Here is a 144,179-nt window from a genome sequence, read left to right on the forward strand (position 1 = left end):
GCGCTGGAGATGTGCCTGTATGCTTTGTCATTATAAAATGTTTTAATTGAAGATATCTAAACACCTCTCCAGGCCGTAATTCAGCCATCTCTTGAAGCTCAGAAAAACTTTTAATCTCCTGTAGCCCCCTGTAAACCGCACAGGCTATACCTATCTCCCTCCTGCTGTGTTAAGTCCTGTTAAGATCAGGCCCCAGTAATCATCCTGGGTTTTCCCCCCTTAATAGCCCTATCCTGAGTGATAGACGCAGGCCTGGACTCTGCTGCAGGCGTGAGCACGAGGGGAGGTCCTGTTGACATCACGAGGTGCGGGGCTAGCTCTATATTTAGCAGCCAACTCCGGTGAGTAGTGGTTCTTCGTTCGAGAGAGTAGTTAGTGAGAGTTCGAGTGAACAGTGATATCGAGAGTCTGGAGTTACCGGTTAGTATGCCGTGAGCCCAAGAATCCTGCGGATCGGTCCGAGGAGTATCAGGAGGCTGCGGTCTCCCCGGCACAGAGTGCCGGAAGAGAGAGAGAGGAGCCAAAACGATCAGCGTCTATAGGTAGAGCTGAAAGAATTATAGACTTGGTGGACCAATGCCCTCACCCCACTGCCAGGGGTGATGGGGACAATCTAAGACCCACCGCGAGGCTAACCTCGGGGGTGGGCCACAGGGTATTGAAGCCCTAGCTCAGACCATTCTGCTGGAGGAGTGATTTGGAGGAAAGGAGAGGAGGAATTGTTTGGGCGAAGACGAGTGAAGTATAACCTGTCCTGGCTATTGTGTTGCGGCTGTTGGAAGCCCATCGTTGGGATATTGTTGCTTTGTCAAATAAAGAGACTATTCTTCATCCGTGAAGACTGTGTGTGACTTGGAAAGTACTACCCTGGGACCCAAGGGGTTCTTCTATACCGGTCCTGTCCCATATTCCTGGGAGTATAGAAGATGGAGGCGCTGCACCACTAAGAGATCATGGAGGCTACCATCCCAGAAGCCCGGTCCTGGCTCCCCCACAACATCGCAGGAAGCTCAGGCCCTCCTGTTCCTCACAGATACGCACCATACCGCATGTAATCTGCCCTTTGCACCCTAGACACCACCGTAGAGTCTGGGGAGGGAAGCAGGGTTACATTTGGAGGCGCTGCTGAGAGATGTCAGAACAGGACCAGCTTATAGCAAGGCGGAACAGGCAGAGGAGATGCACTCTCCACGCAAGTGTTGGAGACGGATGGGCGAAATTGCATATGCCAAGGGTAGTCAGGAGGAGCATAGACTCTCGCACAGTACGCCTTGGGCGCCCATAGGAGGTGGCGTAGGAAGGGTGGATAGTTTGAGCTGACCAAGTCCCTTGAGGCAGGTAGCGTGAAGCAACTGGGGGGGTCATAGCGGTAACCAATCCGGGGACCATGGCCCAGGGCCACGTTACGAGTGGCCAAAATTAGGAGATGCCCGTACCAATGGAGTTGCCGGTACCTAGCTATCACCCACATATACACGCACCACAGAACACTTGCATGGTAAACATAGAGTATAGTGCATAAAAGAGAGGAGTTCCGCTGAGCCTGGGGTACAAGCCACCTCAAATTAGTGAGAAAACAGAATGCAGAGCACACCCGTGACAGTCCGTCAGTGTAATTTAGGTACGAGATACCCATTAGACCTTGAGGATAGGGCACATGGACATTTGGAGGAATCGTCCAAAATGGCGGCCATCCCCACATGCGCTCCGCGGAGCAAAGACAGTGATCTAAGATGGCGGTTCCCGCCAAGCCTGGAGCAAGCACGTGCGTTGTGCACAGAGACTATTAGGGAAATGTGGCGGGATATGTGTAATACTTTGGCGCCAAACCCGGATTCTTGGCAAGGGGAGCGGAGCGGCGCGAAAGCCGAAAGCCCACCCACCTGTGTAGTTAATGGTCGAAACGCCCGACCACGTCACGCTGACAAGGAACAGATCCCGCCTCTGAATTCCACCAGAGTGAGGGGGCCCAAGGAGAGCCTATCCGGAGAGTCCTCCCCCGCGAAGGGAGGGACTGGAGACCTGAGCGAAGAGCGTCATTTTTGTCTGGCATTCGAGGAGCAAGCAGCTGGAACACTGAACTGTCTTCACTCTGAGCGAACCATGTCCGAAATGAGTACTTCCATTCACCAAGTACCGGGAGGCCTACTGGTAGTGGAGGTAGCGGAGCACGAATATGTTCGGTGTTTGTGTGTGCACTGCGGGCTACCGGGCGTGGTACCAAGCACCAAGGCCCGTTGCCCTAAATGTGGCACGTTTTACCTTTGGCCAACCGTGCCGCGGGATTTGTTCAGAACGCCGCAGGGTGCCTCTCCAGGAGCTTTGACGGAGGTGGCGGAAGACAAAGAAAAGACTGCCCTGGGTCCCCGTTATACCATATCGGGAGGAACCAAGGCTCAGCTAGCTATTAAACTAAGCAAGCTGGCAACCAAGCCAAGCGCGACCGCACTGGAGGTACCCAAGCGAGAACATTTTGTACCTATACCCACTGGTCGTATCGCTGAAGAACCCGGTGACTCCCCAGCGGAGGAACCGATCGTGATTTCTTCGGAGAAGGAGATGGGTGTAACATCGGTGGCGATGTGCCTACCGGTGAACCACCCCAAAGGCATCAAAAGAGAGCATACAAGTCCGGGGACCATCCGACGGTGAACGCTGGTGCGGCCGGAGGCCCGTAAGAGTCCCACCGCCGTGGTGACTCCCAGCGCAACGGAGACGGAGACGATCCTAGAGGAGCCCGATGTCATCAAAAAGCAGCGGAGTGCTAAGGAGACCCCACCCACCATCCCCTTCCTCCCGCGAGGCACAGACCGCACTCACGGTGAACGAGAAAGAGAGACTTGAGGCCTACTTGTTCGACTGTGTACCGGATGTTCCACCGCAGCCCCCGGGGGTCCTCGACGCACTGCCGGTGCGTGATCCTGGGGCGGATGGGGACTCTGCAGGCGATTCGGACAACATCGGTTCCAGTTCCACTGGGAAGAAGACCACTCTGGGAGGGATATTCTCCCCTCAACACATAGCCTCTGTCATGGCCAGGGCTAACTTACAGAATCGAGACACCTCCCGAGAAGCTCAAAGTATGAGGGGGAGTGCCGCTAAGAAAAAGTCCCTTGGGCGTGGTGTCACCCTCTTGCTGGACAATGCTCTGGACGTTTCCCCAGCCCCAGCGCCTAGCCCCCCTGCCCCGGCCACTGCCCCTGCCCCGTCACGAGTTGTGCCATCGGGACCTACCAGGGATAAATTATGTAAAAACCCCAAATACTCCAAGCACTTGCGGGACTGGGAATTGAGTGAAGAAGGGTCTGAGGGGGAGATACTGTATTCAAGTGTTATGCCTGTACTTAACCCTGTGCCATTTTCTCTTGCAGCTAGAGGGAGGGACCGTGAGTCTCACACTCCAGTAGAGGCTGGGTCTACTAGTAAAGTGGTGCACAAAATGAACCCCACTAGGTACTATAATGCCAAGGGAAGGAGAGATTGCTCGCGATCTACTGATGCAGGTACGTCTGGTGTATCATCACAGGTAGAGTCTGATATAGAACGCACTAGTCAGGCCACAGAATACGAACACCGCGACAAATGGTGGGCACCTTTGTTCACTGGATACCACGAGGGGATGGACCATACGAGATTCTTGTTAATTAAGAACGATGTAGTAGATCATTGGTGGGCGGCTGGTTCTTTCACTCCGCAGGAGATGGAGGATGAGTTAGATCACCGGTTTAGGGAGATAGAACAGAAACGTATTGTACCTCAAGGCCCCAGTATATTGTATGACGAGGTAGCTCCAGAGGAGCCTGTATTTTGGGTACTGCCAAGCAGGGCAGGGCACCGCACACTTACCAAGCTAAGTTTAGCTCACCGGGCCATAGTCGCTAGATACCGGCAGTCACATGGGTATGAATATCCCTACGTGCCGGAGCCCATCATGAGAGAGATTGAAGAGAACCGAGACAGTTGGCTTAGGGAGGCAGTCCAAGAGTACCTTCGGACCAAGTTCGGTCGGGCGGGGTATCACAATGAGGATAAGATTAGTGAGCTAGTACGCATATGGAGCATCGGTAGGTGTATTTACATGCACGGTGTTACATACAGGCCTGAGCATGGGCCGGTTCAGTCGTTCGCTGTGACTGTCACTGATCATAATGGACGACGGGTAAGAAAGCCTGATCCAAGGCATTATCTGTAGGGTTCTCCATGTCGGGAGTACCTGGGTGTACCTGTATTCATATACCTCATTATTCATGTATTATGATAATGTTATGTGTGCTATTTCTCAGGTGGTTCGCCGCAGGATGGTTCTGCTAAAGATAGGTCCAAGTGGGGACCATTGGATTCCACCATAGGGAGAGTGTAGCCCCCTGTAAACAGCACAGGCTATACCTATCTCCCTCCTGCTGTGTTAAGTCCTGTTAAGATCAGGCCCCAGTAATCATCCTGGGTTTTCCCCCCTTAATAGCCCTATCCTGAGTGATAGATGCAGGCCTGGACTCTGCTGCAGGTGTGAGCACGAGGGGAGGTCCTGTCGACATCACGAGGGGCGGGGCTAGCTCTATATTTAGCAGCCAACTCCGGTGAGTAGTGTTAGTTCTTCATTCGTTCGAGATTAGTGAGAGTCTGGAGTTGCCGGTTAGTTATGCCGGGAGTATGCAGTGCCGCTAACAGGCCATGAGTCAAGAAATCCTGCGGATCGGTCTGAGGATTTGGAGGGGCCTACTGTTTCCCCTGCGCAGAGTGCAGGTAAAAGCAGAGCGGAAAGAATCAGCGTCCTTTAGTAGAGCTGATAGAGTTATAGACTTGGTGGACCAATGCCCTCACCCCACTGCCAGGGGTGATGGGGAGAATCTATAGTATGACCCACCGTGAGGCTAACCTCGGGGGTGGGCCACGGGGTATTGAAGCCCTAGCTCAGACCATCCTGCCGGAGGAGTAATTTGGAGGAAAGGAGAGGAGGAATTGTTTGGGCGAAGACGAGTGAAGTATAACCTGTCCTGGCTATTGTGTTGCGGCTGTTGGAAGCCCATCATTGGGATATTGTTGCTTTGTCAAATAAAGAGACTATTCTTCATACGTAAAGACTGTGTGTGACTTGGAAAGTACTACCCTGGGACCCAAGGGGTTCTTCTATACCGGTCCTGTCCCATATTCCTGGGAGTATAGAAGATGGAGGCGCTGCACCACTAAGAGATCATGGAGGCTACCACCCCAGAAGCCCAGTCCTGGCTCCCCCACAACATCGCGGGAAGCTCAGGCCCTCCTGTTCCTCACAGGTACGCACCACACCGCATGTAATCTGCCCTCATGCACCCTAGACACCCCCGTAAAGTCTGGGGGGCGGGGGGGGAGCAGGGTTACACTCCTTATCGGATATCATGTGCCTGATCCGAGTTAACCCTCCTCTCTTCCAAGCTGCAAATCCACTTTCCTCCAATCCTGGGGCAAACTGGAGGTTGCAGAAAAGCAGTATCATACTACAATTCTTGTTTGTAAATCTGTACTTAAATTTAAGTCAATCCCAAAGTGCCAGTGAATGTTTAATCATTGGGTTTTCTACTCCCCCTGGTGCTCTATCTTTGCTGTTCAGCCATAGCAAAGGGTAAATCTTGCCGGGGAACACATATGATTCTCTTTTTCAACCCATGATCTCGTTCCCGCTGCTGAGTTCCAGAAAAGTATTCTGGCTCAACTGCGATGCCTGGAGATATTTTCGCAGATTAGGTACAGCAAATCCTCCTAGCTTTGAGGGTCTCTGTTCTATTGTACTTTTAATTCTGGACCTTTTACCTGACCATATAAACCTAGCAATACTACGCTGTAGATTGGTTATATCTTTATCAGAAACCCGGAACGGGAGAGTCCGAAAAATGTACATTATCCTGGGAAGGAGAGTTATCTTGACCGCCGTGATCCTACCTATCCAGGAGATACAATATCTATAACAGCCTTTTAAAAATATTCATCATTATGATATTTAAACCATATTATTTATTTTAATCAATTTTATTATAATACCTATTTTTCCAAACATTTTTTCTAAATTGTTGATACTATAATATAATATTTTTTTTAAATATTAAGACTTTTAATTAGCATTTTTTTTTAGTAATGGCATTTCTACCCATTGTAAACCAAATGAAAATGAATATTATAATTTGTTTTAATATGATATTAATATTATCATCACTAAACCATGGTGTCCACCATTTTATCCATTGTGTTATGTGTCTCCTCTTTTTATTTTATATTTTATCTTTTACCCTTTGTGTGATCACATAAAATCCTGTTTTGTACAATTCTATCTGCTGCTAAAATCAGTGTACCATCCCATTCTAGTTATTCCTCAATGTAATATAATCACAGATTTAAAATAAATGGTTTCCTCTAATTAGTTTAATATCATGGAACACTCATCTTCTTTACTGCACAATTGAAATTCTATGCAAGGTTTTTTTAGCCTAATTTATTATTTATAATCTTCTTAGTGCAAGTGTAAATATATGTATTGTACAAATTAAGACGCGTCCCACTGTATGAATATTTTCATTTATTTCTATGAAGCTGTTCGTTATGATTTCCCAGATTTAGATATTATATTGCTTATATTATCCTCTCTACTGTGCAATTTAATATTATGTTACTACCAGCAACAGACTAACCCAATAAGCTTATTTAAACTATCCTCAGCAGACACCCTAAGGTCAATAAGGGGTAAACATGATGCTATTTAAAGCTCACCAATAGCTATCAGAGATATTCTGGTACTGGCCCTGAGAAAGTAAAAGGAGACCTTATGAAACGCATAGGCGAATGAGCAGTTTACAATTGGAGCTAACAATTGCATGTGAAGAGGAAAGAGGAGGCATGCTATGTGTGGTGTCACCTAGTTGCCATAGTGACCGGAATCCACCTCCACTCACTGACCCACTCGCTAACACTTCACCTGACACCGCTGCCACCGGAGTCCTTTCCGCCAGCTCCAATCTAACCAACAATGCCCTTAAAACTTCCACTAAACCCCTCTCACTACTTTTGTGAAACTCCTTTCAACCTCTCATCATTAACATTATCCCTCCAAACAAGGAGGACTCACCCCTTATGTGTCCCTTCTGTTCACCACTGCAGTCTCACTGCCTCTTGCTGGCTCCAACGATACTCCAGATGGGAGTACACCGGAGAGAAGCAGTGACGTCATTGGAAAGCGTCCGAACGACCGTGGCCACGAGCGGAGAAGGAGGACGCCAATCCAGCGCTGATTCAGCCGGTCGGGTATATCTCATGTTGCGGACGGCAAATTAGTGTCATTTTTAAAGGCAGGATACATTGTAAGTGTGTCTTAACAGAGTTTTAATTGTTTGTGAGTAAAAGCATTTTTGTAGCAATATTGCACCATTTGGTCTTTCTCTCATTCATATCGGTTGGATGATCTGTGGTGTGTTAGTCAACGGAGGATTTCGGGACAGAGGACTGGGAATACATTACGAGGGGTCTGGTGTAAGAAAGCCTAAGAAAAGCACAGATTCTATGCACCGAACTTTCAAGTCTGCTATCTTGTAAGTAGGCTTTTTTCTGGGGTAAGGGATTTCAAAATATCCTTGTGGTACTGCGCAATGGTTGTGTGTTCCCTTCAATCAAGGCACCACTGGTATTCGTCGTGTGACTGGGATCCATTGTGAAAGACTGATATACAAACCATTGGACTTTATTGATTGTTATTTTAGTCCATTTCTCACTGGCGCCGGGATTGTATTTTATTTTTTATATCTGTTTAAACTTATGCATAAGAGAGCATTTGTGTGAGTTTCCCTAGGCTGCTGTCACATGAGATTTTTCATTTGGGAATTACTTTAATTAATATCTAGTTTGGTATTATCTCAACCATTGAGCACATTTTGAATTAGTTTGTCGCGCTTAGTTTATGCACATTAGTTAGTTATTTTAGATACTCCAGATGGACCAGATTTTTCATTGCATCTCCCCTCCTCCTCTTCACTTTCAGCATCTGTTTCAGCCTTTTCTAGGTCTGTCAGCATCTCCCTCTGGTCCTGTACCCCATGTGGTGATGCAACACCGCTGTCTCCATCCTGCATGCCCAAATCACGTGATGAACTTCCACTCCACGCTCCGGTCCCTTAGGGCGTTGTCCATGGCCTACCTCCACACAGCCCACCTCCCGCTGTTGCCAGCCTCCTCCCACTGCACTGGATCGTCCCAGCAGAGACAAGTTCTCGGCCATTCCCATCACTCCCTCCACAACTCAGGAAGTACTCTCCACATTGCTTCTTCGTCACTACCAAAGACTGTCTCCTCTGTATTGCAGCAATGTGGCTGGGGATCAGTCTCTGAAGTGGCCTGGATCTCTTAGCCATTTTAAGCCCCATCAGTGGACCCTCCACCTCCCAATTCGGACCCTCATCTGCCCACATTTCCTTGTTTCTGTCAAACCTACATCCTCACTTTCCTTGGGCCCATCTAAACCTGTCAACTACCCCTTTTACCAAGCCCCAACGTCTTGCATGATCTGTTCCCTAAGCTTCCCTAACAAATTCTCTAACTCTGCAGGTGAAATGTCCTTAAGAATAGAGATCCCACAGGGCACTCTTGATCCCTTCTAGAAATACTGGACTTCCTCATCATGAAGTTAAGTGACTGCGATACCTAGATACAACCGACGGAACTATAGCTGCTGACACCTATCTTTAAGCATGTGCGTACGTAAAATTGCTGCCCTTGCAGCCTGTAGCCCACCTTTCTAACCCCATAACACACCCATGAACTGCCAGCCAATCCCAGCCCAACATAAACTATTCATCAACTTAACACTTAACAAACTGCAGGGTGTTGTCACTGCAGTCATCAGCCCATTCCTTACTCCTAGTGCATGGACTTGGCTATAATGCACTTTATTGAATAGCATGTGAATACAGAATTTTGTGAGATGTACTCATTTACATACAAATTTACATATTGCACGAAATTGAAAAGCCAGAACAAAAATCCATACCTAACCTGTGCATGGTTTAGACATTCAAGACATCCTTCATGTATACAGTGAGAACTTTTTTCGAGCAAGATCAATCACTCTTTACTGCTTGAAAAGTCCACTCTTGCAGTTCACTGAATAGGCCCCTAAGACGTATATGCTAATATATACATTTTTCTACCAGTGAACTGCACTCATTAAGCTCGCATAACATTTTGTTAGCTTAAAGGTTCTGAAAAGTTTCTTCTTGCTTTAGAAATCAGCAAAGATGATTTATAAAACACAAACATCTAAAGATTGCCAAAGTTTGCTTCACCTACAGTACAGGTTGCTAAACCTTTTCTAAAATTGTAATTGTTTTCGGAATATTCAATCAAAACGTTTAGCCTTAAAAGTGTGAACATTTTGATCAAACTTTGAAGTTCGGCAGACAAAAAGTACTCTGAAATTTGCGAGGAGAGATGTCAACATTTTTGTTTTACAGCTTAGATTTTATTGTAAACAAGCACAAATACAACACAGTACAGTGCATAGTTATGCATTGCTTACTTAAAGATTTCTGTTTTCACACATTAAAGTAGGGTAGAAAGAAAATGGGAAAAAAAAGGAAAAGAGCAGGTATTGGTAAAGTAAAATGGGAAAAAGGAACCTGTGTTAGGTTAAGAGATGAGGGACTATAATGGTTGGAGATTAATTAATTATTAATATCAATGGTTTTTTTAGGTAAAAGATAGGGAAGGAGAGACACTAGGAAGTGGTAACATTTTGTAAGTATGTTTATAGACTGCTAGTATCTTTTAAGTTTGGAACAAAATATGAATTTGATAGTGGAGGTATTAATAGTCTATGTATGAGAAAAGCCAATTCACATGTGAGATGAATACAGACTGCGACAAACCTGAATCCCAGGGAGGGGGAGAAGGAGGAGAGTAACAACACCAGAATGGGAGACACGCAACCAAAGCATTCCCTGCAGAGCCCCTATCCAAGAACCCCCCCACAACAGGTAAGCAACAGACTGTTATTGAGCCAGTGTGGGTACAATGTACAGTATGCACAAATATGTAAAGTTCTCCTCAGTGTGGAGGCACAAGTACTCACGCTTGGTAAGCATGAAACGCTTAAGAGCGATACCCCCTTCCACCTTTTTTCTCCCTGTCTGTCTGCATCATGATGTCGCAATAAAGAAGTGTTTTTAACAAGACTGCTGAATCCTGTCACATCCTTATGCTTGGCTGTGCTCCGCATCACCGCACCTCGTGGAGAATACTGGACTAATTACCGCAGACGCACGCCCCTCAGAAGAACCCAGGAACGTCTACTGCTGCGACACACTTTATTCGAGCAAATACCCAGTATGTACCTGGCAGATACCTGGAATGCGCCGCTCCTCACCTCTGACAAGCCCCGTTGCGTTTGCCTTCCCAGCCATGGTTCATGCCTGGCTGACGGGCGGCTGATCTGTTAAATGATAATGATTAGGATTTAATAGGCTGCAATGCTTCGCGTGTCTACCAGATGGCATAAATTCATGAATTGTAATGCAGTATATATATATATATACTGTGCAATATTGCAGCCAGCGGGAATAAAATGCTTCAATCCCTGCCTGGAAAATAACGCAATGCACTCGGGCAGAAAACAGTCACAAACCTCAATACACCCGAGTATACCCGAATTCGTGGGACTAGCCGAGCTCGAATAAAGTGTGTCGCCAGTGTATGTGAGTTACCCATTTATTAATTGGGACACACCCTAGAGGTTATTGTTTGCGTTTTAGACCTTGTCCTCACTGGCAGTGATGCAGTGGAGCTAATCATTCTCCATTTGCACCACTAACCAGGACTTTACATATAGGTCTATACTATACGCCTAACCATATACCTGGCTACTCACTTCAAATGACCTTGCCTGTTTGATTTTCTTCAATCAAGATAAGCATTGATTATGTTACAAACTTTTAACCTACAGTCATTAGAGCACTAGTTACTGGACTCTGTTCAATTACCTAGTACTCACGGTACCACCTCCTGGATGAACCGTCGTGTTTCAGCCTTAGAGTCCCATGGAAAGTGAATAAAATCGAATGCGGACAAGGCCCTGCAAAAATTGAAGGGCTGAAGGCAACTGAATAAAATGAACTATTTTATGAGCATAACGCATCATGTTCGTCTCTTGTTTTAAATGTATATTTCCATGCTCAGTAGCACTCCTCTGTGACACATATACGCTTATATATATGTTGTGGCTATTTTGGGGGTTCAAAATGAGCTTGTGGGTGTTCTATATGTCTTGCAAGTCTGATTTTTACATTTATTCGGGGGTGTATTTTATATATGTATTGGGGGGTTGGGGTATATTTGTATATCATTGGGGGGGGGGGGTTGGGGTATATTTTTATATGTATTTGGGGTTTGGGGTATATTTTTATATGTATCGGGGGGTCGGGAACTTTTTATATGTATTGGGGGTATTTTATATGTATTGGAGGGTATTTTATATGTTTTGGGAGTATGTGGGGGTATTTTTTTATATGTATTGGGGAGGGGCTATATTTTTATATGTATTGGGAGGGTCTCGCATATTTTAGCATTGTGTCCAGTATCTTTGGACACGCCACCTGGCAACCCTAGCCGCCATTCCCCCCCCCCTCCACAGCCATCCTGCAGCCACCAGCCAAACGCACAGCCATGCCCACCCCAGTAGCAGCCACCGTCAACTCCCCAAGTAGCATCCACCGCCCCCCCCAGTAGCAGCCACCGCCCCACCCCCCCCCCCCCAGTAGCAGCCACTGCCCCCCTCCAGTAGCAGCCACCGGCCCCCCCATAGCAGCCACCACCCCCCCCCCCCCAGTAGCAGCTGCTGGCCCACTGGCCCTCCATAAGCCACCGGCCCACCACCCATCCTACAGCCACCGCCCCTCTACAGCAACACCCCCTGGAACAACAGCCCCCCTTTCGCAGTCACTGGCCCTCCCATAGCGACCGGCCCACCCCGCAGCTACCGGCCACCCCACCGCCACCGGCCACCCCGCAGCCACCAGGCCTGACCTGAGACCATCTACAAGGTAAGTCTGATTTTTTATTTGTATTGGGGGTATATTTTTTATATGTATTGGGGGTGTGGGGGTAGATTTTTATATGTATTGGGGGGTCAGGGAATATTTTTTTATGTATTGGAGGGGTGGGGGTGAATTTTTATATGTATTGGGGGTTAAGTAAAAGTTGCGCGCTAATTTTTTTTTTCGTAGTAGGTGCGCTATGGGTTGGGGGGGGGGGCTGCTCCTTTCATTTGTCCTGGGCCCCATGATTTCTGTTGGCAGCCCAGGTGCTAGGACTATTCTCTATGTGTGGAACCTCCCCTTTTAGTCCTTACTTAGCACACCTTATCCTCCTGATTCACTTGATACTCCACGGATGTGTCAGTCATATTGACACTGTGCACTACCTGGACCACTATATTTTAGGGTTTGAGTGCAGATTACGCACAAGTTCTTTCTCGTTGTCTTTTTGTTCTATATTATTGCTATCTTGAGAATTTATATACATTGTGACACATTGTATTTGTTTTTATATATGCTGGAAGTGGTGATTTCCCAGCGGAACAGGGGCTCAGGCTCCCTTACTCTTCTCTCCTTACTTTAACTGTTCAACTTGTTTCCCTGGTAGATCGTGAGATCAGATGGGGACTTCTGGGGCCGCCATCTGCTTGTGAGATCGCTACATAAGGACACTAAATGCCCACTTAGATCATACTTTGATAAAGTGCCATATGGCTGGAAATGCATTGGATGAGAAGGAGTGGCTCATTGAGTAAAGACACTGACTCTGGCACTGAGTATGAAGCAGGGGAACTTGGTTCAATTCTCAGTGTCTGCTCCTTGTGACCTTGGGCAAGTCACATTATCTCCCTATGCCTAAGGCACCAAAAAACATAGATTGTAAGCTCTACGGGGCAGGACTATGTCTGCAAAATGTCTCTGTAAAGAGCTGCATAAACTAGCAGCACTATGCAGAGCCCATGTCATGACATAATAATTAAAATGTGGTTTTAGGCTTTGTAGGCAGATTTGTAAAGATATAAGGTTGGGGTTGTAAGTATTGTAGGATTTCTGCGTTTGGTAGTTTGTGTTGCTCTTGCAGCAATTCAAAAGTTTTCATTCTGTCTTTGAGCAATAAATCTGCATTAGAACATTGATCCCCCCCACCCACCCCCCCAAGATGTTAGCTTCATGGGATGATACCCGGTTGAAAATCCAGATAATTGAACAGTGGAGTTAAAGGATAGGGTAAACTAGCAAAATCATATATGGATCTATTGATATCCCAAAGGTAACACGAGTTTCAGGATAGGGTGTAGGCAAATATCTTTAGGTCTTGATTTATGTGGATTCTAAAGGATATCTTTAAGTCTTGGTGGTCCCCACAGTAAGGGCTCTAGTTCCACCAATCTCCGCTCCACTATGTCCATGTGCCAGTAGATCAGATTGCCTAATTGTGTGGCCATGTAATACATGACTATGTTTGGGAATGTTAATTCTCCGCAAAACGTGCTCTTTTGCAGTATCGTATTTTTAATAGGTGGTCTTTTATAGCCCCAGATACATTTAGTAATAGCTTTCTATATCTTACAGTACTTAGATCAGGGAGGGGTCCCTGGATGGGGAGAGTATGAGAATAGAATAAAAGCTTGTGTAGAATGTTCATTTTAATGACCGCTATTCAGCCAATACAGGAAATAGTTAGGTCCTCCAGTTCGAGTAGATCTTAGTAATTTTCTTGAAAAGAGAAATGTAGTTAAGACTGTATAAATTCCCACAGGATAAGGTCATGTTTATGCCTAGATATGAGATAGTATCTGTATGCCATTTCAAGTTGAAATTGATGTCTAGTAGTTTCTTAGTTTGGTCTGGCAGATTAATCGCCAATGCTTCCATTCTAAGGGTATCATGCAGTAAGCAGCGGAAAGGCATTTCTCGCTACTTTCCCGCCTAAAAAGCCTATCCGTATTCAGTAAGGGGCCAGAAAGTGGCGAGATTAAAAAAAAACGCCAGTTTGGCTGGCGAGAAGGCACTTTCCGCCTAAAAATCCAACTTTTTCCGCCACGCTGTATTCTAGTAGAGGCGAGTAGCTAAGCGGAGCTATTCGCCACTCTAGAATGGCGTTTTGCTGGCGGATCAGTCACGCAAGAAAAAGATGGCAAGTTGCTGCTGAGAGGCAGCGGTTGAGCGGCGGATCGGCACTTACAAAAAATTCAGCCCTTTTTCCTGGCTGGGATTCATGCCGGGGGTCTCTGGAGCTGATACCATTAATATCAGCACCGGACCCCCCCCGGCATGCATCCGAGGCAGGAAAAATGCATTAAAAGCCCACTTCATTACCTTAGCGGTTAACCGCTAAGGTAATGAAGGGGTTAAACAGCCGTGCCAGCTTTATTGTGGGTAGCGGGTGTGGGTGAAGGGGGTATTTGGCCCTTGTTGTTTGTTTAGGGCTTGCGGGGGGGTTGCAGGTGCACTTAACCCCTTCACGACCGTAGCAGGATTCGTGGATTGTTTCGTGAGTAAGCTGATCAACGGGAGTCGGTGGGGTCAAGTAATGGTAAGTGAACTACAGTAAAGAAATGTATTTAATGTAACTGTGTTTTTTTTGCTTTTTCATGTGTTTATTTTTTTTTTATGCATATCATTTCTTGCCACTGTATGTATGTATGTATGTATGTCTAGAGATATATACATACAGGGTAAGAAATGATAGTGTTGTAAAAGCTTGATTTACTGTATTGTAAATGATTGTGGCTATGCTGCTATGCATAGATGTGTGCTAAATGTATTTTATTATTAGAGAGATGTAATTTTTGGGCTTCTATGCTGTACTATAGGTAATGGAGAGGCTTGCTTTAGTATATTGTAATTTTTGGTGTCCTTTTTTGTATGATGCTAACTTGTTCTCTGTAACGATAGCTATAGTTAATTGTGTAATTGGTATGGATGGTATTTTAATTGTTTAGGGATGTAATTCATGTCTGTTAATTCATTTATGGTGACTTTATTGGATGACATAGTATACTTCTTGTGATGTCATGCTATTTTATTTGGATTATTGTATGTTAACATTGATTTGCAGCGTGTACATGTAGCTTACATTTTATGCTACATGTATACACTGTAAATGCAATGTTTTAAGTGGCATTTGAGGTTTTAGATTGAATGATTACATGAGATTTGTGTAGGAAATTGCTTTTTAATTCATTGAGGATGTTATGCATAAGTGGTGTTGCCATTGCAGGATGGCTTCACCCCTTAATTACCTTTGAGGTTAGTACCCGATAAGGTGATTAAGGGGTTCATTGGTATGTGAATGTCATTTATATGTATTGGCTATTTATTATTTTGGCAACGGACCCCAAGGATGATGCTGGCGACGGGGCCTTCTTATTGATGAGGTTAGTAGAATTTTCTTTATTTTACTACGGTATTTAATGTGTTTAATAATGGCCAAATAATGTATTATCCCAATGTGGATAATAGTTATTTGGCACATTATTGTACTGTATGTGCTGGGGGGATAGGGGTTTTTGGCCCCAAGGGTATGTGGTAGGACTCCCTTGTGGGTAGTGGGTGAGGGTGGTTAGGCCTCAGGGGGTGGGGTGGTTAGTGGGGGAGGGTATGTGGGTGATGGTGGGTTAACCCCTTAATGACTGTAGTGGTTAATAACCGCTATGGTGATTAAGGGGTTAGGGGACATTACATTGGATGTTTTTATTCTTGTGTCTGTTTTGCAGAAGCGGATGGGGCATGGGCAGGATGAAGATGAGGATGGCCTTCATCGTGGCAGCCACACATGGGTGAGTGCTATATGTATTTAGTGTCTTTATTGTTCTGTATGTATTTTAAATGGACAACTGCACTATTATCCATTTGTGGATAATAGTAATGTTGCCCATTACTGTATTGTATGCTGTGTATTGCTGCTATGTTTATTGGGGGCATTTGTCCCCAATAAATATGCTATTATGCGTTAGCCCCTTCATTGCCTTAGCGGCTATCCGCTATGGTAATGAAGCAGCATTAATGTATTTTAATAATATTGTGCGGGAGCAGGGGGCCCCCCGAGCCAAACCGCATTAATTTGTGGCTCAGAGACCCCCTGCTTCTCGAGTTACAGGCCCCGGCTTGGGGCATCAGTTACAGTGTGGACGCCATGTTTATTGCGGGCACGTAGTGTATGGGATGCTATAAACATGGCGGCGACACTGCCCATCCGATCACACATACCGGGGCCTGTAACTCGGGAAGCAGGGGTCCCTGGTCCACAAAGTGATGCGGTTCAGCTGGGGGGACCCCCTGCTCACTCATAAAGTGGCCTGTATCTCAGGAAGCAGCGGGTCCCTGGACCTGAAACCAATGCGGTTCAGCTCCGGAGACCCCCTGCACATGTACACTATGAATAAAAATGGTATAAAAAATAATTTTTATTGTGCTGATGTTTGTGCCGAGAGAGCAGCGGATCTCTCTCTGCTGCAAACACAACTCGGCAGGGGACGGCTTCTCGGCAGTTTCTCGCCAGGCAGCCGTCCTGCCACCGGTTACACGCTATTTCATCAAATGGTGGTGGCGCATTCATTCGCCAGGGATTCGCCCTTACAGCATACAGCCAGTTTAACACGCCAAAAACATGCCTAATTGCTAAACTGCTTAATGCATTTTCCGCTGCTTACTGCATGATGCTCTAAAATAGTTTATTTTGAAGTTTAACAGGAACTCAGAGGTCTCTAATTCCCTGAACAGATTGGAGAGAGAGATTATTGGTTTGCTAAGAATGACGACCACATAATCAGCGAATAGGATCCTTTAAAGGTTGAAGTGCCCCTAAAGATACCTGAAATAGTTTTAATTAGCTGGGTGCAGTTCGCTAGAGATAAAAGTACACATTTTTTATGTCCCAAGATACCTATTTTCCTGCACAAACACACCTTTTTTTTTTTTTAACACATTGTTTTATTTGGGTAAATGTCAGATACATATTGACCATGAATCTTTCTAAATGTGCGACAATATATTCAACAAGAGAACTTGGAGTAATGAGGCTCAAGCCTCGGTATCCAATATCACTGTCACGGTGAGATTATGGCAGGCTGTATAAGTCACACATAAATATATATAACCGTTGATATATATTTATCACTGGGTCTGAACTGGGACTAGACTTAGATATGATAAAATGTAATTTATTCCTTGATAAACTTGAACACACAAAAATGTACAAATAACAGCAAAATATAGACACTTACTTAAAAGATGAAAATGATAAAAACAGTCCCATCTAGACTGGCAGTTTCATACAGCAAAACCTGCATCATCCCAAGACCTTGCATAAAAGACACAGGCCTGATGACATGCAGACATGAAGACAATGAAGACAATGAACAACACTGGATAAGGGCTTGACCACAGATTATATACCTTTTGTGCCCTATCCTTAACCTTAAGTACAGGTGATTGGTTTTCAATTACCTCCAGCCACTCACTAGCCTGGGAACACGTTTTAATCCATGCCCCCCTGCTTGTTGGGACATGCGCAGTAGAGCTCTGGGGTCTCATTTCTGAAGCCCCACATTTGCATCAGGAATGCCAGCCAGTCTATCCATTTGGAGTTCTGGCAGGAAAACCTTTGTTGAAAGGTGTGAAATGTGACACTTAAAGACTGCTCTGGTTTGAGCCTCTTCCGCCCGTAGGTAAACAGGGAGGGTGACAAAACCCTTTGAACAATACTTAAGTCCTAGACATTGGGTCGCCTCTAGGGCCATCTGCTATCCTGGTATGCAAAAGAATTTCCTCTGGGTCTTTGTCCATACCTTGGGACACAGTATTCAACATAAAACATAAACATATTAAAATATCTGGTTCCGTTGGGTCTAGCAGGTCCAAACTTCCCAGTTCTCATTACCAGAAATGGGACACCATATGGTCCAAAAAGTGACTTGCCAAGACCTTCGGAACCGGAGATACACAAATGCACATGAAATCATTTTTCACTTTAATACAAAAATCTCAGCTAAAAAGAAATCTCAGCTTTTCACTAAATCCCCATTGAAAACAACGGGCTCCGCCGCCATGGGTTTCAATGGAGCAACTCCGCCGTTGTAGTCAATGGGGTTTCCTGCCATAGACTTTCAATGGGGAACCGCCGCCATTGAAGTCTATGAGAAAATCCACAAATTTTTACATTCGTCCATACTCCATCTAGTTGGTCTGAGGGGGCTGGAAATGGGCATGCATTAAAGCCGGAACCTTGGCTACATGTCACCCAAATCCCATCCCTCTGGGCATTCCAGAACCGGAGATATGGACTTACACATTTCAAAATTTTACACTTAGTCATTTTTTCACCATGCGGCTTTTCCCCCATTAGAATCAATGGTAAAAGACCCAAACATTCAAGGGGGTCCATACTCCGTCGGGTTGGTCCAAGAGGGTCAAGGATGGTTCTGCAGTGATGCCGGAGCAGTGACTACAGATACCCCAAACCTTGATCCTCTGGTCCCTCCGGAACCGGAGATATGGATTCCTAAATTACAGCATTTCACACTTAGTAATTTTTCGGAGCTGTTTCTGCCGCCGCCATTGAAGCCTATGGCGCGACCCGCTCTTCTCGGTTCGACCCTTATCGGGGGTCCAGGATTCGGGGACCCGGTTGTGGTCGAGTGGGGGGAAGCCTAGGAACTAGGGGCAAAAAGAATTTTATTTCTAGGGCCCCCAGAACAGTTTATTCCCTCGCCAATTAACGTTGATCTTGACTCAAGTGATTTTAACTCTTTTAAAGGAGATTGTATCCGCTTTGCGGTTTGCGGTCTGGACGGCAGCCAACTTGTTTTTCGAAAGGTACCTCGAGGAATCTCCATTGAAGTCAATGGGCCCATTGACTTTCAATGGGAAACCGCCGCTCTCCCTCTCGGACGCCACCTGCTGGTCTTTACAGGAAACAGGACTAAAACAGCACAATTCTCTATTGAAATGCATTGAGCCCTAATGGCGGCCAATGGGGACCTGCAAAATGGTGCCTGAAAAGGCGTGAAAACTATACAAAGAGCTATAATCATTAAAGAACTATTAACCCTTGTGCTCCCGGATGGATTCTAGTGTGTGTGTGATGCAGACACTGATCTTAATATATAAAATCGAATGGTTAGTGAGGTTAGTGCTATCTACGGTGAATCTGATTGGTCCGTGACTCATTGGCCAAGAGGTACGCCCCACTGTGACATCACCTCCTTCACTCTCACACACTTGCAGTCACACCACACGGCCAGAACCTCTGAGGACTCCTTGGTACACAGTCACCCCCTCACACTCACACACTCAGTGCCACACTCAACACTGTACACACACTCACACTCAACCCTGTACACACACACACAGTCACCCCTGTGTACACACACATTCACAGTCACCCCTGTGAAACAACAACCTGTACACACACACACACACACACACACACACACACACACACACACACACACAGCCCTGTGTACACACACACACTGTCAGGCCTGTGTACACACACACACACACACACACACACACACACTCTCACCCCTGTGTACACACACACACCCCCTCCGCTCCCCTCTCCCGGCGCTCCCGCTCCCCTCATCTCCATCCCCGGCGGGGGAACAGGCAGCGGATCTCGCGGCGCCTCATCTCCATCCCCGCGCAGCAGACCCCCTTCCTCCCTCGCGATGCGCCTAAGATGGCGGCGGCGCCGAGTGAGAAGATGTCCCTGTGCACACGCGCGCACATTACACCCCCTCCGCTCACCTCTCCCGGCGCTCCCGCTCCCCTCATCTCCATCCCCGGCGGGGGAACAGGCAGCAGACCTCGCGGCGCCTCATCTCCATCCCCGCGCAGCGGACCCCCTTCCTCCCTCGCGATGCGCCTAAAATGGCGGCGGCGCCGAGTGAGAAGATGGCGGCGGACGGAAGTAGTTCCCTCGCGGCGCCGAGTGAGAAGATGGCGGCGCCCTGAACTACAGGTAGGTGTCGCGTGTGTGTCGCTCTAGGTGACGTGTGTGTGTGTGTGTCACTGTGTGTCTGTGTGACAGTGTGTGTGTGTGACACTGTGTGTGTGTGTGTGTGTGACACTGTGTGTGTGTGTGTGACACTGTGTGTGTGTGTGTGTGTCACACTCTGTGTGTGTGTTGCCCCCCCTGCCTTTCATGCCCCCCCGCCTTTAACGCCCCCCCACCTTTCACGCCCCCCCCGCCTTTCACGCCCCCGCCCGCCTTTCACGCCCCCCCCGCCTTTCACGCCCCTCCCCCCCCGCCTTTCACGCCCCCCCCCACCTTTCATGCCCCCCCCGCCTTTCACGCCCCCCCCTGCCTTTCAGGCCCCCCCCCTGCCTTTCACGCCCCCCCCTGCCTTTCACGCCCCCCCCTGCCTTTCACACCCCCCCTCACGGCCTCCGGGCAACGCCGGGTATATCAGCTAGTTAAAAATAAAACATGGGGGAACAGGGAATATACATTTTCAGGTTATGACAAGGGTTAAATCACACGTCTGGGCCTCAGCCCAGTTAACCCCTTGTCTCACTGGTGAGGTTAGAGGGTGGCCAATTGGGGTGTAACCCCTTTAATCCCGGGTCAAATTCTCTCCATCGTCACAATCACCACTGACAGATTGAATTTGTCAGTCAGAACAGAACAGAACACATCAATACAGAAAACATGATATGTTTGCATATATTTATATAATACAAATATTATCTCACTTTACCATAACTTGGTTATATCTCACATACAGAAAAATATTATTCTGGGATGTTTGCTGAGTCCCTTATTTTTTTTTAATTACCTCTAATAAACTGGGCCATCTTAACTTGGCAAATGCTAACCACCAGTCTGTTTATTTCCATGTAGAATTTATAGCTTGTCCGGTACTATCTACTCTGCGTTCTGTGTTTAGTCAAAGGTCTCAAGTATCTCAAATTCTCAATTTCCCCGTGAAACTTTTTCATCCTTGCAGTAGCTCTTAAGCTTTATTTTCCTACCGTATCTTTTTCTAAACTTCCTTTGGGACTAATTTAAGGCATGGTAAAGTTTTCCTTGAGCTTTCTGTTGTAACTAATCTATAAACCATTTTCATTTGATTATAAAATGTTCTTTTTGTGTTTCTAATATATTTTGGTCTGCTAATGTATCAATGGCTACCAGTTTGTATAACAGTGATTTAACTTGTTCCACATTTGGCGCATCTGAATCCAGCCATTTTATCACTATTGCTTTCCTTGCGGCTTGCAGTATTAGTTCTGTTGGTCTGAGTGCCTTACTATTTTGGTTGATCATTAGTGCCCAAGGTTCCGTGTTTGCAAACAACAATGGGAGCGGATGTTTCACCCAGGGAACTTTAAATATCTTTATAATATAGCTTAGAACATGGTCAGAAAAATGTGACATTTGTTCACAGGCCCAGAGACAGTGTTTAAGATCTGCCTTGTGCTTGTTGCATTTTGGGCACTTGATTGTGTCTGTCTGGATATTTTTTATCTGTCTGGTGAAGGGAATATACACTCTATGAATAATCTTAAATTGCATCTTCCTCCAATTTTCTGAGGTTATCAATTTTCATGTTCTCAAATATCCTGTGATTAATTCCTCCATTGTTTTTACTTCCCTGAAATCATGTTGCCATGATCTCACATTTTTATGATTGTTTTTTTTTTTTCCATTTCTTGATCTCTGATAAAATTATACATTTCTGCTAGGGAGTATCTATCTCTTTTGTTCTGGGTGACAAATTCATCAAATTTATTGTTTTTTTAGTATATAATTGTCATAATCCTCCAGTTTTTTGCAATTGTCTATAGTTTGTATATATGAGAAAATTAGTTTTTTTGGGAGATCATATCTCTCGTTTAGTTTTTGATAACTCAAATTTTTGGGGGTTTCTTTGTCAATAATATGTTCTAGTCGCTTAATTCCTTTCAGCTCCCATATGTGAAAAATGCTCTGACTTTTCCCCTGGAAAAAAATTGGTATTACTCTGGATCGGTAAAAATTTGGATATGGAATAAGATAATCTAAATTTTTTCCGTGTTAGTCCCCAGGTCATAATAGAATCACGGAAAAATACATTTGTTTTGATTTCCTGAGGAATTTTGCTCCATCCCATGTGTAATAGTTCTCTTAGTGAAAACTGATTGGAGAACTGTTTCTCAATTTCCATGGATGAGTAGTAGTTGTTGTCTAGGATCCAATCACTCACATGTCTCATTAGGCATGCCAGATTATAGTCCCTTACATTTGGTATTTTGGTACCTCCAATATCCTTTTTAATTTGAAGCATTTTCAAGGCAATTCTGCTTCTTTTCCCGTTCCATAAGAATTTTGAGAACCCCTTATATAATTCATTATATCTGAATGTTTTATCAATAAAGGAAGCATTTGTAGTGGATACAGCAGTCTAGCAAACAAAATCATTTTGATAACACATCCCCTACCGAAGAAAGATAGCGGGAATGCCATTCAGGATCTGAACTTCTCCAATATTTTTTTGATCATAAGTTTTACATTATTGTCATATAATCTTGATAGATTCACCTCCAAATTTATTCCCAGGTATCTAATCTGGGACTTGGTTATTTTAAGAGTGATTTTGTGAGCCTCCGCATCACCTCCCGGCCTTAGAATGTACATCAATTCCGTTTTTGTTATATTGATATTGAATCCTGCAAATGATCCGACCTCCGTAATTTTATTTGAGATTTTTTTCTATTGACTTGTCAGGGCTGGAGACAAACATTAATATATAATCGGCAAATATAGCCAATTTCGGGTCCATTGTCCCCACTTTGAGTCCCTCGAATTCCACCATATTTCTTAGAGTTTGTGCAAGTGGTTCTATCACTAAGTTAAATAGTAGGGGGAATAGTGGGCATCCCTGTCTGGTTCCCCTGAGTAGAGAGAAGAGCTTAGATAAGCAGCCTGCTGCTATCGTTTTTGCCATTGGAGTACTATATATGGTTTTCAGCATGCTATTAAAGTTCCCATGGAAACCGAATTGATCTAATGTGTAAAAAACATGTTCCCAATATATAGTTGAACGATTTCTCCGCGTCTATGTCTACTACGGCCGTGTTTTTTACTTTATTTATTTGAACCCATTGTATAACCGATTTTCCTGATATTTTTTACTGCCGACATGCTTTTGATAAAACCGACCCCAACATCTCCCTCCTCCAGATGGAGTGGGCCGGGACTCAATGTGGTAGAGCTGCCCCCCCCCCACCCGTGGGGTCAATGCGCTCCTGCTGCCGTCAGGATCGTGAGGGAGTGGAAGGTCCACGTCTCACAGCAGACACTGCCGATCCCCCCGCGGGAGAAGCCGAGGTGAAGCAAAGGATCTCTCCAGGACATTGTACCGGGGACTAACCTCCTCCGTGGTTCCATCGATGCCCAATGGCCCCCTCTTCTAGTCAGTCTGTTGGCTGGTCCCATGCACACCGGGGTCCCCTCCACCAATCCCCCAGGACCGCACATCTCGAACGGTGTCCCTTTCACCCCCCATGAGAAGCGATGTCGGGAGAAAGCCTAAGGAGGGGAGGATCTACTTGTCCTCGACCTGCAGATCATCTTCATCACTGTCGTTCGCCGTCCCCTCTCCGGATCCCTCCACGAATTCCTCCGCCTATTGATGTGAGGTAAAGAATTGTATTCCCTTTTCCATGAATATCTTTAATGTGGCCGGGTACGTAAGTGCAAATTTGCGCTTCTGATTATACAGGGCAGTGCAGACTCTCCCAAACTCTCTCCTCTTCTTGGATACCGAGGCTGAGAAGTCTTGGAAAATCATTAGTCTTTTTCCTTCAAATTCCAGATTTTGTTGTTCCTTAAAAGCTTTGATAATGATTGTTTTATCATTATAATTTAGGAATTTTGCTATGATTGGTCTTGGTTTGGAGTTCTGTCCTTCTCTGACTTGTCCCATTTATGGGCCCTCTCCACCTTGAATTTTTCCTCTCTGCCGGCAAGTTTCAAGTTTTCAGGCAGCCATTTTTGGCAGAAATTTATAAGATCATACTGTTTAACTGATTCTGGAACTCCAATTATTCGTATATTATTTCTGCTGGATCTGTTCTCCAGGTCATCAACATTTTCTTCCAGAATTTTTTTTAATGCATTTCTTCCATCTTTTTGGTCAGGGAACCTAGGCTATCCTTCGTCATGCTCACCCTGCTTTCCACCTCCTCCACTCTGGAAGCATGTGCAGTGAGATCTCCCCTGAGCTCTCAGATGGCTTGCTTGATTTCATCAGAGTTCGCTTCTAGTTTGGGTAGTAATTTTTTTTGCAACAGCTTTAGCTGTGTCATAGTCTATGTTAATGAGACTCTATGCAGGGTTAAATGTCTCCAGGTCTACCTCCCTAGGGTCTGATCCCCTGGTCTCATGGTCGTCACCATTTTATGATTTTGTTTCTTCTTATCCACCTTTTCATTTCTTGGATATTTTGGGGCCATTTCTCCAGTTTTTGACAGGAATTTCTCCATATAATGTGGAGCAGGGACTCCTCTACTGTGATGGTCACTTTTGGGTAATTGTTCAGCAGATTATTGGCAGATATTTCGAAAATCTCCACAGAATCCTGTGGACCTGCTCTGAAGTGTGGCTCACTGCTCTGGCGCAATACCGGAAGTCCACAAACACACCTTTAAAGAACACATGGAGAGACACGTGCACAAAAAAGGAACACACCTGAAATTCCAGGGATATATGCTCATTTAGATAGGCAAAGTGTATTCAAATGATTGAAATTATGTTTTGAAAGAACATAAATATGATAATATTTTAGGGACTTTGCTCTACTGTACATTCAAACGTAAAAAGAGAACATGGCCACTTATGCGCTCACTTAAAATGTGTTTATTGCATACTATATCTTTTCCCCAGTTCTTAATAACTGCAGTTTAAATTGCATGATTATCTCCAAACACCTACTGCATGTACATGACGTCCTAAGCATATGTGTTGCTGTTAGCCACAGTGACAGCAATGGCAATTTGCATTGAATATTATCATTTCACTGCCAAAGGAGCAGCAAAAGGGCTATCGACTGCCCGGTGTTTTGTGAGGGTGGCCATAGTAACATCCAATGTGGAGTCAAACAGCTAGAAGACCATGCACAACATGCAAGAGCGGGAATAGTCTATAGAGTTGTCAGCCAGCTGGAGGCTTACTTTCACTTTATGTTCCACCAATGGAGTGTTTCAGGAGGAGCCAAACCAAAAACAAGAGAGTGGAATTTATCTAGGACTTCATCACATATATACTTTCACCACACCTAGCAAAAATGTAATCATGAGTCCATATGTCTGTAGCAAGTGAAGTGCACAAGCTTTTCACACATTAGTGAACTTTGCAAATGTTACCTTATTTGTTTAGGCAAACAAGTTTGCTTAACACTAAGGCCCGGATACATCAAGCCGCAGTAACCTAAAAATGACGTGTTATCGCCAAAAAAGTGCGTTATTTTTATAGTACAAAACACTTGATCCCTTTTGAAACTACAGGACTTACTCATCTTGTAGGTAAGTGACTGCGAAACCTAGATACAACGGGGTGAACGACAGCTGCTGACACCTAACTTTTAGCATGTGCTTACGTAAAATTGCTGCCCTTTCAGCCTGTAGCCCACCTTTCTAACCCCATAACCCACCCATGAACCGCAAGCAAATCCAAGCCCAACATAAACTATTTATCAACTTAACACTTCACAAATTGCAGGGTGTTGTCACTGCAGTCATCAGCCCTTTCCTTACTACTAGTGCATGGACTTACCTGTAATGCACTTTATTGAAAAGCATGTGAATACAGAATTTTGTGAGATGTACTCATTTACATACAAATTTACATATTGCACGAAATTGAAAAATCCCTCCCTAACCTGTGCATGGTTTAGACATTCAAGACATCCTTAATGTATACAGTGGGACCAGTTTTCGAGAAAAATCAATCACTCTTTACTGCTTGAAAAGTCCACTCTTGCAGTTCACTGAATAGGCCCCTAAGACTTATATGCTAATACAGTATATACATTTTTCTACCAGTGAACTGCACTCATTAAGCTCGCATAACATTTTGTTAGCCTATAGGTTCTGCAAAGTTTATTCTTGCTTTAGAAATCAGCAGATGATTTATAAAACACAAACAACTAAAGATTGCCCAAGTTTGTTTCACCTACAGGTTGCTTAACCTTTTCTAAAACGTTCAGCATTTTGGGAATATTCAAATCGAAACGTTTATCCTTAAAAGTGTGAACATTTTGGTCAAACTTTGAAGTTCACCGGACAAAAATGATCCTGAAATTTACGAGGAGAATGAAGTCTAAATTTCTTTTTTTCCTATTTAGATTTTATTGTAAACCAGCACAAATAGAACACAGCACAGCGCGCAGTTATGCATAACTTGCTTAAAGATTTCTGTTTTCACACATTAAAGTAGGTGGCAAAGAGGATAGAGCAAAAAAAAAAAGAGCAGGTATTGATTAAGGAAAAGGGGACGTGTGTTAGACTAAGAGATGGAGAACTGTACTCTGGCATAGGAATCTATGGCTATAGTTTATAATAATATCAATGGGTTGTTTAGGTAGGCTGTTAGTTTCTCCATCAGGATTATCTCCCATGTCTTTTTTCTAACACAACGGTGCGCAAACTCTCCGCACCTGCGCCCCCCTCCTACCTGCTCTCTCCTCGGCCGCGACCCCCCCTCGCATCTAATGCCGCGGGGTCATGTGATGTGATGGGACCCATGGCGACGCGTCACACAGCTGGCTGAAACAAGGTAAGTGGAGTGTTGCAGGGGCCTCACGCAATCCCTGGCGTTAAAGTAAATGCCTGGGGAAAGAGCGCGGGACATCTGCAACCGCCTGCGCCCCCCCAAAAGAATCTCCCGCCCCCCGTGAAGGGTGCACCCCCCCAGTTTGCACACGGCTGTCCTAACATGTAGAAATGGGAGGGCAAAGGGTTTCTCCAATTTCTGGTGATGACACACCTGGATACCACAAGTATCTGCATAGTTTTGTCTCTGCTCACAGTTTTCGACGCATGGGATAGATTTTACCAGCAGCACCACACAGACACTCTAGGGACTTGGAAAACAATGATATGACTTAGTCATTTTAATACCACCTGCCATACAGGGGGGTGGGGGAGGGGCAGGACCACCATATGTGTGTGATTATTCCCAGCTGTCTGCATTCTCTCCAGCACAGAGGAGAGGAATGAATATATCTTCTGCAGTTCATGTGGCATAAGATACCAGCGGTAAATAAGTTTATAAGAATTTTTCCCTGATGATGGTACAAATAGATGATCATGCTCCTCTCCCGAATATCTGTCCAGCTCTAGTGGCTGGCCTCGTTCTTTCTCCCATGCTGTCATGTAGCCAACTTTAGCATTACTGCCCTTTGAAATCAGAAATGGGTAAACCCTAGACGTAATGCCCTTTGCTGAGCCCATATAATGATATAATAATTAAAATTGTGCTTTAGGCTTTGTGGGCAGATTTGTAAAGATATAATGGAGGGGTTGTAGGTATTGTAGGAATTCAGGGTTTGGTAGCTTGTGTTGCTCTTGCAGGGATTCAAAAGTTTTAATTTTGTCTTTGAGCAACTAATCTGATAATCTGATAATAACAGAACATTGATTTTTTTCATGAGATGATAGCTCCCTGGGATGATACCATTTTGAAAACCCAGATTATTGAATAGTGGAGTTAAAGGAGCGGGTAAACTATCAAAGCCATAAATTGATCTATTGATATACCAAAGGTAACACGAGTTTCTGCATAGGGTGTAGGCAAATATCATTAGGTCTTGATTTAGGGGGATCTAAATTATATATTTACAGCTGCAGCGGTCGTTATTCGAACAAATCATGGCACCGATTTCGTGTGCTCTGCTGTACTCCACGCGGCATGAATGTGGCCAATCGCACCAGGCACCCGCGCTTATCGCGATTGCTTTGTATGAATTTCATGGATTCTGTTTCTTTGGGTGCAATGAAATGAAGGAATTGCAATGTGTACAGTACTATACTACTGTGCTACTGTGTCAATTTAAGGTGTTTAAAAACCAGAACTCTAAAGTGCCATTTTCTGCACTCGCCGCACTCACGTCTTAAGGCGGTACAGTTGGAAGACATCCCGCATCATGACATCGGTATTCCGATGTACACAACGCGTGAAGTGTTCGAATAACCGCCACTGCAGCTGTAAGTCTTGGTGGTCCCTACAGTAAGGACTCTAGTTCCACCAATCAACGCTCTGCCATTATGTCCATGTGTCATTAGATCAGCTGGCATAATTGTGTGGCCTTGTAGTATTTGGCTACATTTGGGAATGCTAATTCTCCCCAATACTTGCAATCTTGCAGTATCATATTTTTAATATGTGGTCTTTTATAGCCCCATACAGTATAAATTTAGTAATAGCTTTCTGTATCTTACTTACTTATATTAGGGAGGGGCCGAGTGTGAAGTAGTATAAAAGTTTGGGTAGAATTTTCATTTTAATGACCGCTATTCAGCCAATATACTAAATAGTTAGGAACTCCAATTCTAGTAAGAGTTTAGTAATTTTCTTAAAAAGAAAAATTTAGTTCACACTGTATAAATTCCCTTAGGATAAGGTACTGTTTATACCTAGATATGAGATGGCATCTGAATGCCATTTAAAGTTGAAATTGATGTCTAGTAGTTTCTTAGTTTGGTCTGGCAGATGAATTGACAATGCTTCCATTTTAGAATGGTTTATTTAGAAGTTTGACAGGGAACCCAGAGGTCTCTAATTCCCTGAAAAGATTGGGAAGAGAGATTATTGGTGTGTTAAGAGTGAGGACCAGGAGGACTACTAAAAGGTGGGTATTACCAAGGCCCGCCCACCAGAAGAGCTCCAGTCAAGCTTAAGTATCCCCTGAAAAAGAAGAATCTGACCTTAACCAGCACCAGAAATGGTAGAAGAAGTTAGGTTAAGGAAGAAGGCAAGGAAACAAACAACACACGTGCCCCTGTTACAAGAAATCACCGGGAGTCAGACTAGCCAGGCAGCCAGGCGGAAGATCAAGAGCTGGGGCGTGAATGACGGTGAGGAGAGCTGTGGTGGTGGTGAGCTGAAGAAAACGAGACAGATCGAGCCACAGAGTACGTGCGGACCCGGCAGCTGACGGAACCTTGTGCAAGTGAAACCGGCAAAACCACGAACCGCTGCAGAGAAGAGGCCGAGGTGAGCGGAGGAAAGACGCAAGAGGACACAAAAGACACCACGGTATATCGGCTAGCAGGCAGCAGCACTGGAACAAGTGTCGGGCAAGGAGATAAGGGAAAGACCTGGGGAGGACTGACATCCCGTGCTCAATGGACAATCAGCACCCCTGCTCTGTGTGGCTGACTAGGCTCCATGGGGGAGACAACCTACAAAGGTTACAGCGAACTGCCATGTCCAATTTGAGCATGGAACGGGACACCTACCTCCCTCCCACACTCCAATACACCAAGCTATAAAATATACAAAGCTATAAAAAAAAAATTAAATAGCCAGTTCGGCAAATACAGCCACAAAAATCATTTAAAACCTTAAAGAACAAGATATACTTGTGAGCAGTGACAGGCAATAAAGCAATCCAACTGCAAACGAAGATTGACAAATTTATGGATAATGTAGGCACCATTAAAAAAATAATAAGCAGAAAGACAAAGAGACCAAGAAAAAACTGACAGCCCTAGAGACACAGTCCCCAGATATACCAGAAGGAGAAAATACACCACCTGAACCCAGAGTCCAGGAAATGTCCTCGGCAGAGGCCATGGGCAGAGAGGTCCTGAAGTTAATTTCCCCTCTGTTTGAAGAAAAAATATCAGATCATAAAAATATAATGGTAGACAAAGGGGGTTAGTGAAAAGCACTACTACCAAGATAACTGCTTACAATAGGACCTCATAAGTTGTTGCGGTGCTCCCCATTAGTATAATTAGACTAAAAAAGAGAGGGGAAATCTTGAGAGACATGAATTGCAGAATAAAAAATATAATGCAGGAGACGCTGTCACAGCTCGGCTCGCACGGACACAGGCTAGAGGAGGTGGAGCGCAGAACGCTGGCTTGTGAAACAGAAATCCAGCAGCTACAAATCTAAAACTACTGTATAACAACCACACAGGAGAAACTTGATAATCTGGAGAATAGAAGCCGCAGAAACAATCTACGTATTATGGAATACCAGAATCTGTGAGAGGGAAAGACCTATTCCAGATGTTCTCAAAATGGCTCCCGCAAGCACAAAAAATACCAAGCACAGGAGATGGCCAGCAAATAGAAAGAGTGCACAGACTGGGACCAGAAAGAGACCAGGACAAAGGAAGACCTACTGAAGGCAAGTTATCCTGAGGTTCCTCAATTACGCAGATAGAGTGAATGTGCTGGCAGCCTACAGGAAAAAGTCTGACCTGCACTATGAAGGCAATAAACTATTACTGTTCCAAGATTTCTCAGACCAGGTGGCACTGAAAAGGAGGGAATTTTCCCCATTATGCAAGGAACTTTACCAGGAGGGCAAACAATTTGCATTACTCTACCCGACAAAACTAAGAGTCATGGAAGGCTCCAAGACTTTGATATTTGAATCGCCAGAAAAGGCCCAAGAACATTTCTGAATGGTGCCAAACCCACAACAGAAAGACTCATGAAGGATCAAGAGACAAGACTGACAAGTTTGAATTGCTAAACACCAGCAATGTTAGCCAGGATGGCAAATATCCATGGTAAACGTGGCACAAAAGTTAGAGGCTAAACAAGGCACAAATGCGGCAAGTTTGAGTTGCTAGATGTCAGTAAACTTGTCTTGGTTGGTAAGAAGTCACAGAAAATGTAAGACAAAGTTCAAAATTACAGCCGGTTGCTCTTCGTTAAGCTGGATCAAGCAAGATAGGAATAAGTCAACCACAATCAAAACTTCTATCAACTCTGAATCATCAAATGCCTGGAGGAGGTCGCTCGCTGTGAAGGTTTGCCTCCAATGGAAAGTAAGCAAAACAAAGAATTCACCCTCACAGAAGAAATTGGATAGATGGACCACAAGAAAAAGCAACAACAGAAACTGAAAATCCCCAAATTCAGTCAGAAAATCTCCAGATGGTCTCCTGGAATGTTGGGGGTCTAAGCTCCCCAGAAAAGAGAAGGAAGATACTCTCCCACTTCAAGAGATTCAAAGCGCAGGTGACGTTTCTCCAAGAGACACACCTGGTGGATATTAAAAGACTCAAAATACCAGGGATCAAATAAATAATTGCGGAAACATATACAGGAAAGCAAAGAGGAACTGCAATATTAATAAATAAAAATGTGAACTATACCATCCATAAAATTCTGAGAGATCCGAGAGGAAGATATCTCATGGTTGACATCACCTTGGAGGACTCGAGACTGTTGTTGGTTAATGTATATGCCCTGAATTTACCTAACCATTTCTTTTTCACAGATCTATACCAGAGAATCTTGGAATGGGACGCAGAAACCATTGTTGTGGGAGGTGACTTCAACGTAGTGGATGACTGGACACTAAAACCCCTGGAGAGTTTTAAACCCGCTAGACAAAGATTTCATATTCTATTCACATGCACACACCATGTTCTCAAGAGTAGACCGTTTCCTAATCTCATCCAACCTAATCCAGAGAATAAACACAGCCAAAATAGAAAATATCATAATTTCAGACCATTCGCTGACATGGATCAATCTAAGACTCAGGAAACCCAAAAAAACATCTTACAAAGCTGGCGCATGCCTACATGAATTACCTACAAAATCAGTGGTCCAATTATGAGGTGGACAAACAACAACAACACACTGTAGAACTGATTCTGTACTGGGAAATGTCCAAAGCAGTACTCAGACGCCATATAATTGCTTATACTATCAGGAAAAACAAAATTCTAAACACCAAACTAAACAACATAAATACACACCTAACGCAGGTGTTTCAAACATACAAGACAAATAATACAGATCAAAATAAAAAGCACTATCTAGAAACCAAAGAGCAATATGAGCCACTACTAACAGAGAGAGAACAACCCCAACTCATGTATCAAAAAATAGGTATTTTAGATGGAACAACAAACCCAGGGATCTACTGCACCGACACACTTTATTCGAGCAAATACCCGGTATGTACCTGGCAGATACCTGGAATGTGCCACTCCTCACCTCTGACAAGCCCCGTTGCATTTGCCTTCCCAGCCTGGGTTCATGCCTGGCTGATGGGCGGCTGATCTGTTAAATGATAATGATTAGGATTTAATAGGCTGCAATGCTTCGCGTGTCTACCAGATGGCATAAATTCATGAATTGTAATGCAGTATATATATATATACTGTGCAGTATTGCAGCCAGCGGGAATAAAATGCTTCAATCCCTGCTTGGAAAATAACTCAATGCACTCGGGCAGAAAACAGTCACAAACCTCAATACACCCGGGTATACCCGAATTCCTGGGACTAGCCAAGCTCGAATAAAGTGTGTCGCCAGTGTATTGGCCAATCTAACAAAAAAACAAAAATCGCTTATCAAATAGTGTCCATTAGCACCAAGGAGGGAGGTAGAACAACAAAGTCCAAAAACATTTGTGTAGCATTTCTAAATTACTACAAGGAACTTTACACAACAATCCCAGATTAAAAAGAGTTGGGATGACAATTTATAAAAGATGTACAGTAGATCTTCCCCAAATCTCCCAAACAAATAGGGAGGCACTAGATAAACCCACAACAACCCTAGAAGTACAGGAAACCATCAATACACTTAAAAACAACAAATCACCAAGACCAGATGCTCTTAGCATCTTATAGCAGAATATTATAAATTGTAAAACCCGGAAATAACAATATCACTAACCAATCTATATAACCATATAGGTAAGACACTAAAAATGCCACAAAATGTCAATCTAGCAAAAATAATTGTTCTCCCAAAATCAGGCAGCGACCCAGAACAACCTTCGTCATAGAGACCCATCTCTCTATTAAATCAAGAGTTCAAAATTCTAACAGAAATACTGTATACACAAACTGTCTCAAAAGTATACTCCCAACTATTATTTCTCAAGAGCAAACAGGTTTTTTTCCCAGGAGACAGTTAGTAACAAGTGTGAGATCTGCTGTGGCGGCCGCGATGGTGGACTCAAGACAATCCAACATAATAGTAAAACTTGATGCCAAAAAGGCATTTGATAAAATTACATGGGTGCATAATAGCAAGACACTCCAGGCACAACATTTTGGGGAAAAATCTATAACACTAATTCAAACTATATACGGATCGCCCCAGGCCTATATCACAGCTAATGCACTGAACTCTGATATTTTGATGTTACAACAGAGAAAAAGGCATGGCTGGTCCCTATCCCCAATATTGTTTGATATAGGTCTAGACCCTCTAATTAGACATCTAAAAAAGATGAAGAATTTTAGGGGCATTCAAATAGGGGATAAAGAACTAAAAATCGTTGCTGTTGCAGACGATATGCTCATTTTTTATTTCAAACCCTTGTAGCCCTGTCTGATTTGGTCTATCAGTCTGCCCTCCTTCTGGCAGTTATCCCTGGTTAGGTGCAGGTTAGCCAGGAATAATCATGGGTTTTCCCCACACCACTGCAGCCAAGTGAGTCACAGAGAAGGTAGTGTAATCAGGCCTTGTGTCCAATCAGGGGCAAGGGGCTGGTTCCTACTGGATCTGTACTTAAAGCTGCAGTTCAGTCAATATCCTGCATGTGTGTTTTTTTTAATCAATCAGTTCTGTAGTAAGAAAAAATACTTTTAGCATTTTCTGTTTTTAAAAAAACAACTTTGAAAGACCAATTTTCTTGTATTCTATTTTAACAGCCATTTGCTAAGGCACTGCCCCTTCATGTCCTGTCACAAGCCCTGGCACATCCCTTTGTCAGCCCTGCCCTCCCTCTAGCACATGTCAGTGCAGGAGTGCTCATGAATATTCATAAGCTTCCACTGACTGACAGAAGCAAATAAAATCATATGCCAGCTCTAATTATGTCACCAAATTTCGCCTATCAATACATGGAGAATGAATTGACTGGCAGCTATACAGTTCTTTAGGTAATTAGAGATTGCACACATAAAACTATTGAAGTAAAAAAATAATTTAAAAAAGAAAAGAAAAAAAAAAGACTGAACTGCAGCGTTAAGGGTCTGCACTTCCTGAATTTACTGAGTTGCCTCTACTGTGAGAGAGGAAAGGTCTACCCTTGAGCAGTGTGCAGGGCTCTGCACACTGTGTGCCCTCCCTTAGGGGAGCAGTGGGAGACTGTTCCCCTTACTCTACCAGAGAGCAAGGGAAGAGCTAGGACTGCTCCTCGTGCCCGGTGGCTGGGAGTGTAGGTCCAGGGACATCCTGAGGGTGTAGGCCCTAAGAGCCTGGTGGACTGCTGTGCTGTGTGCATAGAGAATAAAGAAATACTGTTTAATATACTTCTGTCCTGAGATTGAAATCTATTGGGAAGAAGGAGAAAGAGACTCTCATGCAGGGATTTCTCCCCTTATCCTGGGGATTGCAAGAGATGGAGGCGCTGTCACCGTGAGTACAAGTCAGGTTATACCCCAGAAGCCTGTCCTGTTGCTATCCCCAACCAACATGCGGCAGACTCAGGGCTACTGTTTATCAGCAGGTATGCACCACACTACTCCTAGTAACCAGCGAAGCTTTTCCCATGATAGATCCTATCTGCGAGTGGGGGGAGAGGGGGGAACAGGGTTAAACCCCTAAGAGGCAATACCAGCTATTATAGAAGCAATACAAATATACAGCAACATTTCAGATTTAACTATCAATTATGAAAAATCAGAAGCACTAGCTCTGAATTGCAAACAAAAGATAGTCGTAGTGGCAGGCGTGTTAGTCTAGAAGCAATTGTACAAAAATGACGGAGTACCTCATTTGGATTAAAAGAGTATAACTTGAAGACAACTATTTTAGTGCTTTATCCTCTCCCTCAGATCAGGAATTACTACCTTTTGTGTGTACTAATCTAAAACAGGGATAATGTGAAGCAGTGGTCTTCTAATTCCCCACCAAGAGATCCCTATTTTCAATAGGAGATACTTTGCAGGCATCTTCATGATATAGAAATGTCCGACAGTCGTGTCATGCCAAATGGAAAATGAATGTGATGAACATCATTATGGTGCACAATGTTCCCCTTCTGGTTTGACGGCAGCAACCAGTGCCAGTTCTTAGTCCTGGGGGTTCTTCTGAACCAGGGGCTCCTGTTTATATGCTGGTGCACTTCTGCACCTGGGGCCATCTGCTATAGGCTAGGAAAACAAAACAAATACTGTACATCCATTTTGGGGGATTCCTGTTTGAATTGAAGTATTTTCCTTTTTTAAGGTAGAACCTGTGATAGATATTATTGTAATAGATAATATTTTATTTATTTCAAGCAGCAAACCGTGAAATCTTATATGTTTTTTTTAATAAATCAGTTAATAAATCAGTTGTGTAGTATTAAATAATAGTATTAAATACTAAATAATATTAAATAGTATTAAATAATAATGACTGCTCTTTAAAAATATATATTTCATTGATCTGTTAATGAGTTTTAATGCAGTTCAAGCAATATCCTACATATATTTAAAAAAAAAAATCAGTTCTCTACTATGAGAAAATTCTTGTAGCATTTAAAAAAAGACTTCTGAGGCTCTGGCACACACCTCTTGCCCTCACTCTAGCAGTGCACCAATTGTATCCAGTGCCTGCCTGGCCACATGATCTTCCACACAGTGCTGCAGAAGAGTATCCAAGATGCAAAGTTCTAACAGTGATTTTGTGAACCCACGGTCTGACTCTTTGCCGATCGATAACAGGAGAACGGATCGGTCGACAACTTAGCTAATCACTTGTCAGTGTGCATATTGTATTGATGTACATATTGAATGGAATGTTATTTGTTTTTTTTTTATTAAACGGCAGCTTCAACTGCTGCTTTAAAGCATCCTCTGATTTCTATATCAGGTTTTAGCCCACCTCCCAAGCACTGCAATATATTTGCAACACTTTCCTGTTTGTGATCATTTGTTGCCAATGTTCCCAGCAGTTTGAGCTGTAAACTGTAACAATAGATAATGTTACCTTAGTGATATAAGCATACATTGTAGCTGCTGAGTTACACTGTTTGAAGGATTGATTCATTGTAACAGAAAGGCGGCCATTATGTTAGGCATACAATAATGATTTGTATAGATTTCTAACAGGAGCACCAAACGATTGCCAGCTGGGGTAAGAATGTAAAATGATACATTGTCACATGCTTTACATTTAAAAATGAGAAAAAAGGGGGAAAGTAGTATTTTTGCTTTCAACAAATGTTTTAATTTTCTTTTAGAAAATCTATTTTTATCTACTTGTAGTTTTCAGTTTTTTGAAATGGTAAAATAACTACAACGTTTCCTCTCATAATAATAATAATAATAATAATCATCATCATCAGCATCGTTTTTTCTTCTTATAGGAGTAGCTGAAAGAGTAGTTTAGTTTACTTTGGCCTATTAGCAATAATCAGTAAATTGCCTACTGTATCTGGATGCTGACATTCCCATTCCAATAGGGGTTTGTACAAGGAGTCAGTCCCAATGTAATTAAAAGCTCAACGATAAAAATTCCAAGTACAGGCATACCCCGCATTAGCGTACGCAATGGGACCGGAGCATGTATGTAAAGTGAAAATGTACTTAAAGTGAAGCACTACCTTTTTCCCACTTATCGATGCATGTACTGTACTGCAATCGTCATATACGTGCATAACTGATGTAAATAACGCATTTGTAACAGGCTCTATAGTCTCCCCGCTTGCGCACAGCTTCGGTCCAGGTAGGGAGCCGGTATTGCTGTTCAGGACGTGCTGACGGGCGCATGCGTGAGCAGCCGTTTGCCTATTGAGCGATATGTCCTTACTCGCGAGTGTACTTAAAGTGAGTGTCCTTAAACCGGGGTATGCCTGTAGGTTATTTTTCAGTTTAGTATTTTATTTCTGTACTACCACAAGTATGGAGATAACAGCATGATGTGAAAACTGTTACAAAGAAAGTGTGAAAGCAATCAAACTATTGAGCTATTAATTACTAAGTAATTCACATGATATTAGTCCTGCATATAGGCCACAGCCCCTAATCAATCTGTCTGTATGTGCTGTATATCTTAATTTTTATAGAACCATTCCTGCACATACAGGTTGCACTTTGCAGCAGTAATACACATGGCATAATAATAGGAGATATAATAGGAATAAGCGCTTCATACATAAAAGTAGACCTAATGAAAAGTAGTCCCTGAACCAAAGAGCTTACAATCTACCTGTTAAGTTGGGAGAATTTCCAGAGACAGTAGGAGTGTGCCATTGTAAGTGCATATGCAATGGGTCATGTTAAACGCATATGAGATGTACATAGAAACAGCCAAGGGAGCTACCCAAAACATCATTAAAGATTTGTTGTGTTTTAATAATTTAATAATTATTATTAATTATTTAAGATAGGCCTTAAACATTGAGAGAGAGGCATTCCAGAGGTGTGGAGCAGTAAGTAACACAGATTGTAGATGGGAGAGTTTTAGATACAAAAGGAGTGGACAGAAGACATCTTGAGCAGAACCTCAACAGGCGGGCAGGTGTATAACGAGAAATTAAGGGTAAGGGTGGGCAGAAGAATGTATAGTGTTAAAATTGAGGAGAATTTTGAAAGTAAAACGGATTTAATAGGAAGCCAGGAGAGGGATATAAGAAGGAGCGATGCTAAGACAGATTTAGGAGAGAGGAAACTGATTCTAGCAGCAGCATTTAGGATAGATTGTAGGGGAGACAGGGATACAATAGAAGGTGATGAAGTAATATTGCTGAAATGGAGATACTGTTGATATTACTGAAATGGACTGGGGGTGTCTCTGGAGAAGGATTGAATGCGATGTTCTGTTTCCATTTTGTCTGTTATGTTTTCAGTATCCATTTTGTGTGTAGGAATGAGTGTGTGGTGTGAATGAGAGAGTTTTGCTTCTAAGTAGATTTACGACTGTTCTTGAAGTAAAGCCCACATTCCTAGTGAAAGATTGTACCAGGTACCTATTCAGAGATGTTTTAAGCCAGTTCTAACCAGGTTGTAATGATCTGTAAAATGATTAGATTAAGAATTAAGGAGTGGTTAGTATAATCTGCCTAGTAACACATTTTAGACAAAGGAAATGAAATGTATATAAACCCTGCTTGGACTCTCCCTGGCAGAGAGTCTTAGACATTTGAATGAGTATGATCATACTTTACAATAAACTACTTATTATCAAATTAACCCCGTTTGTCAGTTTGGAACATTGACAAAGGTTACAATAGTCGAGATGGGAGAGAACGAGGGCCTGCGTCAGAGTTTTAACAGTAGAGCGACAGAGGAGAAGGCATCTTTGCAATGTTATAGAGGAAAATGTAAAGGTTTTAGCTACATTGTTAATATGAGGGGAGAATGTAAGGGAGGGGTCAAATGTGACACCTAACCAGCATGCTTGTGATACTGGGTGTACTGTATGATAATGCTGCCAACAGTAATGGGGAAGGGGGCAGTAGGGCCAGGCTTGGGAAGAAGTATGAGGAGCTCCGTCTTTGACATATTAGCCATCCAGGATAATATAGTGGAGAGACATTCAGGATGATATAGTTGAGAGACATTCAGGATGATATAGTTGAGAGACATTCAGGATGATATAGTTGAGAGACATTCAGGATGATATAGTTGAGAGACATTCAGGATTATATAGTTGAGAGACATTCAGGATGATATACTGTAGCTGAGAGACATTCAGAGACTTTACTATAGACAGCAGGTATCTATAAGTTTCCATAGTTCACTAGAATTTACTCTTGATACCTGCTATCAAACTATTTTTCCTTTTTCCAAATAATTTGTCTGTTATTGTGTTGTCTCCTCATTATCAGGCCCTTCCAAAATATATTACTAATTTTTCCCTTAAATTGCCAGCTTCCCAGCACTGATCCATCCTTGTCTCCCTTGGTTTTGCATTCCAATTTTCTACTGAAATATATTAATACAGACTAAGCGAGAGGTCCTTTAAAGGAAACATTTTAGAACAATAGTTAGAATATCAGCTCTTTACTAAGCCTTTATTTTCTTATATTTTAGATTTATACTCCCTCTTCTAAGCGAGGTCAAAGTTTTAACAGCATATTTACTTTGAAGTGGGTGAACCCAATTTGAACCCTTGTGCCTTAGGCACCACAAATTAGATTGTTAGCTCTTCATGGTAGGGGCTGATTGGGCACGCTAAATTCTATGCACAGCACTGTGTGGGCTACACAAGAAAGAATACCATTGCTAATACATATTTAATACCGTGCATCATTCAGGATTTCTCAACACAAAAAGATTGCTAAATATTATACTTGTTCTGGATTCGGAACCTACTGTAGAAACAAACTCGTAATCCAGATTAAACCAAACCACAAGTCTATCACACAGTTCAGGTTTGGTAAAACCAGACCACCCAGATTAAAGGGGTTCCCGATTTCAAACCTCCAAATATGTCCATCATTAATATATATTTTTTCATTTATTTATGGTGTGATGAAACGCGTTGGGCTACGTCACTGACATCACGATGCTCGCCTAGCTGTAGTTTACTTGTTTCTCTAAAAGGGGAGAGATTCCACCTGTACAAACAGAAATGTGTTGCATTTTAGCTTTGCTGTGTGCTTGATACTGATGTGTAATAATTATGTTACTGATATGGCTATAACTACTATAAAGGTAAAACATACATGAAACTAAAATAGCCAGTTGTATAGGCAATGTTTTGTGCTTTGGCTTGGATTTTAGGAAATACATTTTCCAGATGCCATTTCTGATTTGAAAAAAATTACAGAAATACAGAATTACTAAAGTCAAATGGGATTTGAATCATCCTTCCAAATTTATTGCCAAAAATTCTAATTGTGCATTAGCTGCATAGTGCTTCTTCTAAAAAAAAATTAAAACATAAAAGAAACAGAAGTCAGTAGTTGTTTGGTTATCATTGATAGTTTATAAAAGACTGTTCCCTTTCATTTTACGTATGCATGCAAAGTATTTAAAATAAGTGTAAATGTGGGAAAAACTTAAACTGTAACATTATGCATTTAATATTGCAGTCCCACTTAGAAATACATAGTGGAATTGTAATCAATCTCAAAGTAATTTAATTACCTATCTTTTTTTCATGCTCTTTAATTTATTGATCTGCTGCTAAGCAGAATGTCACAAATGTGAGATAAAAGTTGAGAATAACTTATGCAATAACATACATATACCTTAAAGAAGCAATCTATCCTGCTCGGTTTTGTTTGCCGCCATTTTTTGTATCAGGATGAAAATGGGGGTCCCCGGTTGGCAAGATTCAAGCATGTGAAGTTTCACGGATTTTCACTGATGTAACCACCAAAATCTGTTTCCCAGTGTAAAATCCGCAAACGGATTTGGTCGGTTTAAATCCGCACGGATTCATCAAAAAACGACTTTGGATACAACCTGTGGATGGATTAGTAGAATCCAATCCGGGGGTTCAGCAATCCGTTGGCGGATTCTTAACAATCCGCCAATGGGTTGCTGAATCGGTTGATTGGATTCTACTAATCCGTCCACGGGTTGGGGAATCCACGGAGTGTGTTGGTAATAAAAATACAGAATCCACAATACGCGAATCGCCCTTTTTGAGATTGATCTGCTGAAATCCGCGGACCAAAGGAACCGGCCGATTCGCCGCAGATTCAAATCCGCCCCCAAAAATGTACCCATCTCTATACCAGATTTCAATTTACATCTAGGGGAAACAAAAGACTGCCAAATCTTGGGCCAATAGGAAGCAGCAACATCATGGGTTGTGGCATCGTGGTTGACGGTCATTTAAATGTCATTGAAAAACAAAGTAATACCAGTCACTTTACCGATGAGTATCTTGGGAACCGGGTGTCTCCAGATCTGAAAATCGTGTGTTTCAGCTGTGGTGGACCCCCTAGTTGCAATCATGTAAAAGAAAAATAAGGAAAGGTTAGTTAGAGGAGATTGTGTCTTTAAGATATGTATGTATGTACGTATATGTAGCACTCCGTGCAAAGAGGCAGATTCAAATCGTCACTGATGTTGTCCCAGGCTGAGTGAATATCAGAAATCTGCAAGGTTTATTGACAAAGAACCATAAAAAGTGTACATGGATCCAAAACACACACAAAATGGCCATGGAACTCTATAAGCTTATGCTTGGCGTATTACACAGCTTTTCAGCACAGCCTGGGTTAAAGAAGGGCATAACCAGTAACCCTACAGAACTCACAGACAGCTGATTCGACCTTTTGGGTCTCATCAGTGTGCGCCTGGTTGTACTGGCTTCCATTTTCTTTACTGTTTATACTGGCTTTGCCATGTGAAGCTGGAAGTTGCTACAACCACTTTTCTTTTTTTTTTAACTGTAGCCCTCTTTCCTACGCTCTAGAGAGACTACGGGTACTGCACACACCTGTGGGCTCCAGAAGATATGAGCCTCCGCTAACTGAGAGCCTGGGGTACCACTTATCTTAGTGGCAGCGCCTCCACTTACCCAGGATCCCCATCATGTAAGATTCCCCTGGGCAAGAACCATAGCAACACACATATGCTTTGAACTATTTTACTGTAACGCACGAAATAATCCTTATCACTTTATCATGGCAATAACACATTCATAAACTTATACTATACTTATAACACTAGTGGCTCGGCCACTCTCATAAGGAGTAATGTCTCTGTCCCGTCACCGCATGCCCCACACCATGTCCATGTACTGTAATGTATATTAGGCTCAGTCCTTTGGCCACTCCACTTAGTGTCCCCAAAGAGTGTTCCCTAAGGCGGGATCAGCGCCTGTTGACCGGTGTTGGTGCACTTTATTTAAATACCTTCCGGTCACTGCGGTAACAACTTCAAAAAGGATCAGCCGATCCAGCGCAGTTGGTCTGATGTCACGATGCTCAGCAACCTGGTCCCAGATGACTGCAGCAACCGCAACTCTGCACACTTTGTCCCTAGCTGTTTATTCAGTAAGGGGATGATATCACTATCACTATTGGGCTTCACTGCAGCACACAACCTACAGTGACTCAGGGAATCTCTTAGGGCCCTCAGGGAAGATCTAGCCTGTGCAGGTGGGTCACGGACCCACTGCACTCACACTACCTCCTTCCCTGCTCCTCCGGTACCCTTTGGCTAGCGTGGTCCCTCCCCCACGCTTCCCTTTCCTGCCTCCCGAGAATCCAGCCCTCCCATTTGCTCCCTGGCGTCAGGTAACTCTGCTACGGCTCCTGGGAGTTGTAGTTACTGGCTGAGCCTATACCTTATTGGCCTGCCGTTCGCGCGCTTCCACTGCGCATGCGCAACCTCTGTCCTCTCCGACCACGCTCCCCACTATTGCGCAACAACATGGCGGCGCCCTATACTGTCGGGCCGCCGCGGAACATCCACACTACATTTGGGAACTTGCTGCAGCAAAGGGAACATATAACACATCCCTACATTCTCCCCCTCGCAGAATCCAACATCCCCGCTTGGGACTATAACTATAACATATTTACACATACTATACACCCTTCTCTGTATACTCTACATGAGGTTATACATTTCACTGAACATGCCAATTACAGATCTCACTTTATGGCGAGCCCACTGCAGAGCCTCATAATGGGGTGCCCCAAATTGATCGTAAGCCATCCTCATTGGAGGTTGACCAGCTCTTTGGCTTCTGCGAGGCTTCTCTTCGACTACTTCCTCAGGAGAGTAACAAGTCTCAGTTGGCACTTCAAACTCTGCCCTTGAGGGGCTCAATATGTCTACACAGTCTTTTTGGGGCACAAAGCATGGGCTCTGCGGGTCTAGGGGCTGGCTCACTGGAGTCAGCGTATCGGTCGTTGGACCAAGGGCTCTTTACCCGTAGCTCCTTCGGGAGATGCCCCCGCGGTCGAAAGGCCCCTTTGAGAGGTTCCTTCCATAGAATTCTCAGAGGTGGCATTTATTGCAGTCTCTGGGCCATCCTCTGTACTATCAGCTTCTCCATCGAGTGAAACAGTGGGCACCTCCAATTCGTTGTCCCCTACTTGAGGTATAGGGAGGAGATAGTTTCTATGCCATACCTTTACCCAGCCTTCGGAGTCCTTGATGCGGTATACCAGGAGGCCAGGCATCTGTGATTCCACTTCATACACCCCATCCCTCCACCGGTCAGCCAGTTTGTGCTTTCCAGGAATGCCCAAATTACGGAGGAGAACCGCATCCCCGGGGAGGATGTCTTTATGTCGCACCTTGTGATCATAGCGGCTTTTATTACTCGCATTCAACTGCGCCGCTGCCTTCTCAGCCAATTTGTAGGCCTGCTGCAAACTGTCTTGTAACCTTTGCACATATCAGAAATACGTCCTATTAGATACCCCATCGGTAGATATCCGTAGTCGCACATCCACTGGCAGCCTAGCTTCTCGCCCAAACATCAAAAAGTACAGAGTATACCCTGTAGACTCGTGGCGAGTACAGCTATAAGCATGCACCAACGTCCCTACGTGCTTACTCCACTCAGTCTTCTGAGAGCCTTTCAGTGTGCCCAGCATGTCAAGTAGCGTTCGGTTGAAACGTTCGGGCATGGCATCTCCTTCCGGATGGTACGGGGTAGTCCACGACTTGGTGATGTTCAACAATTTCAATAGTTCTCGAATGAGAGTACTCTCGAAGTCCCTGCCCTGATCGGAATGCAATCGGTTCTGCAATCCATAGTGAATAAAGTATTTCTCCCATAGCACCTTAGCCACTGTCACCGCCCGTTGGTCCTTAGTAGGGAAGGCTTGAGCGTATCTTGTATAGTGGTCTGTGATCACCAGTACGTTTCCAATGCCCCGAGTGTCGGGCTCGATGAACAAGAAATCCATGGGGCCGGAGCTCTTCAAATGGGCCATGGGGGCTGCCCGGGTGGGGAGTGTCTTCCTCTGTATACAGCGAGTGCACTGTCGGCAATACATTTCCACCGATTCTCTCATTTTTGGCCAATAGAAGCGGTCACGAAGTAACCCGAACGTTTTGTCAGCGCCAAGATGGCCATGATCATCATGTAGCGCCCGGAGAACCATGTTCCTTAGGATTTGAGGCAAGAATAACTGTTGCCGGTCGGGATGATTATGGTACGGTATGACCCGATAAAGTAGGCAGTTGTCCAGTTCGAATTTTGCGAACTCCTTCATTAATGTTTCACCAATTCTCTAGGGGCTTGCTTAAGTATGGAAGGATTCTCTTGTTGCAAGGCTTGACGAGCTGGTTCCACCACTGGGTCTTGAATCTGATATTGCACCAAGTCCTTCCATGAAATTATCTTATCCTCCGTGATATTAATTCCTTCCGGACGTCGGTACCCTCTAGGGACTGCCCGGGATTGACACCCTAGCGAATCAACTAGTCTTAGTTCTGAAAATGCCACTTGATCATTGACCACTGCAGCTAGAAAACATAGTGCACGTATGCCAGGCCCCGGAATCTCTTCCCACACTTCTTCATCGGTAGTAGGATGGAGCCCTGGTCTTCGCGACAGAGCATCTTCCCCTATGTTGGTGGGCCCGGGTTTGTACTTAAGATTGAACCGATAGTTAGCCAGCGCCGCTAACCACCGGTGACCCGTCGCATCCAATTTGGCGGACGTATTGATGTAGGTCATTGGGTTGTTGTCAGTCCTGACCTCGAACTGTACTCCATACAAATAATCGTGTAGCTTGTCCACCACAGCCCACTTGAGGGCTAGAAACTCCAATTTGTAGACTGGATAGTTCTGCTCGCTTGGGGTCAAGCTTCGACTGGCATATGCCATCGGTCGTAGTCCAGTATCATGTTTCTGATGTAACACCGCCCCCAAGCCGTTGAAGCTGGCATCCACGTGCAGAACGTATTCTCGATTGGGATCGGCATAGGCCAACACCGGGGCTTGTGTTAGATTGGTTTTCAGCCCCAAGAATGCCTTTTCACAGGCAGGGGTCCATTTCTCCCCAAAGGGTGTTTGTGCAGTGGTAGCTTTCCTTCCTGGGTCTTCAGGATAGATCTTTAATAGGTTATTCAGGATTTTAGCTTTGCTTGAGTAGCCTTCCACAAATCGACGGTAGTAACCGCAAAACCCCAGGAAGGACCGTAGTTCCTGGACATTGTTGGGTCTGGGCCAATTCACTACCGCCTCTATCTTCCCTGGATCAGTTGATATCCCTTCCACTGATACAATATGGCCCACATATGTCACGGACGTGCGGCAGAACTTGCATTTGTCCATAGACAGCTTAAGCCCCTCCTGTCGGAGTCGATCCAGCACCTTCAACAACCGCTCCTCATGTTCCTCCAGGGTTTTCCCGAACACTATAATGTCGTCCAGGTACACTGGCGACACACTTTATTCGAGCTTGGCTAGTCCCACGAATTCGGGTATACCCGGGTGTATTGAGGTTTGTGACTGTTTTCTGCCCGAGTACATTGAGTTATTTTTCAGGCAGGGATTGAAGCATTTTATTCCCGCTGGCTGCAATACTGCACAGTATATATATATACACTGCATTACAATTCATGAATTTATGCCATCTGGTAGACACCCGAAGCATTGCAGCCTATTAAATCCTAATCATCCTCATTTAACAGATCAGCCGCCCATCAGCCAGGCATGAACCCAGGCTGGGAAGGCAAATGCAACGGGGCTTGTCAGAGGTGAGGAGCGGCGCATTCCAGGTATCTGCCAGGTACATACCGGGTATTTGCTCGAATAAAGTGTGTCGGTGCAGTACACCAGACATTCTTGCGGGTTCATGTCCCCCCGCGTCTTTTCCATCAACCGCTGAAAGGTTGCAGGTGCTCCACATATCCCCTGCGGCATGCGCGTGAACTGGTAGAACCCGAGCGGGCAGATGAAAGCTGTTCTCTCTTGATCTTCCGAATCCATGGGTACCTGATAGTATCCAGACCTCACATCCAGCACACTGAACCACCTGCTCCCAGACAAGGCGTTCAGAAGATCTCCTATTCGTGGGAGGGTGTACTGGTCAGGTACAGTACGATTGTTCCACGTCCGATAGTCCACACATAGACGTACGGTCCCATTCTTTTTGCGTACTACCACGATAGGCGAGGCATAGGGACTTTGTGATCCTTGAACAATATCGGCTTCCTCCATTTCAGCTAATAGCCTTCTCACCTCTTCCACATCTCGGGGTGCTATGCGCCGGGATCACTCGTGGAACGGCGTTGTGTTATTCAGTCGAATAGTATGGCGGGTGCTGCAACTGCACCCCACGTCCATATCACTTATGGAAAACACCTCCTGCCGAGTTTCCAGCATGGTCTGCAATCTCCCCTTCCACTCCTCTGTCAACGGCGAGTCTCCGAAATCGAACGCCAACTTTGGAGTTACTGTATGAACGGTGGCCACCGCGCGTCTACCTTCTGCCTTCCTCTCAGGGGTCACCGGGTAGATTCGACCCAGCTGCTGCCGATGATCAATGCACATGGGGTAAAGAGAGAGGTTTCTTATGTATACTTGCGTTCGGGACGGGATTCTTCCCGCCCACTTCTTCACCGAGGCAACACCTCGTAGCTGAGTCGCTGGTCATCAAGTGCCGTGCTTTCCAATGAGAAAAGTCGATCCTCCGGACGTCTGGCGGAATAATGACACGTTGCAACCATCATTTTTCCTTCTCTGGGAGGAATCTCGGTCACCCCGCACTCTTGGTTGTACAACATCCCATGTTCTTCTTCGGTCGCAATTCTACCGCAAGCCTCTTGTAACACCGGGCAAGCAGCGAGGGCCAGCAACGGTAGTTCGCCTGCTTCCTGCAAATACATGCAGATCACCTCTTGGACGATGTCTGTATTGGTCCCCATGATTATAGGGGCACTGGGATGATCCTGGGGTTCCAGGCATACTAACGCTTCCACCTCCATGGGATGATGCTTGCCTGTGTTCAACAGAGGTATATCCAGGTGTACTTTCACCACTCCATCAATAGGGCAGTCTTCATGGCTCAGTCCCCTCAACCTCAGGGAGTCGGCGGATAGTAGTGGCAGCCGATGCAGATGTTGATCGTAGAAGGGTCGATACACTATGGTCACCTGGGATCCAGTATCCATCAGTGCCGAGGCATAGATACCTTCAATCACCACCCTGACAATGGCTGCCGGTCCAATTCGGCTATTCATCGGGGACGGGCCCGCCGCTTCACTGGTTTGAGGAGTGCACAGCATGGACTTGGCCGGTCGGGATACCGTTCTTCGTTGAGAAGGGCAGTACGCTCGAATATGCCCCATCTTTCCGCAGGCGTAACACTGGAGGTGGCTGCGGGAGGGGCTATCTCAGAATGTCGGCGACGTTCGCCCCGAAGCGGGGCGCTCCCGGGCAGCCGTAGGTTCTTCAAGGTCCTCCTTTTCCGGGCTCGCCTCCCCAACAGCCTCAACTTTAGCTTCTGACTTCTTAGCTTCTTTGGCAATCACCCCCATCTTCTTTCCCGGGGTCAAGTCACGTCCCAACAGCACAGTCTCATGTGCCTGCACGTGGTCCATCAGGTCATCAAATATCAGCGCTTGTCCCAGCACTAAGCAGCCACTGACGCGCACGGACACCGGATGCAGGGGAAGGAGTCCTCTCAGTAATTGGGTGGTGCGCAGTCCGTCGGCATCCACCTTCTGCACACCTTCCTTCTTACCAGGGTCCACAGATCCAAATGCAGACACCTAAGGAAGTCAGACACCATTTCTCCCTCTTTTTGAGCCAGGGCATGAAACTTGGCCATCAGTGCAAACGCATCCCCTGGGAGCTTTGGTTAGGGCGTAAATTATGCCAGCCGTATCGGCATCCGGATAATCGTCCCTGTAACAGTGCATCATGTGTGAAGCTGGGGGTCGCACGCATTCGATTATGCGCTGCCTTCGCATGGCACCAGTGCAGGACCACTCAGGAAGTACCTGTTCAGTATGATCCAACCACTCTTCAAAACCGACTTCTCCCAGGGGAGTTGGTTTGTCGCCGGAGAACGCCTTCAGCTTCCGGTGTTGATGGGATTGTGTGGAGTGGTGTATGGCTTCTGCTAGCACAGGGAGAGACACGTTAGAAGGCAGACTATTCCCAGCGGGGGAGTAGGCGTCCAGTCTAGACATGCTGGCTCTACTTAGCGCTGGCCTAATGGCGGAGGGGGTGAACGAAGCGCCTAAACCCATTGCAGCGGGCCATCAGGGGTTCAAACTGCTCTCAGGGGTACGGAAAGGGTTGGCCGTGACTGTGCTTGACGGGCCAGGGTAACCCCTGTGTGGTGTGGACACAGCCAGGGGTTTGACGTTCTCCACCTGTATTAGTGGGCAATGAATGCCGGGAGCGTTGGGCAGGATTAATACTGAGTGAATGGCTTCAGGGCATATATCCCGGTCTGTAACGAATAATATTTTACACCAGTTATACTCCCGGTCATAGTGATGGTCTTGCACTCGGGCAGTGTCCAGGAGCGGAAGCTTCCTTACTTGATCAGTCACCGTGCCCAGAGAGATGGCGGCGGGGACGTGTCCAATGGCAAGGGCACGGGTCAGGGGGATTTCGTGCCGTTGGGCCCACTTACGCACCTCGGGCTGTGAGGGCACAAACATGGCGGAACAAAAATAGAGTACAGTTGAGAAAAATATATATAGGGCACCCCAAGTCTGAGATCTCAGCAGCGCCTCCAAATGTAGCCCTCTTTCCTACGCTCTAGAGAGACTACTGGTACTGCACATACCTGTGGGCTCCAGGAGATCTGAGCCTCCGCTAACTGGGAGCCTGGGGTAACACTTATCTTAGCGGCAGCACCTCCACTTACCCAGGATCCCCATCATGTAAGATTCCCCTGGGCAAGAACCATAGCAACACACATATGCTTTGAACTATTTTACTGTAACGCACTAATAACCCTTATCACTTTATCATGGCAATAACACATTCATAAACTTATACTATACTTATAACACTAGTGGCTCGGCCACTCTCATAAGGAGTAATGTCTCTGTCCCGTCACCGCGTGCCCCACACCGTGTCCATGTACTGTAATGTATATTAGGCTCAGTCCTTTGGCCACTCCACTTAGTGTCCCCAAAGAGTGTTCCCTAAGGCGGGATCAGCGCCTGTTGACCGGTGTTGGTGCACTTTATTTAAATACCTTCCGGTCACTGCGGTAACAACTTCAAAAAGGATCCGCTGATCCAGCGCAGTTGGTCTGATATCACGATGCTCAGCAACCTGGTCCCAGATGACTGCAGCAACCGCAACTCTGCACACTTTGTCCCTAGCTGTTTATTCAGTAAGGGGATGATGTCATTATCACTATTGGGCTTCCCTGCAGCACACAACCTACAGTGACTCAGGGAATCTCTTAGGGCCCTCAGGGAAGATCTAGCCTATGCAGGTGGGTCACGGACCCCCTGCACTCACACTACCTCCTTCCCTGCTCCTCCGGTGCCCTCTGGCTAGTGTGGTCCCTCCCCCACGCTTCCCTTTCCTGCCTCCTGAGAATCCAGCCCTCCCATTGGCTCCCAGGCTTCAGGTGACTCTGCTAAGGCTCCTGGGAGTTGTAGTTACTGGCTGAGCCTATACCTTATTGGCCAGCCATTCGCGCGCTTCCACTGCGCATGCACTCTCTCCTCTCCGACCTCACTACCCACTATTGCGCAACAACATGGCAGCACCCAATACTGTCGGGCCTCCTCGGAACCTCCACACTATATTTGGGAACTTGCTGCAGCAAAGGGAACATATAACACATCCCTACATAACAATGCGTATTCATTTTATGCCTGGACTATTATTTGTTTAGAGATGACTAAAACAAGATGCTCTTGATTGTGAGTGCATGAATATCTCTTAATTATACACGTGGGTTCTTTAAAATATTTGGAGGGTATAACTATTGTGATATTTTTTTCCCCATAATTAGGAATGATGTAAGTGCTGGGTTATGGCACATACTGTACCTTTTTGTAATGTAAAGAGAGATTGTTCTAAAGAAGATGTTAGCTTACTGTTGTATTTTATTTCTCTTGATTTCAGCAAATACATACAGTAGTTTATGTAAAGGGGAAAATCTGATTGGTGTTCTTTCAATCAGGAACCAACAGTGAGTCACCCACCCAACCACTTTTAATATACTGCACTAAATTCAAGGTACTTGTTTTATTGATAATAATGAAAAGAAATATGAGGAAGTTATGTGTACTAATAAATAATATATGGAGTGAAAAAGGTAGTGTGCATTAGGATCAGTGCAGGTTATATGGTATATTAGTATCACAGGGTACTCGCCTGGATCTATTCTGTAAATCATTTGTACTTTCCAGATGATATTATCCACTGCTTTCACCTGTTTTGATAGGATGTGGTGCCAACCCCCACCACTAAATGGATGGGTATTATGTTGAGCTCGCGTGGGAAGGAGTAATGTTTGGGTGTGCTCATGGTCATGACGCTGGTTTTCTAAGTGGCTGCAAATTGTGGTTTGTAATAGTAACCTAGGCCCAACTGTGTTTACATTGGAGATGCAGATATTTTTAACCCCCAGTGCTTAGTAACCGAGGATTGCATTGGGATAAAAACACTCAAATAATTCTGTTTCTGACTCATTCGACTATTTACTTCTATTAGATGGTTCAAGTATATAGTTGAGCCCAAATTAAAAGAGTCAACATCAGAAACATTATTAACTGAAATGCTAAAAGTTATAATTACGGGTACACAAGTGAAGTCTTTTCTCACACTTTAGTATTGCTTTGGATAAAGTATTATCTTTTTCTGCCATTTTTTTTATACAAGTACTTTGGTGTCTACATATTGCCTCATTGCTTACAGTGAAAAGTACAAGATCAGAAGAGGAGGAAAGTAAATACAGTAAATAAATTAAATACATTATATAAATGGTGTATTTGCACAGAATTTTGTGTTATCACTTGGTGAATCAGCAGCACAACTTTATTGAAGATCTGTGATACTTTTTAAAACCCCCCCTTAGGTATTTCTCTTCCCTGCCATCTGTGCATCTTCTGTCACCACTAAAGGCAGATTTTAGAAAAAAAGTCTGTATTTTGAAATATGTTTTATATGTAACCCCTCTCCTTTTAACTCTCATACATATGGCTATTGCTGAGGCAGGGGCCTGAGTCCCTATTAATAACTTACTGGGCCATACAGTACGTGGTCTACAGAAGAATACGGACATGGTATATGGGTGATACAGTACAACAAGTTTGCTAATCACTTACGTATCCTGTTATCCTCATATGAGGATTGCAGCATACAACACACATACAACGTCCCCTCTGACGACGCTTGAAATCTCGTCCACGTCTGGCACATGTGCAGTCTGCAATCCTCAACCGAACCTGATAGCACTTGCAGATCGTATTTAACATGGACGCCTCCCCTTTTTAAAGGTTCTTCTCCCTCATAGTCCCTCCTCTTCCATAGCCGTTATCATTGGCTGTTCTCATGTCCATTACAGTCACATATCCAGAGCACACTGGAGAGGATCCAGCCAGGGGGGCAAATGAGTGTATGTGGAGATCATCACACAGGGGGTTACTGTGAGGATTGGACCTCAGCCCAGCCCCGTGACACATTGGGTATCTTTACATGCAAAGTTAGTGTCCCTGCTTTTTTCACTTTCCATGTTGCCTTTGTCCCAGACTCATGAAACTTGCTGTGGATAAGTTTTAGGTGGGATATTGGGGTAAGAATACAATTATTTCGTTTGCAGGAGTTCAGGGGCCGGAGCTACCGTAGTACCTTAATTCTACACGGCGAGCAGCATGATTTGACGGTACGCGAGTAGAATTACACCGGGGCTGCCCAGCGTCCCCTAGACACCTGGTTTTCAAGCCCCGATAAATCAGTCATAAGTCCCTTACAGTCATGAGTCTCCACAAGGTCCCCCATGTATTCAAATATGTTTTCCAATGTTTGATACATTTATTATAAGGCTCCATGCAGTCTGCCCGGGCATCCAGTTAAGGTGCCAGCAAGTCTGCATAGAGTTCGTAGTTCAAAGGGAGAGGATGTCAAGAGGTGTGAAAATGTTAGAAATAGCAGAGCAACCGTCTTCATTTTGAAGCCTGGGAGAGGAAGGGGCAGGTGGACTAGTCCCCCTTTTTCATGGTCTCCCACAATTTACTGGAGCTTAGACCACTAATGCAGTAGGAGGAGGGGGAAGAGGAGTAATAGTTACAACAGAGACTGTTGTTACAACAGAACTCTCTCACTTTGAATCCGGGCTCTCTTTATTTCTCTCCTCAGACTCCCCTGTTCTTCTTTTTGGGGACTTCAACTGTCACATTGATGACCCCTCCCTCCCTTATGCTTCCCGCTTTCCCCCGCTAACCTCTTCTTTTGGCCTTCAACAGTGGATTGCAGCCAGCACCCACAAGGATGGCCACTACCTAGACCTGGTTTTCACAAAAAAGGGTCATTGTGTTTTTTTGTCATGTTGGATGTAGCATTGGGCTTCTCTGTCGTCTGTTGTATACATATGTCACGCTCAATAGCACTCCATTTTGACACTTATATACATATATTTATTTTGTGGGGGGTCAGGGGTTCCCAAAAAGAGCTTACTGGGGTTTCAGCTGTTGGAGGTTAGTGGCTCCTCCTTCCCAGGTTTTAAGCCCGCCCCTCCCCACTTACCAAGTTAGTAGGTCCTTTCATTCTACTGGATATAGATCCAATGTGATCTTCCTCCCTCCTAATAGAGGTAAATTAGAATTTTAATCCTAATAGAGGTATATTAGTATTTTATCTGGCAGTGTTAGGACTTGCGAACAGGGTCTGCCTGGTCGTGGCTTGCAAGCTTACAATGCTTTGGCCAAAGGGTTAAACTAAATGACCCTTTTTCACGATAATATATAAGTATTTTACTGTGTATTTTTGTCATGTTGGATGTAGCATTGGGCTTCTCTGTCGTCTGTTGTATCACCTGCTATACAGACCAAAGTTTCTGAATGTCTCTCTGTGATATCATCCTGGATGGCCCTCTGACGACTTAAACTTAACATGGCAAAAACAGAGCTTCTCATACTTCCTCCCAAACCTGGCCTTACTACGTCCTTCCACATTACTGTTGGAAGTATCATCATTCACCCAGTAGCCCAAGCACGCTGCCTGGGGGTCACGCTCGACTCGTCTCTCACAGTTTCCTCTCACATTCAAAACGTCTCTAAAACCTGCTGCTTTTTCTTCCGCAATATAACAAAGATACGCCCTTTCCTCGGTTGCTCGACTGCTAAAACTCTGACTCAGGCCTTCATTCTCTCCCATCTCGATTACTGTAACCTCCTGCTGTCCGGCCTTCCTGCCTCTCACCTTTCTCCCCTATCCTAAACGCTGCTGCCAGAATCACTCTACTTTTTCCTAAATCTCTCTCAGCGTCTCCCCTGCTGAAATCCCTCTCCTGGCTTCCTATCAAATCCCCCTCTCCCACTCAATTCTCCCCCTCTATTTTAAAGCTTTACACTCTTCTGCTCCTCCTTACATCTCAGCCCTAATTTCTCGCTATGCACCATCCCGACTCTTGCGTTCTGCTCAGGATGTCTTCTCTCTACCCCCTTTGTATCTAAAGACCTCTCCCGCCTTAAACCTTTCTCACTGACTGCCCCACACCTCTGGAATGCCCTTCCCCTAAATACCCTACTAGCACCCTCTCTATCCACCTTTAAGACCCACCTTAAGACACACTTGCTTAAAGAAGCATATGAGTAGTACCGTAGATACTACTGGACACATGATACATAAAGCTTGGCCCCCAACAGAAGCACTTATCAATATGCCCTCCTGCTGTCTCTGTATGTTCCTCCTTCATACCAATTAGATTGTAAGCTCTTCGGAGCAGGGACCCCTCTTCCTAAATGTTACATTTACAGAATGTCTGAAGCACTTATTCCCATGACCCGTTATTTATATTATTTGTTATTTATATGATTGTCACGTGTATTACTACTGTGAAGCGCTATGTACATTAAAAGCGCTATATAAATAAAAACATACAATACAATACCTAGAGATACCTGATGGTGTCACAATATGTAATACATGATTTGCAATTATATGACATTTGGATATGAGAATGAAGTTCACTGTTTCATATAAGTTGTGTGTCAGAATTTACCAGTTGCTCATCTGAAAGATTTACTGTGTTCACCAGTGATGCAAGACCCACAACTTGAGAATTGGAGATTACCTTCATTATTCTCCTCTCATATTGTTGAAGTTGTAGCTATGGCGGTGTTCTCCCTTCTGTGCGCCTGCTCACAGCTGCATAGTCAGGAAGATTCCTTATTTACTATCAGCCTATCTTGTTTAAAGCATATCCACTATATTTCCCTGGGCATTAATGTCAGTCATTATTTGGTGCCAAATGTGTGACTTCTCAGGTGTGCTGGTTTGTGGCACAGCTCTCCTAATAATTTTTCGTGGTTATCAACTACCCCATTTATCAGGATGTCTAGCTCACTATCATGAATCAGATGCGCCTTAATCCATCAGCAGCAAAGGTAGAACTCTCCTCGCCTGTAACGTTAGGCTAGAATGGCAGACAACCTTAATGTGTGCATGGGCATTATGATTAGGTAACACACATGCGGTATATGGCTCCACCATATTTGCACTAATTGAAACGCAGTGCACGTGTGGTGTAATGATTATCATGTCTCAGTGCTATTAATGTAGTCACTACAGCTTTTATCACTATGATACAGCCATTGTTGTTGCATATAATTTGCTTAGTGGACACCCATTAAACTCAGGCAAAATAACATACGTTACCTATTTAGGAAATGTCATGATATTTGCTCTGATTTAAAGCCACAAACTACCCTTTGCTACATTTTTTGGTTCTAGGATTGAAGCTGGGGGCCTCAAGAGCTGAACTACATTAATTTCAGCTCCAGGGACCACCTGCTTTAAGAGAAACTTACATCCGTTGGGGTTACTGGTATCTCTGCAGCCAGGGAACTTGTGTGCCTAACAAAATGGCAGCTTAAAAGCCCCGTGTCATGCGGACCAATAGGAAGCTGTGACATCATCCCCTTGCAGCTTCCTATTGGCTGCGTGACCTGGACATTTCAACTCCACAGAGATACCGGCACCCCCTACTGAGGTAAGTAACTCTGGAAGCAGGGGGTTCATCGTAGCTGAAATGAACACAGTTCAGCTCTGGAGAGCCTCTGATTCAATCATAGAACTTAAAAATATATATAAAACAAAAAGAGAAAGCGCGCAGCCCATAGCGTAAAAAGCATAACATTTAATAAAAATATATATGGAGGAGGGACACAAGCTCACTCACAAACGACAAAGTATAAAAAGCATGTGAAAAATATCACCACCACGGGAACAGCAAGATGAAACCTCCACAGCAAAGGTAAAATGAACGCTGTCAGCTGCTTGTCCAAAAGTTCTGACCTCGTGGATAGGTGATAACAATCAGTATGGAAGTCCTGAGTAGTCAAGTTCTTCCTACCAGTGCGTGAGGCTGCAGCTAGTCATCTGACGAAACGCATCAGGAACGCAACGACGGCGATACGTCATCATTGTGGGGCGGCTGGCTTGTGACGAGCGTCCTCCCCTGCTGCACGGAGCTCCAGTGTCGGTTCGGATGAGAACCCACTGGTAGGAAGAACTTGACTACTCAGGACTTCCATACTGATTGTTATCACCTATCCACGAGGTCAGAACTTTTGGACAAGCAGCTGACAGCGTTCATTTTACCTTTGCTGTGGAGGTTTCATCTTGCTGTTCCCGTGGTGGTGATATTTTTCACATGCTTTTTATACTTTGTCGTTTGTGAGTGAGCTTGTGTCCCTCCTCCATATATATTTTTATTAAATGTTATGCTTTTTACGCTATGGGCTGCGCGCTCTCTTTTTGTTTGATAGATTTCTTGGATGTGGTTCTCCCATATGAAAGCTGCCATACACCCATTTCAAGCACAACTATTGGACTGGATATATTCTTTCAAGGAGTGGATTAATATCTGTTTCTTTTATATATATTAGCTGTTGTTTTCTCTTTTTACCATAATAAGATTGATATAGATTCATCACTATCTACTATTGTCCTGTTATCTCTTGGTGCTACTGTGTAGTTTGTTAAAAAAATATATGTACAGTAGTGCAAGGTGTTTTGCTCCTTTAGCAGAGCTTTGTGCTGTTCCTTGATGTTACACGTACAGGAAAGATTCACTAGTGTAATAGAGGAAGAGTAATCAAGGCTGTGCATGTTATTCCAGGCTAAGTTTTCCTATGCTCACTATAATAAATGTCTTTCTTTTTTGGACACAAGTGCAGTGGGGTAATTTTATTATTAAATATTTATACTTTTCACCTGAAGCTATTATAATTAATGTAGCTTCCAAAATCCTCATTTAGATTATATATTATTTTAAATTGGATATTTGAGGTCAATGTATATGGATTTAATTAATATGCCTACTTCTGTGTTATGGAAAGACAAAGGGGAACACAGGGGGGAGCACAGGTTTGAGAGATGGTAGGTGTATATGTTCAATATGAATGGATCAATATACTCCTAGAGATGAATACCAAGGTGGTGGTGTGTAAAGTGAAATAATATCAAAAATACTTACACGGCCTTGTGTAAGTACTGTCACGTGAGTGTCTCTTTCCTCTCCTTCTTTCTTCTTCCTTCTTTATTTCTTCTCTCCTTTCAGTTCTGTGCTTCTTCCTCTGCTTTCGTCCGAATGCACGTCCCTTCAATCTCTCAGCAGGGTTCAAATTGTGGTGTCACCCTCGGAGTAAGAGACAAATAAAGATTGAGGGGCAGATAATACAAAGATACAACAGGTGCTTATCAGATGGTTATAAACAGTATATGCAGTAAATCCTGCAAGCACTCACACGGGCAAGTGTGAGTGCAGTCCTGGGGGAGGTATCTTTATCCTCCTCCTCCGTATGAGTTCCCAAACAGGGCTCTAATCCTCCACACAAAAGGCCAAATGGTGGGCAAAGGGAAAGATAATAAAAAGATCCTCACACGGCCACGTGTAAGCTCACACTTTGAATTGGTGTCTTTGAGACTTCTGCTTGGAATCCAGCGCTGCTGCCAAACACAAAAAATGGCCGCACAAAATACTAAAAAATGAGCTAGGTTATACTTTAATGGACATAAGAACATAAAAACATATAGAAAACAGTCTAAAAGCACTCGCTTTGCACAACCCAATGCAGCACAAAAGGCCAGTCCTTGCGGGAACTTGTGTAGGTAGCTAGGCTCTCAGCTGACTTTGCCCGCGTCCGGGCGTTGAGCTGTGTTCCTGCTTCCTACTCCCGACGGTGGCCGCGAACATCCAAAAGGCTCTAGAGTTTTGAGCTACGCGTTTCGCCCTCGTTTGGGCTTCCTCAGGCTCCGTAGTTAGGTTAGGCTGGGGCTCCTATGCATATATAGCCCCACAATGTCCAATCCTAACGTCTCCCTAAAGCCACCTCCCCTCTCTCTTCACATATCATCCATAATGAATCGTTTAATTCAAACGTTATTGAAAACAGGTTAAAAACACAATAACACTAGGACTGCTACAATTGTAAACCTTAAAGAGCTTAAAAATCTACCTATTAGTTATAGAGATCGGACAAGAAGCACATTCAGTTTGCATAATGATGTGTTTATAACCGAGTGTATAATACAATAAAACCTAAATTTAAACCCACTTTCTTTACTTATTCTTCATAAAAAAGAGGTTTGTACATTTGTAAACTATTGTTGTGTCCTCTACTGTAAATGGTTGCTAATTTAGAGTATTTAAGAGACTTGTGCAATCATTGCTCCATAGATGCAAAATTTAATACAGATCATTTAAAATCCTATATGTTGAACTTCCTAAATGGGTAGCTAGAAATACCTCAATTTCTACTTAAAAAATAAAAAATATTAATAATACTCCCTAAATTACAGATTGAATACATAGCACATTCAGGGGCTCATGCAGAGAGCATAGATAAGGAAATAGCGCCATCTTCTGGCGAAAAAACTAGCCAGAAATCCTTAAACTCGGGAGAAAATGGCGCAATTTTTAAAAGTGCCCTGAATTTTTCAGAGCTGTAAAACTCGCCAAACTCGTGGCGAGAACCTGAAACTCGCCATGCTAATATAGCGTGGTATTCCAGAAGCTCCGAATCTCTGGAACACGCCAATATGTGCATTAGTATGGCGAGTTTCAAATAGCCAGGAAAAGTTGGCAATTAGCAGTTTTTTGCCGAAATGAGTTAACGACGTTCTCTGCATAACACCTTCACTAACGGCAAATCTGTGGCTATTTTACAGCCATTTTAAACTTTTTTAACGTTCCTCTCTGCATAAGCCCCTCAATCCCAATTTAATATAAAACTCTTTGGGGCTTATGCAGAGAGGATCGGAAAGGGAATTGCGCCATTTTCTGGCCAAAAAACTTGCCAGAAAACCTTTTAGTCAGGAGAAAATGGCGCGATTTTTAAAATCCGCCAGAACAGTTTTGTAAAGTGTAAAAGTCGCCACACTCGTGGCGAGAACCTGGAACTCGCCATGCTATTTTAGCGTGCTATGCCAGAAGGACCGAAGCACTGGAACGCGCCATTCTGCCCTATAATATGGCGTGTTCCAGGTAGCCAGGAAAACTTGGCTATTTTACTACCATCTGCTAAAAGAAGGTAAAGGCGCTTTCTGCATACGGCCATAATTTATCCCAAATTTGTGGATATTTCATTGCCGTTTTCCCTGTTAATCTCTATCCTCTCTGCATAAGCCCCTTTGTTCGTTTAACCGAACCTGTAATAAGCCATAAAGTTAAAACCATTTCTTTTGCTAGGTAACCCTTCATAGAGGGATGGAGTTTGTACATTTGTAAACTCCTATCGTATTCTCTAGTGCAAATGGTTGCTATTTGCAATCAGTGTTCCATATATATTGATATTCTTTTACTAAATTTAACATAAATAATTCAAAATCTTATGTGTTGTACTACATATATGAGTAACTAGGAGTACAATGGTTGAGACTCGTCTAAAATCCATCTGAAAAACCTCAAGTAAACTTATCCGCTCCTAGCAGTTTAGATATACTTTAAAATAATCTTTAAAATAAATTGATTCAATATAGAGAAAGCTTAAAAGGCCTATTGCCCACGAAAAATGGTCAAGCAAAATGTCCATGCTCCAGTAGAACTCCAATCAAAAAAATCCTTGAAATAATTGTCTTGTTTGAAAGTGTCTTTTGAACAATGCGCAAGGCTCCAAAAGAGTCCTTATAATGTTGATTGCATCTGAAATAGATCGTAAAACAGTGTCAGTGTACATGGAACGTAAATCATAAGTCCACAGAATGTGTAAAGGCTGCATTAGCTTAGGTTAAGCATTTTATATATAATATCTAGTGGTTCATTCTAGACCATGCATCACAAAGGCCCTATTATAGTATAAAGGACCTCTGTTGTGCATAGTGGATTAAGACTATACGCCCTCATTCCTATAGAGGTGGTACTGGATATTAGATGAAGGCTCCGAGGTCTATATCTATGTTCAGACCCCTAGGGGTTAGAGTCTTCAATCTATAAATCCAGTATGTTTCCAGCTGACAAAGTTTCTAGAGTCTATCTCCACCTCTCCAGTGTTGATTGACCCGTTCAATCCCCTTATATCTGAGTCCTTCGGGATTTCCTCCATGATGCAAGCTAAAATGCCTGGAGACACTGTGTGTCATCACCTGTTTCCGTATGTTGCCCATGTGTTCCAGCACGCGGACTCTCAAGGGTCTCGATGTACGGCCCACGTACTGGAGTCCACATGGGCAAACAAGCAGGTAAACGACATAATCCATACGGCAATTTATCATCTGTTTGATTTTAAAATCTTCTTTGGTAATGTTCGAGGTAAAGTGTGTTTTGTCCCCTTCTGTCACCTGCTTACAGGCCTTACAGCCATGGCAACCGAAAAAAACAACTGGGGGGGGTTATCCAGTTGTTTATTGGGATCTCTTTCCTAAACGTACTTGGTGCCAATTTCGACTTGATGCATGGTGCTTTTCTGAAGATTACTCTAGGTACCTCCGGGATATGACCCATTAAAACTGGGTCCTTCTGTACTATGTGCCAATGCTTCTTAATTATGTCTCTGACTCTGACTGCATCTGTGCTATAGGTGGTGACAAAGGCCGTATTAAAACTCCCATCTTTTTTCTTTATAGCTGGTTTTAATAGATCCCCTCTTGGGATTAACTCTGTTTTTTTAAAAGCCGCCTCCACGAACCTAGGTTGATACCCGCGTTCTAAAAACCTCCCCTGTAATACATGTGCCTGTTCTTTAAAAACTTGGTTATCAGAGCAATTCCAAGTAAATTACACTCGGTTATAAACACATCATTATGCAAATTGAATGTGCTTCTTGTCCGATCTCTATAACTAATAGGTAGATTTTTAAGCTCTTTAAGGTTTACAATTGTAGCAGTCCTAGTGTTATTGTGTTTTTAACCTGTTTTCAATAACGTTTGAATTAAACGATTCATTATGGATGATATGTGAAGAGAGAGGGGAGGTGGCTTTAGGGAGACGTTAGGATTGGACATTGTGGGGCTATATATGCATAAGAGCCCCAGCCTAACCTAACTACGGAGCCTGAGGAAGCCCAAATGAGGGCGAAACGCGTAGCTCAAAACTCTAGAGCCTTTTGGATGTTCGCGGCCACCGTCGGGAGTAGGAAGCAGGAACACAGCTCAACGCCCGGACACAGCAAAGTCAGCTGAGAGCCTAGCTACCTACACAAGTTCCCGCAAGGACTGGCCTTTTGTGCTGCATTGGGTTGTGCAAACCGAGTGCTTTTAGACTGTTTTCTATATGTTTTTATGTTCTTATGTCCATTAAAGTATAACCTAGCTCATTTTTTAGTATTTTGTGCGGCCATTTTTTGTGTTTGGCAGCAGCGCTGGATTCCAAGCAGAAGTCTCAAAGACACCAATTCAAAGTGTGAGCTCACACGTGGCCGTGTGAGTATCTTTTTATTATCTTTCCCTTCCCCCACCATTTGGCCTTTTGTGTGGAGGATTAGAGCCCCGTTTGGGAACTCATACGGAGGAGGAGGATAAAGATACCTCCCCCAGGACTGCACTCACACTTGCCCGTGTGAGTGCTTGCAGGATTTACTGCATATACTGTTTATAACCATCTGATAAGCACCTGTTGTATCTTTGTATTATCTGCCCCTCAATCTTTATTTGTCTCTTACTCCGAGGGTGACACCACAATTTGAACCCTGCTGAGAGATTGAAGGGACGTGCATTCGGACGAAAGCAGAGGAAGAAGCACAGAACTGAAAGAAGGAGAGAAGAAATAAAGAAGGAAGAAGAAAGAAGGAGGAGAGGAAAGAGACACTTACGTGACAGTACTTACACAAGGCCGTGTAAGTATTTTTGATATTATTTCACTTTACACACCACCACCTTGGTATTCATCTCTAGGAGTATATTGATCCATTCATATTGAACATATACACCTACTGTACCATCTCTCAAACCTGTGCTCCCCCCTGTGTTCCCCTTTGTCTTTCTGTACTAATAAGGATCCTGGATAGGTCCTACGGGGGTTTTTGAGTCATAGGAAGAGACTTCGGAAGCAGCAGCGATCCTTAGCCACTATATAAGTTCGTTACGTTCGTGGATTTATTTAATCTTGTTGTGACATTTTCTAATTGAACCTTTCCCAGAGGGAGCGCCTGGGTACTTCTTTTTTGCTGTACTTCTGTGTTATAAAATAAAACCCCAGCACTTTGTTTCCTGAGCAATGTTACTTTTCAATGCTAAACGTAACACTGGTGTTGTGTGTAATGTTCAAATCAATTTTGTGTTTCTATAAAAAAACAACTAGAGGAGGTGCATGCTGGGAAGCAAGGAGCATGGAAGCTTGAACTGAGAGCTCTGTGCTTCACTCCCTGCTTTTCTAAAAAAGAGAACAACAAAACTGGCAAGACTTAAATAAAAAGCACCACCTTATACTAAATAAACATCCAGGATGTCAAAAAAGATAGCTAAAACCCCTAAAAAAAAGGGGCTCCCAGAGTATTTTGACAGAGGTAAATCGAGCAGAGCTACGGCAGCAGGGGCACCCACCTCCCGCACTGGATCAGAATCAGAGGAGGAGGGGGATACAGGGGAAGATCAGGGTCTTCTGCCGGTAAGACGCTGCGATTTTGAAAGACTATATACAGACTTAAAATCCATGTTGCAGGCTGAAATTAGAGCCCTGGGAAAGGAGGTAGGGAGCCTGGGGGCAAGAACGCAGGAGCTTGAAGTGAAGGTGGATGCTAACGCCAAGGTTGGCCTGCGTAATACAAAAAAGACAGCGGACCTGCAGGCGCAAATTAACGAATTAAAGGACAGACAAGAAGACGCAGAAAATCGCGATAGACGCAACAACGTCCGCCTGCGGGGCGTCCCGGAGACTGTGGGGGACTGTGAGGAGTTCGTGGCGCGGTGGCTCGCCCATATGTGCCCGGATTCCCCGCAGGATAAACTGGGAATGGATAGATGCCATCGGGCGCTCCAGTCAAAGCCACAACCGACAGAACGACCGCGGGACATTATAGTGCGGCTCCATCACTATAAGACTAGGGAAGTGGTGCTGCAGCACGCAAGGAATGCACCCCTGAGAGAATTTGAGGGCACCAAAATTGCAGTATTTCAGGACATTGCCCCAATTACATTAGCCCGGAGAAGAGAGCTGTGGCCCATAACTAAATGCCTCAGGGATAAGGCCATCCGCTACCGTTGGCTATTTCCCTTCGGGCTGATGGTGATTAAAAATGGACGCCCAATCAGTATGAAAGCCCCTGGAGAAGGTGAGGCGTTCCTCAAGAAGCTGGGGCTGCGGCTGACCCCCACGGCCTCCGAGACGGAAGAGCTGGCCCCGGGACCATCCTGGACCACAGTCGGAAGCACAGCTGATGAAGGGGCCACTCAAGGATGAGGAAACGTATAACTACTATGTTTCATCACAGTTTGTGCTTTAATAAAGTTGACAGTTTAATGTTTAAAAAGTCAAGAACTATATACCTTTGCCCTGGACTAATGCACCTCGCGCCCCCCTCCCCTACCGGAGCTGGTGTATGCCGCATACCCGGGATGTCGGGCACCTGCTAAAAAACTCTTTTGGACTTACCTCGTGGAGATGGCATGGCACCCAAGATGGCGGAGGCAGCGCAGGCACCCTGGAACGCAGAACCAGGAAGGCGGGAAGATCGAGGTGAGCGGGAAGCCATGTAGATGATGCGTCCGCCTCGGTGAGTTGTCAAATCCAAGATGGCGCCCAGAGGAAATACGTCACCGGAAGGGGCGGGACCCGGAGCGGCCATCTTGGAGGTGGCGGGGAGCAGAGGAGATCCTGGCCGCGACGTCATCACGAGGAGCCGGAAGCAAGCGCCGGCGAGTGAGGGAACCGACAGTGAAGAGGCAGGGACCACCGGGAGCAGTTGAGATCCCAGACACCTGCACACAGACCAGGAAACAGGAAAGTGACGGCGACGGAGCACCACGCGGGGATCGCCATGGACGGCACCGGCGGACAATTAAAGAATCTTTGGTGGACGTGTTTCATTACGGAGCTGAGGGGGGCAGTGGGGAGAGATCTCAATCAGCCGGAGAAACAGATAAGAGGGGCACGGGTAGCGCAGATAGGGTGGGTTATATAGGGGAGAGAGGGGAAAGTGAGGCGGAAAGGAAGGAGGGGGACGTGTAATAAGGGGAGATCGGATGGGGTAAGTAGATTAAGTAGGTGGTTTAGGGTAAGTGGCTAGAAGGAGAGAAGTAGTAGGTAGATGGGTTGGAGGAGGGAGCGGAGAGGGGTGGAGTAGGGAGGTGAAGTAGAGAGGAGTAGGTAGGTTATCGGGAAAGGAGGGGAAGGTGAAATAGTGGAAGGTAAGAGTAGGTTAGCTTAAGAGAAGAATTTCTGGAAAGATTGGAGAGGGATCAGAGATAGGGAAGTGATTAAATAAGAGAAAGATAGAGGTGAGAAGGCAATACACACGGGAAAATAGAAGGGAGGGAGCGAGAACAAGAAGTAGATCAAAAGGCCCCAGGTAACCAATATAGGCTTGATTCCGGTGCAGTCGGTTCATCTCTGTAGTTGGTGGTCCCGCTCATTGAGGTCAGCGGCCACTGAGGGTGGGGAGATACATAGGACCAGGCCAAGCAAAGGCCGGAGGCGCCACGCAGAGACACAGAGACGGGATTATTAGCTCAAATTAGGGGTACAAGGATAATGTATTACAAGGGGGAGAGGTAGGTTATTAAAGGGGAGTAAGTAGGGCAAAGGAATGATCATAGGAAAGCATTGTTTGCTAGTTGTTGTTTGAAGAATGTATAGGAGGGAGGCCGGATAGCGGGGTTCGAGCCTGCTTTTGTTCCTGCATGGACCGACAGCCGGAACGGGAAAAGCATGCAACCCCAATGACCGGCAAAGTCCCTTGGGAGGGGATTCCAGTGAGGGAGGGAGGGGGGCAGGGGGGAGGGAGTACCTGGCCGCCTACACTGAGTACCCAAGGGCGATGGTCTCACAGCCGGGGTACTGGTACCGAGGCTCTGAGACCAATGTTTATATGTGTTGTTTATGTCTGTCTGGATGTTCCCCCCCTCCCCTCATGTATCTTCCCCCCCAGAAAATGCGAGAAGATGGCCGGCGAAGACTCCGGCAGGCGCAAAGTACCCTACAGGGACATCGGCCGTTACGTAGCATACCCACAACACACAGCTCAGATGAGTAACGATATTATAATGATTTCCCATAATGTGAAGGGGTTTAATAGTCCCACTAAACGGAAAATTGCTTTTAGGGACTATAACCGGCGGAAGGCCGACATTATCTTTCTCCAAGAAACGCATTTCTCCCGCCTAAACCACCCAAGGTTCCTCGATAAAAGTTTTAGAACATATTATCTTGCATCCGCAGATGTCAAAAAAAGGGGTGTGGCGATTATTATACACAACAGGCTCGCCTTTACCATAGAGAAACATTTCGCTGACTCTCAGGGTAGATTCGTGATCTTAACAGGCACTATACAAGGCCATCAAGTCACATTAGCGTCCGTTTATGCTCCTTGTGAGCAAAACCCCACGTTTTTCGAGCAGTTTTTCGCCAAATTACATAATTTGGCAAAAGGAAGTATCTTCCTTGTGGGAGATCTAAATCGTACACTAGACCCTGACTTGGACAGATGCACCCAACTTAACACTGCCCACAGACAGGACTTACTAACCATACGCGACGGCCTACATGTTTGTCAACTGACGGATGTGTGGAGAGAACAACATCCAACGGCCCGAGAATACACTTTTTACTCACACCCCCATGACAGATATAGCCGAATAGACTACTTTCTAGTATCAAACAGAGTGGTTCCAGTGGTGGGCCATACAGAGGTCCATGAGATCTCGTGGTCCGATCACGCGCCTATTGAGCTGAGGTGCATGTTGACAGGGCTGGACAGACCCGGAGCAAATTGGAAGCTTAACGAGCTTCTTCTCAAGGCCCCCGATACTGAACGGGCGGTAAGGGATCGGATAAATGATTTCTTCAGAGAAAATATAGGAAGCGTACAATCGCAAGCCACGCTCTGGGAAGCCCATAAGGCTACTCTCAGAGGATTTCTCATGAGCATAGCTGGTAAGCGGAAGCGGGAGAAAGCATCCAAAATAAAAGAGCTGCAGGCGAAACTAACACTCCTCACTGCACAGCACTCTGTAGATAAAAACCAGCACACGTGGCAAGAATTGATAGATACTAAGGCGGCCCTTAATCTAGTGTTATCATCCCGGGCCGAGAAGGAGTTAGCTTGGTCCAAGCGCAGATTCTACGAAAAAGCCAACAAGCCAGATACCTTACTAGCCAATAAGCTCCGAAATAAGCTTCCAAATTTCCGGATAGCGGCAATAAAAACTCAGAGGGGTGATCTTGCCTCCGATCCGAGACAGATAGTGGAAGCTTTTCGAAAATACTATGCTACACTATATGATGGAGACAAGGTCACCCACAACCAAAAAACATCGGCTACCTTAAAGAGGTTCCTGTCTGAGGCACAGCTCCCGACCCTGGGCAGGGTCGAGAGGGCGGCCCTACAGGGTGATTTCACCCTGGAAGAGATAACAGAGGTAATTAAGTCCCTCAAACCAGCGAAGGCCCCAGGTCCTGACGGCTATTCCAATTTGTATTACAAAAAAATTTGTAAAATACTAGCCCCACAGTTACTGAAATTATTTAACGGGATCATGGAGGGAGAGCCCTTCCCGGCCCAGATGCTCCAGGCGTCTATCTCAGTGATCCACAAACCCGGTAAGGACCCGGCAGACTGCAAGAGCTACCGGCCAATATCCCTGATTAATTCAGACATAAAAATCTTTTCCAAATTAATAGCAAACAGGGTGGGTAGTGTCCTTCCGGGTCTGATCCACCCGCATCAAGTAGGCTTTATCGCAGGCAGACAGGCTGCAGACAACACCAGGCGGATAATAGACTTGATAGATCTGGCGAAAAAGAAAAACATACCGTCAATGGTGTTGAGCCTGGACGCCGAAAAGGCATTCGATCGTATTGATTGGTCTTACCTACGAGAGACGCTGGGAGTGTTTGGGTTCGGAGGCCGCCTTTTAGAGGCAATAATGGCATTATACGCAGGACCCACAGCTAGAGTAAGACATCAGGGTTTCCCCTCGGAATTATTTAATATACGAAGTGGGACCCGTCAGGGTTGCCCATTGTCCCCATTACTCTTCGCTCTCTGTATTGAACCCCTCGCAGCCCACATCAGGTTAAGCCCCAATATAACAGGAATCCGAGTGGGGGAGCAACATCACAAAGCTGCGTTATATGCAGATGATGTGATCCTAACTATCTCTAAACCGTTGACGTCCCTGCCCAGTGTCTTTGAGATCCTGGGTACCTTTGGCACGGTCTCAGGGTTCAAAATTAACCAGGCTAAGTCAGAGGCGCTCAATATCAATTTGCCAAAACCAACTGAAAAATTATTGGAACTTAATTTTAATTTTCATTGGCAAACCTCCGCAATCAAATATTTAGGGGTATATATCACCAGGGATTTCAATACTTTGTATAAGGCAAATTTCCCCAAGATGATGAAGAAGCTAAAGGAGGATCTCAGGGTTTGGGCGGGTTACGGGATATCTTGGTTCGGCAGGATTAATAGTATAAAGATGAACCTGCTGCCCAAGCTGCTATATCTGTTTCAAACCCTACCAGTCCCGGTTATTAAATCAGAGATCCAAGCCCTTCAAGCTCACATCATCCAATTTATTTGGAATAAAAAACGCCCACGAATTGCAAAAAATCTACTGACAAAACCAGACAAAGGGAGGACTATCGGTACCTTGCTTGATGGCGTACTATAAAGCGGCACAATTGACCCAAATCATTTTGTGGCATGCGGACCCCACAAATAGAAGATGGACAGAATTAGAGGGAGAATGTTGTGCGCCAATTGCACTTCATAACTTGATCTGGCTACCAAAACGATGCAAAAAAGGCATTGGAACGCCGCTCTGCGCAGTGGCGAACTCTTTAGCGGTCTGGGAGACATCTAAATTTAAAGCTAACTTAACCACACCCCACACATTAATGACCCCCCTATGGGGCAACCCGGATTTTGCTCCAGGGCTGTTGAGCGATAAATTTGTAAAGTGGACACAGGCAGGGTACAACCGATTAAAGGACCTGGGGGGTAAGGGATCTATCAAGACGTTCGATTGGCTTAAAGAGGCATCAAATTTCCCAAATTCAGAATTATTTAGATTCCTCCAGGTCAGGGCATTTTATAACAAATTTCCTGTTCGTCCGGCACGAACTAATTTTGAACAGCTGTGTTCCAGACCAACGGACACACGGGGACTGACATCTCGGATGTACAGGGAGGTAGTCTGTCCGGCTCATATAGACCGCCCCCGACTACGATACATGCGACAATGGGAGACAGATCTAGGGGATAGCTTAGAGGACGAAGAATGGGACCACATATTGCAAGCGGCCGCAAAGAGCTCAATATGCGTCACGTTGAAGGAGAACGCATATAAGGTCCTAATGCGGTGGTACCATACCCCAGTGAAATTAGCTAAATTTGTCAGAGGTTATTCGCCGCTCTGCCCAAAGCAGTGCGGGGAATTGGCTGACCTTACACACATGCTGTGGTCTTGCCCAAGGGTGGCCCCGATTTGGGAAGCAATTCGAGATTGGTTGCAAGGGATTCTCGAATTAGAGATCCCCCTGGACCCGTGGCTGTTCCTCGTGGGCAGGCAGCCCCAGGACATGTCTAGAACGACACACAAATTGGTCACGCACTTCGCGACCGCCACCCGGTGCGAGATCGCAGCACTGTGGAAGCAGAATGAGATCCCAATTATCCCCAAAATTAGAAACCGAATTTGGCAAGTTTGCCAGATGGAACAGTTGACGAGTTGGGTCAACGACTCTGGCACCAAATTTCAAAAAGTTTGGGACCCGTGGCTAAACCAACCCAATATCCCAGGGGTGGACACCGATACAATCTTGCATTAATATTAACAAATGCGTTCTCCTTGGATGGGACAGACAGGACATGGACGTAGGGATACCCTAGCTAGAGCCATTCAGCAGCTACAGTAAGCAGCAAATTCAGCAGCGCCAAGAAGCAGTCACCTTGATCCATCCGGACCCGTCTTCAATACACCGCAAGAACACCCCCCCCCCTCCTCCCCTCCCCACCCTCTGTCCTCCCCCCAGTCTTGTGAGTCTAGTATGTCTTGTTTGTCCTGTTTTGTTACCCCTTATGATATTTGTCTGATACTGTTTTTGTTAACGGCTGTTAAAAGTGGAAATTCCGTAAAGTACGCCTATGGGAGGTGAGTTTCTGTATACTTGATTTCCACAAATAAAAAATGAAAGTTGAAAAAAAAAAAAAAAACAACTAGAACTTAATATGTAAACTATAATTGTTGCCCCTGTTCTGTGGGCATCATAATATAGAATATTAAGTGCTCTTCAATATTTAAGCGCCCACCCTTGCACTTTGTTTTCACACATATATCAAGGCAGGATGCGAATGATTGTAAAGAACTTGTGGTACTGACGTCTCTGCTTCATCCATGGGGGACTCTTAAAAGCTAACATCATAGAAATGTATCCTTTTCTATGTGATTTTCAAAGCATTAAATGTTCCAGGAGTGCAAATACTGTACTGTACCAAAGTCTTTCCCTCCCCCCCAATAATAAAAGCCACTGAAACTTTCAACGTTTTTTTCTCTTATATATTGTTAATGTAGGATACAACCAATCTTGCTAGACAATTATCATCTATTTGGCAGAAAAGGGCTTCCATGTACTGTACGTTTATATTGGAGACAAAAAAATATACAGAAGTGTCTTGATTCAATGAAAAGTCTCCTGATATATTATTTTACGTGTCACAGTATGTGATTTCAAATATATATATATTTTTTTGCTTGTTTCTGTGATTAATATTAAGTTAAGGATGTTAGATGAGTACCAGCATGTTAGAGGAACTCATATCCAAGGAACAATATGAGACCTTCAATAGCATGGATGTAAAATTCTCTAAGTGCATGTATTATTTTATGTACTGTACATTAGGATAATGTAACATGATAAAACCATGATCTCTGTTCAGTGTGTCAAATGTTTGCTTGAATGTTTATTCCTATGTTCTTTAGAACAAAAACAAAGAGTCAGGAGTTCACCTTCAGAATTGTTACTTTTATGCTACACCGCTGTATCCTGGGTTGCAGAAGTCATCAACTGATGTGTTTATTGTCTTGTTTATGGTGTGGAGATGCATGTTCGTTCTTTCTCGAAGAATTATGACTTGTTTCTATTGTCCTCAGAGGAAGTTTTACGGTCTTTTGTTTACCCACTGGAGCCCAGTAAAGTAATGTTTTCTGCTCAGATCCTGGCGTACAGAAAACACGAAGAGCATTAATGTTTATCAAAAGAAGTCACTTTGATTCACATCACAGTTAACACTTAACATTTATTTAGAATATTCAAATGTAAAACATATGTTACTAACAATATAATTGTATTGGTAAATAAGTGAAGTGAGGATGCTTGTAGTGGAGATGGCCACATTTGCCAATCTAATTAGTAGATCTGCTGTTACTCAATGGCAGCAAGACATCAACTACACAGGATTTGTATATTCACAGATGAGCTAATACGATAATGAGGTGGCTATTGAGCTGAAATAGATAACGTGTCCCCAGCTGGATGTAATTCCAGAAACAGACCTCCAGAGTTGTCTCACACAATTGTAGTGATGTAGGCCCACATTTAACCAACTATGGTTTAGCCAGGGCCGCAGACAGGTTTGCTGGGGCTCAGGACTAGAGATTCTCCTTGGTTCCCTTCCCCCTGTGTGTGTCAGGGCCTCCGCCCCCCACGCCCCATGTCATTGCTGCTCCTGCTCCCCATGTCAACCTTTTGTGATATTCAAATGTAGGGGTCGCTGCTTAAAAAAGGTTGCACACCACTGTGCTAGTGCACAGATATGTGGCCTGCCCTCTAAGTACTGTAGCAACAGATCTTGCTTTGTCAATCACTCATTGTTACACTTCAAAGAAAATCACAGAGTTCAATACAGTTGTTTGCACCGTTAGAGAGAGATCTGTAGAAGTAACTGTTATTGGTCTGCTCTAATACTTGTTAACTTATGAAATCCTGACTTACTAAGCATTTGCGCTCAATAACTCCCACCGCTAGCAGTCTCAATGCAGAAACATTACGGCATCCACTTATGTCACACTAACGTGCCCGACGTACGTTTCCTCCAGCTACGGAGCTTCGTCAGGGGAAAAGCCTATGCACCCAGTCCAGAGTATCAATAGTGACGCATTGTCCAATTACCAATGCATTTCATTAATTCTGCTATTAGTAGTGTATCTTACCTGGGCGGCACAAAATGCAGATAAATTGGTGAACTGCTGTTGTCTGGGTTAGCTTAGATGTTGCAGATTGATCAGCCAAGTGATAATTGTTGAATACAAAACACATAACATTCAAATGACATACAACTTGCTCAGGTAGTCACACACCACAATAAATATTATCTTGCTAATTGAGTCTCACCAATATTGCAAATCTTAATAATTACCGATAACAAAGAGAGAAAGAGTTGATCATGATTCACTGTAATTAATAATAAACATAAATAATGATTTTTTTGCAATTTTGTATTATTGTTTTATTGGATTTTAATCAATAAATGGAGTATATGTAAAACCCTCATTGAGTCCATTTGGAATACACATTTTTAATTTATATATCCACTAGCTGATATACCCGGCGTTGCCCGGGATGTAAATGCGTAATAGGTAGTATTATTTATAAATCGTGGAACAATAGGTGACTATTTGTTGTAAAGTTTGGATAATAATGTTGAAAAGAAAGATGAATAAAATGTAATACGATGTTGTTTAAAAATATTTTATTGTAAACACACCACAGTACATTGTATATTTTGGTGACATAACAGATGTAAAAATGTGAGGCGTGTGTCCTGCTACGGTGTGAGGCGGCGGGTGGCACGTGGGTTATGAGTGCTGTCTGTGAGTGGGGGTCCCGCTAGGGTGTGAGGCGGCGGGTGGCACGTGGGTTATGAGTGCTGTCTGTGAGTGGGGGTCCCGCTAGGGTGTGAAGCGGCGGGTGGCACGTGGGTTATGAGTGCTGTCTGTGAGAGGGGGTCCCGCTAGGGTGTGGGGCGGCAGGTGGCATGTGGGTTGTGAGTGCTGTCTGTGAGTGGGGGTCCTGCTGGGGTGTGAGGTGGCGGGTCAGTGATGTCGGTGCGTAGGGGCGGGAGGCAGTGGGTGTGTGGCGGGTGTGCGAGTGGCGTCAGGTGTGTGTCGAGTGTGGCGTGTGTCTGTTGAGTGCGTGTGGCGGCTGTGAGGCGGTGGGTGAAAGGCAGAGGTGGCCGTAGTGCGGGTGGGTGAAAGGCAGAGGTGGGTGGGCAGGCGCGAAAGCAGAGGTGGGAAGGCAGAGGGCAGGAAGACGAGGGATGGGAATGAGTGGAGGGGGGGACTGGGAAAAATGGGCGAGGGGGGAAAGGGGTGAAGGGGAGTGGAAGGGGTGGAGGGGAGTGGAAGGGGTGGAGGGGGGGTGAAGGGGGGAGGGAGTGGAGGGTGGGGAGGAAGTGGAGGTGGGGAGGGAGTGGATGGTGGGGAGGGAGTGGATGGTGGGGAGGGAGTGGAGGGGGGTGGAGGGGGGGGGAAGGGGTGAGGAAGGGAAGGGGTGGAGGGGGAAGGGGGTGGAGGGGAGGAGGGAGGCAGGGGGGAGGGGGGTGAAGTGGTGGAGGGGGGAAGGGGGGTGAAGGGGTGGAGGGGGGGAAGGGGTGGTGAGGGGGGAGGAGTGGAGAGGGGGGAAGGGGTGGAGAGGGGGGGAGGAGTGGAGAGGGGGGAAGGGGTGGAGAGGGGGGAAGGGGTGGAGGGGGGGGTAGGGGTGGAGTGGGGGGAGGGAGTGGAGGGGGGTGGAGGGGGGAAGGGGTGGAGGGGGTGGAGGGGAGGTGAAGGGGTGGAGGGAGGGAGGGGGGTGAAGGGGTGGAGGGGGGAGGGGTGGAAAGGGGGGGAAGGGGTGGAGAGGGGGGGAAGGGGTGGAGAGGGGGGGAAGGGGTTGAGGGGTGGAGGGAGGCAGGGGGGAGGGGGTGAAGGGGTGGAGGTGGGCAGGGGGGGAGGGGGGGTGAAGGGGTGGAGGGGGAAGGGGGGAACGGGGGGAAGTGGGGGGAAGGGGGGAAGGCGGAAGGGGTGTGAAGGTGTGGAAGGGGTTGAGAGAGGGGGGATGGGTGGAGGGGGGAAGGGGTGGAAAGTGGTGAAGGGGGAGGAAGGGGGGTGGAGGGGGGTGAAGAGGGGGTGAAGAGGTGGAGGATGAGGGGGGAGTGGGTGGAGGATGAGGGGGGGGAGTGGGTGGAGGATGAGGGGGGAGTGGGTGGAGGATGAGGGGGGAGTGGGTGGAGGATGAGGGGGGAGTGGGTGGAGGATGGGGGGGGTGGGGTGGAGGATGAGGGGGGAGTGGGTGGAGGATGAGGGGGGAGTGGGTGGAGGATGAGGGGGGAGTGGGTGGAGGATGAGGGGGAGTGGGTGGAGGATGAGGGGGGAGTGGGTGGAGGGATGAGGGGGGGTGGGTGGAGGAGGGGGGAGTGGGTGGAGGAGGGGGGGAGTGGGTGGAGGGGGGGGGAGTGGGTGGAGGAGGGTGGGAGGGTGGGTGGAGAAGGAGGGTGGGAGTGGGTGGAGAAGGAGGGTGGGAGTGGGTGGAGAGGAGGGTGGGAGTGGGTGGAGAAGGAGGGGGGAGTGGTGTGGAGATGGAGGGGGGAGTGGGTGGAGAAGGAAGGGGGAGTGGGTGGAGAAGGAGGGGGGAGTGGGTGGAGAAGGAGGGGGGGAGTGGGTGTAGAAGGAGAGGGGAGTGGGTGGAGAAGGAGGGGGGAGTGGGTGGAGAAGGAGGGGGGAGTGGGTGGAGAAGGAGGGGGGGAGTGGGTGGAGAAGGAGGGGGGAGTGGGTGGAGAAGGAGGGGGGGAGTGGGTGGAGAAGGAGGGGGGAGTGGGTGAAGGAGGGGGAGTGGGTGGAGGAGGAGGGGGAGTGGGGAGTGGGTGGAGGAGGGGGGGAGTGGGTGGAGGAGGGAGAGAGTGGGTGGAGGAGGGGGAGAGTGGGTGGAGGAGGGGAGAGTGGGTGGAGGAGGGGGAGTGTGGGTGGAGGAGGGGGAGGGGAGTGGGTGGAGGAGGGGGAGGGGAGTGGGTGGAGGAGGGGGAGGGGAGTGGGTGGAGGAGGGGGAGGGGAGTGGGTGGAGGAGGGAGGGGGGAGTGGGTGGAGGAGCGGGGGGAGTGGGTGGAGGAGCAGGGGGAATGGGTGGAGATGGGGGAAGTGGGTGGAGGAGGCGGGAGTGGGTGGAGGAGGGGGGAGTGGGTGGAGGAGGTGGGAGTGGGTGGAGGAGGTGGGAGTGGGTGGAGGAGGGGGGGAGCGGGTGGAGGAGGGGGGAAGCGGGTGGAGGAGGGGGAAGCGGGTGGAGGAGGGGGGGAGTGGGGAGTGGGTGGAGGAGGGGGGGAGTGGGGAGTGGGTGGAGGAGGGGGGGAGTGGGTGGAGGAGGGAGAGAGTGGGTGGAGGAGGGGGAGAGTGGGTGGAGGAGGGGGAGAGTGGGTGGAGGAGGTGGAGAGTGGGTGGAGGAGGGGGAGGGGAGTGGGTGGAGGAGGGGGAGGGGAGTGGGTGGAGGAGGGGGAGGGGAGTGGGTGGAGGAGGGGGAGTGGAGTGGGTGGAGGAGGAGGGGGGGGAGTGGGTGGAGGAGCGGGGGGAGTGGGTGGAGGAGCAAGGGGGAATGGGTGGAGATGGGGGAAGTGGGTGGAGGAGGCGGGAGTGGGTGGAGGAGGGGGGAGTGGGTGGAGGAGGTGGGAGTGGGTGGAGGAGGTGGGAGTGGGTGGAGGAGGGGGGGAGCGGGTGGAGGAGGGGGAAGCGGGTGGAGGAGGGGGAGTGGGTGGAGGAGGGGGGAGTGGGTGGAGGAGGGGGAGTGGGTGGAGGAGGGGGAGTGGGTGGAGGAGGGGGAGTGGGAGCAAGGGGGAGTGGGTGGAGGAGCAAGGGGGAGTGGGTGGAGGAGCAAGGGGGGAGTGGGTGGAGGAGCAAGGGGGGAGTGGGTGGAGGAGGGGGGAGTGGGTGGAGGAGGGGGGAGTGGGTGGAGGAGGGGGGAGTGGGTGGAGGAGGGGGGGAGTGGGTGGAGGAGGGGGGGAGTGGGTGGAGGAGGGGGGGAGTGGGTGGAGGAGGGGGGGAGTGGGTGGAGGAGGGGGGGAGTGGGTGGAGGAGGGGGGGTAGTGGGTGGAGGAGGGGGGGAGTGGGTGGAGGAGGGGGGGTAGTGGGTGGAGGAGGGGGGTAGTGGGTGGAGGAGGGGGGTAGTGGGTGGAGGAGGGGGGTAGTGGGTGGAGGAGGGGGGTAGTGGGTGGAGGAGGGGGGTAGTGGGTGGAGGAGGGGGGTAGTGGGGGAGGAGGGGGGGAGTGGGTGGAGGAGGGGGTAGTGGGTGGAGGAGGGGGGGGTAGTGGGTGGAGGAGGGGGGAGTGGGGAGTGGGTGGAGGAGGGTGTGGGTGGAGGAGGGGGGGAGTGGGTGGAGGAGGGGGGGAGTGGGTGGAGGAGGGAGGGGAGTGGGTGGAGGAGGGAGTGGGGGAGCGGGTGGAGGAGGTGGGGAGCAGGTGGAGGAGGGGGGGAGCAGGTGGAGGAGGGGGGGAGCAGGTGGAGGAGGGGGGGAGTGGGTGGGTGGATGGAGGAGGGGGGAGTGGGTGGAGGAGGGGGGAGTGGGTGGAGGAGGGGGGGGAGTGGGTGGAGGAGGGGGGGGAGTGGGTGGAGGAGGGGGGGAGTGGGTGGAGGAGGGGGGTGGAGCAGGGGGGCATCTGTATTGTCTTAATTTATGTTTCCGCTTCCCCCCCTCCCCATCCGGGCATCCGTTACCCCGCTGGCTCGGCGGCCGGCCGCCCCCCCCCTGCTTGGTTCCTCGATGGCTCGGGCCTCTCCCTCCCCCACGTTCCCCCGATGGCTCGGCTGCCCAGCCGCTCCCCCTCTGCCCGGTTCCCCGATGGCTCGGCCGCTTCCCTCCGCGACGTCCGTTTGGTCCCCCGATGGGTCGTCCGGCCGACGGAGGCGCTTGCATGCGGTGGTAGGAAGCGCCATATGAGGTCCTGGCCTGAGGCGCGAGGTTGCGCGCCTGAAATAGGTGAGTTAGGGGGGACATAATATAGTGATTATTGTGCGCTCCCCGGCCGGCTGCTTCCCCGCTCGTTCCTGGGCGGTTGAGATGGGACGCGCAGGGGTGTGAGGCGGGAGGGGTGTGAGGCGGGAGGGGTGTAAGGTGGCATTTTGTACTAACTTACCTGGGCGGGATGTGGCGGTGGCGGCTGGTGCACATCGTGTGGTAGGCCATCTTGGAGAGGAGCACGCGGTGTGTGGGTGGTGTGGGAGGGCGGTGTGTGTGTGTAAGGGTTAGACTGTTAGACTACACCGGCCAATGAGAGCCGTGGGTCTGAATGAGCAATCTGATTGGCCAGTGGCTGGGACCAATCAGATTGCCCCTAGGGACAGTGCAAAGGTGCACATACAACGGTTTCAGAAATATAGATATAGATTCGGCCTCAATGCATAGTAACTTTTATTTTAGTGCCCCCTCCTCATTCTACCCTTGAAATGGAAGAGGCCTGTATCGGTCAGGCAGTTGATATTGCCATTATTATTCTGGTTCACGTCTTGCAACCGGGGTATGAAGTTCATGCTTAATAGAACTTACATTCTCCAGGATTCTCCTGCATAATTCCTTTGTTGTTTTGCCAACCTAGTCATATCTTTTACTACAATTACATGTGATCAAGTAGATGACATTAACAGTCCAACAATTGATAAAAGTATCAATAGTAAACGGTTTATGCATCTTCATTTTTTCTGTCTCACTTTAATTCACAGCATTGCACCCACTGGGACACTTTTGCGGTTCTGCATTACTATAAAGGGTCAATTCATGTTAGTAGAACATTTTTTCCCCCACAGATCCCGGAGTAGGATTATAAACAAGTGTTTTAGGGCAGGGGTGCTCAATCTTTCCCCGTTGCGCCCCCTCCTGCCTGCTCTCCTCCCTGCTCGCTCCCCACCCTCCCTTACTTTGTCTCCGGCGTCAAATTACGCCACAGGGTCACGTGACGTCATGTTGCCATGGCGATGCAGCGCCGAAGACAAGGTAAGGATAGTTGCAGAAGTCTCACGTGATTTAGCGCACAGTCCTTGTAATTAATAGAGAGGCAAACATTGTATAATCTCACTAGTCCCTAAGGGGGTGAGGTGGATGGGGGGAGATATGCTTCTTATGATTCATCTATTTATATGCATACATCATATAATATAATTTGAACATGTTTGTATTTGATTTAATTATTGGTTTTGCATAGCTGACCAATCAGTGACATCTCAAGAAAAATCAGTGGGTAGAATTATCTAGTCTTTCAATGTGCAATGAAATTGTTATTCAAAACTTTATAGTGGTTTCTATATGACAAGTGGAGTGGTCTTATCTCCTCAATTTATACGCAGAAGCAATCTTCTGTGTAATAATGTCTTAAGCCTAACAGTGTTGAATAATCAATTAATGATTAAAGTATCTTACCTAACTGTGCTTGCAAATTACGAAGGGCCCAGCCTGATTCTTAGTTTAATTATGGAATAATGTAAAAAGTGTCACACACTAGAAAACTGAATTCAAGCCATTAAATATTAACTCGTTAAGACATAAATTGATTTAACAAATAGCATCAACACTTGCTTCTTCATATTTATAAAGATTTTAAATTGGAGAGCAAAGCAAACAAACGCCCCACCCCTACCTACCACAAGCAGCTCTTATCACCTGAGATCTGACTCCAAAAGGCTGTTCATGGTCCCATGGTGGAATACGGGCGCCCTTCTCTTACCATGCACCACACAACTGGAACCACTACCGGAGACTCTCAAAGCCACCACCAGTCAAAATTCTTCCAAGACTAAAGCTGTCTTACATTTTAATCTGGTCTGTAACTGTTATATACGCCTATAACCTATATTATCTTTAACTGTTCATGAAATCTCTTTAAATATAATGTATAATCCTGTCCATCGAATATAACCAGGTACTGTTATCCTAACTGTTCCCAGGACATACTTGAAAACGAGAGGTAACGCTTAATGTATAACTTCCTGACAAAACATTTTATACATAAATTTAATGCATCTATTTTTGAGCTGCAAATCTAAAAATGTAATGTTGTTTGAGAATATTCCTTTGAAATAAGCACACATGGGGAGATATTGATGTCAGCAATTTGATTTCATATCCAGCAGTATCAGCACAGAGTTTGTTTAAAATAAAATGGTGATCTTCAGTTAAGAAATATGGCATTTTGTTAATAGCGAATTGAATAGGAAAGAGTGTCAACTAATTCTTAAATATTGTGAGCTGGGTGCATATTATTTTTATTTCCTAAACTTTAAATCCAAATATAAAACATGATCCTTCCCTTTCTTATTAGCCATCTCAGATATCTAAATTCACATAAAACTACTGCTGGGAAACAGCAGGAAGGGTCTTAATTTCTGATAGAACGTCAATTTTTTATTTGATGCAATTTATTGTAATAGGTCTCATAGCATATTCCTATACTTACACCCCTGGTGCATTTCACTGCTTCCTTACAGTAAGTTTATGTTCTATCTGATGCAATTAAACCCCTTCCAATTGCTGCGCAGTAGAAGTTATAAATTAATCCTTATTTTCTGAGCAATGTGTATTCTGAGCAATGTGTACTGAATGGAAAACAGCTTTGCAAAGTTTCCAAAATCAAGTATCCGTTAAAATGCAATAGAGAAGTTACACTTTTACATCACTGTACAATATGCTGTGAAGACATCTTCCCCTTCACATTGCTAAGGAAGTTTTCAGCTCCATTAATTTAGATTAGTGCCAGTGGTGGGATTTACAAAGCGTTAACAGCCATTGACTTAAAGTGCAGTAAAACCCGATCAAGCCCAGTGTGACGGTAAGGGGGTAATCAGGCTCTCAAAAATGGTCAAGCCCATGAATGGTTACCCCTGATCTGTATATGGGGGTTTGGGAGTGTCAGCTCTTGAGCCCAGCAACTGTATATGCATCATCTGTATTTTGCGTAAATAAAAGTGTGTTTTTACCTTTCCAGGGATGCCAGCAAGCAGGGATTGCTAGGGCATGAGTTTCAATGGGGGGTTTTGCAGAGAAATTGATGTCATAATGTGCCTGGGTAGTTGGGGTCCAAAGTTGTCGGTTCCCTTAAAAATGTACCCCTGAATCAGATCTGATTCCTGGATACATGTAGGCCCAATGTCCCGGCAATATCTCCCCTTGAAAACGCTTGCACGACTCATCGCTAGGGTTCCCTGCTTCAGCATAGCCCAGAAAGGTAAATGGGGCACAGGGATGCAAAGTGGCCCTGAAACTATGAGGGATCCATAGGTTAAGGGGGATACTGTTACGCTTATGCTCCTACACACAAGCACAGAGAAAGGGAAGGGACCCAATAGCGAGGTGGGGGATCCGCAGGAGAGACGAAAGGGAGTGAGTTGCCGCACAGCTGGGGATCGGCGCACGTAGTCACGTGACTGCACCACGTGCATGAGAATGTGCGACGCGTACGGAGGTGCGGAGCCAAGCTCAGAGATACGACTGGCCCAGCTGCATGTGTGCGCCTGCTCTGGAAGCAGAGCGGGGATGCGCATGTTCTCAGGCACCAACGCGGGGGAAAGCAAACGCTTCAGCACAGGAGTCTAGAACAGGCCTCTGCGTGGAGAATAGCAGCAGACCTTAAGAACTCAGGAACACAGGCCTTAGCGTGGGGAGTAGCAGCAGGCCTCAGGATACTCAGGTACTAATAACGAGAACTAGAGAGGAGCAGGGGAGGTAGAGTCCAGAGCACAAGGTAACAATAGAATTGCTTCTTGGAGGACATCCAGCCTCCTTAAAGGCATAGTGCCAGTAACAGAAGAGTGCAGCAAATACTAATTTCAAACTAAGGGTTGTTTAGTTGAATACTTTGGCCAAGGTATTGTAAGCCTGCTACCACGTCAAGGTAAACCCTATCAGCAGGTCCTACACTACCCGCACAGTAAACTAACCTCAGTGGTAGAATGAGTGATTGTCCCAGTCTTCCGGAATCCAAAGGAGATGAGTACAGGTCCCAGAGGAAGTTCAGGCAGGAACAGCATAGAGTACTGGGGTAGTACTTTGCAGGGCCCTGGGCAGGTAGCCACTGACTGCATTTAAAAGGAAGCGGCAGCTGTTAGCAATGAGAAAGTTAGAGAGAGGCTTACTTCCTGTCACAAGGAAGAGGGCAGGATTTGCCAGGAAGCAAGATGGCGTAATTTGCTTCAGAATCCTTAAAGACACAGGATCTTGATTCGCAGCTAGAGGGCGGCGATCAGAAGTAAACATGTAAGGAAGGAACACGCCGCAGGGGGCGTGTTCCGCGCATCGTAACAGATACGCAGTTAATGCCCAGGTAGCCCAGAACCTATATTGGGGTTTATAGGTACTCCAAACATATTTGTTTGGACTCTCAGAGGGGACTCAGAGTCCAATCTAAGTCTTTAGACAGTGTGTGGGGAATCAAGGCTCATAGACAAATAAAGTGCAGCTTTCTATTCTATTCCTCATACCAAGAGACTTAGGGCAGTATTAAAAGTGTACATTTTATTAATACTGTAATAGTGCTATTATGTACAGTAGTGCACTGTATATGAGCTGGGACTTTCAGAACCAATGTTCCGACAGGCTACCAGGGCTACCAAGTTGGTGCCAGTAAGTCTGCCGGACATCGGAGTTAAAAGCCACTAGAGGATGCCAGGGGTGTGATAGCCATTTGGGTAGCAGGGCCCGGCTCAAGTATCCACGTCCTGGGATCAATGGCAGTCATCCGGGATACCATTAGCCTCACCAGACATGGAGGAACAGGACCCAGTGGGTGGTATCTGAATAGTAAGGGACGGAGGTGGCAAACTCGCGAATGTCCAATAGCAGATTCATATTCCCCGCTTACCCAGCTTTCCAGACTGGCTTCGCTCTGATTGGCTACTGAGAAAGTTCCCTCACTGATTGGCTTTAGTATTTTGTGAATGAACTCCAAAATACTGTAAGAAACCCCTAAGCCAATTAAAGTTGAGATTTCTGGCGCAAGAAGACGGGCGGGCTTTTCAAAAGTGCTCTTGCGCAAATAGCAAGGCACTAGCTTCAGAAAAGTCTGCCCGGAATATTTTCTAAATCCCACTTTGGCAGCCAAGTTCTGAGAATTGAACGTACCAGTCACGGCTGGGATTTCAAGCTGATTTTAGTTCCAGGACGTTTGTAACTAATTCCTGGTCAAACAAAATCAAGTCCTCCGGAGAGAAAGGAGCGGTGGCGTCTGGAACTTTATGCGGATTTGAGTTCTAGGACATTTCGGGCTATGTCCCGGTCAGGGTTAACTTCTTATTTAGAGGTCCCTGCACCTAGGAAAGTCTAGTTTTGACCTCCAGACCCCCAGTAAGTGTATATTTTCTTATATAGTTTGTGTTTCACTGTGTGTATGCCTTTTCACACGAATAAATGTATAATTTATTTCACTTTACCTGTTTTACTCAATGAATGATCCTGGTAAAAAGGTGTAAATGCCTGACTCCCGTGACACCCATATATAATAATTTGTTCTTGCATAGTGCTGCTAGTTTATACGTAGCGCTTTACAGAGACATTTTGCAGACACAGTCCCATAGATCTTACAGGGAGATAAAGTGACTTGCACAAGGTCACAAGGAGCCGACACCGGGAATTGAACCAGGGTCCCCTGCTTCAAACTCAGTGCCAGAGTCAGTGTCTTTCCGGACCATTCAAGTTAACCACGGTTATGGAATAGCACTGCTTAGATATAGGGCATAATCTTTACATAGGCTATGGAGACCTTGGATGCCTCTTCTTTAGATAGGATTGGGAGCAAAGATTTTATTAGCCCCTAAGCAGTCTTCTGCCATATGACACATAGGACATGATACTCCAGGATCATGAATTGATATGATTGGGCTGCATGTAGTGATGGGAAAAATCCAGTTTGCATTCCCTGTGAAACACCAATTTTTTGCATTTTTAAGCATTCGCAAAAACACAGGAGGTAGAAATCAATTTGTTTCTCTTCATTAAAAGAGTAGCGTGTAGTTTACAATTATAAAAAAAAATGGAAAAAAAGAAACCAGGGCAGCGTTTTCACCATACAAATAAACGCCAAAATATAATTTGTCAAAAGAAGACAATTTGAATTTTTAACTCTAGTTGCATCTCGGCATCCAGCCGCTTCCATTTGCCTCCCACGGAAGATTTTGTAAGGCTGGTGCTCCGACGCCACCCTCCTCCTCCAGCTTTGCATGGTAACATGACACCGCTATGTCACATGGCGATGCATTATGTGACAAAAGTGAAAAACCAGGCGCTAACACCCTTAGGTGCCTACTATCAAATAAATGATGTGACAATAAAACAAGTGATGTATCAAGTGATGAAATCAGTGAATATAAATAAAAGTGTCACCCCCCCTGCATCTACCCTCGGGTGGGTTTGTCTTCACTCTTCCCCAAAAATGCAGATAATCTTCTCACAATCCAGGGGGAGCATGGGGAGTATAAACACAAAAAACAGCACTCTAAGTGTAGATGTACTTATAATTATAATAAATCTCTAGTGAAACTTGGCCCCTATAGGTGTCCTACTCACAAGAAGGTAGTGATATTCAAGCAGAGGTAATCAAGGACAGATCGTGGATATCAGGAAAACCGGAGTTGCCCCTTCATCGGGGGAATGGGACTGTTTTTGAGGTAGTGCTGAGTGTCGATGCCGCTGTATAGGACTTAGTAACAGTAACCGGCAAATGTGGCAATGAAAACCTCTGGCCGGTGTCCGGTGGAGAGGAAAACGAGCGTAGTCTGGCTTCTAACCTTTCCGGCTCATGCTTGTACGATTCCAGGGGAAAGGTGGGCTGCTTGGTCACTTGTGTGGGAATGGACGGGGAAGAGGAGAGCCCCGAGGCTCCTCTCTTTTGAGAATCACTTCAGCTTACATCTGCCTTGCCCCAAAGGGTTCTCTGCCATTTGCTGCCTTTTGCTGATGTTTGTTAATGTTACAGCTGCTTTGTTATAATCCGAAACACACCAACCTTGTGGGGATGAGAAGGTTGGTGTGTTTCGGATTATAACAAAGCAGCTGTAACATTAACAAACACCAGCAAAAGGCAGCAAACGGCGGAGAACCCTTTGGGGCGAGGCAGATGTAAGCTGAAGTGGTTCTCAAAAGAGAGGAGCCTCGGGGCTCTCCTCTTCCCCGTCCACTCCCACACAAGTGACCAAGCAGCCCACCTTTCCCCTGGAATCGTACAAACATGAGCCAGAAAGGTTAGAAGCCAGACTACGCTCGTTTTCCTCTCCAACGGACACCGGCCAGAGGTTTTCATTGCCACATTTGCCGATTACTGTGACTAAGTCCTCTACAGCGCCATCGACACTCAGCACTACCTCAAAAACAGTCCCATTCCCCCGATGAAGGGGCAACTCCGGTTTTCCTGATATCCATGATCAGTCCTTGATTACCTCTGCTTGAATATCACTACCTTCTTGTGAGTAGAACACCCATAGGGGCCAAGTTTCACTAGAGATTTATTATAATTATAAGTACATCTATACTTAGAGTGCTGTTTTTTGTGTTTATACTCCCCATGCTCCCCCTGGATTGTGAGAAGACATGGCGATGCATTGCCATGACGACAACATGACACCACGACATCACGTTGCCATGACGTGTCGCCACTAGACGTCATGGCATAATTTGACGCCACATGATGTTGCGGCGTCATTTGACACTCCGACGCTGGAGAAGGAGGGTGGCGGCGGCAAAAAGGTGAGTGCCTAAATGCACAACATTTGTAAAGGCTGCTTAGTAGATACATACAGTATGACACATATTGTGGGATACACTACAGTAAACACTGATGCAGGATATTGCATTGCAATCTACAGGTGCAACCACGAGTATTCTAAAACTTGCCTGGGAAATTCTGGGGCGATATCCAGGTAATGCTGCCAACATTTCAGTGACTAATGGCCCATCAGATTAACACAGCGGGGGTCCCTGGCATTCCCATTCAAACTGATCAGGGATCCCTGCTGTGTTAATCCGATGGACCATTAGTCTTTCTGCAGAAATGTCAGAGAATTGTTGCAGCATTACTGGGGTATTGTTGGTGATTGCCCCAGATTTTCCAAGGCAAGTTCTAGAATTATCATGGTTGCAACTGTACGTTAACTACCATTGACTTGCAATACCCAACATCAGGGGTGCGCAAACTCTTTGAGCTGCGCCCCACTTGCCTTCTCCCCCCCATGCTTGCGCACCCCCTTACCTCTTTTGCTGGGGTCTTGTGACGTCACGTCGCCATGGCAACCGGCTTAATTTCATGCTGCGTTGCCATGGCGACGCGTCACACAAAGCCTCTGAATCCCGGTAAGTGAAGTTTCAGAGGCCTCACACGATCCCCCAGCATTTCATTTAAATGCCTTGGGGAAGAGCGTGGGGCCTCCGCAACCGCTGCGCCCCCTAGAAAAATCTCACGCCCCCAGTTTGCGCACCCCTGCCCTACATTGTCGCTTAGTGAATCTCCCCTATAGTGCTTATTGTGAAGGACTTGTCTTGTTGATCTAATAAAGAAAATACAGCATGAAACGTATCGATACATACAGTATGATTTATACTCTGGTAGGATTATCATACAAATCCAGCTTTAAGATATCAGAAAACCTTTGTCTTCTTTTTTCATTCTTTCTTTTTATGGAAACACAAAGAGAATTTGCAGAACTGCTGGAGGAGATCCTCAAGATCTCCAACTTCTAATATAGACTTGTTCACGGGTGTCCTGTCTTTCTCTCTGGGATTTCGATTTCTTCTTTCTCCTCCAGGTACATAGGAAATGTTAAATGAGCCATCTCAGATATGTGTCATCTGCAGTATGCGTAAAACTATCCAAAATACCCACAGTGGCTTTCTGACATTTGCCTCTTTAGTAGAAAAATATTTCTATTAATATAGAATGCAAAGTTTATATATAATTAAATCCATACATTTTGTGAGCAAAATATTGCTGGTATTATTAGGAGAATTGTTTGAACTGAATCAGTGGCCATATCTCAGACAATGTGACTACCATTTATAATTTGGTATAGAATATAAAATAATAATAATAATAGCATGTTCTCGTATAGCGCTGCTAATTGTACGCAACGCTTTACAGAGACATTTTGCAGGCACAGGTCCCTGCCCCATAGTGCTTACAATCTATGTTTTGGGTGCCTGAGGCACAGGAAGATAAAGTGACTTGCCCAAAGTCACAAGGAGCCGACACCAGGAATTGAACCAGGCTCCCCTGCAGCAATCTCAGTGTCAGTCAGTGGCTTTACTCACCGAGCCACTCCTTCTCCATGAATAAAATAATGAAGCTGCAAGCAATGTCTATATGCAGTACATTTGTAGAGATTATTTTAGATGCTGTGAGTATATACCCACTATGGAAGTACCTATTTTCATTCCTTGATTCACATATGCATATGATTCACATACATTGTATTTCAGATGTAGCCGGTAGGATATATTGACATATTGTACACTAACACTGCCATTGAATCCGATAAAGATTCTGTAGTATTCTGCGTTATCACAGGATATGTTTCGTCTTCTGGGGAAACAATGAAGCATTCCAATGTATATAGAAAAAAACATAGAAGCATTCCCAGTGATGCGTGAATTGTGATATTTATAAAGTGTTCGTGATTTGAATAAATTGATCTCACAACAATAGTAACTGATATTTATAAAACCATCAGTGATTATAAAATAAATTAAATAAATGGATAACTGCAGCTTCAACCTTTCAATACTGTGTCAGTCCTACAGTAACAGAAACAATGGGGTTGTTGGAGCTCAAAAAGTAAAACAATATAATATATAATAAAATAATATATATATATATACACCTATAGTGAATATTAATGACATTTTGACATTTAGTGAAGAAAATGTCTCATTCCATGAACTCACCTACAGTACTTAAAATGTTTTTATCGTCGGGTTTTCTTTCTTTCGGTTCTCACTGCAATGTGGTTCCCACTGCTCTCTCAGGAAGAAAAACGAAACATAGTGCAGATTGCACAAAAAGTATATTTTAAGAAACTGGGATTGCCCCAAGGTTCACATTTCTCAACATAATCACACACATTTAGTGCACAACGCACAGCAGGAACCAAAACTGTCGGAGCTCCGACTCAGACCTCAACGCGCCAGTGATCCTCGTCTCTCTGGACATCTGACGTCACTTCCAGTTTCGCTCGGTGCCGCGATATCTACCGCTTTCCTTCTCACTTTGATGAGTTTTGCCTGATTCGGGCTTCCTCACGAGTCTATGTTCGCTAGTCCACATTATCATACTTTATATAGTAATGCCCATCACCCCAATAATCAAGTAAATAATCAATGAATTAGTCACTCGTTTATAATGGACTGCTGGACAATGATTGTTTAGGAGATATAATTGCCTTCCTATTTATAATTACATACCGTATATACATTACACCGTTTACTGTATATACATTACACTCTGCTAATATTACTCGACCTTTCTACAGCATGTGATACTGTGGACCACCCTCTTCTCCTTCACATTCTCCATACTCTTGGTATTCATAATCAAGCTCTATCCTGGATCTCCTCTTACCTCTCCCATTGTACATTCAGTGTCTCTTTTGCTAACACCTCCTCCTCCTCTATCGATCTATCTGTGGGGGTACCTCAGGGCTCTGTCCTGAGACCTCTCCTCCTTTCTCTTTACACACTCTCTAGGTGACCTAATCATATTTCTTGGGTTGAAATGTCACCTCTATGCTGACGACATACATTTACTTTTCAACTGCTGACCTTACATCTGCTGTACAGACCAAAGTTTCTGAATGTCTCTCTGCTGGATGGCCCTACGCTGAGTTAAACTTAACATGGCAAAAATAGACTCCTTGTATTTCATCCCAAACCTGGCCCCACTACCTCCTTCCACATTACTGTTGGAAGTACTCTCATATACCCAGTAGCACAAGCACACTGCTTAGGGGTCACACTAGACTCCTCTCTCACATTCTCCTCACACATTCAAAAAGTATCTAAAACCTGTCGCTTATTCCTCCGCAATATTACAAAAACACGCCTTTACCTCTGTTGCTCGACTGCTAAAACTCTGACACAGACACTCATTCTCTCCCGTCTCGATTACTGTAACCTCCTGCAGTCTGGCCTTTCTGCATCTCACCTGTCTCTCCTACAATCTATCCTAAACGCTGCTGCCAGAATCACTCTACTCTTTCCTAAATCTGTCTCAGCGTCTCCCCTGCTGAAATAACTCTCCTGGCTTCCTATCAAATCCCGCATCTCGCACTCAATTCTCCTCCTCACTTTTAAAGCTATACACTCTTCTGCTCCTCCTTACATCTCAGCCCTAATTTCTCGCTATGCCCCATCCTGACTCTTGCGTTCCACTCATGGATGTCTTCTCTCTACGCCCTTTGTATCTAAAGCCTTCTCCCGCCTTAAACCTTTCTCACTGCCCCACACCTCTGGAATGCCCTTCCCCTCAATATCAGACCAGCACCCTCTCTATCCACCTTTAAGACCCACCTTAAACACACCTGCTTAACAAAGCAAATGAGTAGCTCCGTGGCTAATACTATACACTGCATACATAAAGCTTGGCCCCCTGCAGACGCACTTACCGGAACGTCTCCCTACGGTCTCTGTACGATCTTCCTACCTACCAATTAGATTGTAAGCTCTTGGAGCAGGGACTCCTTTTCCTAAATGTTACTTTTATGTCCGAAGCCCTTATTCCCATGATCTGTTACAGTAGAGGCAACTCTTATTCTAACAAAAACCAGTGGCAATTCCCCAAAAAACCCAGGAAACACCCAGGTACATTCTGAATACATGCCTTAAACTTTCCTTAAACTAGCCCAAGCATTTCTGCCTTGATTAATGGCCTACTGTATCAGATTAACAGCGGGGGTCCCTGGCAGTCCCATTCAAACTGAATTGGACTGCCAGGGATCCCTGCTGTGTTAATCCTATGGGTCGTTAGTCAATGCAGAAATGCCTTAAACGTGCCTCAAACTAGCCCAGAACATACCCAGCACATACCCAGAATGTACAGTAACCCGGCTAGTTTACGGCAAATGTTAGAATAAACGTTGCCTCTACTGTATGTGTATTATTTGTTATTTATATGATTGTCACACGTATTACTGCTGTGAAGCGCTATGTACATTAATGGCGCTATATAAAGACATACAAACATACTTTTATACAAATAGAATAAAATACATTAAACAGTTTATTTCAACACTATGAATAAAATAATAATAATAAAAATATTTAATCCCTCTATATATATAAATAGATTTGAATACTACAAATTATAAAACATGACTATAATAACTAGAATCTAAATTAATACATATGGTAGAAAACATTCATAACCTATTCCTCCTATTACTTATATACCATAACTCAATTGTTGATCATAGTGGAATATGGAGAGAAAAAGAGAATAGTGTTACTTCACAGTTATATTAAATCTAATTTACTTAAAATCAATGGGAAACACCTAAAACTCACCCTAAAACAATAGGAGGCATATAGCCATGAAGCAATCTCACAATGATAACCGTATCTCACTGTTTTAAGAGAACCACGAGGCCTCATAGTTAATATTATAGTGAAAATGTAGATATGAAACTCAATTAAGAGGTTCTACATTTAATATATCCAAACAATGACCGAAGTCTTCAATGATAAATATCATGAAAATGTAAAATAACAGAATACAATGAGATAGAGTATCAAATTGTCAAAAACAACTTGAAATATGAGTGGAAATCAGACAGAGTAAGATGTGGGTGCGTTAGACAGGGGAAGACTGAGAGGGGGAGAGAAATGCATGGAGGCAGGGTGGAGACTGTGAAGGGCAGGGGGAATAAAGCGAAGTGAGAGAGAAAGGAGATGTGTACAAATGCAGCGGCATTATTTTAACAAATCACGCGGTTTATACCACGGAATACCCATGTCATGGCATGGGATTTCTTCCAATCGTATCGCTTTTAGACGCGAGTGCAGGCGAGTGCAGAAAATGGCATTTTAGTGTTCTGTCTTTTAAACACCTGAAACTCCCTTTTGAGTTATGTTCTGTTCCAGCCCTAGTCTTGGGGCTGGTGTGTTCCTGCCTTGTCCCTTAGGAGGGTGAGGGTGTTTAGACTATCCTGAGCGCCTCAAGCCATTGGGATGTCTAGTCCTGTCCTTCCCAGGGAGGGGATGATGCCCCTGGGTGCCAGGAGGGATGCTGAGATGAAAAAGAGGGGGTATTACCGTTGCTGAGTTGCAAAAGATCCTGGCGCCCTATTTCTTATTCTGTCCTCACAACCACCACTTCATCCTCCATTACAGCCAAGGCCTGAACCTGCCAGAAGTAACCCTGAGATCCAAGGTAACGAATCGGGGAGCTAACTCTAATCCGATTGGGAGCAGGTCGGAACCCTGTTCACACACATGTACACCCTATCTCCTGCTGCCAGGGGGGGGGGGGCGGGGGGATAAGGGTGTTACATATATATATATATATATATATATACATATATATATTTATTATTATACATACAGTACATATAAATAAACAATACATATTAAGAAAAAAACAATACATTTTTTTTTTAAAAACAATCCATATAAAAGAACCCCAATACATATTTTTAATAAAGGGTGTGTGTGTCGAGCACGCACATTTCAAGTGAAACTTCTACAGTATGTCTTTTGGCACTGTTTTGTCACAGAAATTGTATTTGTGATGGTGATGGTTTCAATGAAAAGTCAAAACCCAATTTCAGTGACAAAATGCAAAGAAGTTTGACTTAGAACGCGCATGCTTGGCACCTCCCCCCCCCCCCATTGTAGCTATTTGCACTTCTATATTTATACTACCTGTGAATTCCTTGAGTGTGTATCTGTGTGTGTGTGTGTGTGTCTCTCTCTCTATGTGTGTGTTTGTGTGTGTGTGTCTGTATGCGTCTGTGTGTGTGTGTGTCTCTCTCTGTTTGTGTCTGTGTGTGTGTCTCTGTGAGTGTGTGTCTCTGTCTCTCTGTTTGTGTCTCTGTGTCTGTGTGTCTCTATGTTGCTGCTGTGTAGTCCTCTGCGCATGCGCACCGTGTGAGCTAAGCGCTGGGAGCCTCTGTGCATGCGCGCCATGTGCACCGTGTGCCAGAGGCCTCTGCGCGCCGGGCGGCTGAAGGCCTATGCGCATGCGCACCCTGCGTGGGAGGCCTCTGCACATGCGCGCTGAGCGCAGGATGCTTCTATGCATGCATGAATTTGCGCCGAGCACTGGAGACTTCTGCACATGCGCGGGAGTCCTCTGTGGAATCCAGCGCTGCCTTTCTCCTCTCCTGGTGCTGTTACAAGCTTGCAACATTTGAAGTCCATTTACTGCCAGGGAAATTCTCTCGTGGGGTAGGTGCGTGCAAAGAAGTTTCACTGAAAAAAAACCCAAGTACAAATAAACTCTTACCTTGGGCTGGTCTTAGGTATCAGGTCTCTTTCTCGGCCCGGTGGCTGTGAGGGGGGTGGGAACGGTGACAGAACAAAGCAGTTGTCGGTGGGCCCGGCTCTCACCAGCTGCAGGCCTCTCTCTCACTCTGTCCCATGCCAAGCTTCTGATGCTGCCGCGCGACAGGCCTCTCTGATGTCAGGGTGTCGGAAGTAAGCTTGGCACAGCTTCCAGTTCGCCTCCATAAAAGGGAGGCCTGGCGTGCGCTGACGTCAGAGGACCCGGCACAAGGCAGTCAGTGTGGAGGGAGGCCTGCTTTGCTATAGGTAATAAATACATATTTTGCAATTAAATGTAATATTATTGAAGCTATATACTGTAGCATACACAATTTTGTGTTTTGGTTATGGTTGTTATATTCCCATTATGTGTTATATCAGAGGCGCGCAAACTGGGGGGCACGCCCAGGATTTTCTAGGGTGGGCTCGGCAGTTGCAGAGGTCCTGCGCTCTTCCCCACGGCATTTACAGTAAAGGCGTGAGGCCTTTGTAACTTCTCCTACCTGCTCTCTAACGGCTCTTCGGTGACACGTCGCCATGACAACACGTCGTCAAATGAAACTGCGGGGTCAAATGGCAACACATTACATGACGCCGTGAAGCCTGAGAGCAGGTAAGGAACGGGGGCGCAGGTAGGGGGGAGCGCAGACAGAGGGGCGCGAACTGAAAAGTTTGCGCACCCCTGTGTTATATTATTCTGTCACGTGTATTACTGCTGTGAAGTGCTATATAAATAAAGCTATGTATACATACATATCATAAGCAAGAAAGAATCCATACAAGTAGCTGGAATAAGCAACATCAGTAGAATAAGATGTGACGATATTTCTTGGTGTTCAGTTGCTGCACGGTATCTGTAAAGTAAATGAGTAATTCCCTTAAGTACAGTAAGAAAGGGCATTGTATGATGTAGCCTATTTACATTTAAATGAGAAATGTGTTTATAATTAACAGAATTTAATATATCTTAGGCATCCTATGGAGAAATATCAATAACAAATCCCTTAATAAAATTGCACTGTAGATATTCACTCATTTAGAACCTTACATATGCTCAAAGGTTTTGTAATATGATGCTGTGAAACTATCTCTTTGACAAAGTGCCAGTGTCGGCGTGAAACACATTAGAGTGGTTCTCCTCGCTGCTTACATGTGCCAATAAAGTTTTTTGTGCATCCGCCACCGGCAGCCCAGGTCTGTATTTCAGCGGCTGTGCACCAAGATTACCTGCTTCTCTTCCGTGTTAAAACACTCGTACTAGACTATTTACCTGTTTAAAGAGATTACCACATTTCAAAATTGTTTATTGGTTCATCATACACATCTCTAAGTTACAATCTCAGGATACTTTGTGTTCCTTTCTTAGGTTCAGAGTTTAAAAGATTTGAATAAAAATCCTTAAACTACTGAGCAATTAATATATAATTAAAAAGCAATCCTTTTTATCTTTGGACTTGTCTCGATTCATTAAATGAGCATATTTTTAAGCTGCCAGCAGCTTGCCTGCTTTATTCCAAGCTTCACGACATATTTGGTCTTATCAGTTGATAATTGCATTTTCTTGTGTTGCTTGTGTTTTTGCTGTAATATCTGTCATTTTACATATAATTATATTGAATGAATTACATTTCTGTGTAAATTGTAATAATTGAGAGAGTTCTGTACATCAAGGAAAATGTGGGGCAATTCTGGGCAAATAAACTGCTGCAGATGAAAGAAAGAGAAAATTGCTCTCAATTGTATTTTTCCTTTCATACACACATACTGGATGTACCAAGACATTTTTCTCGGTGCCAGGGACAGTGTCTGCCTTGAAGAAGCAATGAGGTGTCCGTTCTTCTGAATTGGATCCCCCGCAGCATTAATCCTTGGTGCCGCAACCACCACAGTGCCAAAGACATTAAGGCTTGTTACAGCTGTACGATGATTATTTGTCGCTAGGATTGCACCACTTTTTTAAATTAAGTATTACTCTTTGTTACCCCTAGAGTGGCCTGGCTGTTTCTTCTTTTCCTGCACGCAATATACAGGATATCCCTGGATGTGCTCTATCCACGCTCTCTATTTTCCTGGACTTACAACGGATGGATTGCACGCCGCCAACGACAAGAGTGCCCCTTGGGTAGCACAGGTAAAGTGCCGCAGTGCCTTTTTTTATTCCTGTCTACCACGGACATTGTCCATTTATAAGTATTGTGCTGGTTGGGTGCTATTATGTGTTATAGTTGTGTGTGTCAAGCCGACTCCACTAGTACACTTATTCCCACCAGTTCCTAATCAATATTATTAGGGGCACTCCATCGTGTTTTGGATTAACCCATTGTGGATCTATACATTTGGATATTCAACTTACAGGACTGGTCACAATTTTAGAGCATCACATCTATCTTGTTCCTTGTGCTACCTGTTCCAGAACCTGCAGAGAAAAGTCAACAGTCGGGATTGCCGAGAAGGGTATACCTGGGAGCTGGCAAAATCTAGAAATGTACAGTAAAGACGCACCACCATCTGCTCAATTGGAAAAGAGGGTGACCAGAGTTTGTTACAAATAAGATGGTATATTGGAATATGGTAGCTGAGGAGAAACGACCTACATGTTATGCGCTACGCGCTTGCTCAAGGTCTGAATAAGGCAAGCCTCTATCGTTCCCTTTTAAATGCTGCATGAAACCTGGAGTCAGCTCACTTTTCCGCCAAGAGAAGGAAGCCGGAGAGGGGAGGGGGAGTGGTGGTCTATGCTCTGACTGCAGGTGAATATCCATCCACGTCAGCACGCAGGAAATAAGAACTATTTTCTCTTGTTACAAAATAACATAGAAGACATTGTGCAAAACTAGACATAATACAAATCAATTGTTTCCATTACTAATAACATCCAATGTGAACATATATTTATAACTAACACAATGTGTCAATTTGAATTTAGATTTAAATTTTAAACCAAAAACAATCCATGATGGTAGAGGATTGGCATCCTCAAATATATGAATTGTAACAAAAGTGTTAATTCTGAAAAAACTGTATCCTTACCAATTGCAGTATAAGATACTATAATATAACTCATGAGAGAGACCCATAAGAATTAAATTTAGTAGAGACATATCAACTCTGATTACGTGTATGATTTCAGTTTATTTCCAAATGACAAAATATGTTTGAAAAATATTTTTAAAGAATGTTTTTAGATTCTATAGAAAGTATTCTTACTTTTTAAATTTGATATAATTATTGTTATCTAATTTAAATCACCAGAGATGATGACATTCTGTCAAGTGAATATTAACATTAGCCTAGAGTCTAAAAATTAATTTAAAGTATTCAAAAACTGGTCAAAAGTATTTGACAGAATGTAAGGGTTAAATTGATTTGTCTCTCCTTACACAGAATGCCCTGAATAAAACACATAACTACTTTGTCAGAACCTGACATTCCACTTAGTAGCAATATTAAAAAAATAAGTGAAGTGAAAGGGCATTGCAGTTCATTCCAGGTGGAACTGTTCTTCAAAGTGGTGGATTATTTTCTAATCAATCCACATTATTAATTAAGTATATAATAATTATAATAATAATAATAATAATAATAATATGATAAATCTTCAGAAGGTTTCCACAAAAAAAAAGTTGTATTTGTTTTTACTAATTTGTTTTGAATCTAAACATACAAGATGCAATATTACAAAAGACAAAAAACAGCGCACAACTCGTGGTGTATTAAATGTGATTATATTAGCTAATTGCAGTAAGTATCACACGTACACTTAAATGAAAGATATCAGGCAGTACAGCTCAACCCCGTTTCAGCACGATCCGCTACAACGCGGTCTGAGTGTGGCTCCGATTTAAAACAGGCATTTTATGTTGCAAAACTTCTACATTATATCATTTTGTTGGGTCTAGCTTATACACACAAAGGAGGTATGCCTTAAACGAGGCACTTTCCATGCTACAAAAGAGAAAGTTTTTGTTTTTTTGTCATGAAAAGTGTTACAATTGAAAACCCACTGGTAGTGAGGTGCTTCATAGAGTCATTATCTCATATACTTTGTTTCCCTGTACACATCAACAGTTTGCACACACTGTACAGTATATAAAACCTTGATTATGAATGGTGTGCTGTGCTGATTAAGTATCCCCATCAACCTAATAGTGTCAAATTCTGACATATTAAGTATTTACATTTACATCGGTCATACATACCTATTGATTACTAATTCAACTAATAGGATGATGTACCCCATACTTTGAATTCATGACCAGTCAGGTCTATTGGCTACAACACCTAGGATTGCGTTATTTTATTTCACTTGTTTTATTCTATATGTCAATGCTTTTTAATTAATTTTGATTTAACGTTATATTTTAAATGAATTACATTATACAATCATTTTGACTTTGGTGCGCCAAATAGGGAGCTCTTTCTTAAGTGCCAAGTCGTACTTATCTATCTTAACTCATATTTCTCCTAAGCAGCACATTGTCATCATAGAATAGGTTAGAGCGAGGCCACCGTGCACAACATAACTGGAACAACCTACCAGAGACTCTCACATCCACCACCAGTTTAAGTTCGTTCAAATCAAAGGCTGCCTCACATTTTAATCTGTAACTGTTTCATACGCCCTTAATATATATTTTCTTTAACTGTGCATGCAATGTCTTGTATATAATGTATACCCTGTTCATTTATGTAACTGTATTTGTAACCATGTATTATTTGTCTTAACTCTGTGCCCAGGACATACTTGAAAATGAGAGGTAACTCTCAATGTATCACTTCCTGGTAAAATATTTTATAAATAAATAAAATCATGTATTTACTGAGCTTGTGTACCAAGAAGGTGTATCTGTCTGGTTCCGACCATAAGAACCCCTCATAAAACAGTACCAGGGAAGTGGACCAGGAAACAAAGAGTGATGATTCCTTGAGCCACACTGAAAATGCTCTGCAAACTACCAAGCATGCCTGTTGTCTCAAGACGCCAAGGCTGAGCTACAGAGGTCAATAACAATACAAGACAAGTGCGCAACTCAAATGAACTAACAATTGTGAATAATAGGTGATTATAAATTACCACCAAATGCCCATGTGAGTGACATAAAAGTGAAAATACTGATACTCTTGGTTACCAGTCAGTGGATATGAGAGTGTCTGTTGCTGTGAATTGAGTAGCCCAGAACCCTGGGTAACTAGAAACAACAAAACAGAGAACAGCGCACAACGCTCATCATGAAAAATGTAATACACAATTTTATAGAATAAAAGATTAAAGGTTCTGCGTACATCAGATCAATATAAAACAGGCACAGAATGCTACAATGTAGCAGTTACCGCTCATTGACACTGGATCAGGACTGCACATTAATGAAGTAGACGGGTATCTTTGTCCACATCATAGGTCTGTGGCCAGATGGAATATGAAGCCTCCGATCAGCTGGAGAAATGCTCAGAATGTCTAATTGACTAGTCCCCAGAGTCCAAATGATAATGTCTAGTGCTCAGTATAGCAGGGAGTAGCCGCAGCGGCAATCTCAACCTCGTGGGATGGCGTCTGACGTCTGACTCGCGGTGACACACTGCGTGCCGTCGGATGATGATGACGTCACCGTACCGGCGTCAATGAGGGAGAAGTGCTCAAATAGATGCAAACTCACAGGATACTACCATAAACCACAATGAAATACAGTTAGGTTATTATTAGTTATGTTAGTCTGAGTTATATGTTTGTTTGTATATTTTAGCAGTATACACTATGATTTCTCTTTGTGTTTAACCCAACATATCACGGGCATTATCTACGGAGCCACCAAGTCGATCCGGATGAATGGGACTTGATCATCTAAGAGGAGTTTAACCCCTACCAGTACATCTGGACATTCACTGGACTTTATCTTGCAAGGCGCCGGTCTGTATTTGTTCTCATTAAAAACAGTAACACTAACAAGCAGATTATAAGTGCAGGCAGTGGGACCACCCTGGGTCATGGAGTGGTGGAAAGTCCAAAAGAACCTCATCTCTCAGAGGAACCACATCTCTCAGAGGAACCCTCGTGGCGGCCGCCCACAATAGGTCACCTGATATGGGGAATTCAAACATCTTGGTCAGTCCTCCACAGTACCTCTGCTCAGCACACTCTCCTTCGCTTGTGGTATCGTCCTATGCGATTCATCCTGTTAGAACTTCTTCAAGGGGCATCAAAAAGAGAGAGTACAAATCTGAAAGAGGACGTTTCAGGTTTGGCTGACCTGGTTAGTAAAAGGAATGAGAAGCTTCACGTGCTTGAAAAAGTTAAGAAATGATTTCAACAAGAAAAGTCAAGGTTGTAGTTAGCACTGGAAGAAGCAGAGGCACCTTGGAGCAGGAAAGAATAAAGTCCCTATGTTTCCAGTTAGAACTTTCAAGATCAGAACAGACTCTGAAAGAAAGAAGACAAGTATTCTAACAATTCAGAAATACTACAGTGCTCTTATCCAGGGAAGGGTGGAGGGAGAAAGTTAGTTATCTGCGCAAACGCTCTGTAACTATACTCATGCAGGCTGCCTACAGATGGATGAAAGCGCATCAGCTTTACCGCTGGATAAAGACGTCTGCATTCTTCAGTTGCTTTGGTGTCTGCAAGAACAAAGGAAGAAGTATGGACATTTGAAACAGTGTGTGCTTGCACTCCAGTCATGCTACCATGCCCACGTGGTCCGATACAGATTCCTTAATATGAAAGCAGCCGTTATATATATTTTTTCTGATATTCCATTTGTTTTTAACAGAAAGGTTTTGGATTTTCCAAAGCATTACATAAACTCAGGCCTTCATAAATGGTGTTATCCAATAAAGTGTGATAGTACTGATTGAACATTCCCGTGCAGGAGTGTTCAATCAAGTCAATGGAGAGTTTTCAAGTGGTTGTGCCTGGTCATCACTGCACACTTTAATTAATAAACCCCAGAATCTTCTGAAAGGACATTGGCCCAGACAGGGGCAACCTGTGGCCCATGGCCATCAAGTGGCCCGTGCCAGCATTTGCAGCGGCCCACGTGATACTCTGGGAATCAGGTTATTCTCACGCTGGTCCGCACTGGAAGTCGGGCCCAACTTCCACGAGGCCGCAGATCGAATCCTCAGCAGGACCTGAGGGGAGCTGGGGCCTCGTAGCACATGTGTAAATTGGGCCTGACTTCCAGGCAGGCCCAACTTCTGGTATGTGCAGGACATGTGAGAAGAGGCTGATCCCCGAACTATCACATGGGCCACTGCACTCCCTTCCAAGGTAAAATTGTAAGTGATGGGGGAGATTTGGAATTGTGAGCAAGGAGGAGGAATTGTGAGTGGATGGGGCGGAGCAGGAATTGTGAGTGGGGATGAGGAAGACTTGTGAGTGGGGGGGTGAGGATGAATTGTGAGTGAGGGGAGAAAGTGTAATTTGAGAGTGCGGAGGGGAGGAGGAATTGTGAGTGGTAGAAGGAGAAATTGTGAGGGAGGGTGGAAGAATTGCGAGGTGAGGGGGAAGATTGTGAGTGAAGGGGGAAATTGGAAGTGAGGGAGGAATTGTGAGTGAGAGGAGGAAAGAGATTGAGAGAGAGGCGACAGGAGAGTGAGTGAAAATTAGAAGAGCGACAGAGGGGAGAAAAGGCGGGACAATGAGTGGAAGGAGAAACATATGTGGCTGGGGGGAGACAGAAATAGAGGGGATGTGACAGAAAGAGAAGGTGCCACAGGGGACCAGAACATTTAACACCGAAACCACCAGGATCACTATCACCAGACAGGACAGAAGTTGAATAAACAAAAGTTTATTCTGGCAAGCCAGCAAATACACAAATACAATATCATTGAAACACTCACCAACTGGGGCATGGGGAGAGGAATCTAGCCTCCACTTGATTCAGCCTGATTCAGAAGGCTTGCCCTGTACAGCTCCTTCTCCAGCTTCTCATTATTATTTCTCCTATAGAACTTTCGAATCACCCCCCAGGCTTGACGTCACAGTCCCCGTCTCATGCTCAACGCAACTCCAGAGTAACTCTAAAGTTCATCTGGTTCCCTGATCGGCCGCGCTGATTACATAGCCCTCGGTTGCTATACTTAACATAGAGCAGGACCCGCCAACCAATCAGGACATGGATCGTGAGGCGGCAGCCAGAGGACGAGGTCTCGCCCGGCTGTGCCAATCAGAGGAGGGAGCCATCTTAGTCATCCTGGACCACCCACAAGAGAGTGAGATGCAGGCGAGCAGGAGACTTGAACTGGCCAATGGGAATTGTGCCTACGGTGCTCAATACTGGCAATGGTTCCCTTGGCCAGCCCCATACTCCCCATGGAGTAGGCGCCGCAGTGTCTCAGAGAAACAATGGCTCTGCTCCTCCAAGAACCAGTTCCCCTGAGCCTGTACCTCAGCCCTTCCCCGCTCGCCGTTGTTCCGATCCTCAAGCAGCCCCCAGCCCCTGCCATGATCCAGTATTTCCCCGCGGGCAGCCCAGCTAAGTGAATTACTGGCTGCACACAGAGAAATGCCACAAACACAACGAACATTTTCCTAGCTTGCTAACTGTTTGGGGGACATACTAACAGAGGGAATAAATGTGCTTTTCTTTACTATACAATCCCCGGTCCCCAAAACATACAGTTTTCCCCCTTCCAGACATCACACAGTGATAAACTCTTTTTTTGGCAGGGGTTACACAAAACATTACAGTACATTCCTGCCAAATGAGCCTCTCAGAGACGGCCATTACCACGGTACTGGGACAGCCAGCTGGGCTTCACCTTTATTATGTGAGGCTGTCTACCCCTACCATCACAGAAGGGTGTTGAGAGAGGGGGGGGGAGGGATGACAGTTTCACCAACACAGGGGGCCCAGGTGGAAACTTTAGTCCTGGGCCTGAATCTAGCCCTGCCCACTTCACACAGACTGCTGTCATCCCCACCGATGCACTTTTACTGTCCTCATACGGCAGCGATGGGGAAGATAGTACCCCCCCCCAAATAAATTTGCCCATTATTGATCTGTCCCTGAGAAAGTTTGGTCACCCCTGCTCTAAGCTCTGTTATATCAGGGCAAATTACACTAGGTTACCTAAATTAGTTATGGACATTATTTTCTGAGTTTAATGCATATACACAAGGCTAATTATATGCACAAACAATGGGCATTGTTTACCTCATTAGCATAGGCTTAACGTCAGGTTAAATTAGCATTGCCGTGCATTAGCCTCAAATAACAAGAGAGACGTATTCATTCTCTGCATCTACGTGACCCGCCTTTAGTGGATATGCGATGTAAAGGGGCATGTCTCTATTGCACGTCATTGACACTGATGTCCGGAAAAATGTAACCCTGCATTTTTTCAAAGAGTAACACTACTGTAAGTTAACGTTTGGTTATGCTCTTTAGTGGATAGGCATTATGAATAGCCTAATCTTTATTAAGGCTAACGTTAGGGTAAAGCAGCAAACTGCAAAAGATAATGTGTGACTGTTAAATAATGTTTTTTTTTTTTAATGCAGCTGTTATTGCCATTTTTAATGAGTTTGAAAGCATCCTTTGATTTCTATAGCAGGTTTTAGCCCACCTCCCCAGCAGTGCAAGTTCTTTGCAACACTTTCCTATTTGTGAGCATTTGTTTCAAATTTTACCAGCAGTTTGAGTTGCAAATTGTAACAATAGATAATGTTACCTTAGTAATATCCAGATAGATTGCAGCTGCTGAGTACACTGATTTAAGGATTGATTGAAACTGAAAGGCGTCCATTATGTTAGGCGCACAATCAGAACTTATAACAGAAGCGCCAAACGATTACCAGGTTAGGTAAGAATGTAGAATTATACATATGGTCACATGCTTTACATATAAAAATAAGAAAAAAAGGGGGTAATGTAGTATTGCTGTATTAACAATGTGTGCCCCCCCATGACGTAATGGCTATATCATGCCTTTTTTGTGCTTGTTTCCCAGTGTAGATTGCATCCTGCTCTCCTATGGAACGCAGGATGTGATCTCTTGTGCAGGGCAATGGAAAGGCCTCGTCCTCTTCTGTTTCCAGGTTAGGGGTCGCCACCATCACGACTGCTGTGATGTTGATAAACATTGAATAAGTCTAGTAAAAATGTATTTAGAAAATCTAACATTTTGAAAAGAATCCGTACCTGCCATCCTCCACTGCTGCCTAAATATATTTGCTGTCTTCTTTCACCTCAACTGTTCCTGCTCTGTGCTTCATTTCAAGGAATGGTGAGGTGCATCTGGTGGGAACACTAATGAGCAGAACTGTGAATGTGACTCCCACTCCTAAAAAGAAAACATAGAAATTGAAAGCAAATAAAAATACATCTGCCCCTGTTCCATTCCAAGGCAATGGTGAAATGAAGAGTGACACTGTTGCTTATCTTTCACATTCCACATGTCAAAATGCTGATCTTAATGGCACCACACGCTCTCAAAGGGCTGTAGGTCAGTGCACTCAGGATTACATGGAGATGGCAGCCAGGGTGCACAGCAGGCTGGAATGGGCCACAAGAACACCCTCTCACATCATTTTTCAGTCCCCATAGCACTTGTGTGAATCAATCTCAGTAACATGTTGAGAGGTTAAATCTCGGTGATTGATTACTTTTAGTATTAAAATCAATACAATTTGAATTTTTTTTTAATCTATTTTAGTTTGTACATTGGAAGTTTTTGAAAGAGTCTGTCTGAGACATGCAAATCCACCACAAGTGACATTTTTATTAACTGAAAGCGTTTGAAATAGATATTTACTTTCTATTAAGGATGGGCGGCTTGCAGGTTTTAAATCCAAACTGCGACATTTGGACATTTGAGTTGAATTTTGGAATAAACTTTCAAATCTCAGCGTCATTTCAGCTGAAAAAAAATGATAGACTGGACCAAGTTTTAAGTTTAAAAAGTAAAAAAAAACACAAACTTTCGCGAAAGATTAGAAGTTAAAAAAATGTGTGCCCAAACGTAAAACAATTCTGCTTATTTTGAGTTTCCTTTACAGAATTTGTTACAAAATCAATTGAGTTCTAGCAGTTACAGGACCAAAACACTAGTGAACATCACTGTTACTTCCTGTAGATAACTACATTTATGTGCTAAGAAGGACCTATCCTCTCTTAGACAAAATACCCCATCCTACTTTTTCCCCTCCTCTGGTTTGCTTCTGTAACCGGGAGGTGGTGTTCATTCATTCATTAGCATTGTATAATCAGGGAGCACGGTTAAGCAACTCGGGGTCCATGAAAATAAAAATGCTAGTTGATTGTCATTAAAAGTACAACGTTTGCTGTAACGGACTAACACATTTATGGAAGTAAATTACATTGTTAACTTTATATCATATATGTAACACATAAATATAATTTTAATATTCTGTACCATGATCAAAAGTGAATGTGTGATTTGGTACTTTGTAGACACAAGTTAATAATGTAATATTCTTTACTTCGCATTGATTACATAATTGGTGCATACTTATATTTTAAGACATCTGTAGGGAATAGACAAACAGCATTTAGGGGAAAAGTAAGCAGTGGACAGAAAAGGGACCAAAAAAGTAGGACACTCTAGGCCAAACTGGGCACTTGTAATAGTGTAAGACTATGCTAGGCCGCCGACAGGGGTGGAGAGCCAGGACAAGTGTCGGTGGCTGCAGGTGGCCCGGCTGGCTGGAGCTGCAAGTTCGGCCCGGCCGGCTGGCTGGAGCTGCAAGTTCAGCCCGACCTCTGACAGGGCCCAGCTGTCGGTCCTCTTGTTGCCACCGGGCCCTGACTCTCCCCCAGCTGCGGGCCTCCTCACTGACACTATCCCACACCGAGCTTCTGACATCAGCACGCGCCAGGCTTCTGACGTCGGCGCATGCCGGAAGCTAGCTGGGCTCAGCTTCTGGCGCGCACTGTCGTCCACAGGCTCAGCGTGAATAGTGTTAGTGAGAGAGTACCGCAGCTGGGGGAAAGCCAGAGCCCAGTGGCAACAAGAGAACCAGTAGCCACGTCTGGCCAGAGGTCCGAGACAATCCCCAAGGTAAGTCTGTACTTGTTGGGGGGGTTATTTTAAGAAATATATATACACTGGCGACACACTTTATTTGAGCTCGGCTCGTCCCGCGAATTCGGGTATACCCGGGTGTATTGAGGTTTGTGACTGTTTTCTGCCCGAGTGCATTGTGTTATTTTCCCGGCAGGGATTGAAGCATTTTATTCCGGCTAGCTACAATACTGCAATGCCGTGTAAAAACACATGAGGGCGCTTGCGAGCTGTTCTCTTGAAGCCGTCCCCTATAGTGAATTGTAATGCAGTATATATACTGTATATATATATATACTGTATAACAACAGCCCCTATAACCCCTAACATACAGTACTGTACACATACAGTACTGTATATGCACATACTGGGGGCGAGATGTTTTTTGCAGCAGAGAGAGATCCGCTGCTCTCTCTGCGCAAACAGCGACACATTAAAAATTATTTTAAATACATTTTTATTTATAGTGTAGATGTGCAGGGGGTCTCGGGAGCTGAACCGCACTGGTTTTAGGTCTGGGGACCCCCTGCTCCCCGAGATACAGGCCCCTTTATGAGGTGCCGGTATCCCTCTGCGTTAAAGGGCCCGATCACGTGACCGCGGCCTGTTAAACCAAGCAGAGCAGAGGGATACCGGCACCCCCTAAAGGGGCCTGTATCTCGGGGAGCAGGGGGTCCCCAGACCTAAAACCAGTGCGGTTCAGCTCCGGAGACCCTCTGCACATCTACACTGTGAATAAAACACACACATCATTAAAGAATCATTCTTTACCTTAGCGGCTATGCGCTATGGTAAAGAAGCAGCATTTCTGTATTTTTAATAATATTGTACAGTGAGCAGGGGGTTCCCTGAGACAGAAATCTAAACTCAGGGGGCCCCCTGCTCCTGCACAATATTATTAAAAATACAGAAATGCTGCTTCATTACCATAGCGTATAGCCGCTAAGGTAATGAAGGGGTTAAGGCATAATAAACAATTAATACATTCAATACATATTTTTCATGTCTGTGTTAAAACTCCCTGCCTTCTCTCTAATCTATGTAAAAACCCCTCCCCCTATTCTCGCTTTTAAAACTCCCTGCCTTCTCTCTAATCTATGTAAAAACCCCTCCCCCTATCCCCCTATTGTGTGTGTGTGCGTTAAGCTTCCCTGCAATCTATGTAAAAAAAACTCCCCCTATTGTGTGTGTGTGTTAAATCTGCCTGGCCTGTGTTTCTGAGTGCAGTGTACTGTATGTAAATGTGGGGAGGGGGATCCCGTGTAAATAACCACACCCACCCCCGCTACCCACAATAAAACAAATCACACAGCATCCCCGCAATACATAAATAAATAAATAAATAAATAAATAAAAATAAATACATTTGAAATACATTTTTATTTATAGTGTAGATGTGCAGGGGTCTCGGGAGCTGGTTTTAGGCCTGCTCCCCGAGATACAGGCCCCTTTAGGCGGCTGCTGTGTGTGAGTTTTTTTTTATTGTGGGTAGCGGGGGTGGGTGAAGGGGGGTATTAGCCCCAACAGTGGTTTGTTTAGGGCTTGCAGGTGGGTAGCGGGAGCGTTTAACCCCTTCATGACCGTAACGGTATTAACTGCTACGGTCGTGAAGGGGTTAAGTGCACCCGCAACCCCCCCCGCAAGTCCTAAACTTACACCAAGGGCCAAATACCCCCCTCACCCATCCCCGCCACCCACAATAAAGCAGGCACGGTGGGTTAACCCCTTCATTGCCTTAGCGGCTATCCGCTATGGTAATGAAGCAGTATTTCTGTATTTTTAATAATATTGAGCAGGAGCAGGGCGTCCCCTGAGTTTAGATTTCTGGCTCAGGGAACCCCCTGCTCACTGTACAATATTATTAAAAATACAGAAATACTGCTTCTTTACCATAGCGCATAGCCGCTAAGGTAAAGAACGAGTGTTTATTTACTGTATATACTGTATGTGTTTTATTTATAGTGTAGATGTGCAGAGGGTCTCCGGAGCTGAACCGCACTGGTTTTAGGTCTGGGGACCCCCTGCTCCCCGAGATACAGGCCCCTTTAGGGGGTGCCGGTATCCCTCTGCTCTGCTTGGTTTACAGGTCGCGGTCACGTGATCGGGCCCTTTAAACGCAGAGGGATACCGGCACCCCCTAAAGGGGCCTGTATCTCGGGGAGCAGGGGGTCCACCGACCTGAAACCAGTGCGGTTCAGCTCCCGAGACCCCCTGCACATGTACACTATCAATAAAAATGTATTTAAAATCATTTTTAATGTGCCGATGTTTGCGCAGAGAGAGCAGCGGATCTCTCTCTGCTGCAAACACATCTCGCCCCCAGTATGTGCAGTAATTTACTAAACATGTACTGTAGAATAAATGCATAGTTTTATTTATTCGGGTTTATTACACAGTATACTGTTCGGCCGGAAAACATCAGCATACAGCACAATATTATCCATCGAAATCCCCCCATTAGCCGTTTTCTTTTCTGAGGAAAAACAAAATGAAAAGTTTTAATGTACAGTAATGGTCAGCCCCCTAAAGAAGTACCCAGCCAGCCCCACCAAAATAATACGGCAAGAATACAGTACTCACCATACTATTTCCCATTCAGCTTGTGCCGGCGCCGGTCCACTGCCAGTACAGCTTTCTTCATCACCCACGTCGATAGTTAGCAGCGGGACTAGCCCACCTGTAGTCAGCAGGTGAGGCGTGAAATCTCTTAGGTACATGCAAGCTTCATCAAAACTGGCCGCGAAATCCGACTCTGTCTCAGGGTTGTCACTGACAGTGGGACCGTCATTGGAAGCCGGTGCTGGTGCTGGTGCTGGTGCATTGCTTGGCAGGGACTGTCGCTTCTTAGTTGGTTTTAACACGACCCTTCGCCTTTTGCCGCATCCATGATCATAGATACGGGAAAAACCCTGTGACACACACCAATACCCTCCAACAAATTGGGGCTCAATACGGTGAAAACAGGGGTCACTACATAACCTTTTCCTTATTGCACGGTTCCACAAATGAGGAGTTGGCGAAAATTTGTAAAAGTCATAGTTTTCGATAAAATACTGATAAATTTGAACAACTGTTGCCATCTTATCCTCTGTTGCATTAATAGCGGCCCATATCAAATAAGCATAACTTCTGTCAGGTTTTTGGAACACGGGCTGCACTTGAACACTCATGGTGGGTCTCTGGAGAATAGTGTAACTGAAACAGGTCTTTGTCTTTATTTAATATGTAAAGCCTAAATTGATACATTTTTGCAACTCTTCCTTCAGTCTCAAGGCCAAGGCCAAGTTACTGTACAATAGCACACTGTGGTACAGTATCTTTTTTAAACGAAACAACTGCAAGCCCACACATTACTGATTCGGCGCTTTACAAGTCAGGAGTTTATGCCATCTGGTGGACACGCGAAGCATTGCAGCCTAGTAAATCCTGATCATTATCATTTAACACATCAGCCGCCTGTCAGCCAGGCATGAACCGTGGCTGGGAAGGCAAACGCAACGCAGCATGCAAGAGGTGAGCAGCGGCGGATTCAGGTTTCTGCCAGGTACAAACTGGGCATTTGCTCGAATAAAGTGTGTCGCAGCAGTATGTATTTGGGCTGGTTTGTACGTATTTGGGGGGTTGGAGATCTTGTATTTGGGGGTAATTTTGTTTTTCTTTATGTATTTGGAGGGTGTTTTTTTAAATGTATTTGAGGAGTGGGGTTGGGGGGTTGTGTGTATCTGGGAGGTGGATTTATTTTTGTGTGAATTTGTGGGGTTTGTATGTATTTGGTGGTAGGGTTTTTTGTATGTATTTGGGGGTGGAGGGTTTGTATGGATTTGGAGGGTAGGAGGGGTTGTATGTATTTGGGGGGTGGGAGGGGTTGTATGTATTTGGGTGGTGTTTTTTGTGTATGTATTTGGGGATGTGGGGGGTTGTATGTATTTTGGGGAGACCGCCAACAAGGGGGGGAGAGCCCAGTCATAACTCTAGTTCTGGCCCCTGGGAAAGCTGTCTGCGGCCATGATACTGTGTCATTGTCTGAAATAATTTGAAATCATAGCTGTGTTCTAATTACTGATTTGTATTACATTTTGGAGGTTCAGTTGGATACCAACGCATATCAATGTATTGAGTCCACATTACAATAAAATATATTAAACACTTTAGATTTCTTATAATATTTCTTATTTTCCCTCAATCATTTAAAATATTTGCTTCAATATAATTGCCTTTTAGAAGACACGAGATTATAACTTAAAGGTGTGATCTCTTATAGCTTTCATTTATATGTAGCGCACTTTCCCCCAACCCCTGGGAGACGTGTGGCTACGGTGTGTGTGTGTATGGTGCGATACCTGTGGCTCACAGGAGGCCTGATCCTCTGCTGCTGTGAGCCTGGGGTGTACTGAGTCGATGATCACCTCCACCTGTAAGGGATTCTACTATTTGGAATGACCCCGTTACAGGAACCCCATGCAACAAAACACACTTTGGTAAGTATAACAGTTTTACTGCACAGAATATATATTATATACACAACCACCACGGTCATGTACGACCGTACCATCCGGTAACCACCCAACTGGTGTCCATACACTGGTGATATAGCCCCACCACCTAAGGGGCCCTTGGGCACCCAGCCAACCTGGTGTCCATGAGTAAATAATCCCTCCCAAAAGTGTGGTACAGCACTGCCTACTAAAGTGTGTACGTTGGAGCACTTGATGATTAGAGGTACCTGCTGGGTGGTCCCACACCCAGTAACGCTGACACTCTACGAGGGTCCTCTGATCCAATACTGGTATACACAGAGCCTCCACCTCTACGGTGAGTGGGTCCCGTGTGGATGGTGCCACCAGGCAGATTGTCTCTCTCAGATAGCTGCTGGTCTGATCCAGACCAACGTAGGTCAGGATGCAGCCGTGTCCTGGCTGCATCCCTCATGCTTGTGCTACAGGGGCAGTGTCCCTATCTACTGGGCCTGTCCCTGCAGCAACCACAAGCTCAAAGGGGAGTCGGAGCCCAGCTGGGGTCAAACAGGGGGGTCTCTGGCTAGTGCAGGTGCCACACATATCTCCTACCCTGACCTTGTCCCAGCTCCGACTGGCATGGCTGGTAGCACGCCAAATTTATCCTTTCAGGAAGCAGGAGATTGCTGCAGCCCTATTGGCTGGTTCACGCTGTGTGACTTTACTGCCCCTGTGCATTGTGGGGCTTGTAGTTCCCCATGCGGGGCTTCGTATGTAATGGCCACCGCTCTTGGAGGATACTACGCATGCACAAGCTCCATAAGGGCTGCCGCAACTCAAAGTGCTTCTGCACATGCGCGAGGTGACACCCCACATGTGAGGCTAAGTAAAGATGGCGGCGCCCTGCTACTGTGCCGCCAGGAGCCTCCGATAACTCGTCACCCGCCGCAACTGCCCGCAGCCCTCCCCGCTCTCTCCCCATCCTCAACTGCCGGATGCAGCCGCAGCGGAAGGTAAGGGGATGAAGGGGAACCCAGTCGAACTCTGCAATATATATATATATATATTTTGTTTAAAACAAAAATTTAATAGTCTGACTTAATGAAAATATTTGGCTGTTTTGCTTTCTCTTGAATTTAAGAATTTATTTTAACTAGGGCCTCTTAATGGAAGAGATTTCGTCAAATGTTTAGAAATATAATATCTTTTAACTGTTACATGGACAGTAAAGTGAGGGAGGATAGACAGACTGAGACTTTGATTGTACAATCTCCTGCTCAGTGCACAAAAGGGAGTATCCAGAAGAATTCAAGCACCTTCGTCTTCTCATCTCCCCACCTTTACAAACTTACTTTAAAAGGGGCATTTAAAAAATACTGATATCTGATTTTTGTAAAAAGTCACCTATATTGGACTCCTAAAACATGGTCATGCCATGGTTTTATTTTTGTCCTTGGAAGAAATGCACTTTTAAGTATTAACTATACTATTTGATGCATGGTCATAAATTATATCTCCTAAATTCTGTATTTCCTGAATTAAAAAACACGTGTTCTCAGTCTACCGTCATATTACCAGAAATATGAAGCGTTTTGGTCAAGTAGCATACTCCCAGGTGCATGGAGTCATATCAAATTGGAATTTCAATTGCAATCAACTAGCAGATTTGATATCCTCAGCTGTCTTTTTTGCAATGTCATTTTAGTGGTTTTATTTCTGATAGTAAAAACTGCTGCTCCAAGAAACATTACATTCAAGATGTGGTCGTATGAAAGGTACCATCACAAAATGCACTTAGTTAGCCATTATGCCATTATTTATTCTACTTTTTTTTAAATCTAAGTAGATTGAGTGCTGCTGATTAGTCTTTATTGGATATTATGCTTTGTGATTTGAAATAGCAATTATGAAAAATATTGGGATGTTTCTCTCTCTCCCCCTTATCAATGCAAATGGCTTCCTTAGCAAGATTCAATCACCCTTAACTTATAATTTTTTTACTTATTTTTCCTGTGTGAAAAATCTTTACATTTATATGTTCGTCCATTATATCACTTTCGTTAAGGATGACACCATACTTATTTGACAACAAAATAAAACATTCTTACACACAGTAGATGGCACTTTGTTTAATTAGCATTATATACTGAGAACAGGAATATGTATTTTCCTGCAGATATCACAATAGTGGACTGTCCATTATGAGGTACTGTTGCCCAGATACCCTGGGAGTTACTGTTGCCCAGATACCCTTGGAGTTTTCAAGGTTGATAGTTGAGGGGAGATTGTGGTTTTTAAAAAAATCCCAAGATCCACCCAAACCTCTTCTACTAATTTATGTATCACTTGTATGTGTAGAACAAAAGTAAATACATGTGACACTCAAAACAATAGAAGTTCCTGTGCAAGATAGTACTAGAGCAGGCCTGCACAACTTGTAAAGTGCGAAGGGCCGAACTGCTCCAAAGAAAACCGATTTGGGCCGCACGGGTAAAATCATCATCATCATCATCATCATCATCATCATCATCATCATCATCATCATCATCATCATCATCATCATCATCATCATCATCATCATCATATTTCCCCCAGCACCCCTCATCATCATCCTCATCATATCTTCTACCCCCCCCACAGATCATCATCATATCACCCCCCCACCCCCACAACCCAGATATGAGGGTGATGATGAGGGGTGCTGGGGGAGATATGAGGATGGTCATACCAGATAGGGCCATAGAATGCTTTCCTGGGGCTCAAGACAACTGTTCCATTGCCCCCCCCCCCCCTAGTGTCGGCAGCCTTTGCGAGACTCCCCCTCTCTCTCACACCCCCATCTCTCCCCCTCACATATAATACTCCCCCTCCACATCACACACAAGCACAGACACTGACCTGCACAGGCACTGACCTGCACAGACACTGACCTGCACAGGCACAGACCCGCACAGACCCTGACCCGCACAGCCACTCTGACTCTGACACTGACCCGCACAGCCACTCGGACACTGCCACTGCCACACTGCCACTGCCACACTGCCACTGCGACTCTGACACTGCCACAGCCACACTGCCACTCTGACATTGCCACTCTGATGATGGAGATCCAGGGGAGCGTCGCCGAGTGCCCAAAAAAGAAAAAATGTGGATAGTGTAATACAGTAAAATTGTGATATTAAATAAATAAAGTGCTTCCAAATTCCTACTCACAAACAAAGTAGAAAAAGGAGCATGTGTGCCAATCTGGAACTATATTTCATCCCAGTCTGGAAGGTGTGGTATATGGGTCAGCAATCTCAAGGAAAAAAGAAAACAGCCATGGTGCAGATCAAAATGACAAGATTTATCAATAAAAAGCTCACAAATGGAGGCTTACGGCAGTATAAGAAGTAAAAGCATTGAACAGCTGGGTCTTTAGTTCGTCACAGCTCTCACCGCCCAGTACACACTGTTGCAGCTCTCGCGTGCGTCACTTCCGGATCGTGACGTCACAGTTCACTGGAACGGGGGACACCGCCGGGGATCCCACTGCTTCTCTCCTCCTCTAAGATGGCTAACGAGCCAAACTCTACGCGTTTCAACGTAATGACGTCTTCATCAGGAGTGACACTGCCACAGCCACACTGACACTGACACTCTGACACTGCCACAGCCACAGCCACACTGACACCTTGCCACTGACACTGACACACTGCCACACTGACACACTGACACTCTGACACTGCCACAGCTACACAGACACACATTGACACTGACACTGCCACAGCCACACTGCCACAGCAACACTGACACTCTGACACTGCCGCAGCCACACTGACACACTGACACTCTGCCACAGCCACATTGCCACACTGCCACACTGCCACACTGCCACACTGCCACACTGCCACACTGCCACACTGCCACACTGACACTGCCACACTGCCGCACTGCCACAGCCACACTGACACACTGACATTGCCACAGCCACACTGACACTCTGCCACAGCCACACTGACACTGCCACAGCCACACTGCCACTGACTCTGACACACTGACACTGCCACTAGCTCTGAGGAGCAGCTGCAGGGTGTGGGGGGGCTCCTACCTTTCACTGTGGAGCATGGCTGGGTGGAGGAGGGGTGAAGCCATCTTGGGCCCTGGCAGCAGGCACCTCACTTCTTGCTCTCACTAACAGGCTCCGCAGTCACTAACCCCGCTCCCACCCTCTGCAGTCAGGCCGGCCTCAGCTCTGTTCCTTCTCTCCTCTCTGCCTACAGGGGATCACATGAAACTGCTGGCTCCTTCCCTAATAGGCAGACCGGGCTCAGGGGGTTGGGGGGGTTAGGAGGGCATCACGATGCTAGCGCTCCTTCAATGTATCGGCAGATCGGGCTCAAGAGGGGGTGGGGAGTGTCAAAATGCTGGCGCTCCTTCCCTCCTGTGTCTGCAGAGCGGGCTGGGGGGGCATTGTAGGCCACACAGGAAGTCCAGGCGGGCCGCATGCGGCCCATGGGCCGTATGTTGTGCAGGCCTTGTCTAACTATATATTGTCACTTAAAATGATCACTTTAAATGCATCACTCTTAAGATGACAATGCTACAGTCGGCTAGATCCGCGGCTCTCAGATTATCCCTGTTAGGTGCGGTTTTCTGTTTGTTTTGCCCGGAGTGAACTGCGTTATTTTAGCGCTTGGGATTTTAGCATTTTATTCTCGCCGTCTGCAATACTGCAATGCCGTGTAAAAACTCAGGGGGGCGTTTGCGAGCTGCTGTTTTGGAAGTCTAATACCTTCGCGTTTCAACCTACGTCAGTACACAGTCTGTGTGTGCGCGCGCAGTAATTGTAAATTTGCATATTTAAAGTATACATGCATTTGCAGTGCTGTGCTGCTGTACAGTATGTCTCATTTGAAAATTGTTGAAACGCAAAGGCGCTTACAATACTGTAACAGTGTCACATTTCGGCATATACAGCACTCTCCCCTCACTCAGGATAATTAACTGCACTGCAGGGTATTTCAACTTCTTATCTTCTCTACAATGCAGTACATCTCTCCCACACCATTCCTTTGAACGTGTGTCTGGTTTCAATCACATTCCTGCTTGACAGCTGTAGCTTTTGACTGTGATCCCTGTGCGTTTGACTGCACATGGTTGATTTGTGTGCTTTTTACGTACTGTATTTAGGGGTGTATTATTATGATGAACTGCCTTTTGAAATTAAAGTATGTCTTTAGCTTTGAACTTCATGCAGCTGTACCCTGTAGCCCCCTCCCCCAAGAACGCTAGCTCAAGGATTTAAAATTCCACGGAGTCGTTAATTTTCTGAATCTTGCCATTGTGTTCTTAATCAATCCGTCCATAGCCGAGCTACAAAGCCTCACTGCGCCTGCGTGTAATCCTTTTTGAGATGGGAGCTAGCTGTTTACTGCGCATGAGTTACCCAACCCCCTCCCCCTCTCCACAGAGTCGTTAATTTTCTGAATCTTGCCATTGTGTTCTTAAGCAGTCCATAGCCGAGCTACAAAGCCTCACTGCGCCTGCGTGTAAGTCTCTTTGAGATGGGAATTTTGAGGCTTTGGAAAGTCCCTTTTCGAATTTGATTTGCACAGAGCATCACCTCTCTATGCACCTGTGTGTACTCCTCTTTCGGATGGGAGCTAGTTGATTCCTGCTCATGCGCCTGTAACTTCACCACCACTGCTTGCTTGAGTGCCCCAATATTTTTTTTTTTAATTATGATTTTTTAACTGTTATTTTATCCACAAGCCTGCAAAAACAATCTTGATATTATGATAATCAATCTGTGCGTTTGCCTGCACATGATTGATTTGTGTGCTTTTTATGTACTGTATTTGGGGGTGTAGGGATCACATTACAGTATTATGATGAACTGCCTTTTGAAATTACTGTACTGTACTGTACCCTACTCTATGTAATTTCTTTGAACTGCTGCACAACTAATCCTTCATCCCTCCCCCATGCACACACAAGCTCTTATCGAAAGACACCTCCACAGAGTCATTAATTTTCTGAAGTTAGTCATTGTTTTTAATCCGTCGCTAGCCGAGCGTCAATCGCCTCACTGCGCCTGTGTGTACTCTAATCCTCTTTGAGATGGGAGCTTGTTGCTTACTGCGCATGAGTCACCCAACCCCCCTCCACAGAGTCGTTAATTTTCTGAATCTTGCCATTGTGTTCTTAATCCGTCCATGGCCGAGTTTCAAAGCCTCACTGCGCCTGCATCGCATCCTTTTTGAGATGGGAGCTAGCTGATTACTGCACATGACTGACCCCACCCCCCCCCCCCAACCCTTTGAGGCTTTTTTTACGGTAGCGCTTTGGAAAATCCCTTCTCGATTTTGAAATGTAAATCTGATTTGCACAGCATTGAGAGTTAAAAAACCATTAACTGACTCATGTTGTTGTCATTGTTTTCATTTCAATTCATTCATTCTTTTTCATTTGAGTACTGTAGGGGTGGGGGATATTGTCAATGATTATGATTAGCAGGAATGTAAATAAATATTTATTTTATTTTATCAGGAACCAAAAAATACAAATATAAAAATAATCATGAATAATACAGTACCGACACACTTTATTCGAGTGTGGTCGGTAACGCAAGCCGGGAAATCTCCCGGCTTGCTAGTGGCCGCCCCTCGGCGTGCCGCGCGTCATAGACGCGCGGTCACGCGTCTTCGGGAGCGTGCGCCCCCTGCACGCGCGTCCAGGGGCTCCCCGAGGGAGCCCTGGTGTCCCGCGATCGCGGCACGGCGGCAGGGGGTTCCGGGGGACCCGGCGGACCCGGCAGCGGTAGGGAGAGCGCCCCGATCGGAAGGCGCTCTTCCGCTGCTTCGGCGCGCGCCCGTCACTCTCGGGCGCGCGCCAGGCTACTGCTGCGGCAGAGAACGGGCAAATGCTCGAATAAACTCTGCCGCAGCAGTACATAATGCAGTCTTTATTAAGTTCTTCTGGCAGATTGAAATTGGATAAACGTTTAGAAAACATTTGCAAAACATGGATAAACATGAGTAATGCACATTTATAAGAATATTATTTAATAATATATACTGTAATGTATAATATATATATACAGTATATATATAATATTTTTTTCCGTCTTTATCTTGTTCCTTATTCTGTGTACAGTACAGTAGTTCATTGAGAGAGGAGAGGTTTTGTGTACATCATTACTGCTGTTTATATACTGTATATTTTACTGTACAAACAGATTAGACTGGACACAACACCCCACCTCCCCCCAGGCCACCCTTTTTTCCTGAAACGACAAGAAAACAAAAAATTAGTGCAGTTATGTGCATACTGTATTATGGCATTGTGTGATGTGTAGTACTACTGTAGATGGCTGGTGCTGCTTTCTCTGGAAAGAAAAAAATTGAGCAGTTAGTTACTGTACTACTGTCAAACTAGTCTATACTGGAAATACTGTATTCTCTGACTACTGTTAAATACTATGTAACCAGATGGCTGGTGCTGCTGTCTCTGTAAAGAAAAAACTGTACCTACTGTATACTCTGACTATTGGGAAAGAAAAAATCTGTGCCATACTTACCTGTATCATACTGTACTTACAATACTAGAGTACAGTACTACTTTCCTGATGCTTGCCCATTACGCGCGATCACAATGGGCAACACAGTCGCAATATGGTCTATATATTTATTGCAGCATTCCACGGTGAGTACATCGTTCCAAAAACTCATTATGCCTTTCAACAACTCGTCGCTTTTGGATGGTTTCACCACTTTCCGGATTTGGTCCTTCAGCTGATGCCAGACCATTTCGATCGGATTGAAGTCTGGCGATCTGTCATTGGAAAAAAAGGACAATTATTTTAAAAACAGTAGGAAAAACATGAGACACGGTTACTGCACTTACTCCGCTGGCGTCTTCACCCAGTTGATACCGCGCTCAAGGATATGCGCTGTTGACGCGGTGTGCTTCGGATCGTTGTCCTGGTAGAAACGGTGACCATCTGGGAACTCGCGTGTGATGTATTGCACTATCTCAGGGACAATGTTGTCTTGGAAGAAAGCTTTATTCATGATTCCTATAGCAAGAAAAGAAAAGTGCTCAAAAAACTGCACAAGATTACAGTACAGTGCATACAGTAAGGCTACACTAGTAAAGTACAGTGCATAAGGCTTCATTATATTTGATATATTTTACCTTCAAAGATGACAATGCATCCGGGTCCACGCCTAGAGATGGCACCCCACACATGCAGCTACACGGGGTGTTTTGGCCGCGGCTTCAAATATATGCGGCCTTTTTTGTGGAATGCAAAGGTTCAAATCTCTCCAGCAACACAGTAGACTCATCAGTGAAGAGACAATCCTGGAAAGTTTCTCCACTGTAGATCCATGCCTGGGCCTGGACCACTCTTTTTATTTTGTTTACGTCCCGTATCATGGGGTACGCTCTGTAAAAACAAGGAATAAATAATTTTAGCGGTACAGTACAGTTTCGTAAACAACACGTTTACCTCTAGTACTGTCCAGTACTAACCTCACACATCCATATTTCCATCCAATGCTGCATCTCATCTTCTTTATGCTGGTCTTGGATACAGTGAGATTGTGATTTTCCTGCAGAGTGTATTTGACCCTTAATGCACTCTTCTCAACATTCTCCTCACTTATTTTGTCCACCAGAAGAGTTGTCTCCCTACAATGTAAAGAAAAACAATCCGGTAAGTAAAAATATTACAGACAGTAGATCAACAGGATAGAACAATATATTGTATTAATATGCATCAATATACAAAATATATATACTGTTGTAATATAGATATACAAAATATATATACTGTTGTACTATAAATATACAAAATATATATATACTGTTGTAATATAAATATAAATATACAAAATATATATACTGTTGTAATATAAATATACAAAATATATATATTGTTGTAATATAAATATAAATATACAAAATATATATATATACTGTTGTAATATAAATATAAATATACAAAATATATATACTGTTGTAATATAAATATAAATATACAAAATATATATACTGTTGTAATATAGAAAAAACAGGATATTCAGCGCTCGTGCTGTATGATGGTGTGGATGATCCCTTTGCAGCATGTACATAAAGCGTCTCCCCAGAAACTCTGAAATCTAGGTGAACCCCCCTTAAAAAGGGGGGAGGGCACCCTGAAATACAAGATAATAAAAAATGCACAAATGCGCACCAGGGATTAGTGGAAGGTAATTTATTAAAAATACACACAAACTCTGAGGGGATCCAACCCCACCTCAGAACAGCTGTGCCGCTGGACGGCTAAGTACTACCCAGGAGAACACCTGATGGTGACTAAACCCTAAGCTGCACAGTATACAAATACAGTAAAATTTACATAGAAACACATGAAAGAAAAAAACAAACATGAATACAACATATTAGATACAGTACTGTAGATCTACAGTACATTTTTTGATATAATTTTTTTTTTAAAGTTTTATAAATATACTTACGCGTTAGTTACCCTTGGTGCGCTTTTACGTTCTCTGTTTTTTCCGTGTGCATGATAGCTCACGGTGGTTGCTGGCACAAAGAGGCCAGAAGTAGCTAACCAGCGTTGGATAGCAGCAATTCGGTGTCCGCTCGTGTACATCTCCTTAATTCGCATGCTGAGATTATTGGAAATCTCTTTAACAGGCATTGCTGCGAGTAGAAAGAAATACAAACACAACAATGTATATTCGATGTTTAGTCGATGTGTATTCAATGTGCAGTGAATCCACAAAATGGATGGTGTATTTATACGGTAATGATCCACATTAGAGTACGCCCACTTTCAACACCTGTACCTGGTCGCCATGCATAAAAGGTTACACATTTTGCATAGCCCACCACTCGATGATCTTTATCTGAACTTGCCCTTGTCCAGATACTGCATTATGCCATCTGCTTCCATGGGTCAACCCCGATTCTACGGACGCAGGAACCCACTCGCCTCTGCCGTGCCTCTCATGCAGAAAAAGCGAAAGGCGGTTGCGTTTTCCACGCCAAGGCAAAAGTGACAGGCTAAGGCCAATAAAGAAAACCTTCTTCTGACCCCAAAAGCTAAGGGTTTTCATAGACGTCAGCATTATTATGTCAAGAAGAAATACGGTGATGTACTCTCGACGCAAAAGGATTGGATGGCAACTCATCGAACCCGCAGACAACTTCCTCCCATACGCTTCGACGACTCTGCCGCCGCTGTCCTGGAAATCTTCAGCCCGTCTTCTCCACCCTTCGTCCTCGACGCTGCTGCCGCCCTCCCGGAAACCAACAGGCCATCTTCTCCAGTTCTATCCGACGACGCTGCCGCTGGTGCCTCTGAAATCCACGGGTCACTTTCTCCTTTGCTCTTAGACGACTCTGCTTCTCGCCCGGAAATCCAAAGGTCACTTTCTCCATCCCTCTTCGACGACGCTGCCGCTTCTCCTCTACCGGATATCCACAGGTCACCTCCTCCACCCTTCTTCGACGACGCTGCCGCTTCTCTCCATGGAACCCCCATCTCATCCTCCATTGCACCCATCCACCCAGATGTCCACACCCCATGCACAAGAAACAGCTCGTTAGACCGGATGCTGAATGGCATAAGTGTGGATATCCCCGGGAACTCTATTGTGCTGGCAAAGATAGGTCTGCTTCTGGAGACCATGCTAAATGTGGAGCAACGGATGCTACATATGGATCAACGGATGATACATATGGATCAACGGATGCAACATATGGATCAACGGATGGATCGACGGATAGAGAAGATAGAGGCTGACATAGCGGGTATACATCATTTGCTTGGTGTTCACGGCCCTGTTTCCCCGACGCCGAGCAGGAGGGTGACATGGATGTGATGAATGGGAGCATCGACCCCCTTCCATCACCAAGCGCACCCTCTCTACCAGAAGATGTAGTGTACATGTATGCCGTTGAGGATGACATGACAACCCCGTCAAGACCACGCCAAGAGACAACACGGCGACCAAGACCGGAGGAAATCTTCCTCCCAGACAACCTACCATCGCCCGTCGCCTCAAGCACACCCGCTCCCAGAAGACCTACATTCGCTCGCATCGATACGGTGCCCGACATCACCCTGTGCGATCTGCCACCGGCGCTCAGGGAGAAGTATAGGGTGATGAGTGCTGGTGCACCCCACAAGTATGCCTTGTTACTTTTTAAGCACCATGTGCCCTACTCTTTGTACTGTGACTGGGCCTTCAGAGTGAACTACGAAGGAAATCGCGTAAAAAAGGCGCTTCCTGCCAATTTAAGAAAGACCATTCTGGAGGAAATGCGGTGCTTTTATACAATTACAGATCCTGCAATGAAAGGCGTTCGAGACTGCATTAATGGTGTTTTGTGCCATGCAAGGAATCGGCCATGGACGGAAATCTGGTGGACTTTCTGGTTTAATCACGGGAACTGTAAGACCATACTGTTGTGCTGAACTGTGCTGTACATGTTTTGACCTGCTGTACTTAAATAAAGGAGATGTTGTTGTGTGTTTTTTAACTTGTACACTACCGACACACTTTATTAAAGTGTGGCCGGTACCGCAAGCCGGGAGATTTCCCGGCTTGCTAGTGGCCGCCCCTCGGCGTGCCGCGCGTCATAGACGCGCGGTCACGCGTCTTCGGGAGCGTGTGCCCCCTGCACGCGCGTCCAGGGGCTCCCCGAGGGAGCCCTGGTGTCCCGCGATCGCGGGACAGCGGCAGGGGGTTCCGGGGGACCCGGCGGACCCGGCAGCGGTAGGGAGAGCGCCCCGATCGGAGGGCGCTCTTCCGCTGCTTCGGCGCGCGCCCGTCACTCTCGGGCGCGCGCCAGGCTACTGCTGCGGCCAAGAACGGGCATATGCTCGAATAAACTTGGCCGCAGCAGTATATATACAGAAATGTTTTATCTTGCTGTACACACACACAGGACATGCACAATTCCAGTCCCCGAGGGCCGCAAACAGACCCGGTTTTCAAGGTTGTCCTGAAAACCGGGCCTGTTTGCTGCCCTCGAGTACTGTAGTGGTGCAGTCCTGACTGACTGTTTTGCACACCATCCCACTGTACTGTATATGTTTCTTTAATAAAGGAGATGTTGCGTTTTGTAAACTGTATTTTATGAATAAATATTTTTTTAATCACAGGTAAGATCATACTGTTGTGCTGAACTGTACTGTACATGTTTTGACCTGCTGTACTTAAATAAAGGAGATGTTGTTGTGTGTTTTTTAACTTGTATATATACAGAAATGTTTTAACTTGCTGTACACACACACAGGACATGCACAATTCCAGTCCCTGAGGGCCGCAAACAGACACGGTTTTCAAAGGTTACCCTGAAAACCGGGCCTGTTTGCTGCCCTCGAGGACTGTACTGGTGCAGGCTTGACTGACTGTTTTGCACACCATCCCACTGTATTCTGTATGTTTTGACTTGCCGTTCTTTAATAAAGGAGATGTTGCATTTTGTATATTTTGTGAATAAAGAATTTGTTTTTATAACATGTGACTGTAAACCATACTGACTGACTGTAAATGTTTTTACTTTCTGTACATAAATGTTTTCACTAGAAGTAAACCATACACCTGTTGATGTTTTGAATTGCTGTGCACTTAAAATGTTTCTACATTGTACAGTATTTGTAAATAAATGTTTTTGTACTTACTACACCAATAAAAGAACATGTCGATTTGTTTTACATTGTTCCATTGGCTCCTTTGCAACTATAACAAAATACACTACTGTCCAGGCATACTGTACTGTATACTGTAGGCATGCTCAGTATGAGTATTAAAAAAAATAGAAGACACATACTGTACTGTACTGTATGTACTGGCACTGTATAGAAGACAAATACTGTATATTCAGTACTGTAATACATGTAGAATAAATGCAAAGTTTTAATTTTTTCTGGTTTATTACACAGTATACTGTATATAAAAAAGTATTGTACAGTATACTGTACGGCCGGAAAACATCAGCATACTGTTTCAGGTACAGTATTCTATCCTAATCAATAACAATGGCCACAAAACTGTAGACTCCGGTACGTGGGTTTTTAAATCCGATTCAGCAAAGTGCAGGTATTGTTACACAAAGCGATATTATCCATCGAAATCCATCCATTAGCCGTTTTCTTTTCTGAGGAAAAACAAAAAGAAAAGTTTTACTGTAATGGTCAGCCCCCTAAAGAAGTTCCCAGCCAGTCTCACCAATAATTTTCTCGGGGGGCGTCTCCTGTTCACATGCGCCTATTGTGTAATGACACGCATATGCGTTTCAAGAAGGTTCCAATGCGCAAGCGCCTAGCGTTCCACCAATTGTTCAGTATCTGCAGCACAGTACTGGAGAAGCCGCTCAGCCAATGATATTGCTTACAGGAGAATCGCTTGACTTTTGAATCGCACCGATAGTGATACTGTATTGTCAAAATAAAAAAACACATAAAATAATACGGCAACAATACTCACCATAGAATTTCCCATTCAGCTGGCGCTGGCGCTGGGCCACTGCCAGTCCAGTGTTCTTGATCATCCACGTTGATAGTTTGCAGTGGGACTAGTCCACCTGTAGTCAGCTGATGAGGCTGGAAATTGCTTAGGTACATGCAAGCTTGATCGAAACTGCACGCGAAATCCGGTTCAGGCTCTCTGGATAGACAGCAAGGGTTGTCACTGACGGTGGGACCGTTATTGGAAGCCGGTGCTGGTGCTGGTGCATTGCTTGGCAGCGACTGTCGTTTCTTAGTTGGTTTTAACACGACCTTTCACCTTTTGCCGTCTGCACGATCATAGATACAGGAAAAAGCCGGTGATACACACCAATACCCTCCAACAAATTCTGGATCAATACGATAAAAACAGGGATCGCTACATAACCTTTTCCTTATTGCACGCTTCCACGTATGAGGAGCTGGCGAAAATTTGTAAAAGTCATAGTTTTCGATAAAATACTGTAACAGAAACTGGTCTTTGTCTTTCTTTAATATGAAAAGCCTAAATTGATACATTTTTGCAACCTCTTCCTTCAGTCTCAAAGCCAATTTACAATAGCACACTGTGGTATCTTTTTTACACGAAACACCTGCAAGTCGACACATTACTGAAGCGCATGCGCATTACAATTCATGAATATCTGCCATCTGGCTGACACGCGAAGAATTGCAACCTATTAAATCGGAACCATTATCAATAAACGCATCAACCGTGCGTCAACCGCGCATGACCCATGGTTGAGAACGCAAAATGAATGCGGCACGCTCCCGGTGAAGTGCGTCGCATTCCAGGAAAAAGCCAGGGAAAAACCGGCGATGTGTTAGAATAAAATGAGCCGCAGCAGTAAATATGGTTCTTCTGGGCAAATTCTATATACTTTTAAGCAGCCGTTTGGGATTTTCTCATATGAGATTTTTTACAGAAAACGACTCAAACGGCCTCTCAAGAGTATATAGAATTTACCACGCGATCCCGTTAACATTTATTGCAGTTGGTACACTTTGGGTCTACATTTTTAATGCATTTACATGCTACATTGTATATGGGTTAAATCTTGATAAATGGCACATTTAAAAACAATTCAGACAAGTATTTTAAAATATGTTATTGGATGAGCGAGCGAGCGAGCGAAGCGAAGACATCAACTAGACTTTGTGGCCACATTTTGTGGTGTCTGTTTTTATTATTCGTGTGTTCTCTCTCCACAGGCCAAACGCTTCAATGTTGATGACATTTTAATGGTACTGTAGGAGACAAGTGCAAAGTTATGACCAGGGAGACATTAAATTGGGGAAAATAAACCTTGGCTTTTATTTAGCCCATATCTTCAATCAATACAGCTTTAATGCAGCATACAAATATATAAACAGCCTATTCCTTTGTAAAGGGCTAACTCACTCTCCCAGACCCTATCTGCAGGGGCCGGGAGTATAGACCTCTTTCCAACCTATGACCCCAAAGTTCAAAGAGGTATCTGTAAGCAGCGGGCTCTGTCACTCTCTGGCTGCAATTAACCAGCTCCTTTCTGGACTCAGCAGCCAGATACAGGCTTCCTATTTGGAGCCCTATTATGACAGGGGTTAAGGCCCTGTCTCAGGTACCTTACTGCCATCCTAATTTATATCTGTCAGAGATTTCAACCAAATTGGTGTAGCCCCCATATTGGAATATTTTTTTTTTTTTTAAAGTGAAAATAATTAAACGGTAAATCTCATCCACTGGATTATTGATACAAAACATTACATTTATTATTTGGTAGCGTGTACCAATTTTTCAGACAATTTGCTTTAACAGTTTCAGAGAAATTTAATATTTAACATGAAATGAATTGATAACCACCGGTGACAAACAGCACTGCACTACAACAACAACAACCTGTGATAATTGCACAGTGATAATTATTCAATGCACAATAGATTTTGATTTGTTTTACACGGTATCCACAATGTCAGTACAACTGTTCATACATCACGGCCTTCTTGAGAATAATGAGTTTTGTGTGTTGTTTTACTGTAGTTAGGACAGTTAGTTGTGAATGAGTAGAGATTGCAAACCAGTCCAAATCCGTTTCCCAGAATTCTGCGGATTATTTGGCCCACAATCCTTCCTTCCCAAATTGAGGTGTGTTCTATGGATGTGCTATGCTTAGCAGTGTATGGCAGGCGTGCGCAAAGTTTTTTGCATGCGCCCCCTGCCTGGGAGTCCCAGCTTTCACGCCCCCCCTCGGTAAGAACCTGGTTCAAATGACGTTGCGGGTCATGTGACGTCACGTGACCCCGCCGCATCATTTGATGCGTGTTGTCATGGCGATGCATCATGTCATTTGATGCCGCAATGCCATGGCGATGCATCATGTCATTTGATGTCGCGTTGCCATGGCGATGCCTCGCCGAAGACCCGGCTTGCAGCAGGTAAGGGATGTTACAGAGTCCTCACGTCTCCCCTGGCATTTAATGTAAATGCCTTGGGGAAGGGCGCGGGGCCTCTGTAACCGCCGCGCGCCCCCTAGCAAATCGTGCACCCCCCCTGGGGGGAGCCCCCCAAGTTTGTGCACCACTGGTGTATGGTACCGTGTGATACACTTTTCCCAACAAGAGGGTAAAGGAGATTAGGAGGGGCTCTTGGGGTCTCAAACCCCTTGGGTCTGCTCCAGGGTACGGAGATATGCCATGCTGTTTGTACAATAAATCTGGCATTGGACCAACCATGCTGTGTGATTATTGGGAAGGAGAGTTGCCTGTGGGGACCATCTTGCTTTCAGCAGGATCCTCATGGGATGGAGGCGCTGCACCATGAGACGGAGAACCCTGCCCTGTTGCTGCTCCCATATAACAACCGCGGAGCAACTCAGACCTCCTGTACCAAGCAGGTGAGCTACAGCACCGGGGGGAAGCACCCATTTAGTGGCCAGATCTTCCGTGGCAGGGGGGAACAGGTGCTATATAGGCAATTCCCAGAAATAACATTAGGATAGTCATGGTCTGACTGTGATTAATGGCTACTTACGACATGACCTATTTATCGTAAAGATATTTCCCTGCATTAATATTTACAGAGTTTAGTGGATCTGCGTTGTTAATCTAACGACTCGTTAGCATCTGATTTGCACACGAGTAAGCCTAACGACCGCAGAAATTTATTGATATGCTATATTTACTGGTTAACTCCAGGTTTTCGTTACTTTAATCTCTTTAGTGGATAGGTGTTGGAGTATCGTTACAATAATTGAGGTTAACGTTATGATTAATAGCTTTCTGGACCTTTCTGGACCTGTCACCTTAGAGAAATGTCTTCAAATGAACAAGCAGCTGAATGTGTCTTCAAGCACTGGAAAGTGACTTAAGGCCGAGTCCATGGGGCAGGCACCTCGCTCGCGCCAGTCATCCAAGCACTAGAAAGTGACTTAAGGCCGAGTCCATGGGGCAGGCACCTCGCTCGCGCCAGTCATCCAAGCACTAGAAAGTGACTTAAGGCCGAGTCCATGGGGCAGGCACCTCGCTCGCGCCAGTCATCCAAGCACTGGAAAGTGACTTAAGGCCGAGTCCATGGTGCAGGCACCTCGCTCGCGCCAGTCATCCGAGAACTGGAAAGTGACTTAAGGCTGGAGACTACTAATGGCTCATTGTGTCAACCAGAACACTTTTAACAGGAATAGTGCATGTGCACTGTTGCTAGAACTCTGTGCTACTAAACAAATGTTATATATTATTTATTTTTAAAGTACACAAAATGATAAGCATACACCATTTGAATAAGTACTTCAAACAGTACACCACATATATTTTAAACCATGTCTAATATATCCTAATGTAAAAAAAAAACTAATATAAAACTCAGCTTCTATAATACATTCTTTAAAGCCACAAGGCCAAACACAGAAACATTTATTTTTTAATGCTATTGCACTACAATTAAAATTCCATTAGCTATACATATGGGAACTGTCCGTGGCTAAGGAAAGGTGAAGGATTTGAACATGGTATGAAACAAATGCTTTTTTATGATTATTGTTGATATCCTGATTCCTGAGAGCACATATTGGCATATTTTGTAATAGAAAAAGAATGGCAATAAAAATCCAGGATTTAAGACTAATTTAAAGTGAGGTTACATATTTAGAAAATCACATGGTAATTGCAGGACGTGTTATAATTGCCTACTGTTGTCAGAGTAACAAATAACGTTTTACATTCCCTAGATATCATTATTTACAATATGGAAGTGGATGTAATTTGTATATTAAGGATGATGATGGCTACTATAAGAATAAACTGAACTAGAAATGTTTTCAGGAGAGTCTTATTTTGAATTTAGCCAGTGTGCAGCTAGTTGGGTGCATTTGTCCATGCAAATTGAATATTCATCACTGTTTTTGGTTTTCCGTGCATTAACGTCACGTTACAATATATACTCGTCTGAACTTTTTTTTTTTTTACTCTTCCAGATATTCACTTGTCTCTTCCTACATAACCTTTAGAGCTCCATTATCTAACTAGAGTCCTTGAACATGTCATGAAATATTTGCACCTTTTAGCAACGCAAGAAAAACCGACACGTGAATTCCCGCTGCTCTGTCATTTTGCATTCTACTATATTTGTAACTCCCAAGTTGTCTAGTTCACCCCAAGGCTGCGTCCCTTCTAGCGTTGAGCTCGCTGAGCGGGCGGCGCTTGGCGAGGTGACTTGCATATATATATATATACAAGTCTCCACTCACGCGATGTGCGCACGTATGCATGGGCACACACGCTCACCGGTGTTCGGCGGTTAGATAAACATTTTTTTTTAACTTTCTAGAGCGCTCAGCTTCCCCTGCAGCGTCCGGCCGCCCCCCCACCCCCCCAACCCACCCCTCGCGAGCACTTGCGAAAATTTTAAGGACACCCGGCGCTCATGCTTGGAGAGCTCTCCAAGCATGAGCGCACTCAGCGCCAGCGGGGACAAAGCCCAATGTGCTTTTTCAGCGCTCACTGACATGAGATCTTACCTGTTGCTTTATGAGCTCAAAGTCAACGAGCTGCAAAGAGCTTCAAAACCCTGAATAAAAACCAGATACCAATGCTTTCCATATACACCAGTAAACCTGATGTAACCAGGTCCCCCGCGGTGGTGATGGCCCCCCCCCCTCGCGACACTCACCGAGGTAGCAGCCGCTTGTGGGGAGATGCAGGGGCATAGGCGCGGATAGCGCAGAGTCTTGCAGGGACCGGTCGTCAAGGACGCGGTCGGACGCGTTGCTAGGGCTCTGTCGGGTCCCGGTGCAGGGCGACGCGATAGGCGATTGCGCACGCATGAGCAGAGGACTTTCCGGAGGGTGGGGGCCGAGAGAGGGAGCAGCGTTTCTCCTCCGCGAGCGGGCCGGTTGCCGGGGACGCGATCGGGCCGTCGCTAGGGCCGCGATCGCGTCTCTAAGGTCCCGGCGGCCGGTGAAGAGGGCGCCGCCATTACCCAGACAGCTCGCGCATGCGCAGGGGCAAGCCCGCGAAGCCCTAGCCTACCAGGGAAGGTATTGGCCAGGGACTACAGCTCCCAAGAGCATTAGGAAACCCCATGTGACGCCAGGGAGCCAATAGGGCTGGAGGAGCTCCCTGCTTGCAGGGAATGGATACAATTCGCGGGGTTTTTGCACGAACCGTTGGTGACTGGAGCAGCTAGGGGAAAGAGGTAGGGTGCAGGGGTCAGTGACTCTCTGCACTAGGCCAGCAATCCCCTAGGCCCCAGATAGTCATCCTAGCGGAGTATTGTAGGGACAGGCCCTAGGTTAGGGAACCTGCCCCATTTATTGGTAGCTTAGTCAGGGACACAGAGCTGAAGCCGTGCGGCCCTGCGAGGTGGGTTCTGGGCTCAGAACACCACCAAAGACCCTGGGACTAAGGTGATATTATCCGCGCTGGAGGTCACCCAACGCGGTGTGGAGGACAACGTCGGATCGGGCGGATCTCCCGTGATATCGCGGTACCCGTGGCTGGAGCCCGGGCAGGTAACCTGCAACTCACGTGCACTAACCAGGCCTATCACCAGACATAGCGGCTGCGCAGTCACACATACACATGCACAGTGGTATTTGACTTTGGGGGTGCGAGACATTTGGGTGGGGGTTACTGGACACAGGGTGGGGTCACTCTGCGGGAGGTTAGCGTCCGCCGTGACGCCTAGAGGTGGTAGCGTCCGCTGTGACGCCTAGAGTGGTTAGCGTCCGCCGTGACGCCTAGAGTGGTTAGCATCCGCCGTGGCGCATGAAGGTTGTGTTGAGATGTGATGAAGTACGTTGTTGCATGTAGTAAAGTCAATAGTTATATAGAGCTGTCTGTGTGGTCATTGTGTATTGTCCTGCGAGGAACTACTCCCCCTCTGGTGGGAGCCATCGCAGGTGGAGGCGCTGCATCATTATTATTCGTAGTATATTGCCCCAGGTTCCCTATAGCGGAGGCTCAGCCTTCTGTGAGCCAACAGGTATTGCACCACGCACACCCTTGGTAACATTGCATGTTCCCTGCACTCACGCGGTATATACGATTGGGTGGGGTGATATGACCGTTACACTAAACACACATAGCTTAAATAGAGTACAATATTTGAGTCCTCTTCTTGCTTATTCATCCAAGTTGCTTGTTCTTACTCGATTGTGCCTCTTGCTACTGTAGTAGAGGAGTCTGATGCTGTTGATTAGTTGTTGCTGCAGCTAGTTAACCATGTTTCTGTTGCTTAGAAACATGGTGTGAGACAGTGCAAGTAAATCCTGTGTGCAGGTATCAGGAGGAAATGTTGGGTCATTTCTCACCAGCCCCAAGGACTTTAAAAATTGGCAAACATTCTGAAGGCTGGCATCAGTTCATTGACAAATGCAACAGGAAATAAGAACTGTTGTAGGATATGATATCCTTCTTGCTTTTTCTCAGTATGAATACATTCCTTTTTAATCAGCTGAACGGATGTGTTTTGCTATAAATCTGCATAAGATTGCACTGGGAGTGACCGTTGTTACACTTGACACAAACATGTACTTTAGATTTTCTCAGCATTGTGTGTAATAAAAATATGTGGCCAGCTATAAATTCTGCCTTCATATTAGAACATTTGAACACCCTGGAATTTGAAAAGGAGTCTTCCTAATTTAGGGGCCAATTCGGATGCCTCAGAGTTTATAGAAATTGCCCCTTACTCGCATTAGGTCATATTCACTAAGTAGTGCTAAGCTGTAAATTGACTTAAAGCTCATTTACTTGAAGGCTTCTGTTTAGCAATATAGTACTTAGTGCAGATAGCCCAGTATGTCTCTATTACAATTTCTACCTGTAGCACTAAACAAACGTTTAACAGAAGGGAAACATTCTGATGACATGAAAGCATTATATTCCGCCCTATTTTTTCTACCCTTCTCTGTTAAATGCTTTATGAAGTGAAATCTCTTACCTGGCACTGACACATAAAAAAATTGCAGGTGCCGCGCATGCACAGAGACGTCAGAGGTATGCCTCGCATGCGCAAATGCGGCCATCGGGAGACGCGCATACGCAAAGGTAACCGGACGGCATGCCCGGACGCCAACACCCCACCCCCAACAGACACACACACACACACCACCTCAACCTCTGGAGACTTGCCGGCATCCTCTGGAGACCTCCCAACATCAAATGTTGTATATTGCATACAAAGGGATCACAAATCAGATCTTAATATAACAAAAACAAACAAAAATAAAAATAATAACAAACTTTTGTACTCACCAATATTTTATATCAATAAAATATAAACACAAATCAGATGGGCTGCACCCGGATAGGGTAACTCGCAGACCACGCCTCATCTCCACTCCTGCCACTCAAAGAGTTTGCAAGAAGGGGGGGGGGGTAAACGCACAGGATAGCCTGATACTGCCTGAAGCTACTAGGACTTATGTGAGGCAGAAAGTATAGCCGGGACCAGCCATGGCTAAACACATTTAAAAAATGATTTATTCACAGCGTCTGCCCCCATGAAATTTAATAGGATCACCCTATTACACACAAGACTAACCCCATAGTCCTTAATGTTACATAGTTACATTGTTACATAGTACATGAGGTTGAACAAAGATGTACGTCCATCACGTTTAACCTATGCTAAATTAGACAACAGATACTTTATCATATATCTATACTTACTTGTTGATCCAGAGGAAGGCAAACAAAAAACCCAGAGTCATATCATCCAATGATATATCATAAGGGGAAAAATAAATTCCTTCCTGACTCCAAGAATTGGCAATTGGATTAATCCCTGGATCAACATCCTTCCCATGTATACTTATTTGGTATATCCCTGTATACTGTACCTTTCCTATCTAAAAAGATGTCCAACCTTTTTTGAACAAATCTATTGTATCTGCCATCACAGTCTCCATGGGTAATGAATTCCATATTTGAACTGCCCTTACTGTAAAGAACCCTTTCCTTTGTTGCTGGTGAAATATCCTTTCCTCCAACCTTAAGGGATGGCCCCAAGTCCTTAGTACTGCCCTTGAGTTGAATAGTTCTTTTGAAAGCTCTTTGTTTTGTTCCCGAATATATTTGTATATAGTTATCATATCCCTTCTTAGACGCCTCTTTTCTAATGTAAATAAATCTAATTTAGCTAGTCTATCCTCATAAGATAGATTGTCCATCCCTTTATTAAGTTGGTGACTCTTCTCTGCACTCTCTCTAGTTCCATAATGTCTTTTCTTAGGATTGGAGCCCAAAATTATACTCCATATTCAAGGTGTGGTCTTACTAATGCTTTGTAAAGGGGCATAATTATGTTTACTTCCCTTCCATCCATTGCCCGTTTGATGCAAGATAAGATCTTGTGTGCCTCTGCAGCTACTGCATGACATTGGGCACTATTGCTAAGCCTGCTGTCTACAAGCACTCCTAAATCCTTCTCCCTCAAGGATTCCCCCAATTTATCCCCATTTAATTTGTAATTCGCCTTTTTATTCTTGCATCCCAAATGCATAACCTTACATTTATCTGTATTAAACCTCATCTGCCATTTACCTGCCCACGTTTCCAGTCTCTCCAAGTCCTTCTGAAGAGAAATTACATCCTGCTCTGATTCTATTACCTTACACAATTTAGTATCATCAGCAAAGATGGAGACTTTGCTCTCAATGCCAAACTAAAGGTCATTAATAAACAAGTAAAAAAGCAGGGTCCCAGCACCGATCCCTGAGGTACTCCACTCACGACTTTAGCCCAACATGAAAAAGTTCCATTTATGACAACCCTCTGTTGTCTATCCTTTAACCAGTTTTCAATTCAGGTGCATATATTATTACTGAGTCCAATTGTCTTTATTTTGTACACCAACCTCTTGTGTGAAACCATATCAAAAGCCTTTGCAAAATCTAAGTAGACCACATCAACTGCATTACCCTGGTCTAAATTCCTACTTACCTCCTCAAAGAAACAAATAAGGTTAGTTTGGCATGATCTATCCTTCATAAATCCATGCTGACTATTACTAATAATTTTTGTTTTCCATTAGGTATTCCTGAATATTATCCGTATTAAACCTTCAAGTAGTTTCCCCACTATTGAAGTCAGGCTTACAGGTCTGTAATTCCCCGGTTTTGTGATCTAGCTCCCTTTTTAAATATAGGCACCACATCTGCTTTACGCCAATCTTGTGGTACTGAGCCTGTGGAAATGGAGTCCTAAAATATTAAATATAATGGTTTGGCTATTACTGAGCTTAACTCCTTGAGAACTCTTGGATGTATGCTATCGGGCTAGGTGCCTTAATGGATTCACTCTCTTAAAAAACAAACAGCCAAACAAAAAAAAAGTGCTTGATGACTGGGACTGGGCAATGGGCATGCAAAGATGCCCCCCATCCCCCTCCAAGAATTTGAGGTTAGTCAAGCAGTTTATACAGTATGTTCATTACTTAATTCTGAATTAAAAAATCTCATTAACCATTGTTAACGTCAAGGCACCACAGTTGGTTAACAATCTTTAACATTGCATTGCCAATTTCAGAGCTTAAAGAATAGAGTCCAGCAGTACTGTATGTGAAAATATGCTACAAGTGTGAAGCTCAATTCCTCATCTCATAAGTACTGTAGTTACCCTGCTAGAAGTTCAGCAGCACCCAAGTGCCTTCAGACTTCCTGGACAAATGTGGTTGTCACAAGAGACTTTCCCCCCAAAATGAAAAAAAACAAAGCAGCTCTCACTGAGACCGAGACACATATACATACACAAATACAAATCAGTACACTGTTACCGTTTACAATACGGACTTGGCAGTGAGCAGCAGGAGGAGGACAGCCAGAGAGGAGTGAGGACTCAGAGGAGCATGGCACCGTAATGGAGGACAGACCCAGATGAGTTAGTTGTAGCTTGCTGCAGTGCAGACAAAGGAAGTCAAGGAAGACTTCCAGGTTGGGAGTACTTGGAGCTTTTAGGCGCGCGTGCGCTCCACTACAGCCGTCCAGTCCTCTGCCGCCTGGCCCCTGCTTCATTCACGCACCAACAGTAAATGTGCGAGCCACTGCCGCCCAGCCCGCCTGCACGGAGATTTCAGGGACCAACCTATAGCCCGGAGATTGGTATGCCAAACCCGAAGCCTCTGGGTCAAAGCCGGAGAGGTGGCAACCCCTCATACACACTAGCAAGTGGGGCGAGAATATGTTTTGAGCTAGTGTGTTAACATTTCTCTCTTGTTTCAGGGGAAACTCGAAATACCTTTAAAAACAAGGACAGAAGTTCCTGAAGGAGGGGTCAGTTTGACCAAGTTTGCCTTTGTCGCGGCGGCTGTTGGCAGTTCCTTGCCAGAAGGATCTCGGGGCTGTTAAAGTCGGGGATTGAAGTGAGGGGGCAAGTCACTGGGTCCACCCACCCCCCATATACACAGCACCCCACTCCCGCCTCCCCACATGCACCAACCCCACTAACCCCCCCACACACCACCCCACCCACACACACACACAACTTCACACACCACTTCACATACACACATGACCCCCCCACTCACCCCCACCCCACACACACCAGCCCCCCACCCCCTCCCAACCTCCCCACGCTCACAGCCCCTCAACCCCCCAAAAACACACAACCCCCCACACACACACTTCCACACACACACATATATGCCTCCCACTACACCCCACCCTCACACACGTGCCCCCCACCCCCACACACACAGCCCCACACTCCCCACACACCAACTCCCCCACACACAGACACACACTCCCCCTCCCCCACACACAAACCCCCCACACAAATACACACACTCCCTCTAAACAAAAAAACCCACCTCTACACAGAACCCACTCCCCTCAACACTGCCCCCAAATACAAACCCCACACACACACACACACACACACAAACACCGCCATCCCAACACATCCCCACCCCACCCCCCACACACTCTCCCCCCACCTCCTACCCTACCTCCCACACTCACCTCACCCCCACACAACCACTTCTCCTTCAACCCCCCACCACACACATAGCCTCCCACATACTCCCATCCAACCCCCCCCCCCACCCAGCACCCCCCTCTCCGATGAAACTCCCCCACATCCCACAGATGGGGTGCGTGGCAAACACACACGTTGTAAATGGAACTTCTTTGTGTTTTGTCACTGAAATGATATTTTGATTTTCATGTTTTTGATTGAATGAAAAACTTTTGAAAGTAGAATTACCATTTCAATGACAAAACACCAAAGAAGTTTCACTTACAATGCGTGTGCTCGGAGCACACACCCTTTTTTTTCTCGTTAAAATGTACTGGTAAAAAAAATCACTATCTGAGATCACAGACATGTCTACACAAATGTACATATTGATTAAGGCTATTCATGTACAGTGCTTATGTAAGGAAAGATTTTTGCCAAGAATGTGAAATGTTATCAATTATACATAACTGCACCCGTTTGTTCCAGCTTTGTCAGCACATCATGAAATTACTTTCCTGATTTGTGTTCCTGTGATCTGGCACAAAAAAAATAATTTTACACAACACACTTAAGTCTGGAACCTGACAAGCATGCTGGGCATTAAATAAAATCAGATTTGTAACACACATGCTTAACTATTGAGAGCAGGGTAAACCTATTCTGCATGGAACAATATACTATAGATTTAAAATATTTTTTTTCTTAGTGCACGACAACGTGTGTGTGACATCAAACTGCCGCAATTATTCTTGTTTCTAACAGCTTTATTGGTACAAGTTGTATTTTTAACTAAAAAAAAAAAAAAAAACATTATACTTATTTATGATGCACTGCATTTTCCTAAGACACCTTCCAATGACACATGACTCTTTGACCCGGATACATAAACTATGGTAACAAAAATTGCATTATTTGTATTGTGCATTAGTTGTATTTTGCATTAGTTGTATCATGTGTCAACGTTGTGCCGCCAAAGAAACACAGTTTTTATCAGATCCATTAAAAATATTGTGCCTAATCCTGACAGGTCAGACACCAATCATTAGGTTGGCGCCTTAGGTTTATCAACTCTATATACAGGTGAACCCCGTTATAGCGCGGTCCTCCCTTTTAAAAAAAAATGTCCGCTGCATCACTGCTACCGCGTCTGCCGGAGGGAAAGCTGAGAACTCTCCCAGCGTTCCCAGACCCGGTGGGGCAGCGGCAACCACACACAGCTCTTAGGCAGCTCTGCTCCCCGTCTCTGTTAGTGTTAGGAATGCCCAGCATATCACTGCTGTGTTACGATCGCACTGCGCATGTGCATGGGATCGGCTTTCAAAGAAGAAACTATGGCGTCAATGCTTTGTTTACATGAACCATGTGCCGTGACGTCACATGACCCCGCTGGAACGGAACTGCAGAGGAGCAGGGGGAACAGGCAGCCCACATCTCACAAGCCGCACCGAGTGCAGCGAGTGCACACAGCGCCCACAGAACACCGTGTGAACACCGTGTTTGAGAAGGGGGATACTGTGAGTAGGGAGGGGGTTACTGTTTGAGCAGGGGGGATATTTTTAGCAGGAGGGTACTACAGTATACTGTGAGCAGGAGGGGAGGGGATACTGTGAGAGAGGGGGGGTACTGTAAGCAGGGGGGGCACTGTGTGATCAAGGTGTTCTTTGAGCAAAGGGGGGCTGTGAGCAGGGGGGGATGTTTTGTCCCAATTTTGCCCGACCACCCCAAACAAAATGTTTTAAATTTAAAAAAAAAAATTATTTAAAAAAAACCGGGAGCCACGTGAAAACAGCGTTATAACCGATTTCGCGTTATAATGGGTCGCGCTATAACGGGGTTTACCTGTAGTTGGTATGGAAATCCTTTTAGGAAGTGTGGGATTGAACTCATTTAAATATACTTTCTATAGTAATTAACATATCTCCCAGCTAGGTACCTTAGGTGTGTTCCTTTTTCAGCACGGCATCTCTCCCAAGTGTATTTGGAGGGAGGTTTGAAGGGGTACAACTGGAGACACTACTAAAATTGAGCTCCTCCCCAAGCATCCACAGGATGGATTTTCAGTGATAGACCAAAAACCTGGGTGGAATGAATGTGGGGATCGGACGTGGTCTAAAAAATAAAGGTAAATCCGGGTAGGGGTTTCGGACCAGTCCGCCCATCTCTATTCTTAACATGCTCAGCTAGTCTTACTTTCAATTTTCTCATGGTTGAACATCTTTTACGGATTTCCCATGAATACAATTACTTTATACGCAAGCAGAAATGAGGAAAAATAATGCTGTTTTATCATAATCTCACTTTTCCTCTGTGCTTGCTTTTAATTGACTAAAATATGCTTTTCAAAAAGCACACACATTAATAGCGTTAATGTATTTACTTACACTATATATTGAATTATATTATACCCTACAGGACTTATACAGAGGCTCCATAAAACACTTTTGTTGCATCAGAAACCTAATGCAATAGTTGATTGTACAGATTTGCTTTACAAGCTTAAAGAGATTTCAGGGAAGCTGCTAGTGACATACAGAAGCATGCTATGTATTATCACAGTTCTTTGACCTATTTCAGTTGATCTCAGCAAATTGAATGAGTATTTATCACTATCTAATACTAACTCATACATTTCAGTTACTGAGGTGAACAGTGGGTCAGATTTCCAAGTTTAACCCGCTTAATTTTAAAGACTTTAAATCCAGTGTAAATCTTTGTTCACCTTTCAGCCTTCAGCATTTCCAATCTGCTGCATGTTCAGAATACTGTAGATTTCTTTATCACTGCCAACAAGATCTGGCTAATACCATTTAGTTTAAATATCCTTTGAGAAACCAGTTAGCAGATTTTCTTTTTTATTTAAACAATATGGGGTGTTGGATTAATTATAATCCTGAATAGTATAATATCAATGTTTCCTTGTGTTTGGTACTTTGTTTTCCTACAGATGTAACAAGACTTACAGTATTGTTCTCTGTGCCGCAATTTTCATTGTTCTCGTGCAGCTGCCGTGCGGCTACAGTTTTGTAACTCTGGAGTGGGACACCGTAGCATTAATCCTTTTGGGCCATTTGCTGGGAGAGAATACCGGTACTCACTTTTAGATGAGCTGCGCAGCCGTGTCCCCGAATGCAGTCGTCTCCCCATCTGCAGCCGTGTCCCTACAGTGCAGAAGTTAAGATGCAGTGCTTGGCAATCCCTTGGATGATGAAGATGCCCTTATATGGGACGCTACATCGTGAGGGGGAGGCTATATGGCTGTTGGTCATCTACATCATCAAGGGGTCTGGACACGACGTAACACTGTGTATATATATATATATATATTTATATATATATATATATATATATATATATATGTATATATATATATGTATTTCTTCTCCTTCTGAAAATTTTAGGGATAAAAGAGGACAGAAAAAAGAAAAGAAATGTGGGGGCAGTGAGAAGTGGGTGAGGGGACGGTCACCAATTTTGCATTTAAGACAGAGCGCATCTGTTCTATATAAAGGCATACGTGACAACAACATATGCAAGTTATGCAAATTAAACTGTCTATTAAACTGTCTATTAATCCAAGGGTTACACATTTTGTTGAACTTTTTGGTGTTGTGTTTCAGGAAAGATGTTAGTCTTTCCATTAACATCACCTTATCAATTCTACGTACAGATGTACTGATGCAGCGGCCGTTATTCGAACACTTCACGCGCCATGTACATCGGAATCCCGATTTGAAATCGCGGGATGAATTCCAGCCTTCCCGCACTAAGATGCGAGCGCGGCGAGTGCAGAAAAACGAATTTTAGTGTTCTGGCTTTTAAAAACATGAAATTGACACAGTGCAGAGTAGCACAGTACTGTACACATTACAATTCATCCATTTTATTGCAAACGAAGAAACAGAATCCATGAAATTCAAACAAAACATCCGCGATAAGCGCGGGTGCCTGGGGCAATCGGCCGCGTTCATGCTGCGTGGGGAACAGCAGAGAACTCAAAATCAGTGCCGTGATTTGTTAGAATAACGGCCGCTGCATCAGTAGCAAGACTTACAGTTTTGGGCATCAGTGCAAGTCATGGGACGGCGACTGTCCTAGTGCCAGAGGATTATCACTGCGGGATGTCCAGAAGCATGGACCCCCCCCTCCCCCCCGCACAACATGACTGCAGCAGCACTATCTTTGAAGCCGCTGCTTTAAACATTTTAAGCCACGGCTCCAGAGACAGAAAGTCTTGCTACATCTGTCGCAGTGTTTTTTGAGGGTGTTAGTTTCTGAGATTGAAGTTGGGCACTCTAGCAAAAAGTTTAATGGAAAACGGACATACTGTACATGACAGCTAAAGAACCGATGTTTCAGTCTATAAATTAGACCTACTTCAGGACCTTTTCGCTAAAGTGCCCGGTGTTCCTCCAGGTTGTTCATGTATGTTGCAGTCGGATGTTGAGGGGCTCTTGATATTCTGTTGTTTTACTTTGTGAGCGCCAGGTCTTGCTACTCTATGGCCCTTATTCTGTAAAGTGTGATAAGTGCAGATGATGTGTTCTAGCATAAAAAGCCCCATTGACTTTTATGGGGCTTTTCCTGCGATAGCACGTCATGTGTGCTCATGACACCTTAAACAATAAAAAACCTGCTGCATTTTTCATGATCCTAGTTACTCATTTATATTTTCATTTTTCTAACACTTTGAGCATCTCGCTGTGGTAGTTTAACATAGTTGATTTAGAGCGCAATACACTACCCTTTTTCTTCATTACAACATAAGGGCGTATGTCTCAGTTTCTGAGATTAAGCATCTAGTGGCTGTACGTAAATACGAAATTCATTTACGAAGAGAGGGATTAATATTCTCGATGGGTTTGGACAGGAGAAAAGAAACCGTGTCCAGAGGGATTTTGATTTCCACAGTTTCCTTGGTTAGGTTTTGTATCATGTTCCAAAATTATTGTATGTTTGGACAGCCCCACAATATATGAGCAAGGTTGCCTGTGGCTGCCCTGTCTCCAACGTTTATCAGCAAAACCTGGGAATTTCAGGTTTATTTTTTCAGGCGATAGATACTAACTAAAAAGAATTTTATACATATTCTCCTTTATCCTATATATGCATCTATTAACTGATAGTTATCCCTTTAACGTCAAAGGGTAAACATGTTACTTAGCCATAAACTGAATGGTTCATTGATGACAAGAACCTGCGACAAAATGATGCCTCCAAACTCTGCGTTACAAAATATATCTGGTGCTGGAAACTGTACCTGATTGCTACACCTAATGCCTATATGATAATATTGTCTGTAGTCATTGGTGACTTGGTATTCTGTTCCCATTATAGCACCTCCTGTAGTAACCCAGTGTAGTGGGCAGGTATAATTACCCCACCACTAAGCAGGACAAAGGTCCTTGCTTAGTTGTGTAATACTTAGAGTTACACTTTAGGAAGATAGCCCTCAAAGTGTTTACTCCAGTATGCAGCTCAGTGCCTGATGGCAAATTGAATGAAAGTTGACTATAAAAGGAGAGCTAACATTGTATCAGTGAATGAGTAAATACAAATGTCAGAGCGTTCTTGCTGCCCACGACCACAGTCTCTGAAACGCTCTGACCACCAGGGCGCCCTCGCCTCTCCGAATAAGCCGACATAGCTTGTTAGCTAACGTCAAACGTACCCGACGTACGTTTCACCACTTGGCTTCATCAGGGGCCATTTGTTGTTTGTTTTTTTACCCTTTGTTATATCCCTAAACACTTCTATTTTAACTCAATATTAATAAAAGTTTAAGTTTTACTTACTGTAGGGTGTCTCGGTGCCGCATTAGTGGATTCTTCTCTATCTCAGTCATTACACACTAAAAACGTAAGAAACTAAAACATAACTCCTTGAAATAGATTTAGATAAAATTGAGCACTCCCTACTCCTAACGAAACAAAGATATTATGTAAGTAAATCCCTACTGGCCTGGCAACTTAAAAAACAAAGAACTAAAAACCGCATCACCATAATTAAAAGCTGAGGATTTGGTATATACACCCCAAGGAGACATTGAAAAACAATTGGTCAAATATTATACTGGGTTATACACAACTCAATTTGAACAGTCTGGTATCCCACTGACATTTAAAACACTAACAGATATTAGTACCTAGGGTTTGTGGCATGGAAAAACCTTCTAGACGACCACATCTCAGTCACCAAAATAGCGAGTGCAATCGCAGCTCTCAAAAATGGTACAGCTGGGGGACCGGATGGGTATCCAAGTGAATTTTCCAAATTCTTATCTACTTAATTATGTGCTCTATTATGTAGGGTATTTAATGGGGTGTGGGAGGGGGCTCATTACCAGGTCAATGATGGAGGCAAACAATAAGTTAATACCAAAAATGGAAATGATAATAGTTATTGTGTGAACTATAGACCAATTGCACTTCTAAATTCTAATAGGCCAACATTTTTGCAAAAGTTTTTATATCGCCTTGAACCCTTTATGTACCGAAGAGTACATGAAAATCAGTGGGGGTTTATAGATAGTAGTCAAGGAGCAGAAAATGTAAAGCATCTAATCAACACAATGCACTTCTAACAGAGTGTAGATAAACCTTTTCTTTTATCATTAGATGCTGAAAAAGCATTTGACCATGTGGAATAGCCATATCTGTGGACCACTTTGGAGAAGTTTGGATTTGGCCCTAAATTCTTTTCAATGATCCAGGACCTTCATAGCAAAACTGAATCTGGGCTCTTAATTAATGGAAGTATGACCCCATATTTCACCTTAACATGAAGAACGAGACTGATCTGACCCCTCTCCCCACTTCTATTTTCCCAGGTTATTGAACCATTAGCACAGGGCATTAGGAACAACCCCAAAATTATTGGAGTCTCTCACTTAGCCCCTTTGTGTAAAGTTGCACTATTTGCAGATGATATTGTGTTGTTTTTTTTAGAGATGGATGTATGTAAACAAATACAATCTGCAATAATGATATAGTAGATATACCCTGATCAAGTGAATGAAGATGGACTAGTGTACCAAACAATATGAGGAAGGGTGGTGCTCACAGGGAATGATAGTGAACTAAATAAGTGGAAATTCAGAAGAATGTGGTATATGTGGTGCTCAAAATTGAACAGGTAACTTCATGAGACATATTTGGTAATGAGACCATTAATTTGGTGGTCCGGCGATGATGGAGTGCCCCTCAATAATGCAATGAAACTGCGTAATGACTGTAGGGGAAGTGACAAGTGGAGTCAGTTGAGACAACCACCGGGATGTACACAATAATTACCCTGACAGTATAATGAGGAAGGAACTATGTCCATAAACAGCAGGATTTAGATAAGGCACATTGGCACTTTACCTGCTCATCCAGGGGGCACTCTCAGGATCAGTAGCGTGCAATCCATCCATTGATGAGTCCAAGAGGGTGGTTGGTGTAGATAGAGCACAGCTCCAGACGCCCTGCAATGTGAAGCAGGGAAAACAAAACCAGGCCACTCCGCAGTAGTATCAAATTTGTATTTTGCCAACTAACACATACAGGGAACAAAAATAGGACAGATAGAACGCACCTACGCGTTTCGTACAGGGGTACTTTATCACCTTGATAAAGTACCCCTGTACGAAACGCGTAGGTGCGTTCTATCTGTCCTATTTTTGTTCCCTGTATGTGTTAGTTGGCAAAATACAAATTTGATACTACTGCGGAGTGGCCTGGTTTTGTTTTCCCTGCTTCACATTGCAGGGCGTCTGGAGCTGTGCTCTATCTACACCAACCACCCTCTTAAATAAGTGGAAAGACAGAATCCCTATATATGGCACTGAGAGAGTACACCCTACTTAAAACTAAATATTTATTAAATCATCTTAAAATTAGAACTGTTTGGGAAAACCATAATTGCAGGACAAAAGTTAATAAAAATAATAATAAAAGACCGGAGAGCAGGGATAGTACATAGGGTGTTTATATATAGACCCTATTGTCAGTCTTTTTAACCCTTTAGCGATCTCTGGGTGTAGAAAAAATGTCATGCAGGTAAGTGTAGTGGGATACAGCTATATCACTAGTCCCTTGCAATCCAAACCCTTTAAGGAGGCTGAATGGGGGGAACTACAAACTTACAGGGAGTAGGGGCAGGGATAAATGAATCCTAGCTATATGGATAAATGTCCTGGGTAGCTAACCTCCTACCAGATAAGCATAGACAAAAGTACTTTATGCAGGTAAGCCGGCACGGTGAAACGTACGTAGGGTACGTCTGACGTCACCATCACGTGACGTCGGCTCATCGGAGAGGTGGGGGTCTGTGTACCGTCTGGGTGCTTCGTAGACTGCACCCAGACTTTAGTGTCAGTTTATTTGAATAAAGTACTTGTGTGTATGCTTATATAGTAGGAGGTTAGCTACCCAGGATATTTATCCATATAGCTAGGATTCATTTATCCCTCCCCCTACTCCCTGTAAGTTTGTAGTTTCCCCTATTCAGCCTCTTTGTAGAGTTTGGATTACAAGGGACTAGTGATACAGCTGTATTCCACTACACTTACCTGCATAAAGTACTTGTGTCTATGCTTATCTAGTAGGAGGTTAGCTACCCAGGACATTTATCCATATAGCTAGGATTCATTTATCCCTGCCCCTACTCCCTGTAAGTTTGTAGTTCCCCCCATTCAGCCTCCTTAAAGGGTTTGGATTGCAAGGGACTAGTAATACAGCTGTATCCCACTACACTTACCTGCATGACATTTTTTTTACACCCAGAGATCGCTAAAGGGTTAAAAAGACTGACAATAGGGTCTATATATAAACACCCTATGTACTACCCCTCCTCTCCGGTCTTTTATTATTTTTATTAACTTTTCTCCTGCAATTACGGTTATCCCAAACAGTTCTAATTTTAAGATGATTTAATAAATATTTAGTTTTAAGTAGGGTGTACTCTCTCAGTGCCACATATAGGGATTCTGTCTTTCCTCTTATTTAGTTTTTGTTAGAGAGCCTGAGACTTCCCACCCAGAGCATGATTCAATTCTCCAAATCAATGGAGCATAAGCAGGCTATAAGATTAATCGTACAAAATATAAACGAATGTGGCTGGACTCGCATTCCCAAAATGTATTGACAAGAATTAAATTCCAGTCAGGAATAGATCATTTTACTTACCTTGGGGTACAAATCCCAGCTAATTTACAAAGACTGCATGCGTAGAATGATAGTAAAGCACTTACAGATCTAAGTACGCTATTGGACTCATAGGAAGGGCTAATGCTAACCTGGTGGGGTAGAAGTATGGCTATTAAAATTATGATATTGCAAAAATGTGTTTATTTATTCACTATACTACTGTAACAGGGGACTTATCCCTGTTCACAAATGTGCCTCTAATCCAGCAGTGTGGTGGTTAACTGCTGGTAGCAAATTAACTAACACCACCTGCCTGATTACAGGTGGTAGAAAAAGCCTGCCTTTTAGACAGGAAGTGACTCTCCTTAGCTCTGACTGAGAGCTGAACTTTAGAGACAGAGGAGTGTTCTTGAGTCTCCCAGGAGAGACTGACCAAGAGAACACACATCTCTGGAGCTGACCGGTCTTGAGCTCTGCACAGCATAGCTGATTGCAAGACACCAAATAAGACTTCTAAACCTGGATGCTGATTTTCTGTGCACGCATGGGTGCGGGTTCCAGGAGAGCAGAGAAGCTTACTCTACAGCAGCTAACAGATAAGACTTTCATTATTAAGAGACTGCTTATTTCTGCTTATGTCATGCTATATGTTTTGGGGCTGCGAGACATGCTTTACTAAGGGAGATGTGAATTAATTGCATAGGATTTCACTAGAAATACTCCCAAGTGAATAGAAGCTTTGTTCCCCCCCCTGTGTTTGGATGATTTCCTGATGAAAAAGAAAAGGCACAATAAAGCCTTATTATAATTTCACCTTATAAACGTCTCCAATTGTGTACCTCTGTGAACGTCCGTCTACAACTACCCATCCCAGCTCCAAAGTCCTTTTTTTTTGTGACAAAATCAGAAAACAGGTTATGAGATCATTTGGAATGGGGAAAAAACTCGTATTAGATGGAAGATTTGATGTTCCCCCAAGGTACTAGGAGGATTAGCCTGCCTTAACATTAAATTATACCACTCTGCGGCTTCACTCAGAGCACTAACATATTGGTACTTAACTCCGTCTGATATCCATTGGATAGAATTGGAGGAAATTATTACAGAAGCAAGGCCTATATATATGCTACTTTCAGACCCCTCAAGAACAGTATAGACACAATCAGGGTGAAAGCACATCCATTTATTACAAATGATCTCTATAACGGGAAATTGCGAGTCTCTACAAACTGCAGCTCTCCAATATGCTTTAGCTGTTTACTAAAATTAATATGATTAAACCCTCTAACGAACTTAAATTCAAGCCACTTATCACTGCATTAAACACAGTGGGTATATCCAGATTTAAACATTTCTATCAGCACAGTGCTGTGATCTCAATGCAACAAATGCAAAACAAAATAGATCAACGAATTCACTTTTACCAATCCTTTCAGATATGGCATGCTTTAACAAACCTCCAAAACAAGATTCCTAAGTAACCCATCCACTTTAGAATATATTATATATACTGAGGAGCCTGGACATATCTTATCTAGGATTCATAGGGAGCTATCCTATCTCTATACAGAAGACATAAAACCTACACTTAAAGCCTTGCATTCTGACATAGGGAGGGGTGTAGATAACAAAGAGTGGCAGGACATTTGGGGGTAAGATCTCTGTTTCTGCCTCAGTAACAGAAACAAGCTATAAAATTTCTCACCATTATGTTAAATCTTTGCTAGTTGGTATTGTTTTGCTCCATTGGTGCTCATCTCTTGGAGACTGTGTAGCGTGGTACTTATAAATCATGATTAGATTGCTAAAGGTGTTCAAGTGCTTGCAGTATGATTTAACATCGAACACTTCTGTTTATAGCTTTGTTCTTCATGGTACTGGACTTCATGCAAGAGAAGGACTCTAACATCTGTTACTACTGCTCCTGTTTACTATTAAGTACTCCTGGTTAATAATAATATGTTTTGAGAGATGTGTCTTCTATTTACTTGCCCCATACTGCACAGCAGTCTAGCTGTGCGATTTCCTGTGGTTCACTTCCTCTTTTGTTGATATTTGTTATGTTGCTTAGCAACATGATGTAATCGCGTCATGACATAATTTGCGTGATGACGTCATTCGCGTCATGACGCTCCATTGCGCGATGACATCAGACGTCATAGGCGGAAGTAATTAGGCTGCAGTGTGTGCTCAGCCTCTCATCACAGGTGTTGCTGGGGGTAGGTGATTCTACTAACCCTGTAGGGATATTTATAGTAGATTTTTTTAGTATCACATGTTAGGTGTTTGGTCTGAGGAAACAACATTTGGTCCTGAAACGTCACTGTTTTCACGGGCTCTGATGAACTGAATACAAACAGAAGTTTTTGTACTCTACTCAAGTCTTCTGTGTGCTTCTTCTAACTTGCATCTTCTACCATTTTGGGATCCAGTTTTGAGATGCCGGGATCAGCAGAAGGTGAGCACCAAAAGTAAAATTCTTTAAATGTACAATTATTAACAGTGGTGTGCCACTTATACCTATCCCTTCTCTATTTTCTCTAAAACGTACCTGATTCCTGTTAAATTAGCCCATATGTAAAACGGCCAAACCGACGTCTGCTGGAATCTTTGTGGCAGAGAGTAGATGATCTGCAAATGTGCTGGAGCTGACATAAAGTTAATTCTTTCAGGGGGATAAAGAATATCTCAGAGGTAGATGTCCCCTTCCAGCCTGAGAATATGCGGCTCTGGCTAATAGATGCAGGTATCCCTAGACATACAAAACCACCCCAGACACCAAAACGATACTAGTTAGAACATGGAAAAGACCCTTCACCCAATTCATGGAAGAATGGTGGGACAGTGGAATGTATTAGAATAATGGAGAAGCTGACATACTCCCTTAGATATTAAACACCAAAATACCACAAAATATGGGCTCCCAATAATGAATATAATGGAGAGTCATAATGTAAAATGATGGTCTTCAGACCTAGGTTTTTGGACCATAATGCCAGAGTCTTTCATGCACCTCACAAGGTTAACTTTGAAGTTAGGTGAATAAGGTTATACTAGAAGTTTACGATGCTAGTCAATCTATCAGTACCCCTGTAAAGTGTAAAATGTATCAAACCCCTTTCAATGTACACCTCCTTGATAAAGTGCTAACAGCACGAAACGCGTAGGAGGGTTGTACTCTTCACCGTTTTTTAATGCAGCTTGAATAAACATAATTTTTTATTGCTACATGACCTGTTCTTGTAGCTGTGCACCACACAC

Source organism: Ascaphus truei, chromosome 5 (genome assembly GCF_040206685.1).
Source record: "Ascaphus truei isolate aAscTru1 chromosome 5, aAscTru1.hap1, whole genome shotgun sequence".
Taxonomy (NCBI): Eukaryota; Metazoa; Chordata; class Amphibia; order Anura; family Ascaphidae; genus Ascaphus; species Ascaphus truei.